The 132742-nt window shown below is 40.4% G+C and overlaps 4 protein-coding genes across 16 annotated transcripts; 3 read left to right on the top strand and 1 right to left on the bottom strand.

Moving 5' to 3' along the window:
- The first annotated feature begins 3594 nt into the window (after nucleotides 1-3594).
- cbr4 (carbonyl reductase 4) lies at nucleotides 3595-9440 on the top strand. The gene is made up of 6 exons (XM_074636183.1): nucleotides 3595-3760; nucleotides 5610-5771; nucleotides 6331-6451; nucleotides 7468-7604; nucleotides 8556-8690; nucleotides 8783-9440. The coding sequence occupies exons 2-6, from the start codon at nucleotides 5627-5629 to the stop codon at nucleotides 8959-8961; spliced, it is 717 nt and encodes a 238-aa protein (XP_074492284.1). The 5' UTR covers nucleotides 3595-3760; nucleotides 5610-5626; the 3' UTR covers nucleotides 8962-9440.
- A 2008-nt stretch (nucleotides 9441-11448) lies between these two features.
- On the bottom strand, nucleotides 11449-83821 carry palld (palladin, cytoskeletal associated protein). Of its 8 annotated transcripts, XM_074636174.1 has the most exons (22): nucleotides 83682-83821; nucleotides 80150-81157; nucleotides 53032-53207; nucleotides 52685-52751; nucleotides 51580-51697; nucleotides 51123-51185; nucleotides 48968-49109; nucleotides 48819-48842; nucleotides 47495-47614; nucleotides 46084-46543; nucleotides 26204-26878; nucleotides 24365-24509; nucleotides 23252-23353; nucleotides 21343-21381; nucleotides 20222-20443; nucleotides 19433-19582; nucleotides 18570-18658; nucleotides 16936-17068; nucleotides 14736-14943; nucleotides 14485-14650; nucleotides 13467-13600; nucleotides 11449-13379 (listed from the first exon to the last, which is right to left on the bottom strand). In XM_074636174.1, the coding sequence occupies exons 2-22, from the start codon at nucleotides 81154-81156 to the stop codon at nucleotides 13219-13221; spliced, it is 4401 nt and encodes a 1466-aa protein (XP_074492275.1). In that variant the 5' UTR covers nucleotide 81157; nucleotides 83682-83821; the 3' UTR covers nucleotides 11449-13218. The 8 variants fall into 8 exon arrangements, with proteins under 8 accessions (XP_074492275.1, XP_074492276.1, XP_074492282.1 ...); XM_074636175.1 differs by lacking the exon at nucleotides 48819-48842; XM_074636181.1 differs by lacking the exon at nucleotides 21343-21381 and having other exon boundaries at nucleotides 83682-83820.
- A 3668-nt stretch (nucleotides 83822-87489) lies between these two features.
- Nucleotides 87490-100625, top strand: anapc4 (anaphase promoting complex subunit 4). Its single transcript, XM_074636173.1, has 28 exons — nucleotides 87490-87642; nucleotides 89385-89500; nucleotides 89584-89689; nucleotides 89792-89924; nucleotides 90019-90093; nucleotides 90188-90214; nucleotides 90308-90352; nucleotides 90458-90542; nucleotides 91536-91643; nucleotides 91748-91918; nucleotides 92046-92110; nucleotides 92268-92310; nucleotides 92426-92502; nucleotides 92582-92682; nucleotides 93445-93496; nucleotides 93631-93686; nucleotides 93829-93875; nucleotides 93964-94020; nucleotides 94114-94170; nucleotides 94262-94355; nucleotides 94613-94710; nucleotides 96349-96410; nucleotides 96500-96538; nucleotides 96631-96732; nucleotides 96829-96909; nucleotides 97026-97193; nucleotides 98761-98884; nucleotides 100259-100625. Exons 2-28 carry the CDS (start codon nucleotides 89393-89395, stop codon nucleotides 100502-100504), a joined length of 2427 nt encoding a protein of 808 aa, XP_074492274.1. The 5' UTR covers nucleotides 87490-87642; nucleotides 89385-89392; the 3' UTR covers nucleotides 100505-100625.
- Nucleotides 100626-102585: 1960 nt separating this feature from the next.
- slain2 (SLAIN motif family, member 2) lies at nucleotides 102586-130703 on the top strand. 6 transcript variants are annotated; one of them, XM_074636158.1, is made up of 10 exons: nucleotides 102587-103366; nucleotides 109175-109317; nucleotides 120843-121010; nucleotides 121791-121964; nucleotides 122055-122408; nucleotides 122488-122637; nucleotides 124328-124411; nucleotides 126041-126079; nucleotides 126463-126706; nucleotides 127795-130703. In XM_074636158.1, exons 1-10 carry the CDS (start codon nucleotides 102873-102875, stop codon nucleotides 127850-127852), a joined length of 1908 nt encoding a protein of 635 aa, XP_074492259.1. In that variant the 5' UTR covers nucleotides 102587-102872; the 3' UTR covers nucleotides 127853-130703. The 6 variants fall into 6 exon arrangements, with proteins under 6 accessions (XP_074492261.1, XP_074492260.1, XP_074492259.1 ...); XM_074636157.1 differs by having other exon boundaries at nucleotides 124325-124411; XM_074636160.1 differs by lacking the exon at nucleotides 126041-126079 and having other exon boundaries at nucleotides 102586-103366.
- The last annotated feature ends 2039 nt before the right edge of the window (nucleotides 130704-132742 follow it).

The raw sequence follows: 132742 nt of genomic DNA, 5'->3' as shown, positions 1-132742 counted from the left end.
TCAGAATCTACTGAAGTGGGTTAATAGTGTGTGTCTGAGTGCGTACAGTACGTGCATGTGTAGGGTTACAGAGACATATCTTGTGTGTGTGTGTGTGTGTGTGCACATACGTGTGCGTGTACTCATGAGAGAGAGCAGAAAACGCTCCTGTTGGCGAGTATAATTAGATCAGTAAGGTGTGAAAGAGGGAATAATGTGTCGGTGTTCAGGGAGCTGAACTGAATACAAATCAAGCTCCATTTCTCCTCTCTGACACTCAGACACAGTTTATTAATGAACATGGGGCTGAAGAGTAATAACGTTTTAAACTAATTATACTGTTAGATGTGGTTGTATTTCTGTGCTGCAGCACGATTCATACTGCGAGGCTCAGTGTCACATCAGGTTCAACCCCGGCTCAGGTTGTGAATGTGATTTAACCTCAGCAAATCAATCCTGCACGACGTCTTCCTGGTCTGATGGACCGTCCAGGTGCCGGGCCGCCGAGGCCACCCACTCTCAACATCACTCACCTTTTTTTATTTTATATTTTACATCAGTGACAGTTTTGCTGTCCTGGTGAAGTATATTTCCACGGGGAACAATGATACATGAAGCAAAAAATGAGAATGAATGACTGCAATTAACAGTCAAAGAGCTATTTCAGTGTGTTGAGTGTAGGGGACCATATATCAGTAGAATCTTCTACTTAACTCAGAGTTAACTCAGAGAGAAGAACTGTAATTATTCCTGTGATATAAGAGCATATTACAGTAAATGTTAGACTCTACAGTAGAGCTGCTTCGTCATCAATTAGTCGAATAATCGGTCGTTTTGGTCTTAGTCCACTAAGATTTCTTAAAAAAAAATTGCAAATAAATATAGATATTTTGGTGACATTTAATTAATGAATAGTTTGCAATAAGTATTTAAAAATAAATAAATAAATAATAATAATAATTATAATAATAAAAACAAAGCAGCAGAAACACAACAACGAATAACAGAAGCAAATTGTGCAGGTGAGATTAAAAAAGTCTCACAATCTCGCCTCATTAAGCATTATAAGCAAATACAAAGGTCATATAATCAGTTTTTTAGGCTTTTTTCATGCTGAATGACTCATTTCCAAGAAACTTGTGAGCACATCTCTAAATCAACTAATCGATTAGGTGACAAAATCGTATGAGTTTTATTTGACTTTTAATTTATTTGGTCGAGGACAGCCCTAAATAAATGTATTATTATTATTATTAGGCCGTCCAAGCTTTGTGTTAGGGACAAAGAGGCAAGGCGAGGACATGAGTACTCAGTTCTGTCCCCACAACCCTGTCTCCTCAAAACACAGGACTTTCACCCAGAAGACCGCTGTTCAGGGGTCATGTGAAACCAAAAATCAACGTTTACTTATTTTAATTTACGTCTGTAGCTTAACAACATAACAAACTTAGTCATTTTAAGCCAAATGTTTTTCGCTAAAACTAAAAGTAGTATTGTGGTGTTTTTTGTTTTTTGTTTTTCAATTTACAACGTTAAAGGGACTGTTTGTAACTTTTTAAGCGTATAAATGTACCGGGTCGGGACACATGCGCACTCCTATGCGCGCTCGCGTGTGGCTGGAGCCTCTCCTTCTCTGCCTGCTTGCCTTCACTCAGACAGCGCGTGCATTCTCGCTGTCTCGCTCCACCTCTCACGTGCATGCGCGCTCACTACACACTGCAGAAGAGTTAGTTTAGCTCTGAGAATATCTAGTGAATGTACAGTGGACGTTTGTGCAGAAATAACTGCTGCAGCTCCTCCAGACCAACAGAGGTTTCCCGTGTCTTATGAAGTGACGGGGCTCTGCAGAGAGAAACGTTATCGTCTGCGACCGGGTGCCGGTGCCTTCCCTGTTTCCTGCGGGCGCAGTCAGGAGACGATAACGTTTCTCGCTGCGGAGCCCCGCTGCCTTAGCCGGGGCTGAAGCGGCGGGGCTAAGGCAGGAAAAGCCAACACTAGGATCAGCAGTGATTCATGGAGAGACCTTGGTCTGATCAGCTAACATTACTGCCAAGCAGGTGAAATATAGAGTGAAATTGTGCTTTTAGCTGACGTGTGTCGCCTCACTGTGTTGAGCGATGCTCGTTCATGTCTATGTAGAGCGAGCAAGCGCGAGCCCGATGCTGACTTTCGTTGACTTAACGGCCACAGGTGTCCCTGTTAACAAGCATTTCTGAAAGTTACAAATAGTCCCTTTAAACACGTGTTTAAAACTGCGACCGTAATCCGGAAGAATATATTTCCCTCAAAACGTAATTGAGAATACAGTTCAGTTGTATGGGAACGTAATTCTGTAGCAGACAAGGTGGGTCGAAAGCGGTCTGAGTCTTTGATAATACTCCTGCCCTGGCTGCCAACATAACACAAGGAAAACACAACATTACACAGTTTTACAGATCTGACGATCAAAACAACTAATCAACCAATCGATTAGTCATCAAGATGGTATGAGTGTTAGATGATTAACATGTCGTAGTGTCCTTGAGAGACAGACTGAGGATGGCTAAATGCAGAGGTCAAATATCATGTATGTACTTGTATGTATGTGATTATTGTAATAAAGTCTAAGTGTTTGTTTTTAGTTGAAGGGTTGAGCACTGTTGCTTTTACAAAATATTTACACAATGAGTATTTTTTATAAATAATCTTCAGTAATGTGGATATAATTACTTTGTGGGTAATAATAGAAAAGTTAGAACAGTTCAGAAAATAACAACACTTAACTGTAATGCTATCTTTAAAACCAGGAACACGTATGCCACATTATGATATGCAAAATCTAATACCAAGTCTCATGTCATGATATTGATGTAATATCGATATATTGTCCAGCCCTAATACTAATAAAGTAAAACAAGGTCAAGTTAGTTAAAAAACACACATTTTTAGTCCCCAAGTTTCCAGTTTTCAGTCCTGTTCACCTGAGACACACACAAATTCACATATTTTCTGTATTTTTGTATCATATAGTATGACTGAGAATGTCAATATCAACTTCCTGTTACCAAGTTTTTTCTTTATTATGTTTTATAAAGATAAAGATAAAAATAAAATAATAAATAATAATAAAATAAATAAAATAAATAAAATAAATAAAATAAATAAAATAAATAATAAATAATAAATATAACAATAAATAAATAAAACAAATAATAATAAATGATAAATAATAATAAAATGAATAAAACAAAATAATTATAATAAATAAATAAATAAAATAAAAATAATAAATAACATGGCCCGAAATTGATCATTTTAACAGTTAATGGTGTGTTATTGGATACAGTGCTGAGAGAAAAAAAAAGAAAAATTAAGTTTTATTTTGAAAAGTTATTAAATGAAAATGTTCCTGATTCAGTGGAATGGACCGGAAATGTAAAAAATAAAATACATCAAATTATTCCAAGTTAAATGATGGAGTCCCTCTTATAATAGAGGCTTTTAAAAGACACAAACTTTGACTAAAATAGATGAGAACCAGTCTCAGTCTCAGTCTCAATCTCAATCTCAGTCTCAGTCTCAATCTCAGTCCAGTCTAATGTGTGATCACTGCGCCCTCTACCGACTGATGACGAGCAGCGCGTCATCACTGACAACAAAGATGGCGGCATGGAGTCCAGACTGTAAAGTTATTCACTGAAGAAGAAGAAGAAGAAGAAGAAGAAGCTTCATCAGACTGAGGACATCAGACTGAGGACATCTGACTGAGGACACCAGACTGAGGACATCAGACTGAAACAAGGTGAGTTACAACTCACGTTATAAACTTTATCATACAGTCACTGTCAGCCAGCTGAGAAACTGATAACGTTAACTACCAGACAGATAGAGGACATTAAACTACAGACAGACAGCTGTCCTCACTGAGACACTACTGTCCTCACTGAGACACTACTGTCCTCACTGAGACACTACTGTCCTCACTAACCTGTAATGTGTGTGAGGTCCTTTCTGTTCTCAGTAGGTCTTAAATATGCATATCTACTTTGACTTTATGCATTATAGTATTTGTGTGTTACATGCATGTTTCCTCACTTTACTGAGTCTACTGTGGGTTAGTATTGATTGTAAAATCTGCACCTGTCCTGTGATTAATGTTCATTTCATAATGATCCTTTAACTCCCTGAAGTCAAGCTGCAGAAGTTAAGAGACAACGTGCAACTATTATACATATAATAGTGCAACTATTGCAAATATTGCTGGCCCATTTTTGGGTGAAAGTTACATGCAATAGCAGTCTTACATGCCACTATTTATAACACAACGAGTTTATCTTTTGTTATAATAAAAAAGGGGCATAAATTAAGAGTATAACCTTCTTCTCTTGCATGCAGTTTTTGCATGTATGTATGTGTGTGAGTGTTGATGTGTGAAAAAAAAAATGCTAATATATATATATACATATAGACATTTTGGGGATGTATAATTCATGAGTAGTTTGCAATAAAAGTATTTAAAAAAAATAATATTAATAAATAAAACAAAGCAGCAGAAACACAACAACGAATAAACACTACTATACTGTGTGTGAGTTCATTTCTGTTCTCAATAGGTCTCAAGTATGCTTATCTACTTTTACTTCATGGCGTTTTCTTTATGCCTTATAGTATTTGTGTGGTTCATGCATGTTTCCTCATTTTACCTGGACTACTGTGGGTTAATATTGATTGTAAAATCTGCACCTGTTCTGTGATTAATGTTCATTTCATAATAATTCTTACTCCCTATATTCAAGCTGCAGAAGTTAAGAGACAATGTGCAAATATTGCAAATACTGCTGGCCCATTTTAGTGAACAAAACACAGGGAGTTTATCCTTAGCTAAATTAAATCTGGGAATAAATTAAGAGTACCACTGACTAGATCTGTTACAGGTATGTATTTGTATGTATGTGTGTTAGTGTTGATGTGTGAGAAAAAAAAATTGCAAATAAATATAAATATTTTGGTGACATTTAATTATTGAATAGTTTGCAATAAGTATTTAAAAATAAATAAATAAATAATAATTATAATAATAAAAACAAAGCAACAGAAACACAACAACAAATAACAGAAGCAAGTTGCGTAGGTGAGATTAAAAAAGTCTCACAATCTCACCTCAATAAGCCGGTTTATAAGCAAATACAAAAGTCACATAATCAACAATAGTAAACAAACAAGCAAACATAAAATCAACATAAATATCCTCAGGGAACATGAAACTGCTTTTACTGTTGTTTATTGCACATTACATTTATTTACACTAACTGTAGCCTATTTATATTTATACTACCTGTATTTATATTGTTCTATTATTGCACTAAATGTTTGTATCTTGTCTTGTATCTTGTTGTTTGCACCTTATGTTCATTCATTCATTCTTTTGTTTTGCACCAATAGGAAAACACTATTCCTCTATGTACTGCATTGTATATAGATTGATGACATAATAAGATTATTATCTTATCTCTTATACATTTAGGCCTGAGTTAGCTGCATGTATTGCTTGTCTACATGCTAGTTTCGTCACAGTTTTTGTTAATATACGTACATTATACATAGAGTTGTAAATGCTGTGGTGATGTGCAGAGCTGCTGTCTCTCCTGCAGCGTGGTGTCGGTGCGTGATGTCCCGGCTGGCGGTGGTGTGCGGGGGCTCCAGAGGCATTGGCAGGGCCGTGTCTCGCCTGCTGGCAGAGAGAGACTGCAGGGTGGCCGTGGTCTCCAGGAACCAAGACGCTGCCCAGGCCGCTGTGGCATCTCTACATGGAGGTATGGAGCTGTGCACAGATGCACAAAAAAAACATGCATGGTTCAGCAGGCAACCTTTGTAAATATAGTGGAAAATGTTGAACAGTATCGGGTGCACAGTGGAGGCAAGGACAGAAGAAACAAAGCACCGGTATTCACTGATAAAAGGTCTTTCTTTCTTTATTGTGGGCAAAAAACAAACAGCTAAAAGCCATCATCAGCGTAATCACTCGAGCAATAATGGTAATTTTATCCACACAGGTGAGGCGCAAACATCAATCAGGAAATAGAATACATAATATAGGATATTAGGATAATAGGATTCATCTGTGAATGCACCTCCAGGGGTGAATTGCTCTCACTACAAACGATTTTCTCTCAGAAGCCAGAGGAAATTAAATAAATGGTAAATATTTGACTGCATTTCCTCTCAGTCTCACACACAAACCCGCAGTATCTGATCTGCTGCTTTTGTGCTATATAAAATAGAAGAAATGTAGACCTACAAATACCTGCAGCTGTTTATGATCAGACTGTAGGAACCATTATACTCACAGACCGTCTGTATCTGCTCTCGCAGCCGACCACGTGGCGTTCAGCTGCGACGTCTCCAAAGAACAGGAGGTGCAGAAAAGCTTTGAGACGATCCAGAGGACCTGCGGAAACATCTCTTATCTCGTGAATGCAGCCGGCATCAACAGGTGAGCAAGTATGTAATGGGCATAATAAATAGATATATTAATGTGACAGAAGAACACTGAACTTTATGGCTCATCCACTCCAGATCGGACTCAAGACACTTTTTGAAGGTCTCTATTTTCACTAAATAAACCCGTGTATTGTCTGATTTATTTGTTAAAGGTCCCATATCATGCTCATTTTCAGGTTCATACTATTTTGTGTGTCTACTAGAAACATGTTTACATGCTGTAATGTTCAAAAAAAACTTTATTTTTATTTTCCTCATACTGTCTGCCTGAATATACCTGTATTCACCCTCTGTCTGAAACGCTCCGTTTTAGTGCATTTCAACGGAATTGCATTGCTAGGCAACAGCTTGGGTCCATGTGTACTTCCTGTCAGCTGATGTTATTTACATACACTGCAACAGGAAATAAACTGGGACACATTTAGAATGTTTATGTTTAAAACTGTGAAATGGTCTAAATATTGTATATTTGTGACATCACAAATGGACAGAAATCCAAACGGCTTGTTTGAAACGCACAATTTCTGTGTGTTTCTCCGTATATTGAGCGTTTTGATACTTTAACAGTATTTATATAGCACTTAAACCTGCTTTATAATATAAAAGACATGAAAATCACACTTTTTACAATATGGGACCTTTAACATCATTACTGTGATTGCTCTTAGAAAACAAAGGAAGATTCCCACCTCTGTAATGCCTTTTGATTATTTTATCAAGACATTTCTCACGGTACACACACAAACATAGTATACAATTAAAGAGGTGAAATAAAGAGGAATCTTTATTTGTTTTCTGTGGCTGTTTTTATGGGATTGTGGAGGATTGCCTCAGTGGTTTGCATGTCCCACATTTTATTGTGTGTCATGAAGTGTGAGACTCGCACCGGGTCTTGATTATGACTTGGTCTCAACCCCTCAAATTCTCGGTCTTGTCTCGGTCTTTACTACTTTACTACTACACTGCGCTGACCTATGTTACTACTATACTCTATGTGTGTTTGTTCAGAGATGCTCTGTTACTGCGGACCAAGCCGGAGGACATGGTGGCTGTGCTTCACACCAACCTGCTGGGCCCCATGCTGACCTGCAGGGCGGCGCTACGCAGCATGCTGCGCACCCAGGGAGCTGCTATTGTTAATATAGGTACTGATGGCTCCTCTGAGTCCAGGGGGCCTCCATGATCAGTGTTATGGTTTCAGTTTGGTCACTAGGTGGCAGCGTACATCATTGCTACTTTCTTTAGATTCACTTAAGGTTTGAATTAAAGGCCTAAACTGGTACATTTTACTTTTACATACATTTTTGCATGTTTTACTACATTGTTTTTATTATAGTAGTATAGTAGTAGTAGTTTATAGTATACTGAGATAACTTAAACTTGGAACATAGGAAAACTACATTCATCAGTATGTAAACCTGTAGTTTACTTTCAATCCATTTGTACCCACAACTGAAATTTATAATTTCCAAAATTGGTCAAACCATTTAGGCTGAAAAGTGGGTTTTTCTTATCATACTATATCTAGTATTTGGGCATGTTAGACTCCATTATATTTTAGGAACAAACAGTAGTACTAGGTGCTCAAATACTAGATATAGGATGATAAGAAAATGTCTGTATCTCAGAAACTACAAGGAGCACAATCAAATATTTGGTATCTATGAACTCATAACAAGTTGAATATCAAAGATATGCACGCGTATGCAGTGTAAAAAAAATATTTCATATGGAAAACATTCAATGAACGCAATGTTAGCGCTATTCCTTATTTTTCAAAAAGCCTGACTATTAATAAAAGTGTGATTTTTTTTTTTTTATTTGATCTAGACATTTTAAAGTTGTACTGTTAGATATTTGTCCAAAGTATGTCCGTACCAAATTTTAAGACTTGATCAGTCAGAACAAACTTTGTGGCATTTTTCCTTATCATACTAAATATAGTCTTTGAGGCACAAATGGGTTAATTGAGGCTAATGTAAATATCTTTGAGAATAATGGCGTCAAATACTGACGTAGCTTCCTACCAGTGTTTTATTTTGAAACGTGTCTGTGTTACTAGGTAGTTTTAATGGATGTGTGTCTGTTGTTTGCAGGCTCTGTTGTGGGTCTGAAAGGGAACACTGGTCAGTGTGTCTACAGCGCCAGTAAAGCAGGTCTAGAGGGCTTCACGCGCTCTTTGGCTAAAGAAGTCGCTTCACGTAATGTCAGAGTTAACCTGCTGGCTCCAGGTAAAACTCCATCTTTCTTCTTACTTCACCTTTCATCTTATTTGTCTTTTTTATATAGTCTTTCTCATGTCCCCGCCCTCTCTTGCTTCCAGGTTTCATCCGCACCGACATGACCGCGGGGCTGAAGGAGGAGGACGGCGTGCGCTCCATCCCTCTGGGGAGATTTGGCGAGCCGGAGGAGGTAGCCCAGGCTGTCCTCTTCCTGTTGGAGTCTCCGTACATTACAGGACAGGTGCTGGTGGTGGATGGAGGACTGCAGCTGGCCATGTAGAGGACGGAGCCCTCCTCTGGAGTCGAGTCATCTCACCACTAAAGACAATGGCAGAGAGGCAGGTGAAAGCCTCTCATATGCTTTCTTTTCCGTTTTTTTTCAAATGGAAACGTCCACTCAGCCGTTAGCAAAAAGCAATGACGTAGGTTACCACAGTAAGCTAATCAATAAGGTTATGAACAATGTGAACGCTAGCACTAGCTGAGTCAACGTGAGCTGTGCTAAGTTTGGAAATAACTGAAAGGGATTTTTCAGATTGTTTGAAGTGGGGTTGTATGTATACTCCTGTCTGTGAGGTAAAATTACTGATTTTGTGAATGGAGTCTGGTGGCTTTGAAGAGAGCGATATAACGGCTTAAGTTCCCCGTCAGAAAGGGCCGTCTGACAGCGAGATAAAGAGGCTTTTTGACGGACGGGAGCAGCAGAAAGACGTATTATGAGTATTTTCACCCGCTTTACCTCGCCGTCAGACAGCCCTTTCTGACGGGGAGCTGAAGCCGTCGGAAAGGCTGTCTTCAAAGCCACCAGACTCCATTCACAAAAACAGTACGTTTTTAGAAGGGCTTGAAGGGAAAATAGCATTTTGATGCTAAAACATACGAATTTAAACAAAATTTGAATGTTTGGATTTGAATACATAAAAAACACCACCGAGAAGCTACAGAATATGAAAACCTCAAATAAACAAAAACAAATGGACGCTCTTAAAGGCATAGAAGATGGGGTCTGTAGAGGAAATGGTTCAAGAATAAGATGAGGGGACAGTGGACTCTGTTACTCATGACTGAAGAGCATCTGACTGATAAAAAGTGGACATTTACTCTATCGATAACCGATAAATACCTGCTCCTCATGGCCAGTACCGATAAGATAACCGATAATTCCACTTTTTGTATTTTAAAAAGAAGTTTATACCCTGCAGTTTATGTACACCTGAGGGTAAGAAATGCTGAGAGGTAGTGAGCAAAGATGGATGATTTGAGCTCTGACCTGACCAAACGTAACTGACATCCCTATTGTTAATTCAACAAAAACAAAGAACAGGTCTGACTCTTCAATGTTCATTTATTTTTTCTAGTAAAGTACATCGAAAAACTGTGTTGCCTTTCTCTGAAACTGAAAATCCACACCGGCGAGGACATGTTTGGCTCTCTAGTCAGCTTCTTCTTCTCCTCAACCAACTTTAAAGGTTCATATCTCCACCTACTGTATCGATGTGTAGATACTGTACTAGAGACGATAATTTATCGGCTATAATCTGATTATGGGAGTATTATCGGGCCTAATATATACAGTATGGTGCATCCCTCCCCATCTCTTGCTGCAAAACACAAAGAGTAAACTGAAGCTACGTTCCAAATCTCACACTTTCTTTTTACTTTTAGCACATACTGCAGCCGCCTTTACAAAGTCCGTACTGTTGCATGCGGTATGCACACATTTGGGATTTTGTCATAACATTGCGCCTTGACCTTTGACCTTCTTGGTCTTGTGCTTTCTCTGCGGCTCTCAGTCGATGTGACGTATCTTCCGCTGTGCAGAGGATTGTGGGTCAGAATAGCCAGAACAGCATGCTGGGGCTACAACCAGGTGCAGAAGGACATCCTGGTATTTTCGGCACACTGCGTTTAACATACTAATTATTTTTCTGGCACACTAAATAGTACAGTAGTACGGGTACTGGAACACAACGTAAATCTTTGCACAGGTTGTAAAAAGGCAGTTAGTTGTTGTTGATATTAGAGACACAAAACCACGTCTCTCAGAGGTCTCTCTGTCTTTCTGCTGAGTCACTCTGTCCAGCCGCAGTGGGCGTGGCCTGATGTTGTGTGTGTGACAGTCGGTCATGATGACTAACGCCGCTGACTCCAGAGTGTCTGGCCCAGTCCAGACCTCCGTGCCCTGAGGTCCTAAATTTGATCAGCAGGGATTGAACGCTGTTGGTCTTTTTTCCATGACTGTAAAGCACTCGCCACTGATCGTAGCGCTCGTGTTTTGTTTCCCCGCCGCCCCCCCTGGGAGACCCCCTCACAGCCAGCATATGTCCCCCCTCCTCCTCTCCCCACCACCACTAGCGGCCCCCTGAGCCCACCTCTGGAGGGGCCTGTCGAGGGGCCAGGCATGTCGGGCTGCAGCTGGAGGAAATTAGAGGTGGTGGGGGGGGGGGGTATTTTTAGCTCTGGGAATGTTTTGCGTGTCTGGTTGCAGCTCTGGAGATGTTGTGTGGATGGACGAGGTTGGAGGTGACTGTCGTGCTCAGTGATGAGATGTGAAATGCTGCGTTGGTTGTTTACCATCCATAAGCGTCATAACTTGGACTGCACTCAAACGTCCTAAACGTCGTTATTTCCTATTAAAGAGTTGGATTACACTCTGATTAGTATTCTTAGCGAGCGTGGTATTTCCACTGTGACTGATAATGTGTTTTTTGGCGTTCTCGTATTGTTTTAGGAAGAGCCTGCCAGTCTATAAAAACATCTCACGCTGTCTCTGAAGAGTTTGATTTTTATTAACTTTCATAACCTAAAATAATATCAGGAGAACAATCCATATACAGGCATTGATTGGCATAGAAATGTGCAAACACAGTCAGCTGATGCAAGCTCCGAACAGACAGAAAAAGATGTCCACTTTGTATAGTGTTACAGAGGTGATATAAATATACCTTGCTTTGCACTTTTTACCAGCCGAATACTGGAAAAAAAGTGTTTTTATACATCCTGGAACTTGGCACTGTACAAGTGTCCAAAAATAACATGCAAAGAAATTGTGTTTGCATTAAGCCTAAAAGTGATTTAAGGCAGTAAATACATTTATAAAACTTAATGATACAGAAAGGATTGTTTTTTTTGTTTTTTATCAGTGAACAAAAAGGTTGCTGATATAATTTATGTCAAGATTGTTGGAAGCTTCTTTTTTTTCATACAAAAATAAAATGGACAATCTGTGATGTGTGTGACGAATACACTGAAACCTTTCACAGCACCGATTTCAATTCACCCTTTTTCAAATAAACCATCAAAGAAAAAAGAAAAAAATCACAAAGAAATGACCCATAAACACCAAAAGTTTTCTGTATCTTCCATTTTTCAATATCACCACAGTCACTCGCATCCCCCTAACAATGGAGGACTAAAGATGCCATTATAATAAATAAATTACTTAATAAAAAAAAAGAAGAAAGAAAGAAATGTAGAAATATAAGCCTCAATTATCAAACAAATGTGCAGGTTAATATGGAAATAAATAAATATGTACAGAAATAGATTTTTTTTTTTTTGAGAATATTTATTTTCAAATTAATCTGCACATTTATCTGATAATTGAGGCTTTTATTTATAATTTTTTCTTTATTATTTTATTCATTGAGTCATTTATTTAATTATGAATTTATTTATTATGATGGAAACTTTAGTCCTCCATATATATCAAGTGTTAACTTACCATATTAAAGTTGCTGTCCATCACAAAAACTTTCTTTTTTACCTTCGCTGTCTCTTCCTGTGTCTGTTAGATCGAACCTTCCTTAAGCTCTGCTGCACCCACAAACAAACATCCACGTGTGAGCGTTCTTTTTTCCCAAAACTCATCTCTTCTGCTAAATAAAAAAACATACTGTTTGTAAGGCCCGGCCTTTTCCGATATCTGTAAACTAATCTATGAGACTAACATTGAGGATGTATGATACTGCAGCTACACTCAGATACTGTAGATATCAGCACTGTGGTACACAAGCACACATAATAAGTGATCTCCTTCCTCACAGCTACGATGCTTTGTCTCCTTTTAAGTCTCCCGCTTGTTTAATCATAGCTGGTGGAGTGCTACGTATAGATATTAATCTGTGTGTATATCAAATGGCATCACTTGAACATGCATAGTAATTCTATGTTTTATCTTTACAGTCATGAGAGGCACTTAAAACAGAGTCAACCGTACAGTCGAGAGAGCGTATTTATGAGCAGTCTTTCCTCGTGATCAAACACTTTTCCAGGTCCAGTTGATAAAATGAAGCATGGGGGGAAACAACTCGATGCATTCTGTAATATAATGGGTTGTGTCATACTATAAAAACATGAAAACCACCAGCTCACGCTGCCCACCGACCCTTCAGTTCAACGATAGATTGAGTCCCTCAGGTGGTTATATTCTCCCCCTTGTCGCCGTCGTAACGTATTTGTCTGAGGAGGAGTGCTGGGAACGAGGGCAGCTCTCAGGGTTATTTAAAGGGGGGTGGGTGACCTCCCTGTGGTCTCTCTACAGGTCGTCACTTTCCACTAGGCCGCCGGGCTGCAGCGGGCTGGAGTCGGGGAAGAAGGCCGCCTTCACGTCCAGCCCTCTCTCTGTCAGTGCGGCGTAGCGGCTGGTGGAGGGACGCACCTTCTTGGGCTTGGGGAGGTTGGGCTGCTGCCACTGAGCTGAGGACGGAGCAGAGAGGGTTTAATTATTAATAATGTAGAGAGGAAACAGAAACGCTTGATTCAACGAGTGTGTTGTAGACTTACCGTGGACGTCGAGGCGTGCAGTGCAGGATACGACGCCGGCCTCATTCTTGGCTGACACGGTGTACCAGCCGGCGTCTTCTTTCATGGCTGGCTGGATGATCATACACAGGTAGCCACAGTTGTCCTGGTGCATGCTGGGAAAGAAAATTGACACAAATTATTATTTGTTTCTTACAGGCGTTGTCCAGCAACACTTGACGCACGTGTCACTTTCCGCTCGTAACATGCATACAATCTTTTCAAAATAAACCTACGTGCTCACAGGAAACAACTTGGTTAGGTTTAGCCAACAAAACTACTTAGTTAGGTTTAGGAAAAGGTCGCAGTTTGTGTTAAAATAACTGGCATAACTTAAAGGTCCAGTGTGTAGGATCTGGTGGTATCTAGCGGTGAGGTGAGGAGATTACAACCAACTGAAATCTCTCTCCTGTGCCGGGCGTGTTGGAGAGCTACGATGGCCAACGCGAATGGCGCTCTCTAGAGCCATCTGAAGCAGAGCCAGAGGTGGTGAGGAAATTTTCCCACCGGTTAATACCGATTGTTGTGTTACCGATTACACCGGACATTTTACAAGAAAAGACAGCGCTCAATATGTAGAGCGCTTACTTTGACCTTTACTGTCGGATGACGGTGTGTCTGGCCTCTCCGGTCCAGCTTTCGCTGTGGGGCTGCAGGTTTCCACCTGCTGCTTAGAGCTGAGACTCCGTATGGAGCCGACACTTTCACTTTCAGTTTGTAGTGTCCGTCGTCCGACTATCTATTGATAACACAGCGCTGATACGCCAAAATGAACTAAATGGGTTTTATTTCTGTAAAACAAAAAGCAAAACGACGGTGGGGGCGGTGGGCACGGAATGTTAGACCACCGTCTAACACCGGTAACACCAACTACCAGGGAAAGCCTAGTGGGAAGTGAGTGGTAAAGCAAGAGAGAGAGAGAGCGGCGGCGATGGGAGCGAGTAACGTTATCAACTCCGGCCCATTACTTTTCAAACTTCACAAACTGGACTTTAATTACCTGATTCTGTCGGTGTTGTGAGTGAACGACTCGTTCTCCCTTTTCCAGAAGATTTGTGGGGAGGGAACTCCTATGACGCGACACTCCAGTCGCACAGGATGACCCTCGGCCACGCTCGTGTTCTGCAGCTTCTCGACGAATGATGGCACCTTGTGCATCTCTTTGGCTGCGGAGAGAGAGTGCGTTAGTGAGATGGTTTCTTGGTCCAAATCGTGCCAACATGGCTACTGCTATTGTATGTTCCTGTTTACCTGCAACGATGAGCTCCAGGTTGAAGGAGTTCTGCCCGGCTCGGTTGCTGGCGATGCAGGTGTAGATGCCCGCGTCGCGGCTGGTCACTGGCTCGATGACCAATGAGTGCACACCATTTTCCCTCACCAGCATCTTGTGGGCGGAGTCGGGGCGGATGGTCTGTCCATTGAGCTGCCAGATGAGGTCCGGAGTGGGCAGGCCGCTCACCTGCAGGTGGCAAAAAGAAACAACAACTGTGAATGCTCGTTCGTCGAGAAGTCTGTGCTTGTTTTTGTTGGAGTATATTAGCTGCATGTGTTCTGCAGGGCGGTGTGTGTGTGAGTATGAAAACAGCAGTGTTTGGTTAATCTGTCTGCGTTGTGTTTGTCTGGAGGAGCCCGGCACGCTTTTGTCGTGGGAATAAACTGCACCGAGAAAAGAGCTGCAGAGAAACCCAACACCTTCTGGAAAATGTGCCACCGTGGACGTGCATATGTTTGGTATTACAATGTGGAATTCACAGATATCACAAAGGAGAGCAGACAGTATTTCTTGGAAGCGTCCCAATACACTTTTAGAAGTTGGGACATTTTTTAAGCATGGAAAGTTTGGATAGCCACGGATGATCTGGAAATAAATATTTGCTATAAATATCCTTGACATTCGTAGGAATGGAGAGTTTATTTCTGACAACAAGCATAAAAAAAGGGCAGTCTTTTTATAGCCAGTTAATTGTGGGTCTGTTTCTTATTTTATTATACATGAAGCAACTCTCAAAGAAGTGCTGCAGGCTGGAGGTGATGACGAAGAAGATAAAGAGAGAGAAAATGAGCACCAGTGGTGTGAGAGAGGAAATAATTGCAGAAAACCTGATCCCACTTAATCCCTGAAAAACGACACCGCTGGATTCTCCCTGTCTGCTTTGAGCCGTTTGAGGAAGTGATGAAACATCTCGTCTCCGCTGTTTTTTTTTTTTTTTTTTATTCCCTAAAGAAACTGGAATGCACGGAAAAGGAAATGTTTCTTTGGCAGCGCAGACGTGGAGCCTCCCTGAAAGCAACGCTGAATTAAAGGGCAGATCTGAAAATGGCTTTCTCTATTACTATGATTAACATATTCTCTTTGGTGCTGGCATTTTTCTTCCTTTCCAGTCATGTCTCGGTTATTTTAAAAACCATCTTTCTGTCGTTCTTTTATCAAAGAATAGCAGCACGGACACTTGTGTTCACCTACAGGTTAGAAGCACATACGGGAGGTTAAAGTTGGCTATTTTAGACTGTGATCCCATTAGATTAATCTTTCTGTGAGTAAACAGGCAGAAGGGTTAAAGTAAAAAAAATGGCAGATTTTGACATAACGTGTCCACAAGAAAGGCCTTGAAACTGCGGTCACGTATAAAAAAGGTCTTCTTCCCATTAAAGCTCATAGCTTGACATGCCATCCCAGACCAAAAAAAACATAGTGTATAATTTCTTTTCTCCTTTTAAGTTTTAGAAATGTCCGTCAGGAAGTAGCGCTGTCTCAAAGCGCTGACCAAACGCACTCCAACGACTCTTAAGCGCTGAAAACCGTTTCAGAAGTCTCTTCCTAATCAATAAATAACTGTTTTATATGGAACGTGTTCAGATGCAGCCACTGCAGGGCAACACGTTAACCTTGTTTCCCTATTTAAAGAGTTGTTCCAAATGGAAACATCAACTCAGCTGTTAGCAAAAAGCAGTGACGTTAGGTTACCAAAGTAATAAGGTTATGAATAATGGGGGTCAACGTTAGCTGTGCTAAGTTTGGAAATAACTGAAAGGGTTAGTTCGGATTTTCTCAAGTGGGGTTGAATGTAGTACATTGCTTAGCTTCCTGTCTGCTTCTCCAAATTGGCAGCACGCCGACCGCCATCTAAGATACTATATGTGACGTAAATACACTGACTATAAGATGTATATGTACTGTATATGTAGCAGCGTCATCATGCAGAAACCTACGTCAGGTCACGTGGGAAAAAGTTTTTAGAAGGGCTTGAAGGGAAAATAGCATTTTGACGCTAAAACATACTTTGACCAAAATGTGAATGTTGGGATTTGAATACATCAGGAACACCACTGGGAAGATACAGAATGATATAAAAACCTAAAAAAAAATAATAATAATGGAGCCGCCTTTTAATCCCATATTACAGCGTGTTGGCCACGGTTGCACTCTGAGGAATGAGGGGAGTGTATTTACCTTGCAATCCATCCGGCACAGTCGGCCCTCCTGAACGATGAGGTCACCGGGCGCCTGCAGGAAGTGGGGACGGAAGTGACGCTCTTGGATGTTATCGTTCTCATCGCCGCTGTCTCTAGACCTGGACCTGGGTCTGATAGAGGGAGGGAAAACGTACAGGGTTTGAGATTAAAAATCAACTTCTAGATTATTTTTTTTTTGCAATTTAAAATTAATTTCTATTTTTAAAAAAAAAAGTGAAATTTTAACAGAAACGTGTCAAAAAAGACACATTTTCTTTGAGAATATCAACAAATTTCAGGTTTTAGAAGTATTTCATTTGCACAGGGCCTTATCTTAGCTTGTTTTTGTTCGGAAGATTGTGTAGTTGGCATTTGGCTTATAGATTTTAATGTCATATACCTACCTGTTTGTAAATTGAACATCGGCCTCTAACATATTTCGAACTGCTGACAGGTGTTCACTAATGCCAAAACACATCAGAGACTGTAATGGGTGGCAAACTGTCAAGGTCCTTCTAATATCTTAAACTAACTTTAATTTGTAATATATGGCCCCTTTGCCTCTTTCAGCTTCTCTTTATATGGGCATTTGTCTTTCACGCACACTACTACCGTAGCTCCGTACGCTACCCTCCAAAAATGGCAGCGTGCCCCAGAATGCTCTGCAATTCCCATTCCCTATTCAGACCGACAGTATGAGAAAAATAATGTTTTTGTTTTTTTATATTAAAGCATGTAAACATGTTCTATGAACTTGGAAATGAGCATGATTAATCCCTTTTAAGGCATTTTTTGCAACTTTGAATTCATTTATATTTAAAAAAAAAGTGGAATAAAACAGAAACATATAAAAAAAAAGACATGTTTGGTTTGAGAATATCAACAAATTCCTGCTTTTAGAAGTACTTTATTTGCGCAGAGCCTTTCGGTTTTTCAGTTGTTGAATGTAAAACTCCCTCTGGAGCACGGATCTCAATGCTTTTTAGAGAAGCTTGTTTGGATTTAGAGTGCAATACTCTTTCCACATTCATGCTAACTTCCCCCTTTCAAAGACATAAGATGAACTTTTGGGGCCTTTTTGTGCTCTTATTTCCTGCTCTGGCATCCTTCCACTTGCTCATTCGTGATCTGGGAGAGTCTCCTTCACCCCCTGTACAGCAGGTCAGCACCCAAAGGTGTTCCTAACAATGACATCACCTCTCTGCCTGCACGTCAACCAGCGAGGGCGGGAGACACTGATTGTTATCTCACTGAAAACATCTCTGAGCTCAGGGGAGTGTTCATCTAGATAACAGATTACAGGTGGAGGGTTTTTATGTGCGTCTGTGATCTTCTAAAGATCTGGACTCGGATGAATGCGCACTGTATATATATATAAGGTCATCGGAGCAGAACAAACAGGTGTTCCCTCTCATTAACACCGAGCTTCTCCGTCAGATCAACAAAGGAAAAACTGTGATTCAGCTCCCAGCAAACATTTGTGTAAATAGCAGCTTCTTGGATCACGCTTTAAATCTGCGTGAGTGAGCACAGAAGTCGTGCAGATGGTGAACAGCCTGCAGCACATGTGCCAGCCAGCAGCTCTCTCTGAATTAAAACTGTTTAGTCTTTACTCGTCTGCTGAAGCCTCACCTGCGCATGTGTCCGGGCGTAGAGCGCTGGCTTCGGCCTCGCTGGTTCACGGCCTGGACCATCATCCTGCCGGTGCAGCTCACCCGGCCCTGTGAGAGAGGAAGAGAGGGAGCTGATGAGGTGTTGACACTCCAGACAGGGAACAGGAAATAAAACGTGAGTGTCGGAGCTGTTAGAAAAGCCTGTTGGAGCTCATGGACTTTTGACCCTGTAGTGGTTTCCCGTCTCAATCAACGCCCTCTTCCTCTTCAGGCTGCAGACTATTATCTTGATACTCATTATTCTCTCTCTAATAATGGGCGTTGACAAACAGCAGCCAAACAGACATGTGTGCAGTTTTTACACAGATTTTCTATAATATGTTATGTTGTTCAAGGATTAGACCATTTCTTTCTCTCAAAAATATGGAAACGGTTACCCACGCCTTCATAACTGACCTTAAACTGACACAAATTATACCTCATCTGATAGGATTTTTGCTTTCTGTTTTATTACAGAAAGTGTGTGAAGCTCATGAACAAAATAGTCATATATTCTCTCTAGGACGGTCAGTCGATTAAGATATTTAATGACGATTAAGCGCCCATTTTTTTATCTGTTCAAAATGTACCTTAAAGGGAGAATTGTCAAGTATTTAATACTCTTATCAACATGGGAGTGGACAAATATGCTGCTTTATGCAAATGTATGTATATATTTATTATTGGAAATCAATTAACAACACAAAACAATGACAAATATTGTCCAGAAACCCTCACAGGGGTTACTATTGTGTTTTGAAAGGTGCTATATAAATAAAGTTTATTATTTTTATCATTATTGTGGGGGTTTTTTCACCATGAGCTCTGCCCCCGTCTGCTCACCTTAGGGTTGCCCGCCATGATGGTGTAGTTGCCATCGTCATCCAGTGAGGCTGCGGCGGTGTGCAGAGAGCAGGTTCCATCGGGGTCACGGCTGATCCTGTAGTGCTCGCTCCTCTTGGAGATCTGCTTCCCATCTTTAAACCAGTAGACCTGAGACACGAGAGACGAAAACAAGTTAACTGACTGACCTTGACATTAAAATCATTGGTTTTTATTTTTGAACATTTTGTTAAAGGGACTGTATGTACGTTTTTAAACGTTTTTTCAATTGTTTTTATTGCTAGTGTGTGAACAGGTTGTAATCTAACCTAAAAAATATTATTTATTTTTATTATTAATTATTATTAAATTTATTATTTTGTTATTGAAACTGTTATTGAAACTCTAATTTTGGTTTGGACTACCTCCCTATTTTTGAGGTCTCAAGTTGTCAAGTATGCTGTTAACAAGCAGTTTCTGATTCTTCCATCTAGCCCCTTTAAATAGCTTTAATGCCGTTCTCTATCCCTCTTTCACCTCTTATCTCTCTGCTTTTCTTTGATTTCACCAGTTCATTCTGACGCCTGTCATCACCGCGCCATTAATGTGGGCAGAGGCAGGCCGGGCCTCCGCTTATCACAACACGGAGCATGTGTACAATATCTACACCCTCCATCATCAACATCACACATCAGCAACTCCCACAGCGAGGGAGCCTCAACATGACCAAAATATTCATCTAATATTAATAATCATCATCACCAACGATGTTTAATCAGTCAGGGTGATGACAGTAAGAACCTCTCCCACCTTTGGTTTGGGGTCTCCGTGGACCTTGCAGGAGAAGGTGACGGGCATGCCCTCAAAGACTTTGTAGTGTTTGAGTTTCTGGTCGTAGGACGGCGGTACGCCCTGGCCGGCGGAGTCCTCGTCGTGCTGCACGTCGTCGTCTGACTCCTCCACCGGGGAACGCTCCAGACGGAACTCAATCTCACTGATCAGACGCTGCTCGAAGCTGGACACCTTGTATTCCTACAAGAGAAGGAAAGAGATTTAGAGACCGAAACACTAGAGTTTGTGTGATCACGTGGCAAAAGCAAGCACATTTCGTGCAGATCTGTTTGACCTATTCCACATTTCACACACCAATTAACCTGTCTTCATTGTCACCCAAACTACCAACTTTCTCCCAATTTCCTAATTCTCCCTGCCCAGATGAGCCACTCCTCCTTCCACCCACCACCTCCATCAATCTGTCATCGCATGCAGCTCTCCGCTGAGGCCGATGGGAACATCTGCAGAGGAGCAGCGTGGTCCGATGACACATCCCCACAGATAATGACAGGCCTCTTGAACAGCTGCACAACCAGCATTTATCCTCAATCTGCCGCTCATAACGACAGCAATCACAGAAGCGGCCCATCCCGACCCACTGAGGTATTATCCTGTAATAGCACCAGCTGCTGTGGCATGTTTCCTTTCTACAGAATCTAACAATGTAATATTCAATTATCCTCCCTTTTCTAAAGATTTCACTTAATTGCTGCTTAATTCTCAAATGCAGATTAACATTACAGCATGCATTGCGTGATGGAAGCAATCTGTGTGAAAGCAAACGTGCTGACAGATAGTTGCGCTGCGATCAAGCTCGAACATGCTTCAGCATCTGAATCAATTCAAACTATGACAACAACAGCCAACTGAAGTTTTGCACTCAATCAGCTCCATTCTGTCGTGTTTACAGACACACCTGCCTGTGAATAGACGACACAGTCAACACGGAACCATTTGTTCCCTTATCAGCTGATTCCCAGGCCTATAGGTGAACACATCTTAGCAGCTTTTAGCGTGACTCTGTGTGCAACATTTACACTCAGTGAATGAAGAACCGGAGTGTGACAGAGAGAAACAATACAGAGGTTTCAAAACACCTTTTGAGGGAAAGATTCTCTATCAGATGACTTGTCTTCCTGTTGAGAGAAAAAAAGGTGATTTTTGTCTGAGTCGTTGTTGTTGTTGTTGTTGTTGTTGTTATTGTACTGTCACTGTGCACAACTTATATCCTCAGACAACAAGTCGTATAATTTCTTATGAAAAGTTATTCCTAATTTTTCGTCCTAATGTCCAGCAACACGTGTCAATTTATGCTTGTTGCATGCATACAGTATTTTCAAAATAAACTTCCGTCTTCACAGGAAACAACTTGGTTAGGTTTAGGCAACAAAACTACTTATGGGTCGTGTCTAGAAGGGAGCCCGCAAACTGCGAAATCTGATCTGAGATCTGCAAAAACTTGTGGAGGGCTTACGCTGACTACCTTACATAGTGTGATAGGGAGCATGTTCAATCTTACCTGTTCTCAAAACAGAATAATTCAGATTTGCAAGCTTTACTATCAAAATGTGATGTCTCATGATGCATTCAGGCTTTGTGCTCATGCGCTGTAGGGCCACAACCATTCAGATCGCTCCTCATGCCAACAGGTTTCATCACACTGAGTTGTGACTTCATTTAACTTATTAGTGTGATACAGTTTCTTGTGTCTACTGTCGTTCTTCGGTGCAGGCAGTTATGTGGCCCAATTTTAAATGACAAAGAATTTTAATCAAAATACGTCATCAAATAGTTTCTTGCAGAGTTGGAAATGAGCCCTGATGGGTGATCAAGGATTAAAGGGAGACACTACAGGTGAATAGGGTAAACATGTTTAACTAATAGGTATCACCATGAAACTTCCCCCGTTGATTACTGACATTAAGACAATTATTTTTTGCATTGCAAGTAGGGCTCTCAAAGTTAACGCGATAATAGCACATTAACGCAAATCTGTTTTAACGGCACTCTTGTCATGCAACTTGTGATTTTTAGCTTGTAGCTCAAATTTGAAAGCTAGAGTGAAGATACTGGTATCATATGAAACTAGAAAACCTAATGAACCAACCATGTCACACCAGCTTGTCATGAAGGAGGTTAAAGTTTGGGGCAAGTCATAGTCAAGTCAGCACACTGACACACTGACAGCTGTTGTTGCCTGTTGGGCTGCAGTTTGCCATGTTATGATTTGAGCCTATTTTTTATGCTAAATGCAGTACCTGTGAGGGTTTCTGGACAACATCTGTCATTGTTTTGTGTTGTTAATGGATTTCCAATAAAAATATATACATACATTTGCATAAAGCAGCATATTTGTCCACTCCCATGTTGATAAGAGTATTAAATACAAATAGATATACAAAGTAGTAAAATAAACACCTAAATATGTTTTTGAATGTTTTCTTTCAACCAGTCTGAAAGACGACATGTTATGGAAGCGAAACAGCCCAAAATTGACCAGTGTATTAAAACTAATGTTTTTGCCTGTAGTGTCTCGCCTTAATATAAACGACCAGTTTGTCCGTGAATGAACAATCAACTCTGTGTGGAGGTGCGACACGTTTTGGTGGCTTTACAGTCAGACAACAGGAGCCTTCAAACGGTGTTTCTCTCCAGCATGTTTGCAGCAACACTGGTCTCTCCCAGTTTGCATAAACAGAGCTTTTTATGGAGGGCTCTGGAGGACTTTACAGTGTTTATACGCTGCTTTCATAACTCGCTCTTCAACGGTGTTTACAGGGACGGGGGGTGGAGATGGGGGTTGCTCTCTAATAACAGTATATAAAGGAAAACCAGTAGTCATAAGACAGGAATGACACCAGCGAAGCATCGGTGGACAAAACAGAAAGGTGTTTGTGTCGTGTACATGCAACATTTGTGTTTCCATGCCTGTATGATTTTAGTGAGTGTGAGTGTGTGATTTTCCCCCTCGAGGTGTGTGTGCATCCTGATGATGAGCCAGCGTACCTGTGTGACCGGCTCCTCCTCTGTCTCCTGTGTGTTTAAGACTGTGGCGGCGTTGTCGGCACCCAGCAGTCTGCGAGCCATCTTCTCCTCATAGGTTAACTTCTGGAAGCAGGGATTAATGGGGTCAGCAGGGGGGGGGTTAGTGGTGAGTTGCACAACACACACTTTTATACACACCATCAGCTATAGCCACAGTATGTTGTGTTAATGTAATTATGTATGGAGACAACAATTTATCTGAGGGTGCATAGCACAAAAAGCTTAAATGATGGGTAGTTTTTAGGGCTGTCAAAGTTAACGTTATAATAACGCGTTAACGCAATCGATCTCCCAGAGGTTGTAGCGGGCTCAGTTTTAAAGCTAGAGTGAAGATACTGGTATCATATGAAACTAGAAAACCTAAAGAATCATTTGGTACCAATCATGTAGGCTAAATAATACTGCAAACTTACGCTAAATTTCGGCTTAAAATGATTGTTTGTTAACGCAACTTGCGATTTTTAAGGTGTTGCAGGCTCATTTTTAAAGCTAAAGTGAAGATACTGGCATCATATTGAACTATAAAACCTGATAATTCCATTGGTACCAACCATGTTATGTTAGCTTGTCGGGAAGAATGCTAAATAACGCTCCAAACTTGCACTAAATTTTGCCGAGGAAAAACTGTCATGGTCATTTTCAAAGGTGTCCCTTGACCTCTGACCTGTTGGGCTGCAGTTTGCCATGTTGTGATATGAGCATGTTATGCTAAATGCAGTACCTGTGAGGGTTTCTGGACAATATCTGTCATTGTTTTGTGTTGTTAATTGATTTCCGGAAATAAATATATACATACGTTTGCATAAAGCAGCATATTTGCCCACTCCCATGTTGATAAGAGTATTAAATACTTGACAAATCTCCCTTTATGGTACATTTTGAACAGATAAAAAATGTGCGATTAATTTGCGATTAATTAACTATTTGAATCGATTGACAGCCCTAATGGTTTTCCTTCATGAATTGCTGTATGACTTGTTAATGTGTGTTAATGACGTGTTATTAACACGCTCATTCTTCTTACTGCCTGCAAACACACAGTTGTTTCAGTAGCGGACTAAACACTACACACACCTGTTGACCATTGCTTATGCGCTCCTCTTTAAAGCGCAGTTTTCTCTCCAGGTCCTGGATGACGGCGTCCTTGGTCCCCTGGATGTCAGAGTCGGAGGACATGCGTGGCGTCCTGGTGACCGAGGACTTCCTGGGGAACGCTTTGCTGAAAGAAGGAAGAAGGGACAAAACAGAAACATTTGTCAACATTAACGTCGTGGTCTCTGTGACGCAGGCACGTTATCTCAACACTCCTCTTTCCTCTCCTCTCCTCTCGCTCCCTCATATCCAACCCTTATCTGGACATGAGTCCAGCTATGGACATTCCTCAGTGTGTTCTTATCTCTCACAATTGCAGCAGGAATGCCAGGGAGGGTGAGAGGAGGGAGTGCAGGAGTTAGTGAGGGGTTGATGAAAAATGACTGGCAGAGAGTTTAAGGTGGAATGTCCTTGGTGAAGGTGGAAAAAAATTAAAATTTCTCCCTCCAGGACGGCCATCAGAAGAGGATTATTATATTATATTATTATATTATTAAGAGATTTCTGTTAATAGAGTGCTGCAGGACTGAGTCCTAAAACCTGTAAATGAGTTTGCATTTTAGCACTTCCGGTTCCCTCGTCTGGAAGTCAACAGGTTTTTAGTTAGATGCCTAAAATATGGTCTGTGGTTAACACAAGCTGAAGAGATTTTAATGTTTTCATTCCTTTACGTGTCTTTAAAAAGGAGGTTGCTAACAAGTGGCTAAATGAGACTACTGAACGTCATCACGCCAACTCGTCCACCGTTAGATAAATAGATGGATGTACTTTATTGATCCCAAATTGGGAAATTATTGTGTTACAGCAGCAGGTTATCCAGGCAATGCACAAGAACAGTACATAAAATGTACACGTCAACACTAGAGAAATATATCCATATAAAGAATATTGGAATACACTATTAATATACCCTACCCCACTACAACTAGCATAAAAAAATCTTAATTATTAACATAGAATAACCCACTATATATATTACCAAGTGTGCAATAACATGGCTGTGTTGAATACTCGATTCTGATTGGTTAATCACGGTGTTCTGCATTCTGTAATTTCTTTATTACAGGCCGTTGCTGGGGGGCGCAGTTCAGATGTCGGACTCTGGAGGACCGTTTTTGTGTCAAAGTATTGATTTCTTCAGTAAGTAGCCGTGTAATAAGCGGGATAATGTACAGCTAGCGGGTCATTGTTGTGAAATAATCCCCGGCGCTAACTGTACATTATCCCTTACATATACATTAGCAAAGTGTGCAAGTTACAATGTTTTGTTCTTTAATACAAAATAATTGAGGTTACAGCCTCGTTGTGTATACTCGCGCTCATGTGACCGTGGTGTAGTTTGTTTAAAGCCTAACGTTAGCTTTTTACTTCTGCTGATTGCATTCAACCAGGACGATGCTAACTTCCTGGTTGTCCCTACAAAAATACGCCATCCCTGCAGCACTCTATACGCAGAGCTCAAAGTCAAAATGCATCTTGACAGCTTGCAACTTGGTGGACCGTACATGCAAACTATGATACCGAAATGTGAGTGTTTATTTGATTTTGACACACCTTTCACTCTGAGGTCCTTGAGTATATTTTCTTGCCGTCGGGGTGCTGAAGCTGTTGCATCTTTTGTGTCTACGTGTGTGTGTTTAAAAGCACTCTTTAGTTGGCGTTTTCCTGTAAACATGCTGTATAAAAATGTAAACATGTCATCTTCCATCTAGCAGACATCCTGCCTCCAGTTGCCAGCAGGTTTATCTGACTCGCCTGAGACACACGGTGTGTCAAGAACTTGACAGACTTGTACCGAAGGTGCATGTGAGGGGTACTTACACAGTCCCGTTGCCTTTAGGGAGGCCCAGGGCGTTGACGATAGGACTGCCGGGTGAAGAAGGCGTGGAGGGCAACACTGAGGACAGGAAGCTGGAGGCTGGAGATGGAGGGACGGAGGAGAACGGCGAGGACATATCTGAGAAGGCTGGAGACATGGGCATGGGTGGAGGCGGAGGAGGCGGAGGAGGAGGGAAGTCTTGGGCGGGGCCTGATGGAGAGGACAGGTTACTGGAGCTGAAGAAGGGCGGAGGTGGAGGCGGGAAGGAAGGGGAGCTCGGAGACTCCACGCTGCCCGCCTTGGTGAAGGGGGGCAAGGTGACCCTGGTGAAGGGCTTGTGTGAGGCGGGAGGGGACATAGGGGAGGACATGTTGGACCCCGAGGAGCCGGAGGACTGGGTGGTGTAGCCCGCCCTGCTGGGGCTCTGGGCAGCGATGAACTGCTTGGGCCGGGCGTAGTTGAAGGTGCTGGCCATGGTTGCGCTGCTCTCCAGCTCCTGGAAGGAGGGAGGAGGTGGGAGAGGTGGAGACGGTGGAGCAGGCGGAGGCGGGACTTCCTGAAGTGGTTGCTGAGGCGGAGGCGGGACTTCCTGGCTCTGCTGTTCCTGCTGCCAGTTGGCTGCTTCCTGTTGCTCCAGAAGAATCTGATCCTGCAGCAGCTTCAGCTGGGACGCGTTCCTGTGAAGAAGAAGCATCATCAGTGCCAGAAATCAGAAACTAAAGTCATCTTGTGTTTTCTTAAAGAGATAGTTAAGGTGTTTCTCAGTGTGGTTGTATGAGGTACTTCTTCATAGTCAGTGTATTACCTACAGAAGATGGAGTTAGTAGAAACAGACACTACTTACTTTCTACATACATTACTACTATAGGTAACACACTGACTATGGATAAGTACCTCATACAACCTCACTTCAGAACACCTGAACTGTCCCTTTAAAGGATTTATGGGGGAGGGGCGTCTCTGTACCAAAGTAACAGACTTGTAAAAAATGTTACAGAATCATGCAGCTGTTGTCAGTTTATGCGTGACACCATCGCCTGGTCTCCATCCAGCTGTAGTCAGAACACAAACTCCAGATGTGAGCATTAATCGATGCAGAGTTAGAACACCGATCAAAAGGGTCGGGACGGCCGAGTGAGACACAGATTGGGAACAATTATTAAAGACGTTTTGAGGATGACATCAGCACGTCGCCGCAAGTCTGATGGCTTTCAACGGGACTGTTTTTTTCCTCTGGTCTGAAGGTGACAGCGTGTCAGGCTTTAGGCAAAGCAGTGTTATGTGGACAAAGTGTGTGTGTGTTCTGGGAAGGAAACCGCTGCACCAGCAGCACCAACTGATAGGTTATCAGCCTCGAGCCTTTTCACAAAGACTTGTTAAAAACAGCAAGCCTGTTGACAATACATCAGGAGATAAGTGAAAAACAGAGCAGCAGTTTAACAGTAATGGACTGTAAACTGGTTGATCGGTTGAGGTGTGTCTCCTGGTGTCATCACAGTGGCATTGTGATGAAGGAAACGGTGTCATTTAGCCCCTCCCCCCACAAGCTCGGTTGATACACCGTGTTGTCACATCATTGTGGGAGAAGAGGGAGTTTTTATTTTCTCGTATAGCATTGCTGACACAAGCTCTATGTGCAGGACTAACTTTGAAAGTGAACTCTTTGGAGTATCAGGAGAAGTTCTAAACCTTCAGAGTATACAGTTATGTGTACTGATGAGTTCTTCAGCCTGTTCAGGATATACTGAGCATCCCCAGCGGTGCATGTTGTCAGGAGTCCACCAGGACCAAGTTCACGTGCCCAAATCTGTTCCAGATGTCGAATAATCAGTGGAGTCTTTTCGACTATTTTTCATCTGCGAGAATGCAGAGAAGACCCCCTCCCCTCCCTCCCTCCCTCCCTCCCTCCCTCCCTTTAGCCTCCCTCTCCCTCGTATACATTCACAAACAACACCGGTGAGTATTTCACAAAGCTGACAGTTGTAGCCGAGTGTAACGGATCCGCCACACAATCCAACAGCAACATGACTGATTAGTCCGTCCAAAGCCAGTTATTTTTGGTCTCCCCCCTCCAGAGGAGACTTCACATGCCCAAATAAATAACCTGGTGGTCTCCTCGCTGACCACACAATCGATTCAACGTGCCCCCATCCCCCTTTCTGTATACATTTTTCTTTACATTCTCCGAAGCTCTCCTGTCCAGGCCTCCTCCACCAAAAGAGTGCTTTTACAGGAATAGTTTGGCAGCTGGCGGAGCTCTCGCAGAGCTCTGCAGCGGTTTGATTCCTTTTTTGGCTGTGTTCTCGGAGCGTCGGGCGTAAAAGCACCCTGCCCGTCTGCTCCAGCAGAGAGAGGAAACACACTTCATTTCCTCACACAGCCTCATCCCTCTCGACCCGACACACCGCTTTACTGCCTCAGCAAATGAGACCTCAAAGACCTTCACAGCTTTTCTACCTGTGTTTTTAAACGTGATGTAAAAGTTTGAGCAGGAGGCAGAGTTAAGATGTTATCCAGCTTTAACTGACATCATCCCTTTACCTTAAAAGGTGCTCTTTTACTTTATATATAAAGACACAAGCTTGTACATTTATCACGATGCCAAACTGCATCATACTCAGTCTCTTACTTTGGTCAAGAAATCCCTGATTCAGGAATCAAGTCACCCATCTGCATTAAAATTACATTCGACTTGCATCTAAATACGCTTTATTAAGTGTTAGTTAATAGGTAATAAGTCCTTATAAGATGCTTATTAACATTATTATGTGTTAATAAGACTATATAACTGTTAATGGCATCGTAAACACATTTATTGTTAGATTATAAGACATTTCTAAGCACTTATAAGAAACTTAACAGTTAACAGACTACTTAAGAAGTTAATAAATGCTTTTTAAGTTTCTTATAATTGTTTATAATGGCATTACAAACTCATTTATTGAGTTTAAGTAACTTAGCCTAACTATTATGTCAGTGTTAAACCTTTACTAAGTTTTTTTGTTGCTCTATTAAGATTAATAAATCCTTTATTATGCACTTATTAACAGTTAACTTCTATGCTTTTTGCAGCTACAGGATCTAAAGCCTTGTTAGGGTTAATTAATCATTTATTATGCACTTATTAACAGTTAGATATGCATTTATTAACAGTTAACTATGTACTTATTAACAGTTAAATATGCACTTATTAACAGTTAAATAGGCAATTATTAGCAGTTAACTTATATGCTTTTTGCAGCTACCAGATCTAAAGCGAGAAAAATGCATTATTAAGGTTAATAAATCCTTTATTATGCACTTATTAACAGTTAACTACGTGCTTATTAACAGTTAACTTATATGATTTTTGCAGCTACCGTATCTAAAGCGAGAACAATACCTTGTTAGGGTTAATTAATCCTTTATTATGCACTTAATTTATACGCTTTTTGTAGCTACCAGATCTAGATTAGATTTGCATCTTGTTTCAACACGTTCTCATCCCAACTCGTCACACACTGACGCTTTGTCTGACACCTTGGTGTCACTTTACGGTCGCAGTAAACACGAGATTAACATTGTGAATTAAACAAAAACACTTATGCTTAAGTTTAGGCATCAAAACCACTTAGTCAGGTTTAGGAAAAACCGTGGTTTGGCTTAAAATTACAAAATGTTTATAGTGAAAATGAAACTTAAAAAAGCGGTTTCCTGGATTAAGAGCCCTGTGTTTGTTGGACCCATCTCCTGCCCTCCTGCCCGCACTATGTGTGTTTTTCCGCTCTTAAACTACGTCACTCCCGGAGCACTTTATCTGAGCGTTCAATATCGACACGGATGGGTTTACATTGTACAGTTACTTGAAAGCGTGGTGCATCTCATACAGATGCTAAAGGCCGCCCTGTGCATTGGTATCAGACGCCGTGGGGCTTGACAAGGTCGGTATTTGATGCCCTGTGAATAAGAACGTGCTGCTTGTTAAGACACTTGACATGCTTCATATCTGACTGTGCATGAAAAGGTCAGCTTGTATAATTTGCAGATGCATGAATAGTTTTATGGCCTACTTGCATCAAGCGAAGGTCATCTGGACTCTGTGACCCTGCAGCTCCAGACCGCTCTGACCACACAACCCAAGACCAGGCCGCTGTACGAGTAGGCACACTACGTCCCTGCCTTCCCTTGTGTAAAACGATTATAAGCTGCAGACCTCCTTCCCATCACTCCCTCTTATTCTTCGTCTCCGTGGCGGAGAATTAGAAGGGAAGTTTTCCTCTGTCGCCATGCCAACGGCGCTGTGTTTTGCTGCTCTGGTCCGAGCCAACTGGCCCGCAGAGCGCCTTGCTTTGCCGAGAGAAAATGCTCCAGCTCCTCTGTCTGTCATTCTGTAACACAGCATTACTCTTATGTCTCTCTCTCCCTCATTGCCTCGCTTTTTTTTTTTACTTTCGGTGGTTAAAAATAGGCAGTTCTGTCTTCCCCCCCTTTTTCATCCTGAAAAATACTTTCCTTGGGCTGGATCCTGTCTGTAAACTCTTTAATGGAGGAAGAGCGGAATCTGGTCGGAGTAACTTTTGTCTCTTTCTAACATGGAAAAGCTCAATAAACAGATCCAGGAACAGCTTAACAGTAACTTAATTGAAAGAGTGTTTTACAGCCCAGTGATGCACCAGTCAGACGTGCCAGACACAGCGGGTCTTTACCAGCACCATCTTGTTTCAATAAATGAAGACCTCAACGTCTTAAATAGGCCATGTTTACTCTGTGCTGCTTGTTTGTGCTTCCTGAACAATAACGACCCGGGGTGCGTGAGAAGCTCATCCACCCTTCCACCGCCTATCCGAGCACGCCGCGAGCCATCCGCAAGGTTTATCTGCCCGCCCGATCTCGTTAGTTTAGCTCCGCAGCTGGCTGAAAAAGACGGAGCCGCTTTATGAGCCAGCTGATGACAGGAAGCAGGCAAAGAGGGGGGAAGAACAGGAAGTAGTTGAGAGTGTACATAGCCAGTAATGAGGGGTTTCCTTCTGTAAACAACAACAACATGAGAGGAACTGAGGACGTGCCTGTTCTCTTTAAAACTCTCTTAGGTGCTTATAAACAGGAAAAAAGTGAGAAGACAAGGCGTCTTGGCTGTGCCGCAAGTGGAACGAGGAAAAGCTCTTTAGTGGGTGTTTGTGGCTGCTTTCAAGGCCACAGGCCCGTTGTGTGTTTGCATTACACCTCTCTGTGTATTTGTTTCTGCAAACATCCCGTGGCTTAGCAACAGCATGACCTTGACGTTTGTCAATGATTTATATCCAAATAGTCAAATTGAGCTCTGGTATCACACCTACAACACAAACAACAGCCTGAGATCATCGCACTTGACCCAAACCGTGACTCGGATCAGAGGTTCATGACTGTAGAAAAGCATCAAAAGCTGTGACACTTTACACACCTTTAGTCACGTAAAAACAAGGTGTATCTTGTTGTTTTTTTTACTGCGCCTACACACACCTGGTTCACGGCTTCCTCAACTGTATTCGCCGCCGAGCGTTGCATCATCACTACACTGTGTCAATACAAACTCGTCTGAAGCCCTCGAGCATCAATGTGACATTGTGATTGAGCTGATGTCTGCATGACTTTCACACTGACAAGACTTGTGAGTAAGATTCTCTTAAAACAGCTGGACAAGTTGCTTCTGGCTTCGCCTGATGGGCCTGATGGGCCTGATGGGTTTTTGTGTCACCTCTGACTGGAAATGTGTCATGTTGGGGTAATTTCTTCACTTTTACTGAGAAACTGAGAGACTTTGATTGCGTCATGTTTGAACTAGAAAAGATGTGCAAAATCATTCAAATGTACAATTCTCATGCACTCTGGCTCATCTGTTTCTCCCCTCCGTGTCCCTCTTCTCTCAAAGCTGACAAGCAAAGGAGCCACTCCAAGTTTCCGAGGAACATTTCAGTTTAATCTCACAGGGTGTCTGACCCCAAAAACCAGGCCGCTAATATTCAATCTCACATATGAAGAAGCATTTTATTCTCACTTCTGCATCCTCCTTTTTGTCAGCTGACCTGCTCCCTCTCAGTCTTTGTTCTCCTGGTGTCCTCAACTTCTTTTCAACCCCTCTCCTCCCCGGGTACCCCAGCCTCCCCCCTCTTCTCCTCTGGCTCTCTAATTGCACACACACCACATAAAACAGAACCAGACTGTTTTCCTTCCACCCCCCCTCCTTCTCCTCTCTCTCTCTCTCTCTCTCTCTCTCTCTTTCTCTCTCTCTCGCTCTCTCTGTCTCTCTCTCTCTCTTTAGCACAGAGCGTTTTTCTTATTCCAGCCACACCAACAGCTCACGGCTGCTCCGCTCACCCACTTTCTCCTGCCCTACTTTCTTTCTTTCTTCTATAATTCCCCCCCTTTGCTCTCTGTCTGGGCTCGTATTTCATATCCAAGTGGAGGTGAAGAGGGCTCGCTGCTTTACCTCCATCCATCCCTCCCTCTTCTCCTCCACCTTTCGCTCTTTCTGTCCAAGTGATACGTGTGTTTTTTTCTTTCTCTATAGCAAGAATGCTGAAGACATTCTTCCCTGGATTGGAGTGGGAAAGACATTGCCATCAAATGGGATTAGCAGCAGGAGAGGAGGAAGAGGAGGAGGAAGAGGAGGAGGAGGAAGAGGGAGGGGGAAGGAACCCTTACAAAAAAGAAGTATACTTCAAGTTTATTTTACAAAGTAAACCAAAGTAAGTATATTCCCAAGTATGTAATAAGTATACTAATATCAATGAAGAAGAAGAAGACATACTTTATTGATCCCTGTTGTTAGTTTACACATTACACACAGGCCCGAAATACACAGTTGGGGGTTCTGTGCCTAGTCACTATAGTCACCTAGTAGTACACTTGTTACTGTACTACTTCAGTACTTCTTGGGACTAAATTGGCCAAGTACGCTTAGACTTTTCTGTATACTTTTCAGTATAAGCCAAGTATACTTGGACTTTTCTGTATACTTGCCAAGTACACTCAGACTTTTCTGTATACTTGTTGGTATAAGCTAAGGATACTTTCATAAACTAAAAAGTGGGCTACAAGTATATAATTAGTAAACTAACAGTATACCTATAAGTTCACTTTTAGTATAGTTCAAGTATATTCCCAAGCATGTAATACTAGTAGTATACTTGTAAGTGTACTACTTCAATACTTCTTAGGACCAAATCTGCCCACTTTTTAATTTATAAAAGTATACTTTAAATATAAGTGTTGTAAACTTTGAGTACACAACTAGCTTACATCCAAATTGTATTTTGTACTGCAACTATACTATGAACTATACTACAAGTGAACTTATAGGTATACTGTTACTTGTATACTTGTAGCCCACTACACTTTAAAGTATACTCTCAGTAAATGATTAGTTTTAAGTGAACTTATAGTACAAGTCAAGTATACTTAGCCTTTTCTGTATACTTGTCGGTATAAGCTAAAGCTACTTAAGTATCATTTTATTAAGTATATCTCTGATAAGTACATAAAACTGAAAGTATACTCTAATTTTAAGTTTAAAAGAAGTACACTAATAGCACACTTGAATCAACTTGTTTTTTTGTAAGGGAAGAGAGGCAGAAAGTAAAGAGAAGAAGTCAGTTAGATGAGAAGAAGAAACAAGCTTCCACAGACTCTTATTGTGTTAACTAATCCATCTGACTCCACTGAGTCGCTCTGCAAACAAACATAAACACAGTCGCTCTGTGTTAAAGAAAACTACCGACTTATCTTTGTTAAAGTTAAACTCTTCTTCTCTCTCTTTAACAGCCTGAACTCACTACCTCTTCTGAGCCTCCAGTAAATGAATGGGTATCACACTCAGCCTCTCTGTGCTCCCAGAAAGAAAAAAACCCACACAGCCATTCTGAAAACATATGATTTAAACATTAACATGCCGAGCTGGTAAACCAGGAAACCTAGAAGTAAATACTCCTTATTCTACCTCAATCATTTGTCTTCTCCTTCTTCTTCTACTCCCCTAATTCACATTTAATGACAAAGTGTTTGGCTCAAGTGATTTTACAATTAAATAAATAAATAAATAAAAAGGTTTCCTCCCTGAGAGCTCAAAGTTTAAAAGTTAAAGATTAACCCATCCCCTTCATCGTTCTACCAGTCCCAATGAAGTTTGCTTCATTCAAATGAGTTGTCAGTGAACACAAAAGAAAAGTTTTACCTTCAGTGTTGTGGTGTCGGTGTAGGAGCAGCAGAAGCTCTGATATTTCCCTGCAGGAGAGTAAACTAGGTCTCAGTGCTGCCCTGCCAGGTATGAGCAGCATATATAGAGGCTGAGCAGCCAGACAGTGACAGACGCAGTCGCTCTCTCTCTCTCTTTCTGCATGAGTCAGTCTGTCTGTGAGCTCCTCCTCTACACAATAAAAGCTCCCAGCCTGCGTGAAACCAACTCCTTTCAGAATAAAAGCTCTGCCATAAACTATACTGACCGAGGAACTTCCCTTCCAAAAATAACAACAGCTTTCAGAGTCGCAGATAAAGAAAGTGTCCGTAAGAAAAGCAGAATGAGAGAAACACAGTATATCTTTTACTCCTCCTTTTGTGCCCACATTTATATCACTAGACAGGATGATTGAGGAGAGAGAATAGAAGACAGATTGAGGAAATTAATCATCTCAGTTTCAGGTGACACAAATGAAATGTGTCCATTGTAAGGTAACATTTAAAACAACGCCCTTTCTGGAAATAAAATCCATATTCTGTGTTCTCTCTACGGCTACTCAGAAACACTATATCTACCCTTCACAGCGACTATTATCTCCACGCCGAGCATATGCAACACTATAGTTTTATATAAGGACCTTTAGAACAATGTGAGTAATGGAGACTGTGTGCAAACCACACAGATCTGGTTTCATTCACTGAAATATGTGCACAAATATTTGTGTTTCTCAATAAAAGACATTTTTGTGGGATGAAACAAAACCTTTTTGGGAATTTGTCCTTTCTATTTTTGTGTGTAATGCCTCTATTTTTAGAGTCGCTCTTGTGTTTTCCAGACTGCTGATGAGTCACGGTGTGTTGATGGGAGGTGGGAGGCCAGCGGGGATCTGGTCCAGTGTGTAAGTGTGCATGTAATTATTGGGGAAAGGGTCGGCGAGCCATTAGGAGGAGGGTCCTCCTCCTCCTTGCTCTGTAGAGGTGCGAGTCATTCCCCGTGTGTTGACTCATTGACACTCGGAGGCGAGTCGCTTCTTGGTGACAGCGCTGTCATGAGATTAGTGTATACGTTGTTACGCCCTCTAATTAACATCCACAAGTGAAAGTGGTCTGACTCGGAGTGTGTCTAAAGGCAGATCAAGTCTATACCACACAAACACACACACACACACCGCTCGCACCACCAACAGCCACCGGGGTCAGGATTTAATCAGAGGTTGATCGACCTCATCCGGAAACAATGTGATCCTCTGAGCGTGCGTGTGTGTATTTATCTGTGTGTTTCTCAGTGTTTAACATACCAGGGTGTTCTTTCCTGGGAAACACAGTCTGCTTTCTATGAGCGGATCACTGAGGCCTGTTAGTTTCCATGCTGTCAACTCCCCAAGCATATATACACCCTGGTCCCTCGCTCCCCTCAACGTCTTGTTATTATGAGCATAGAACACGTGAGGACTGGGACGCACAGTATAATCAATAATAATCAAACATTGAAAAAATAAGTAAATGAAAAGAGAGGCACAGGTACAGCTCAAAATAAACATAAAAGAATTAAGGCACAAAAAAAAAGGAGTCTTGATGGTTATAACTATCCCATTTTTCCAGTATTTATCCCCCTTCCTTTGTTGGTAAGAAGGGCAATGGAGGGAGGTGAGCCAGCATTTTGTAATAGTTTTCTTACTAGCAGCCATAATAATCTTCAAAAGGTATGTGTCGCTTTTACTGAGACCTTTAGGAACATTTCCCAGATACAAAAAGGTAAAAGATAGTTCAGAAATTCTGAGACTAAAAAGGCTAAACATATAGACAAACCCAAAAAACTATGTGCATGGTTTGCTGAAACCGATCCACACTCTACATTTGGATTTCTGGTTGGGGGTCAAAAAAGAAATGGGCCAAATTTTTCCAGCAGAAATTTCTCCAAAACAAGGAGTTAGTGGAAGTAGTCTCCCATAACAACGGCAATATTAACGTTACTGGCTGCGTCTAGAAGCCACAGAGGCTAACAATTTAGCAAGCTAGAAAGTGGGTAACATAATGCAGGAAATGCAAAGGCATAATAACAGAGAAAAAAGCTGTTGGAAATATCAACATTTTCCTTAGATGTATTATAAAATTACCAAGAAAAACAACATACGACTAAAATTACAATATATTAACTTATTATGCACTGACAAATGAACTTCGATGACCTCCGCCGTTTCTGACGTCAACAAACACGTCACAACTCGTGAACTCTGAGCTTTCAGAAACGTTCCACTTACGGGGCCGTGAATACGACATGAGGGGAGCGTTCATATAAGCCCAACTCATAAACACGGTAAACACGATCTGATTTGAAGGCATCATAACTTCTTGAACGCCAAGCACATCATGTACATGACTTCCCACGTTGTAAACATGAGCTCACGAGTTTCAGAAGGCATCATACTATGTTGGTTTCCTAGTTGGTTGACTTGTTATTCATTGAGGTGAAACCCTGGTATAGTTTACGTATGATGCCTGTAGTGTTTTTGAATCATAAGCTTCAGTAAATATCTGAGTTATTCTTGAGGGTTCAGCCAAATCCTTATTTCCTTCCCTCAACGCTCCCTTTCCCCTCTTTCTCTCCTCCAGCCTCCTCTCTGTGTGATGAAGGTCAGCTCCGACAACTCTCTTCCTTATTTGGAAAGTTTCTCCATTCCATGCAGGTCATTCTAGCCCAACGGACCAATCCAGTGGTTAGCTGGTCTGGCGTCTCAGCCAATCCTGTGACTCCCATGTCCTTTTAAGGACTGCCCATCTCTCACTCTGGAGGTTGATGTGAAATGATCTGCTTTTCCTGCTCCCTTGTGTCTCTCCGCTGACTTCATTTTGCTTTTTTATTCTGTTGCCACAATCTCACTTCCTCCCTGATGACAACTAACTTTCTGTTTTTTTTTCCATTCTCTGGTAATCAAAAAAAAAAAAGGTATCCACTAGGGAACTGATCCACACTTACATTTTTAATTAGATGTTTGATGATGATGAACCCATGAGTTCTCAGTGTGTATCCAGCACCATATGTGGTTCTTTAACATGCATGTTTCCCCGCTTTCCATAAAACCACAAGCAACACCTCGACAAGAAAGTGATTGTTAATACTTCATTAGAGAGTTCATGACTTGCACCTCGTAAACACAAACACACCGCTGAGAGGAAGCTCTGAGTCACAGCGCAGATATGCGACCGATCCTGGCAGCCAGAGCTCCTCGCTCGGCTACGCAACACTGAAAGAATATAGATCCTGCTTTACATTCAATACAAAAAGCCTGAAAAATCCTACGAACATCCTTATGTTAAAGAAATACAGAGGGACAGACAGCATTAACCAGTCGCCTGCTGCGTCTTCACACTGTAAAAACTAGCTGAAGTTGTGTGAGTGAGTGTGACAGTGGGAGACTGATGAGGGCTGCTGGCAGAGAGCTGTTTGTTGCCTTCAGTTTGTATGCTGTTGCCTTGACAACAGCCTCACTGGGGTTAAAGAGGTTTGGAGCTACTGCAGAAATCATTTAATCTCAGCGGTATGGCAATTATGTCAGCGGACAGGGATTGAAAGGTATAAGGTCAAGCTGCATGCAATACAGGCCACATTAAAGGGGATTATTAGACCATTCCTCATCTTTATCACTGCAGCGTGTCAGTATGCAGAGCATGGAAACATTAAAGCGACACACATGGCGTCACTTATACGCGGTTGTTCTAAGCTCCTGTGTGTTTGGGGACTATGCGTGTTTGTGTGAGTTACGGCAGGGCAACCGGGGCACAATTTTTTTGTCCAAATTAATCATTCAAAACAATCGTACTTAAAACACGATCTTCATCTGACAACGCATAACAATGGAACACAGTTAATTTGATTATTTTATGTTATATATATATATATCAGAAAAGTATTCATAATAATGATTACAGCAATAACTCCCAGCCCTTGTGTACGTGTCTAATAGGTCATGCTAAAAATGACAGTAACCTCTGATCTGGGCAGGCTTAAAGCATAGTCCATATAGACGGTCGCCTAGGACGGCACTTTCTGGGGGGCGCTCGTCGCCCTCTAAAAATAAAATAAAAAAATAACAATAATAATATATATTTTTTAAAATGTTTAAAATTCCTAATTTTCTGCAGTGAGGTAACAAATGAACAAATAAAGAAATAAAGAAATACACTTTTCACCTCTGTAACTCATTCTCTCACTTTTTCATCTGCACTTATTTGTTAGTAAAAGTGTAAATACCGACTGTCCAACTCACGCGATTAAAGCGAGCCGAAAATTCGCTCAGCTCTTGGTCTGAACACAGTATAATATAGTGAGTGTTGGGGATGTTGGAAATTACAACACACCGTTACACAAACAATTTATGTCTCTCTTTTTTCACATCTGGCTTTATGCTACTGACCTACTTAGATTACCCACTTAATCAGTAAGTAATCATTACAGCATCTCTTTTACAATTCAACGGCAAAAACTTGAACCTGAATCATTCTAGACCCTCAGCAGTGTAGTGAGAAAAGGCTAAATTGACGTCCTGTTGAGTGCTGATGTGTGCCTGTTTTTCATCATCTGTAATCTCACAATACTAAGTAAAAATGAACATACTGTACAGCTGCGTAGTAAAAAGAAAAATCCACTGACACTTTGCTAGTGAGAGTTCACATAAAAAGCACTTTGTGGAATGAAATCCGTGCTAGAGAACAATTTCAACTGTCAAAGTTGATTCCTGGTCTTATGAAAGAGAGATTAAGTTGTGGAGCGGTTCCAGGATAATTGTTGCCTCTGCTACGTGTGCTTGGTGTGTTTGACGCCCACCCAGACATTATCCCCCCCTGTAATATAATGCTTTGCCCCTATTATCACGGTCAATATCATTGTGGTCACACCTTCGCTGCGTTGACACGTATGACTGTCTCTTCCTTTGTCTTGTCTTGTTTTTCAGTCTCAGTGACGTGGTTTCTTGAAATGATTGCTCAATATCGTGCCTTAATGTTTCACTGCCTCATGTAGACTTTTCCTTCAACCTGGAGGTATATCAGTAGCTTAGCAACACGAGGAAAGCATTATCTCATCAGCAAAGCTACCATACAAAAATGTAGATATAAACACACAACCACATGCACCTCTTGTACTAGCAAGGATATGTCATTACACCAAAATGAATGTAAGAGACGCAAAACATCCTTGTGAAATGTCACACTAGGCAAACATGTACCTTTATCAATATAGGAGAGCTGACACTGGACACCAGCAGCACTGACACATCATCCATTAACACACACACCGACACCGATTTACAAGCTCCAGGTGGTATCAGTCTATCATGATGTGGTTTTACAGATGGTCACGTGTCTACAGTCGAACTCTGGAGTGCCCTGAACAGAGGGGGAGTTGTGTTGTTGAATCAGGAGAGACCATAACTCTGTCCAATATAGCAATGACCTTACGTTAAGATGCAAAGTCTCATCCAGCTGAAATATAGCTTGTCTCATAATATTAGGGCTGCCGTGATTAGCCGGCGTAATTGATGATGTCGACGCTGAAGATGAGTTGACATCAATATTTTAATCTTTTGTCCATGTACCTGCTAAATACATGCATTAAAGCTATAAAGTCAACTGCCTGCTATCTTAGAAATTACATTAAATGAGAGTTTGAAGTGAAACTTCCTGCCGATTTTCAACCGACTCTGCGCCACTGCAGAGTGGGCAGTTCATGAATATGAACGCCACCCTGTCTCCCGTCATGCCGCAACACAGCGGCAAACCTCCTCCCGCTCACCCGACTAGAACACACCAGCAAAGTCTGCAGACTTTTGCCGGCGGTCACCCGGTCCAAGCTTAAATTGAGGAGTCGGTGTACTGTAAGAATATGGGGAGCATATTTTGATACTCTTATTATAATTTCTTTATTTAAGATATCTGGGGTATTTTTTGAATGTGCAGAACCAAGTAAGTAAGTAACACATCCCAATGGCACATATCAACCTATAGTTTTTCACTGTAACCCTTTAAAAACTGACCCCAGAAGATCATTGTTTGCCTGATCCTGTTTAAATTGATCTAAAATAAAAACCATAATACTGTAGCTAGAGCATTTATTCTTTTTCCAGCGGAAAGCTTCTGTCTTTCGCGTCATCACGTTGTACGCTCGTGAAGACGTCTTTACGTTATGTTACGTGCCGTACAAAACATGGTGGCAACATGCGTAGGCTCCGGAATTTTTCCTGTAATGGCCACTGTTCATGTTTCTACATTTAGAAATCCTTTTTGATGTTTCGTGTGTTTATTTAGTAACATTTTATGAAAATATCTGTCCGATGTTTATGACCCAGTTTCAATACTTTTGGCAGTTATTATGGTTTATTGGCTTACATAACCTTTTAGCTTAGGTTGTACAGATTTTATGGATTTGAAGCATTTGAAGATACTCCGAAAAATAACATCACAATAAGCAAAAATACCAATGCAGGGACTGACCGTCCATTTCTATTGCAGCGTTCAAAGGGTTAATATGTAAACCTTTGTTTACATTTTGTATTGTGCTGCATTATACAATGACATAACGTTTGTCATAATAAAATTAACTTAAATGAAATGGTCAATTAGATTTATTGGAGGAAAATGTATCGTTTTGAGTAATCGATTAATCTGTAAAATAGTTGATAGATTAATCGATAGAAAATGACAAATTCTTAAATCCTGTCTGTCTTTATTCAGAGCGTTCTGCAGGAAGCCAAGTTTATCTCCAATCTCACACAACCATATACTGTAGGCCTCAATCCCAAGATAACGTTTAGTTGCCATACATAACACATCTGAGGTAACTTTAGCACAATATGTTTGCTTTACACTTAATCCTCAGAGTAGTTTATGAGAGGGTAATAAAAACACTGGCTGTACATGGTGTCACTTGTTAATTTTATCCTGCTTACAGTAGACTAAAAATAACACATCAATGCCAACTATAGCAAGTAACTAAATATTATTTGTTTCTATGTGTAGAATTACGTAACAAAATGCTGTGAAAAAAAGCTGCATTCCAGAAGAACATAAAATGAGACGCTGCTGCCAATTTACAATCTATCGGTTCTCTACCATGTGGTAAAACTCTGCTTTCTCTCCAAACCTGTGGGTTGGTTCAGATCCAACTGGCCAATCTGAGCCTCTCCCCTGAGAATTTCCTTTGATTCTTATCCTGACGTCTGACATCAACGCCGGGCATCAAACCCAAATACCTACCAACCCCGCACGCTCTACCTTCAGAGCAGAAAAACAGCAGGTCTGTTTTCACAGCTCAGGCCTCCTGCAGACCCTCCTGTCTGCCAAGTCACACAACGACTTCCTCCATCTCATCAGCTCAGTGTTATTGAAGCAAAAATCATCCCGTACACAGGCTTCCAGGCTGTTATTCCTCTGATTTAGAGTGATTTATTCTAGATTTGAGAACATGAACACGTCTCTCCAATAGCTATAAACACCGGTGTTAAGATTGTGATGTTATATAATGCAGCTTGTCCCTTTATAAATAATGACGGGTGCTGAGAAAACACGGTATCATTTTTGGGGATATCTGCATATGAGTAACATTTCCTTGGGAGTAAAAGCTTATATGTACAGAAATTAACGCAACTTGCGAATTTTAGGTTGTGGCGGGCTCAACCTGGCATCGTATGAAACTACAAAACCTAAAGAATCCATCGGTACCAATCATGTCATTCTAGCTTGTCGCAAAGGAGGCTCAATAACGCTCCAAACTTACGCTAAATTTTAGAGAGGAAAAACCGTCATGGCCCTTTTCAAAGGGGTCCCTTATCCTCTGACCTCCAGATATGTGAATGTAAATGGGTTCTATGGGTCACACGAGTCTCCCCTTTACAGTCTCCCCTTTACAGACATGCCTTTACATGATGCCTTCAAATGAAACTTGTGAGCTCATGTTTACAACGTGGGAAGTCATGTACATGATGTGCTTGGCGTTCAAGAAGTTATGATGCCTTCAAATCAGGTCGTGTTTACCGTGTTTGGAAAATGTTGATATTTCCAACAGCTTTTTCCTCTGTTATTATGCCTTTGCATTTCCTGCATGGCAAGTCATAGTCAAGTCAGCACACTGACACACTGACAGCTGTTGTTGCCTGTTGGGCTGCAGTTTGCCATGTTATGATTTGAGCATATTGTTTTATGCTAAATGCAGTACCTGTGAGGGTTTCTGGACAATATCTGTCATTGTTTTGTGTTCTTAATTGATTTCCAATAATAAATATATAGATACTTTTGCATAAAGCAGCATAATTGCCCACTCCCATGTTGATAAGAGTATTAAATACTTGACAAATCTCCCTTTAAGGTACATTTTGAGCAGATAAAAATGTGCAATTAATTTGAAATTCGATTAAATATTTTAACCGGTTGACAGCACTACTTTAGAAATAATTCTCAATAATTATTAAAGTCTAGACACTCGTACCTTAAGATGAACCGCTCACTCAGATAATAAAATCCCATCCATACTGATCCCCACTGCCTTTGTGTAAATTCAGTAAAACAAGTAGTCTATTCACAATATTGCCTTATTCTAAAAATACACGACACAAGGGTCATAGTTTCCACTCTGTCTATTGAATTTATAGCATTTCAACAAAGTGGTTTCTTAGAAAGTGCTTATTAAAAAGAACTGTAAAAAAACAAACAATTAAAGTAACAAACTAGGAGCATTTTCAAAGGCTGTTAATGTTTCATAGCAGCGTGTGGCTCATGGAGAAGAAACAGTATATATATCAGTCTGTACGGGATGAGCCACACGACAAACAGGATATGATGAACTCAATGATAAGCTGCTCGGGGGTTTTAGGTTGTGAGTGGTCATTGTCTGTTCCTACATGATACCGGAGGAAACAAAGTGCAGTCTGGCAGAAACGCGACCTTTGGTTAATGGCACGGCTGCTGTTTTTACTGTGTAATTACTGAATTTAAAGGGGAGAGGGATGGCGTATGCTTTCTAATTGCTTCACAGTTAGGAGCTGATTTGTAGCAGTGTATTCATGTTGTTATTGTGGATAAACTGAGAGAAGCAGCTTTTTACTGCCTCAGTAATTGAAGTCTGATCTAGAGATAAAAGTCAGTTTATTTTCCATCTTTTTGTCGCATCCCTAAGATCATTCTCAGTAGCTGTGTTTTTGCACACACCCAAAAGATATATCAACATGTTTCTGTTAGTAGTATTTACTTAAAATTGATTTTCTAAATGTTCCTTCGTCGCCCCCATGTTTAAAGTTATTTGTGCACCGCTGCTGTTATGGTAACATAACGTTACGCCATGCTTCATCTAATGTTGTTATTCGGACGTTTTATATTTTCTTTTTACTTTAATGGCCATGTATGAGTGAGAAAATGGCTTAACGTCACAGTCTGTAAATCATTTCAGTTATTTCCCTTGCCCCACACTGATGCAAAACTAATTGGAACAATAATCGTTAAGTGCAGCCCTAATCAGCTGATTCCCCTCAGTCCTTGTCCAACCGCTGCCTCTGATTTATCATCCCGCAGTGTAATAATGTAAACTAATTTACACTAAATGAATCAGAAACCTCAACATAATTCCTACTGTTGTGTCTGTGTTTGCTTCTGTGATCGTTTGATTAATGAGGCTACATGTGGCGCCACTCAAATCATATCCAGAGCATCACCCTCACAGACAAATATTTACCTGTAATTTTCTGTCTCCTCCTCTATACTCTCAGCTCTGGAAGCACAGAATTAAAAAGTCACAACATTTACGTCAACAGATAAGCAATACTGTAGCATCCATCAGCCGTACATGCAGTGGAAATAGCCTGCGCAATGCAAGAACCAAGCTTTACTGCACTGTAACCAAACTCTAATCTAAATGCAGCCGGTCGTAACGCGCACAGCAACACTGTTATCCATCTGCTTTTGATGGGATGTACTAGTGCTCGCATTGTTCAATACTGTGAAAGTAATATTAAAAACATCTACAAAAACCTCCCCATCTCAGTAAATGTTGCCAGTGAAAAATAAAAAAGAGCAAAGCGTCTACAACCACACTAGCCTCTGTGAGGCTGTACACTGACACACTGACAGCTGTTGTTGCCTGTTGGGCTGCAGTTTGCCATGTTATGATTTGAGCATATTGTTTTATGCTAAATGCAGTACCTGTGAGGGTTTCTGGACAATATCTGTCATTGTTTTGTGTTGTTAATTGATTTCCAATAATAAATATATACATACATTTGCATAAAGCAGCGTATTTGTCCACTCCATGTTGATAAGAGTATTAAATACTTGACAAATCTCCCTTTAAGGTACATTGTGAACAGATAAAAAGTTAATCATGTTTAACTATGGACAATCATGTGATTAATCACGATTAAATATTTGAATCGATTGACAGCCCTAATTTGAATACATCATGATAACGTTATAATTTACCTACGCCCAGTACTCATTTTTATTGAGTAAAGCTTGAACGCATCATAACGTAAATCCTTGGAACCTCCGTCAGCGTTAGCTCCGCCAAGCAGGACTGTGCTGCCCGCTGGCTGCTAACAGCTAACGTTAACTAGCTCTCCTCCTGCCGACTATCCGTCTCAAGTTCCACACCACCGACGTGTTTTGTTTTAGTAGCATGTTGCGCGCCTGAGCAACCACATGTGCAGCTCCTGGCTAGTGAACGAAATGGGAGGCGGGGGACTACACTACACACACGGTGGTTGTTGCTCTTAGCCGCATGGACGAGTGTTTTAACCCACAGACTGTATATGGTTTAACCACAGGTGTGTAGTAATTTACTGTAGAATTCAGGTGACGTAGAGCGAGTAAAGAGCGAGGAATCCCATGTAGGGTGGATGGGGGATGAAACCAAAAGTCAGCAGTTGACTTATTTACGTTGACGACTTAACTTACGTACGTAACAAACAATTACCTCCGTCAAGGAGTTTGCGTATGGTCTGGTGTCATTTATCATCAGAAATGCATCAGCGAGGCACTCTCGTAGCCAAGAGGATAAAGATGCTAGCCATGTAATCACAACCTCCCTGGTTCAATCTGGATGTGGACCTTGAATCCCTTCTCTCTCTCTCTCTCTCTCTAATTATTTCTTGTCTACGGTATTCTTTTTTTTAATGAAAAAGAAATGCATCAGCAAGTGAGATAAAAAACCCATGCACACAAGAGGCTTGTCCACGGCAGACATCTCAAACCACAGGACCATTGAAAACAAAGCCATTCAATTCTCTCTCTAATAACAGTGACATCCTACCTGATCCCTATAGAGCCCACAGAAAGGTGCTCGGAATACAAAAACACAATGGCTCTGTCCTGGGCTGGGCATGCCGTCCGAGGTCAGACAGAAACAATAGGAGCCATCCAGCAAAAGCCACACAGATCTGTTTACAGCCACAGACAGAAAGCAGCGAGCGGACTCGCCCTGGCTAACACGATGCCACATTGACACCAACATAAAGGCAGGGGAATGCTTTTGTTCTAAAAAAAAAAAAAAAAAAAAAAGGGCTCGGGATTCCCCCCGTTAACCCTTTCACAAAGCTGAGACACTATCATTTCCAGCAGACCTCAGACAGGCCTGTCGCCCTCCCCGCCAGCCCTCCCTGGTGACTGGCCTGCCCTCTGGGCACAGACACAAGGGGATGCGACGGGTACTCACAGCTTCGGCTTAGGTTTGGTCGGCAGCGGTGGGCCGTCCTTCCCTGGGGATGGAGACAGCTTGCCTGGCGATGGAGGGGAGTCTGGTGCCACCTGGGCTGGACTTTGGGCTGTGACATCTGTCGTAGGGTCAGACTGTGGCGGAGGTGGAGGAGGAGGTGGGGGTGGTGGTGTGGTTGCTTTAGGCAAGCTTGGTGGTGATGGTGGATTTGGGGGTCGGCCATTCTGTATAGACCCTTTCCCCTTATCCTCCACCTCTGAGCCCATCTGTACTGGAGGCAGGGACGACACACCGGGCCAGATCTCGAGCTCCTTGATCAGGAAAGCGCCGGGTTGAGGCGGCATCTTGGGTGGCAGCTCCAGGAGGCTGATTTCTGTGGGTGGGGGAGGAGGGGGGAAGGCCGCCACATCTTCAAACCCTGAGCTATCACCAGACACGCCGTTACTGGATGAGTCCTCAGCTGCCGAAGGAAACAAACAAAAGAAATGTTGGACTTTAATGTTTAGTTTGTCTTCTGGCCACCGCATAACTCAGTAGATTAGAAACACACGACTGTATCACAGCTGATCTAAAGTAGCAGCTGGGTCCAGTCAGGCTGATGCAATTCCTGTTTATTCAGCCTTTCCTTTAATTGTGCGGTGAGTCCTGTACAGTACAAACACAGTTCTGTCTGTGAGCATACACACAGAAATATTTGTGGCCTGCTGTCCTCACAAAGTGCTGCTCATCATCTCACACCTCTCACCCCTCTCACATGCAGATCACATGGTCATCTGGTTGAGACACTCAATATAAATTTAATAACTGACTTCAAACAGCACGACCTCCAGGGAATTACTAGAGTATCAGAGGTTAGTGTAACCAAGCCCTGATTTGCCGGTTATATTCGAAAGTTTGCATTTCATTTTTGTTTCATCTTACAATCTGCCTTTTTAAAAGGAGATCTGTTCTTACATTGGAAGCATTTTGGACAATATACTGGTGATCAGTTTTGCTTAAAAAATGGTAGGGATTAATGAGATGAAAATGATGCCATAATTCGAAATTGAAAAAAAAAAATCTTTGAAAGAAACTCAGGGTTTGAAAGATTGAAATCAAATAAAAATGGTTTTATAAGATTGAAACTAAGTTTTGAAGACTTGCATAATGTTTTGATAGGCTGAAAAAAGTTATTATTTTGTATTTGAGTTGAAACCTTGTAAATGGTGATCTGGAAACTGGTGCGCATATGGCATCGAAATCCGGTAGATATTGGTGGTATAGGAACCATATTGGCAACAGGCTTTGGTACCCAACCCTAATCTTAAGGCACTCACATTGGCTTCAACATTCAGCTGTAATTCTTGTTGATGCCCAGATGCTGTCTGGTCACAACAAGCTAAGCATCTCTTTCTGCTTGTGTTGCACGCACCTGCAGTGACGGTGAGTTGGGCTGAGCTGTTAACGGAGCCATACGGGTTGGACACCGTGCAGCAGAACAGACCTCCGTCCTCTGGAAAGGCCTCGGCTATCACCAGGGTGCAGATCTCCTCTAAAAAAAGACAACCACCGTCAGTACACCTTCAATGACCAAACCCTTTATCATCCTAAAAGTTAGATTCATATGGGTTGAAAGACCTGACATTGACGATGTTTACATGTACAAAATATTCAGCTTTTTGCCCTTATTCCAAAAAAGACAGTATTCCTACTAAGCTTTTTAGCTCCTTCAACCACCTTCTTGAAAAGGTCGGCGTTGCGATATTTGCTCATATCCAAAAACCTGTTGATATCCAAGTCTTTCGGCTTGGGCATGCATCTCTGTAAACTGTCGGCTAGTTGGTTTGTGTTCAACGCACAGAGCTGGCCGTAAACAGGCAAGAGGCTGTGTGTCACAAACTGCCGTAAAAACCTCTATTGAGGCGTATATTCTGAATGTGCTGTATACATGTGCAAAGAATGCTCCTAAAACCTGAATAATATCATCATATCCCACATATCTTAATCTGAAAATGCTCCATTCAGAATAAGGTCTAACTCTGTTGTTTACATGACCCGTATCAGATTCACAATGTTGTCATATTCGGATTAATAGTGGAATATTAGTGTGCATGTAAACGTAGTCATTGGACAGTGATCTGCACAGGTGTGGAGTGAAGTGACATGTTGACACTTGATTTGTTTGTAATGAGATATAATAGTGAAAGACAAGTTATGTGCAGGGTAGACTGATGACGGACATGTCATCTAGACTGGTGAGTCACTATTTATAGTCAGACACACGGAGAGCAGAGAGTAAAGACGAACAAGCGTGGATGTAACTACTCATGAAGAACAGACAGAAACACTAAAGCACAGATGTTCAGGGACGTCTGAGTGACTCACAGTCTGAAAGTAACACCTGAAGTGACCCCCTGAGTCACACAGGTGTGAAATGTCTGACATAAACTAGCGCGTGTGTCACTGTTTATCTGTGATTTTGTGTTTATGTGTCGGCGGTGGGGTTTCTCAGACTTTCCCAGGGACTCCCTCTGACTGTAGTGTAGATGTGATATGAGTATCCCGTGAGACGCAGACTTATTAAGTTGGGATTTGCTGTAGTCATAACCAAGTGAAAGGCTGCAGCTGATAATGAAACCATCAATCTCAATTTGAGTCTTCAGACACATCTAATAATCCATTACTAAGTTTAACCACAGACTGCGGTTGGGAACATAAAAGCAGACTAATTTCGATAGACCCGGGAGATGGCATACCTGGCTCAGCTGCAGATCGAGGCTCTGAATCACAGGAAATTATAGGCAGGAAGGAAGAGAAGATAAGGAGATCATTTTGGTTATCAGCATATATTGAGCTGCTGCACAAAGGGCTTCATGACCGAAGACGATGAAGAAGAATGTCTCACTTTTCTGGAGAATACGAAAATCGGGGGAGTCCAGGATCTCCTCTCCATGGCGGTACCATCTGACCTGCGGAGGAGGGCTTCCACGGACCCTGCACTCCAAAACCACCACCTGGCCCTCGGACGCCTGGGCGTCCTGCAGCAGCTGCACAGAGGAGGGATAAAGTAAGAGAGAGAGATAATGAGAAAAAGGAGCGAGTGAGTGAAGAATGGTGAGGAAATGAGAAGAGACTGAATCCGGTAATGAAAAGGATAAATCTGCCTCAGAATGACAGCATGGGACAGATGGAGACAGAGATTGTTGAAGATGACGCACTGTCAAAAAACACCATTTGAGGAAGAGAGAGGCCAGTGGACACTAAGGCCTATAAACAGTCACTCTGTTTCACTACAGCAGGGGTTCTCAAACTTTTTTGGGGCCGGGGACCCCTTAAAGAGGAGAACATTGTCCAAGTACCCCTCATAATCGTAACACCAATGAAGCATAATGATTCCTACCATTTTTACTCTTGGATATCATTGGAACTATTTGTATTCAATTTGTGTTAAAACCACTTTGTTTTGCCCTGATATTCCGGGTGCTTTGTAATCAGATGTCGCTTTAGCTTGGCCGGCTTCATGGCTTCATTCGCCGGCACCTTTAGACACATGTGGACACGTGAGGACCATCATCGTGGGCAACCAATATCGCGTTGAACGATAATCCCCGTCATATCGCCCAAGCCTAGGCCAGAGTGACGTAAGCCGTGTTTCCATTCATATATTTTTATTCACTTTTTGAAGTATCACATTAGAAAAGCTGTATGGAAACAGCCTAATTTGATAAAACTTTTTTTACGCTCGCTTGAGGTGATTTTTGCCTTTATCAAAAATGTATGCACTAAATCGGATATGGAAACGCCTGGAATCTGATCTGAGATCTGCAAAAACTTGCAATAACTCTCTTGTGACTCGTTGCCCAACAACCTATCCTGACCTTAACCATTCGAGGTCAATGCCCAACCTTTACAATCTCGTGAGAGTTTCCCCAGTTTCCCCAGTTTGTGGGCGCAGCTGTGTTTATTTGTTCCAAACCAGTTGATGGAAACTTTGCTTAAAATTCGCTTGACCGGTATATCCATCGACAAGAGGCACTCAGTGTCGGTGTAAATAAATGTTCCCGTGAGCCCGATCCTCTTTCTCTTTGTGACTGTGTGTCTTTGGCATGGGTATATTTTGGGAAAACCATGGGAGGAATGTACATCATGGATCTGACAGTGTATGTGTGTGGGTGTGTTGTTGGGGTGACATCACAGCGCTGACTTCACTAGAGGCGAACATCCTCTCACTGAGATGATTACAGTTTTTAACAGAGGTGGGGGGTGGAGGTGAAGAAAAACGAATGTCTTTTTGTAATGAAGTGGAAAATGATTTAGGGCCTGACTGGCTGAGCGAGAGTGAAAGAGACCTGACCCATGTGGGTTTGGCAGGGCCGTTAGAAGCTCTGCCTCAGCCTGTCTCCGTCCCGCCATGACAACACCCACAGCCTGAGGCAGAGGGGAGCTGGGAGAGTGTTGAAGAGTCTGAGCTGGAAATGGGTTGTTCTGGAGCTCGTGTTTTATCTGACCCCCACTGCTGAAAGCCACAGCGCTGCATACTGTTATTATGGGAAGGCAAGAAGACCGAGTACATGTGTATCAGGTTATGTATGTACTGTATGCGTGCATGTATTGCATGCATGATGTACTGTATATAAGTATGTATGTATCTGTGGCCGTTTTTCATAGTTTGGGTTAGGTCCCTTCGTTCCAATTAAGGGAAATCTTGATGCCACAGCATACAACATATTTTAGAAGATGGTATGCTACAAACTTTGTGGCAACACTTTAGGAGGATCCCTTCTGTTTCATGTCTCTGTGCACAAAAATAAATCCATGATGAAATGGGTTCCCCAAAGGATTTAACTGGCCTGCACAGAGCCCTGACCTCAACTAGTGCTGGGCGGTATGACCAGTATCACGGTAATTTTTCAGGAGAGGCGGTCATATTCTAGGGGGAAACACTGGGTTGAATAATTTCAAAAGATATTGACTCACAAACCTGACGAATTATTGTTAGGCGCTGACCTAACTGGCAACCCAAGCAACATATGTGTAGTATATTGTGAATGCAGACTTACCTTGGTGAATATAGGAGGACTCGACACCTCGCCAACATACAGTGACGACACTGGGCTCTGCATCTAGAAGATGATAAAAACGTACTTTCAGTGGTTTCAAGTAGAGTCCGTTCAGAAAGGCTGCTGCTAATGTCATTGAAGAGCATTTTTATGCCTCCACCCGGTGACAACTGTGGCCGGAGGCATTATGTTTTTGGGTTGTACGGATGTACCATTCGACACTTGAACACAAATTTGGCACAAACGTTTTTGGCCATAACTCAAGGATTCCTATGCAAATTATGACAATTTCACACAAATGCCTAACAGGATAAAATGATGAAGTGATGACGTTTTGGACAGATATGGATGTAAACTGCAGTTTGACTGGTTTGCGTAGGCAAATAACCGTGAGGCGGTAATTCAATGACATGTTGAGTTGAGTGGATCTACTGTCCTGTGTGCTGTAGCTGCTTACCCGCTGTGGGGGCTGAGACAGGGACTGGACCAGGGTGGAGCAACGAGGAAGGACGTCGGAGGTTTTGGGTGACGATGAGCGTATCGTCAGGGACATTGAAGTAGTCTTCTTCTGAATTCTAAAAATGAACAAAGCATAAATCAGCACCCACATACGCACAAGAAATCTTTCCCAGAAGAAAGGAGGCATTTCTCAACTGGATATGCTTTTAGTTAAAATATGAAACTTGAATCAAAGAAAATTGTCTCCCCAGCAATTAAGATGATATCAGTGATCTTGGCTTCAGTGTGTAAACAGAAAGGGAATCAGGAAGTCGTCCAGATGGAGGCAGATTTATACAACAGATAATAATCAAAAACATTTAGAGAAGTAGAAAGCACTCAGAGCGAGTGCTGTTAGCGTGCACAATCCTCCAAATGAAAAAGTTACGAAATTTTGAACATGCTTCTTGATCCGAATCAACATGAAAATAAATATATACGTGGGCCAGATTTTTGCCAGTCAATCAATTTTTCTGTATTGAAAAAATAGCAACAAAAAAAATCTTATTTAAACTTTATTTTGTAATGTTAAAGATGCTCAATACGGAATTCATTCGATTTTCTAGTTTCATACGATACCAGTATCTCAAGCTTTAAAACTGAGCACACTACAACCTAAAAATCGCAATTAGTGGCTTTAAAGCTTTTTAAAAGTAAAAGTTCCTGCATCCACATCTGGATCTGCAAAAAAAATGATGTGCATTTTGGTCTGTGGCCCAACAGGATAACATTATCTTTTCATGTGAGAAGAAAATGTTTCAAGAATAAAGGATGAAAAGAAAAAGAAGAGAGTGAAAGCAGGAAAAGGGTCAAATGTTTAACAACTGACAATAAGTACAGGGGACAATCCTGACAGGGTGATTTTTTACCATATTAACCCTCTTTATCTCATTATTTAGGCCGCGTACTGGGTCAGGGCTACGGCTCTTTAAGGGGCCTTTTTATGGGCCCAGTTAAAGGCAGCAGACCTGATTAGCTGCTGCAGGGCTCAGTTAACCTGCTCAGGGGTTCAAGGTTCATTGGGTCGCTGGGTCACAAGGGGGTCATGCTGAAAACACACGTACTGAGGCATGGTTCCTGATCTGGACTTTGACACAGCTCCTTCTCCTTCTGAGTCTGATGACGAAGCTCCTGCAGTGGGACAAAAACAAAAGCAGGGATTCCCTTGTGATGCAGGCCATCCTCCTCAACAGTTAAAATGATAATAATAAAGAGTTCAACAACAGGTTCCTAGGGAAATTGTTCTGCTAAATGTATGCAAAACATATGACTATATTTCTCATAAATCCTGTATAAAAGGATATTGCTTCTTCATCAGCAAAGACTTCCAGTCCTCTCATAGGTACAGTATAAATATACAAATGCCTTAAAAATAAAAATATCATAATTTCCTGATATGAAAACATCTGACCTTCGATGTAAACCTCAGCAGAGGTATTGTCCGCTCCGATACTGTTGGAAGCTACACAGGTGTAACGTCCCGTGTCGTCCTCAAAGGCTTCAGCGATCACCAGTGTGTGCAGGTCAACATCCCTCCAGATCTGTATGTCAGGAGAGTTGTGCAGCTCGCGTCCTTCACAGAACCACCTGGTGGAGGAGGTGAATCACAACTTTACTTTAACCAATCAGAGCACCTGGAAAGTCCAACAGCTGGATGTTTCAAGAAGAGTGACACACCAAAATCATCCCTTTGTAGTCTGTACTGGAGCTCCACTATCATGATTTAATAAATACGGCATAACTAGCGTTATCCAGACTAAAAAAACTGACATTTAAATGCGTAAAAACAATTTAAAACTTATTTTTTACCCTCATACATTCAATTCATTGTGACATTTAGCACTGTACTCTCTATTAGGGCTTGGACGATACACATTTCTCCCGATTCAATACTATCACGATACTTGGGTGCCGATTTGATATGTATTGGGATTTTTAAGTATTGGGATTCTACAAGTATTGCGATTCTATATTACGATTTATTGCGATTTTTATTAACTTTTTTAACACTAGACCATAGGAAAAAGTTGAATCATACACTTCTAATGACTTTTAGTTTGGAAAATATCTAAATTAATAAATTAAAATGTTTGATTTTCAGCGTGTATGTAGTCAGAGATGTCCTGAAGCCAAACATATCGGTCATTGTCAGGAATTATTTATTAAATTTTTTCCAGCAACCCAAAAATCAAAGAATAAAGACATTTCCTTCACAAATTAGTGGTATTTTCTTTTTAATTTATAAGGGACATGTAATGTTTTATACTTCTGGTGAATATAATCCCATCAATCTTATTTCTATAGATGTATTTTGTATATACAGTTCTCTTTAACACCTTATTTTGAAAACCGGACGTAGTCCCACGTGTAACCTACTAGCATTGTCCAGAGTAGAAAAACAAACTTTTGGACTCATAAAAAACATTTTAAACTCATTTTTTTACGCTCACAGTGTACTACTGTGACATCGATTCATTATGACTTTTAGCATTACACTGTCTAGACAGTGCTTCAAAGAAAATGATGACTTAAGTTATTTCCAATCTGGGTAGTTTTGGCCACCATTACCAGATATAACAATAAGTCTTTTAACAGAATATAGAATTTATGGTTAACTTGTGGACCAAGAGTTTTACAAAGAAAGGTTTCTTAAAAATGAGTCATAATATTTCACCATTGCCTTGTGGCTGAAAAAACATATTACACTTCTTGCCAAAAGAAATGAATATTTCAACAAAGGTAAAAACGTGCATTACGTGCCAGGAGGTAATAGGAATCATTATTGTCTCCTTTCAATAAAATCCTATAAGACAAGCCCAGGCCGTAACTCTTCTTGACAAATACTTTAACTTAAATACACCTTAGGCCTGCCAATCTAAATAACATCAATAACTAGTCATTCACACACTCACACACACCCTCTGGGCTTGTCTGAGATTACATATCTGCTAAACGTCAGCCACCCTGAGGCAGCGGCGAGACGGCGCGTTACGGGAAGCAGATACACCCTTTCCATCCTTCCAATCAGAGGCCTGTGTGTCTGGGCAGGCGCCTGGGCCTCGTACCACCTCCCTGGGGTCTGCAAGCACCGGCTTTGTTCCCCCGGTCTGGGACCCAGGAGGGATGAGAGAGTCTGGCTTCATCTGTCTCATCTCTCTTAACAGGGTTATGATTAAAGCAGACCCCTCAGCACCATGTTACCACATCAAGTGCAGGATCAGACAACGGGGGGTCACACCACACGGTGCTGGCCTCAAATGTCATGATTTGTTGCTTTCATCAGTGCTAATGTCCTATCTTCTTTTTTAAAGTGCATTATGACACATCAAATCAAGATACCCACACTCCACGGACACACTCAGCCTGGTCTGACATTTACATTCCCATACAACGAAACTGTCAATTACGAGTCAAACACGAGACCTTCACCCAGGAGGCCGCTGTTTGTGTCCCATGTGAAACCAGAAGTAACATACTTATTTTAACCCAAAACATGATCTTTTACCAAGGTAAGGCAAGGCGTTTAGCATGCAATAAGTACGCCTTTCTTGATAATCGCGTGTCATTTGTACGCCATGTATCCTGTACTGACTACAATGTAAACGCATCTGCGTATAAATGATACGGGAAGAATTAGTGACGTAGTATAAAAAGCGAGAAAGACCACTTATGGTGGGCGGGGAGGTGGATGGGCCCAACAAACACCAGACTTTTAACCAGGTGATCGTTGTTCAAGACCGTTGTTAACCGGTATTTTGTTTTGTAAGTTACTTTAGTGACGTTTGTCAAATGATGATTGTCATTGTGTTTTTTATTGACGTTTGTGACGTGACTTCTGTAGTTGTGTTACGATGTTTCCGTACGTATTTTACTTACGTTTACGTACTTATTTTAAGCCCAACGATGACGTTTTCCCTAACCCTAAGTGTTTTTCTTGCCTAAGCCTAACTGCGGTTGTTTGCGTGGCGTAGAAATGACGCGCGAAAAGGCTAAAATGTGGACTCATGACACGCAGATTGTCAGTGTGATGTTGTGGTATTTATATGCCTTCCCGTGAGACCGAGTTGTGTGAACAGTTATGCAGTGAAAATGTCTAGGGCTTTTATTGTGAAATGTAAGAACGGGAGGGGTGGATCTAGTCTGTTCTGCCTTTTTCAAGGTTGAAAGGAGCAGTAAAGTTTGCCATCTTGGTTCAGACTATGGAGCCTCCGTGTTGTTATACATTATAGTGTACGTATTGAATATGTTCGTTCAGCACAACGTGGTTAGTTGATACCTTGAATCGCTGTGCGAAAACCTCAGAAAATCATCCTTGCTCTGAAAAAAATGTACATAATGTTCACGTTCTGTGTGAAAGTACTCATACAAAAACAACAGTTCGAAAAAATATATTGACGTGCAAATTAATTGCACGAAAAATACGCCCCAGTGTGTAAAATCCTTTAGAAAGAAAATCAGAATCAGCAGGTCAGACTTTTAGAAAATGAAATGAGAATCGGCCGAGAAAATTGCAATCGGTGCATCTGTAGGTTGACACAATACACGCTGTACAGCCTATCAGCACCCTATTAAAAGAGCTGGCATGTGTACGTCTTGTTCACCTACCGACCTCTGCATTGACAGGGGGAGGGGCAGGAATTCCCTAAATGCCGGAAGAACAGCTGCTCTGTCTGTCTAGGAGCCCGACCTGAGGACATTCCGGCTATCTTGGAGGGCTGTATAAAAAATTCCCAACATCCTGCTGCATAGCCGTTACTTGATTTTATACACTCAAACAGCAGGCTAACTCTTGTTCCAGAAAGCAATCCATCACCCAGAAATATTCAGACAACACTTCATACCGGAGGATTCACACCTGACAGAGTGGGTGTGGGAGACTGAGACGGGGAAAGTGAATGTGTGAATGGCAAGTACGGGAACAGGAGGTGAATGAGCATGAGTCAACCCGGGTCAAACAGGAAATATGATCCACTCTGTCATTGTTGAGACAGATCACACTGAGCAATTCATCAGCAGCAGTGACAGGTGGAGCAGCGCCGAGCCTTGTCACTCAGTTTCTCTGTTTTAACACCAAACAAGTACAATAGACTAGTAGTTCCTAGGTCTTATCGCTCGATGAAGTGAAACAACGGAAACTTGTCTGGCGCTATCGTGCAGCCAGATGCCGGTGTGTTAAATGATAGGAAACGGATCATGACATGAGCCTAATGAAGAGTTGTTCATGGCACGAGTAGGGAGACCTTATCCGCTGGTGTGTCGGCCCTTGAGGCAACGGAGGCCAAGAGTCATCTGCCACACTTCAAACCCCCCCGCCCCCCAGGCAGCTATCAAACACATAGTCCAGACGCAGAGAGGCTGGCTGCTTCTTGTGGGACGTGACTTTGTTTTATGACACCAGCCAAATTCTTTGGTACAAAACTGAGAGCAGCTGGCAATTGAGAGTAAAAAAAAAAATTCTGATTGTTTGAGCAAACCAATATGTCAGTGCGGTTTTGAAATCCATTTTTCCAGATTATAGTCAGGCTGAGAAAAGGGGAAACAACTCGTTTGGGCGGCTGCCATGTCTGCTGGTGATTTACTTGGGAAAGTCAGGTTTCTTTTGTTGGTCAAACCTCACTTATTTCTTTTTAACTCAGTCATTGTATTAATCAAAATGGTCCACTGGGGACTTTGCAGCCATATGCTCTGTGTTTGATGTGGACAGCACAATACAAATCTTCTTTAATGTAGGAAAATCATTTGGACACCATAAAATCAAACACATACAGAAAAGGGCTTATTGTGACATGACATCATTGAACAAATGACTATTGTTTTTGTGATCGGGGATGTTACAGCTGTTGGAGGGACTGTAAGTGTGTGTTTTAAGTGTATGTAACTATAGTGAAGGGGATATGTTTTCCACCAATACATTCTCACTTCCAACTCAAACTCAAATACTGACATTTGGTCAGTGCCCCTACGCTTCAAACTATGAAGCTCTAGGTAAACTGTAGCATCAGTTTTGGACGTGTCAGGGACGGCGGGTCAGTTTCCGCTCGTTACATGCATAGCGTTTTAAAAATTAACTTCTGTGGTCACAGGAAATGTACAGTATCGATTTTGCATGTTACTATGGCGTTAACTTTGACAGCCCTACTTATTACATTTAATCACTTTTCTAACAAATATTTTAAACAATAAAGATAGATGTTTCCTCCGGTTTGACATCGAGCATTTCGATGTTGACAGCTTTTTCAACAGTCACAACAGAATAAGCTTTTTACCGAAAATAACATATTCTTATGTAACCCCTTTGTATTCACCAATATTTTGATTAGTAACTGTAATTTAATTAAATATTTTACAATTACATTTATTTAGGGTGGCCTGAATCTGCCCAGATCCCAGGAAATACAAATATGTCATTTCCATGCGGCAACATATGTGAACAAAAATGCAGAAATAGAGTTGTAATCCAGGCATTCATCAGAAGTCTTATGAGTTGTGTCTTAATTAAATGTCTTGAGTAGTTTTCCATGCTGGTTATAGGACAAACCAGGCTCTCCTTGCAGGATTTAAAACCCAGGCCATCTGCTCAGGAGGAGTAAAGGAATGGAAATTGTACATTTGTTTGGGCACAACTTGATGAAACACAGGACTCATCAGCTTGTGCTCCTCTCGAGGGTTGACTGAGCATACACTAAGAAGCTCAAACCATTCCCAACAAGCACAACAATAAACCCCCTTATTAATCAACCTTAATGTTCCTCCATTATGTATAATTACTGAGTAAACTCATTTAGAGACAGACGGTAATGTTTATTCAATCCCCTCTCTATTTCTGTGGAATGTGCTGAACATGGTTTGAGATCTAAACAGCGTACAGTGTTGTCTCCAGTGAGGGTGGGGGAATTTGTTGAGTCACATAAAGTCCAGCCGGCGTAGAAGGAACTCGACCATCAATAGTTTCACTTGGACGGGAAGCAGGGTGTGTTAGAATAGCAGGCAGTCCGTGCTCTGAGAAAACTGAGCAAAGGTACAAATTTCTTGGCAGAAAGTAGCTTTACCACCCATTTCCTCTTAACACAATACCATTATGAAACACAGCTATTCAGAATATGCATGCCAAAAAGTCTTCAGACTGAGTAACACCTCACCTCTTCTGCCAACATGGTGACTAAACAAACCACCATTACAATCAACCAGCCTGTCACCACCTCTCTGAATACAGATAGCATGTGAGAAAGCAATTGCACACATCTCGGTTACGATAACCGATGCCAGATGATGCCTCGGATAATAACGGAAGGATGATCTCGGTTTCATGGTGCTCCCGTCATTAACCTACTCACATACAGAAGAAGAAGAAGAGCATACCACGGGCCAGGCCAAACCAGAGCCCGTTGCCCCGGCCTCCATAGTGTGCGTGCTGAGAGGGCCACGCTCTCCTCATCTGACCCTGTTGTTATTTGCTGCTGTTGATGGAAAATTTTATGAAGCCAGGCTCAGTTTCACCACAAACCCAAACGAGCAGAGGCCAGAGCGCAGAGAAAATGAAACGAGGACACAAAAACGACCTTGACAGGATGTAGGAGCTTGTAAAAAACACACCCACGAGCCAATCAACAATCAATATGGGATGTAAAGGAATGACTAGATGTATACTTCCTGAGACGTGTTTGTCTTTAGTTTTGCTCAGTGGTCAGTTTCTAGGTTATGGACCACAGATGTCAACCCAAGTGCAACTGGACAAAAAGAGCGGCATCAAGGCTGTCTTTATCCCTAATTACAAACTACAATAGAGGTCAGCTGAAACTATCCAAACTCTATAGCAAGCGATGTTGGTTTTATTATCCTAATTCATGCAAACACTAAGATGGAAAGCATATTGTGTTACCTCTTTCCCACGCACGCTGACTCTAACAATGAATGCAACGCTGCAAGGCTCAGTGAAAGGTCTAAAAGCAACAACCTCACTAAAGCTGCAAAATATTTATTCCCACCACAGCCCTTAACTTATTACTGTAATTTTCCATTTTACCACATACTGCGTCATTTACCTGCCCTCCAGGTATGCAATTGTACCAATATTGGTACCACTGAATGCGTCATGTTCCTACCCAACAAAATATTCCCATCATTAAACCGGGAACAATTTAACACAAAAATGTACGTGACTCCACTCGATTATCTACCGTTTAAGCACTCAAACACATTAGCTCTCTTTTAAAGGTGCATTGTGTGAGATGTGGCCAGAATTGTAGTTTGAAACATTAAAAAAATCTAACATTATCAACAGGATGTGAAGAAGTTAAAGTGTTGACGTTATGTCAAAGACGTCTACGTATCGTGTTGCAGATATTTCTACTGAAATGAGCGTGCTAACTTAACCTGACCCAACACCTGGTTTGTTACAGAGAACCATCTGAGAAGCTGTCATTGGGAAATGTTAAGAAAATAGCAGGTACTTTCAAAAAATACTTGGCAGGTGACTGGCAAGAGTTTGATTGACAACTGGTTCATCCAAAGCCATTCGGAAAGCAAAAACATCGTCTCCAGAAATACTCTCCAGTAACTGATGCTATTGCAGCATCTACGCTAACCTCTTCAGGAGCCGCCATTGTCGTTTAAAACGAACAGTCGCCTCTCCGTGTCGTCTCACACACCTAAGCCACGCCCCTAGCTGCCAGTAGCTCCTCACAGGACGCTGATTGGTCCGGGATCTGGCTTGCCCGGACACAAACGCATTACTTGAAGCCTGACGAGATGGATTTTAATGGGATATGTCATCCTGTGATTCTTGCGTGATCTACTGACATCGCGAGAATCCGTCCGCCGTGCAAGGTAAATGCTATTCAGCTCCCAGCGAAGTAGTCTCATGGTGGCAGAGCGGGCGAAACGAAAATATCTAGTCGCTTTTCTCGTTTCTGCCTCTTGGAATTGGATTTGGATTTAATCCAATAAACAAACTATGAAAGCGTACACGGACCAGACACAGATTGCTAACGTAAACCATATGCGCGACGCCACATGTGAAGATTATAAGATAGCGGTGTTATTTTGACCGTCTGTCTGAGTTTTAGCTGTTTGGTCCAATTTTGCGTATTCTTGCCTTGCTGTTAGTTAATAGTTTGCTTTTTGTCTTTTATTATATAAATGACTGTAAATTTAGGTTGTATGGATCCAGTATAGATGTGAAATGCCACCCACTATTTCTTTGAAACATGTGGCCATATCTTACACATTGCACCTTTTAACAGAGAAACTAATATTTTATCTGATAGCAGTAAGCTGCACTTGAATATGTATTTGATCAATATTTTTAGCCATGCTAGCAGCATGGGCTGTATGGATGGCAATGTTGGTTTAACGGTCTGTTTGTCTGTTTTGTCGGTCGCCCCAGACAGAAATATCCCAACAACTATGGGATGGGTTGATTTAACATTTTGTGCTGATATTTATGGTCCCAAGAGGATGAATCCTACTGACTTTAGTGATCCTCTGACTTTATCGTCTCTAGTTATCTCTCCATCTCTCTATGAGTTTAGTCTATTAACAACGTTTTCTCTCCATCTCTTTAATAGTTTATTGTTCTGTATGAACAGTGAGCTCACCGCTGTGGTGCAGCAGCCGCGAAGGCTAATTACAGTTAGCAGAAGGCTAAGCTAAGGTAGTAGCAACATTTTCTCTCCATCAACTTCATGATATTAAATGACAATGACACTTAATTGTTGTTCAGAATGACTTCATATCTGTATGTTTATGATCTAGAAAAAGCTACACTAGATGTAAAAATTCTACTAAATTGCATGTATTTGTTTGAGTGTTTCCATCTGGGGAAAAAAAGGAAATATTAGCATCCCACATTTGACATGGGGCTTAGTTTAAATGTTCTGCTACATGGTCATAAATCCATTCAGCCACAAATGTCTTGACTGAGTTGACTCAAGTTGATACATGCAGGAATCCTGCTCAATAAAGCTGATGACGGAGCTCTGTTAATCGTGGAACAGGATCAGAGGTCAGAGGTCACTGGAATATTCCGGACAGCAGACAGCTGCAGATGACAGTCGCAGCTCTGACCGGAAGCAATGAAGAATACTTTCCTTACTGAGGAATTTTAACCAAGGGGGAGGGTAGGCAGACATTGGCAAATGTCCATCATGTTGTCCACCAACAGACATTGTCCAGTGATGCATTACAGGAGAGCAGACCTCAGTGTTAGTGTGCCAAGCAAACGTTTCAGACTGAATCATCACAGGTATTAATATAAAATGTGAAATTCATACTGTGGTTGGTAGGAAATCATTATTAACTCTACTCATGCGTTAGGAGTGGGGGAAAAAAAATTATTTTACGATTTTTAAATCAATTTTTTAATGCCAGAATCGATATATTTGCTTCATTTGAGTCTATGCAGAGGTAGAAGGAATATACCGCTTTTATTGTTGTAGTCTGAGTAATGTGATGTCATATCCGCTCCATATCCATCAACCAAAACAAAGAAAGTAGTAGTAGAAAGAAAGTAGAAAACGTTGGAGGGTCTGCATGGATACGACCTGCACCCTCACATGTTAAATCCAGCGTGGTAAACACTACACATCCAGTAAAGGATGGAAACACTTTGGGTTTCACAGATTGACAGGGAAAGTAGAGCTAGACATCACGGCTAAAGCTGCATGCTAACTCTGTCACTGACAGGAAACGTCATCGTATCGCAGTAACGTGGCGTTCGAGCCGGCTGTTGCTCTCGTCTCCGTGGTCAAACCGGCCGACGCTACGACTGTAGAGCACCCATATACTGACATTTATGTTAAATGCATTGAAACAGCCCGATGGAGCTGACCATGGATGTATAAAGAGAACGGAGCTGACGGGAGAGCTAGAGACCACCTTGGAGAAGTTAGAGGAAGTAGACACGTGTGACCACGTCCGATTTTCAAAATAAGGGGATAACAAATGCAACTGTATATACAAAATACATCTATGGAAATAAGATTGATTGGATTATATTCACCAGAAGTATAAAACATTACATGTCCCTTATAAATCAAAAATAAAATACCACTAATGTGTGAGGGATATGTCTTTATTTTTTGATTTTTGGGTTGCTGGAAACAATTTAAGAATTCCTGACAATGACTGATATCTTTGACTTCAGGACATCTCTGACTACATACATGCTGTAAATCAAACATTTTTACTATATTAATTTAGATATTTTCTAAAGTAAAAGTCCTTAGAATCCTTATGTCCTTATGATTCAACTTTTTCCCATGGTCTAGTGTTAAAAAAGTTAACAAAAATAGCAATGAATCGCAATATCGAATCGCAATACATATCGAATCGGCACCCAAGTATCGTGATAGTATCGAATCTGGAGATAGGTGAATTATCCCAGACCTAGTAAATATACTAATAGTGTATGCACAGTTCTTGCAGTTTGAATTAACAAACTTAACTTTGTCAGTGTTGTATGTGTGTGTGCGTGTCAGAGGGAGAGACTCAACTGAAATAGTGACAGACATATGCAGCAGCTGAGCTACAAATGTACACACCTCGCCACTCATGGGGATGCCCCGACATGCTCGGACACACAAGCACACATATCCAATTTAATTTAAGTCTGTTTTGTCAGAGGGCTGAAAGGAATCAGTAGAAAAGAGGCAACACAAAGAGTGTTTTCTTTTTGTTCACAAAGAACAATATTACCTCATTCATTCAGCTGTTGTTTCAGAGAGCAACATCCTATTTTTCCAAAGTAAAAGGTTAGCAATGTTCTCCTAAAAGACCTTAAATCCTCAGCCATGAAACTACATGACTGTGCTCTCATTCAGCATGAGTGTGCCCTTAGTGTGCTAATCTCTGTTATAAAAATCAATGTATAGCTATAGTAAACAAAATTGACCATATAAACTTGACTTTCCCCTGAGTATACCAGCAGATAACATCACCAAGATGGTTCAAACTGTTACCTGAGCTGTCGTGCTGCTCCCAGTTAGTTAAACCAAAGTCACTGATAATTTCCTCGATCTTAAGGTTGGACACGGAGCTTCTCGTCCTGACAGCGTGACACACTCTGAGCCTCTGACACTCTCACACCGGGACTGCCACTGTGAGTCACACAGTCAGACTTAACACACAATGCTCGGACTGAGCAGACGGTAGAGAGAGAGGGAGGGAGCAGCCTCGAACTGCCAAATTCCACACAAGACAGAACGGCAGAAAAAATACATTTAAGACTCAATTAAAAGACAAAAACTGGTTCATTGCTGCCCACACTGAATTCATTCATATAATTCCAGCGGTTGGTCAAACTGTCTCTATGGTTTTCTCTTCCTCACAACAAGGATAAATCCTACCCACGCTAGTCAAACTCAGTACGACTCTAAACCACTCATAGGACACAGGTAAACATCCTCTAATGTGATACATGTTGTGGGCTACAAACATTTTTAACAAACAGATTCAAGGTTTTTCTAGCTGTTTCTTTGTTTAATCTGTCTCCAAAACAAAAACTTGTTTGTTCTGCTCCTATACAAGTCCAGGCCACAGTCTGCTGACCATCAAAAGCACTGCAGCAAACATTGGGCTCCAGCCAAACAACCCCGTCACCATGGAGACCTCTGATCTGTGGCTGCAGGAAGTAGGAAAATAAAAGATGACAGTGCTACAGTAGAGAGGGCACCAGATATACTGGCCCTCACTTAATAAATCCCACATGCCAGGACTAAGGAGGCCACTTAAAAAAAGCCTAGTTAGGCCTGAACAAAAATAGCTTGGGTAAGTCAGGATCTAAATAGACCACTTTGAGTTGGTAGCACCTGGCAAGCACAAGACAAATGGTCGTGGCTGCTGTGGCTGGGCATGCTTTGTATACACACACATGGACACATATTTAGACCATGTAATAATCCCAAACACTCCAAAGGCAGAACTCTATGGAGACCTAAAGCTGCCATTATAATAAATAAATGCCTCAATAAATAAATCAATTAAATAATAAAGAAAGAAATGTAGAAATCAAAGTCACAATTATCAAATAAATGTGCAGGTTAATTTGAAAATAAATACAGAAATAGAAAAATAATAAATAAATAAAATATATTTATTTATTTAAATTACGAATAGAAACAGAAATAAATTTAAACAGAAAATAATAAATTGGGAAAATATTAAATATGAATATAAATACATTTTATTTATTTATTTTTCTATTTCTGTATTTATTTTCAAATTACTGCACATTTATTGAATAATTGCATCTTTTATTTCTACAGGTCTTTCTTTATTATTTTATTTATTTATTCTTTCATTTATTATAATGACAGCATTATGCTGCGTTCACACTAAACGCAAAGAGAATTTTTGCCCGGCGTTACTTGCGTGAGTTTGACTGCCGGGATCATTTGTGTTCATTCATATCACTCTCGCTAGACCGCCGGAGAGGAGGAGGGGCTTACCTCCATGTAGATACCAACAACATTTCATCAACCATGACTGAAATAAACACTATGGCTGCTTTATACATGTTGTGAAAGTCCCAAATACGTCAGAAAACCAAACACTATTGTGTCTTGCGGCGCAATAAACAGATCAAAATGATGCCGAAACAACTACATAATGATGCACATTTGTAAAAAGTATGAATTCATGCTTTGTCAGGTCTGTCTGCAAGACGACAAGCAAACAACTTTTAAAATGCTTGTTTTCTGAATGGAGTTCGGATCGATCAGTGCGGGCTATGCAGCTGCTCCATCAACGCTCAACATAACGTCATCTAAGTATAAATACGGCAGCGACATTGTTGTTTCTACCATAGACAGTCTGCGGTTTGTACACATACATTTATAAACGCTGAGTTTCGTCCCGGGTGCAATATTTTATTCCTCCATTTGTGAAATGTCAGTGAAGACAGGAGGAGAATCTCAACGCTGACAGGCTTTTGTGACGCAGTGTCACATGAATTTCTCGCTCGAGTTGAAATCTTTTAACTTGCGCGATTCGTCTATGAGTTATTCATCGTGTGAATGCCCCATTAGTCCTCCATAGTATTCCTCTAGGTCATCAAATATAAATCTGGTATTTGAGGTTTTGTTTTAGAGCCAGAGGGTTGTCTGATGCACAGTCCACAGCAGAATGAAAGGGTGTGGTGTGTTTCACTCTCTGCAGGGGCTCCATTCAGGCTTTAGTGATATTTTGGTCGCTGTCCATGAAGAAGGCTGACAGCCGACCACTGGGACACAGCAGATGGGATTATTTGTGGTGCTTGTTACTAGGTCCGCTCTTCTGTACAACATGAAAACCTATGATGAGAAGAACACACACCTAACGACGTCCTGTTCCAGTGGCACACACACACACACTGTAATCATGCGGTTCTTTTATTCAAACCCTCCTGGTTTGTGAAAAAAAAGCTCCCTCCCATTTGTAGCGATAACAACATGAAACACACCATACTTCCCCCTAAGTGACTATAAAACATAGGTTAATAAGAGGAAGGGCTTTACGGTCTCTGGATGTTCCCATTAATTACTGAAAGACTGATAGCGGCCTTCTCAGACCCACTGCTTTGTCTGACTGGTCTCTTCCTGGAGACCGAAGAGAGAGTAAATAAATTAAAACAATTAGTGATGTGCAGATGGAAGCAGCTTTCTAAATGATTACTTAACGAGAATAAAGAGATTCCTCCCTCCAAGCAACATCCTGGGATTATTAAACAACAAACACAGGTGCACGTGGATTCACACACACGCATAAAAAATGCTAAATATTTTCTCTGACGCAACACAAACAACCAAACATTCATGCGTATTCAATGAGACACCCACTTCCACATAATATCTCGTTGTTCCAAAAAAGGTCTTTCAAGGGTCAGTTGACATCACGAAAAAATGGGGACATGTAGTCATGACAACGTCTGTTTTTGCTCCAAGGAGACCAAATGACGCTAACAAAAACAGAGACTACGGTCCTCTCATGATGTCATACTGTGATCACAATATGTCCTCCCAACTGTCAAATAAATCCAGCATGAGAACCAACAAAAGCAACATCCAGAAGAGCTCAGCATTAAACACATAAATACCGCATAAAATAAATGAGCCCACATATTTAAACAGCAACGTGAAGCCTCTACTAAAAGGATTCTCTATTGTTGAGACCAACAATGAGATTCCGTATGTTTTTTTGGCTATAACTATTTCAAAAACTAGCTGTGGGTATGAATGGTGAGGGATATTTTTTTGTTTTTATGGAGCCCAATTAAACCAAAATCTTTCCTCAAACATCCACGCTGCAGTAGGTTTCTACATATGTACTCACATATACCTAACGAGGATGTTTACATCAGATCGTGTGCTTCAAATCTCATTAATTTACAAATTTCTAGCTAAATCCACAACCACATAGATCGATCTTCCTGCCACTGAGTAATTACAGCTGGAGACAAACCACATAACAGCCTGCGTCAGCACTAATTGAAGGTATGTCATAACTTTCTGGGAACAACAATTAGATCAAATTAATGCAATAGCTGAACCACACGGAGCAGATCTGTGGGCACATGTATGGTTACGCTCTGAGTCACCTACTGTACAGCTTTATCTTTCAAAAAGTAACTATCGTTATAATGATATTTCCTCTTTTTGATAGTTACTCTCTACTGTCGCAGTTGACATCCTGTTATTTGCACAAGCCAGGTGCAACTTTTTATACAGAGGAAGCAGCATACGTCTGGCCACCTGTAGGCCAAGACAAGTAAATACCAAAAAAAAAAACAATAACAAATGTGCCTGATCCACCAGCCACCCACGACCTAGTTGCCACAAACATGCAAACACACAAGCATACAAAAATGTTTGCTTCCATGACAGCAAGACCACCCCTCCTGGTGTGCGGGTGAATAGTGCACCTCAACGTCCTTGAATATGTTCAGTTCTAAAGCCAAATCTTAGCTAGACTGATAGTCTTTAAGGGTCAAGCAACACACTGATAAGATACTTCACAAACTGGATGCACATTAGTTAAGACCAGTGGGCTACCTCCAGGTCTGAAAAGTGAAGTCAATGCTGAAGTGTCTTAAACTTGCATTCTTTCTAACAGCCAGCAGGGGGCGACTCCTCTGGTTGCAAATAGAAGTCTGATTGTATAGAAGTCTATGAGAAAATGATCCTACTTCTCACTTGATTTATTACCTCAGTAAACATTGTAAACATGAGTTTATGGTCTCAATCGCTAGTTTCAAGTCTTCTTCAATACAGCATGATGTACATTTAGTAAATTATGGTCCGTGGCGTTGTCCGTGTTTTCGTCCTACAACTTTAACCCTTTCACAGTGTGTTTTCAGTTCATCAAAGTTTATTATTTTTTGGTCGCCTAAAATGTCTTATTCAGCATTCAGTTGTACCTAGCTCCACCCTCTCGTGTCAATTCTGGTTGCCAAAAACCAAGATGGCGACAGCCGAAATGACGAACTCGAGGCTTCAACACCGTAGTCCACAAACCAATGGGTGATGTCACGGTGACTACGTCCATTTCTTGTGTACAGTCTATGGCAGTGTTGTAGTCAAGACCACCTAAACCGAGACCGAGTCATGACCCAGACCAGATTGTATCGAGACCGAGACAAGACCAAAACTTTGAGGGGTTGAGACCAAGTCGAGACCAAGACCAGACCAGTGCGAGTACTGCTGTGTGTTATTTAGGTAGCCAAATTGTATTACAGAAGATTCAGCTGCCATCTCCTCCCAGATATCCACAGCTTGCACTGGCAATTTAGTGATATATCCCCACAGTTGTGGTCTTGAAATAAAACCCAAAGTCCTCTTTGTCTGAGCCCAAGACAAGGCCGAATAAAAATGTGGTCAGTTCCGAGACGAGGCCGAGACCTTCAAAAAGTGGTCTCGAGACTGGTCTCGAGACCAAGAACGGTCTCAAGTACCACTACAACACTGGTCTATGGTTAGCACTGAACTCAGTAACACCCTGTAATTCTGCTGTGTTTAAGACTGAAAAAGAAAAGAAATTACTGTGAAACTACCGCCAACAAAATACTACTGGAGCAGATAAATGGCAGTGGAGGCAACAGGCTGAAGTTGCTGTAGTCAGGGATTGAACTCTGCGACCTCTCCTCCACACTGAATTTACAGACATAGATCTGAGCTCTGATCCGACACACATGAGCCAGGCATGGAGCATCTTCCTCTTTTCCTCCTCCCCTTTCCCCCCCTGTATGAAACTCAATCCTGCAGACCCCCCACTCCACCGGTCTCTCCCCGTGATATCAGGAGCCTCAGCACTGAACCCGAAGAGGGGGGGAAAGGCAGAGGTATTTTATTAAAGTGATCTGCAAAAGACAAACATTGAGGAACAAAGATGCATATCTTGAGTTTCTATGTAAGACAGTTTAACATTCACACAGCTGTTATCCTGTCACATGTACATGGGAAGGAAGACTTGAGCTTGTTTTTATGAGTCCCATTTGACCTCGTGCCTGCTCGTAAAACAAGCATCCCTGCACAGACTCTGATTTTCGCACAGCACACAGCCAACACATGTACACGCATTTTAAGCGCCAAGAGAGTCTGCCGCTATTTCTATGCAGACTCAAGAAAACACGTATAACAGCACGCACTAAATTCCACCACTTCAATATCGTCGAAGATATGTAATTGAATCGGGCTCGACATCAAACGCAGCTCTTTGGCAGCCACGCAGGAATCCAAACATCCAGGAAAAATAACAGCCCGAAATATCTCATCAAAAGGCAGATTACTGTAAGCTGAATCTAATGGCCATGCCTTATCAAGCATGATGAATAGCAGAGAGTCATTTAACAGGTGAACAGAGGAATGTAACCCGGTGCTTACTGTTCACAGCCCAGCTGTGGAGCAGACCCCGAGGCCCGGATGACTAAAAACTACAAACCTTAACTGAGAACAGAGACGGACAGGACTCAGGCAGATCTATGGCCACGTTCAGACGGCAGGCAAATCCGATTTGTTTCTCAAATCAGATTAAGACAGACTGTCCGCACTGTTATTTGCAAGTGATCAGATCGGATTTGTGTGTCCAGATTATAGACCCTATATAAAGATGGATGTCGCGTCTCCACTTCCTCCCACTGTACAAAAGTGAAGCCAAAATATCCCAGATACGGGAGCTGCCAATTTAAGATTTTGACTTCATTTGGAGTGCGCAGTAGTAATCGGTGAGTGGAGCTGCGGTATCAAGGTCCCGCCCACACACCCGCCCGAGCTAATCACAACCCAAGCACGGCCGCAGCTTGTTAGTGTGAGCCACCTAGCTGCTACGTTAGCACCACGGTAGCGGTTTGGCTTATTTGACGTGTACTTTGACTTTTTAGTTTGGCCCATGTCCTATCTGCTAACATGGAGGAGGCAGGATTTATGACCTATGCTGCAGCCAGCCACCAGGGGGCGATCAAGATGTTGGGGCTTCACTTTTAGGGAGCTGTCATGTCGTCCATCTTTATATACAGGCTATGGTCCAGTCATCAACAACCTATCTGCATGGGTTGCTGTGGTAACGACGTAGGCGTCGGTGACGACATAGTCGTCAGTAACTATGTTGCTTTCCAACGCGGAAGCATTCGCCCTCGTCCTCCACGTTGTTCTCCATAGCGCTCTGCTAGTAGCAGCATACATTCTAGGGACGTCATGATACCAGAGATTTAGAAGTCGATACCAATACCAGTGAAATTCCACGATTCTCAGTACCCAATATTGATATACAACGGTACCGATACCACGGTAAAATACAAAACCGTAAAACCATGTACTTCATGCATGCTGTTTTTTGATAATTTATTATTAATCCCTGATGATCCACCCCAAGTTTCTCACCAAAAACTAAATTTTACAAGATTACATTTGAACACATCATGATAACATTATAATTTACCTTCGCCCAATAATCATTTTTATTGAATAGAGCTTGAACGCATCATCATAATGTAACTACTAATAATGTAACTCAATGCAACCTCTGTACGTTAGCTGTTAGCTCCGTTATTTAGCTAAGCAGGACTGTTATGCCTACTGGCTGCTAACAGCTAATGTTACTAGCTCACATGCTGTTTTTTTTGCTGTCCAGACTTTCTAGTATCAATCTGGATATGCCAAAAAACAGATTTGTGCTGGCCTATGATGTTTTGTTGTTAACTAATGCGTACCTGGCCAATGTTTTCAGTGCTCTGTACTTGAAATAGTGAAGCTTTTGGTCTCATATTTGTTGTGAGGCCCAGGTAAGTTGAGCTGTTGTGATCTGACTGAAAGTGGCCCGAGCGTTCATGTGTCACTGACCATGCAAGGCTCGCTGGAGTTGGTTAATGGTGACCGACTCCAGCAACAGCGTGTGCATGTTTGCCGATGAGGTCAAACAGGCCTGCTGACACTCGGTGCGGAGGAGAGGCTTTAGTACAGAGCAGAGATTTATGGAGTGTCCTCTGCCCATCCTCCTGTTGAACTTGTCTTAGATTACCATCCTCTTGCCCTGCATGACTGCTGCCTTTGTCCGCTACAGACATGCTTCATATTAAATCTGGTATTCCACTTCTTCAACTGTCACTGATCCACTTATATAACTCTCTACAAATCTCATTTCCCTCTACTCTTTCACTTCTTGTTTAACTCTTTCTCGCCTGATTGTTTAGTTTAGTAGTAACCTATTGACCATATCTAGGTTGAATATATACTACAGGCAGAATGAAAACATTCCTTCTTTTATTGTGTCAACCATATATATATATATATATATATATATATATATATGTAGAGTCAGTCCAAATAACATTGTTCTAAATGTTTTAGGACATAAAAAAAGAAACGGTGGCAAATCCTTTTTCATGGTCTACAAGACCCACTAAGCACTAAATGGGATTTCAACATGGTGCTGTCAATGAGCCCAGAATCTTTTTGGCTGTGTGTATGGTCCATGCACAAAGCTAACATTATTAGAGGTTTATTCTCTTGACTAACAGCTGTAGATATAATACATTTATACTAAAGTCGATAACAGTATGTACTAGGGCTGATTCTTAGTCGAATAGCACTCATATGATTTTGTCGACTAATCGATTAGTTGATTTAATCAACGGATCTGTGAAACTGAGTTTCTCCACAAAAAATCACACAAAAACACCACTTTAAATCTGATGTTTACCAGAGATGTGCTCAGAAGTTTCTTGGAAATAAGTCATTCAGCATTGAAAAAAATTAAAAATGATTCATCCTCTAAAGTCGACTAAGACCAAAACAACCGACTAAGTCGACTAATCGACTAAGATGGGTGGCCCTAATATGTACAAGGTAGGGATATCACAAAACCAATACTTTGGTACCAAGTTGATGCCCACTTCTGAAAACGTGATGGTATTTCTACAGTAGGTACTGGGGATCAAGACTTGAGACTAAAGACGTCCCGTCGTCCCGGAGACGATAGAAAATTTCCCTGATAATGTTGCATTGTTGACAACAAATCCATGTTGAAATCGGCAGGAGGTGATCTAGTTAATGGTAGCTGATAGCAGCCGGTAGGCAGCATAGTCCTGCTTGGCAGCAGCAGAGCTAACAGCTAACGTACAGAGGTTACATTGAGTTACATTATGATGCGTTCAAGCTCTACTTCATAACGTTATCATGATGTGTTCAAATGTTATCTTGTAAAATTACGTTTTTTGGCGAGAAACTTGAGGCGGATCATCAGGGATTAATAATAAATTCTCAAAAAACAGTTTTCAAACGGTAATAAGAGTGTATCTTGAAGTACTTGGGATTTATTGTTTTAATTTTGTTTTTAGTATCGAATTGGTATCGAGAATTGTGGAATTTCACTGGTACTGGTATTGACTTAATTCCTGTCCTTATCCTTGAAAATGAAGACACGTAATGAACTTTTAATTTGAACTCTGTATAGCTTTGTTTTACCCTACATGTCTACTATGTCTTTAACTGACTACTCAAGGTTAATAATTTAGGATAGGTGACCAGAACTGTCTTGTTTATAATATATGTCCATGGTGGAAGCAAGCATGTGTAAAATAGTTTTACAAACGAGATAAGTGGATTATTGTGAATGTTGTTACTGTATGTGATGAGGGGGGTCAAGGTCAGGAGCCTTATAGACTGTGAGGCTCGAAGAAAAGCAGGAAAAGTCTCACCTCCTTGGGTGAAACTTCACACTCTGTCTCCAGGCCGGCGGAGGGCCAGCGGAAGGGCCAGGGGCCACCACCGAGGCTTAGACAGGACAGCTCCTTTCGTCACAACGGCCATTAACGTACCCCTGAGGAATAGCACTGACGTGTGTCCATCTCAGTGTTTTACTGCTGACGTCTTGTTGCTTTAATGTGTATAAGTGTACTAGATTTGGCTGGGGTGGTTGTGCAAAGGTGTATCGTCTGTTCAGTGGTGATATAGATTACATGAAAGTTGATTTGTCTATGGCTAAAGTAATAATTTGGCTGCCGGCTGTGAACAAAGCTCAAATGTACTCACGCTTTGAACACATCTTTATACACGTATAACACACATAGTCCGTGAACACAGTTCAGTTCTCAGCATGGTGAGAACTAAGTAATACGTCAAACTGACTACCTCACAGCAACATGCAAAATCTCCATACAGTATCTGCAGTTAAAGTTGGTGTGAATGTTTTCATGTTTCGGGAATGTGAAGTTTCTGTCAAATAGTCCCCATATAGTATTAATTTGAAGTACGAGTGCAACCCCACAGTCATTCCAGGCTCCCTCATTATTTGGAGCTTGAATATGAAATGACATCATGCTTGCAAAATTTCTAAAAAAGCAGGTATAAACATACCAGTGCTCCCCCACCCCCCCTTCCCCTCCTCCTGCAGAGATCAAATGAGCCCATGAGGGAGAATTTAAAATTATGGCCTTCCTGAAACAGGCCAAACAGTCAGCATTACAGCCAGGCTGCGTCATGAGTCAGCAGCGGGTCACCTGCTATGACCTCATACTAAGTCTGTTTCACACAATGTAGAAAGGAAGGGCTACTGTAACTGTTAGCTGGTGTTGTAGAGTAACTTCTTCTGACACAACAGACTGGCAAACACGCATCTTTCCCTTATTTGTGTGCAAAAGTGTAGGAGGTCAATGTCGGTCCGAAAAGTCTGCAAGAACGAAAGAAAAAACAAAACCAAAAGTAAGAAATAATCATTTTTACTCTCACTATTGCGTGTTTTTAATCGGGCTGTCAAAGTTAACTCGATAATTATGCGTTAAAGCAAATTTGGTTTAATGCCACTAATTCCTTTAACGACTTGCGATTTTTTGTAGGCATGTCAAAAGTCATTAAATATGTGTTTTGTGAAATTACACATTTATGTCTATTTTTAAGCCTCTGGTACAATAGTTTAACATTTCCCATTTGGAAACGCTGGCTACCGTCTATCTGATCCTGTTCGTCAATATTAGCTCAAACGGGGTGCCATGTTTGAATTTAAACAAGGATAATCATTTTGTATATTTGACAACAAATTCCATTATCAACCTTTACATCAGACCAGCAATGCATCTCCCTTTTTGGGGAAAACAATCCTGTTTCCCTCGTAGACGGAAACAGCGTAAAGGGAAGAAGTTGAAACATGTTTTCAAACTTTAAACAAACCGGTAATAGTAATAACGCTATGCTGAAGAGTTGCTGTGTAGTTGGTTGCACCAACAATAAATCCAAAAACGCTGATCTCTGATTTGTTTTCCTGTCGTGTGAATATTAACTGTCAACAGATATGTAGAGATGTCTGGATAAGCGGCAATATCCGCCCTCTGTGTTGGACGGGGGTAGACTGAAGGGACATGGCGGCGATCAACCTTCATTTATTAAGGTGTCGCCAACGCTCAGGTTAGGCAAGATCACAAAATAAACGCAATAACAAAAAAAGACAAACGTTTGTATAACAAGAGATGAATGCATACGATCCAAACATACATCAGATTGCATTGAAGTCTATGGGACTTCTATCCCCTAAAAGGGGGCGCGGCCTTGACTTTTTGTACCCGTATGTGCAGGTCTGATGTAAGGAACGTCGTCTCCTCCTGATGGAGACACCACCTTGTGTAGATTTCATGGCAAAGTTTATCAGCACCCTCTCATCTTCCAAACGTCTCTCCTGTGGTTTTGTGTATTCGGTTGAAACCAAGAAGCCCGAGGCTGCTCTCCACCGTAACTGCCCGTCTCTCTTCATTCATCTCCGAGTCGAGTCTTGAAGTGCCTTGTTTGCACAGCAGGCAGTTGGGGTAATGACATGGAAGAGCATCAGACAAAATGCCTAAAATAGCATGCTGAGCATGCCACAATTGGAGATGGATTTTCTCTGTCTGCTTTGCTATGCATTGCAATAGTCATCAGCCACCCGCAGCGTGTTTGGTGTTCTGCACAACCAGACCTCACACCACCAATTTTGTTTAGAAATGCTCTCTTTGACTACACAAACACATACACACAAGGGCCTTACACTGACTGCACACATTCCCCTATTCTCTCATGCCAACAGCTAATCTTAACCCAAAACTAGCCCCTTGAAGTTGTAAAAAAACGGCCAAAATGACTTCAGAGTGAAAAAATGCACAAAGTGGTTCCCACAAGGATAAAACACACACGCATCCCAATACCAGAGATGCATCATTATAAACAGAGCATTGCATAAAACAGTGTGCGTGAGGAGGATTAGGACATGCTGAAGAATACCAGGCGCTCAGCACCGTTCAGACTCTCTCCGGCCGAGACAAATTGTGGTTGACCACGGAAGACCGCGCCCAGCGCCCAACCACCAGGAATGTGTCTTTCACTGGCCGTGCAAAACGCTGGCATCGGCTCGGCACCAACTCATTAGCCCGAGTGAACGAGATGGTGAGAAGGTGTGTCAGTGACTGGCAACGGCATCAGAGGTGCTGCCCGTTGGAAATGAAATAAAGCATTTTAAAAAGGAAAACACGTACAGACATCTGCATGCCTGAAATAAGTGCAAACTTTCAAGGATAGGTTGTTAGAAATGAGAAAAAAAGGTGAACAGGAGCCATTAACCTTCCAGTGGAACATATAAAACGCATTAACGCAATCGATATTTCGGAGGTTTTAGCGGGCTAAGCTAGAGTGAATATACTGGTATCATATGAAACTAGAAAACCTAATGAATCTATCGGTACCAACCATGTCATACTAACTTGTCATGAAGGAGGTTAAATAACGCTCCAAACTTACACTACATTTTGGCGAGGAAAAACTGGCATTGCCATTTTCAAAGGGGTCCCTTGACCTCTGACCTCAAGATATATGAATGTAAATGGGTTCTATGGGTACCCACGAGTCTCCCCTTTACAGACATACCCACTTTATGATAATCACATGCAGTTTGGGGACAAGTCATAGTCAAGTCAGCACACTGACAACTGTTGTTGCCTGTTGGGCTGCAGTTTGCCATGTTATGATTTGAGCATATATTTTTATGCTAATTGCAGTACCTGTGAGGGTTTCTGGGCAATATCTGTCATTGTTTTGTGTTGTTAATTGTTTCCAATAATAAATATATACATACATTTGCATAAAACAGCATATTTGCCCACTCCCATGTTGATAAGAGTATTAAATACTTGACAAACTTTGAACATATAAAAATTGTGCGATTAAATGTGATTTGTTATGGAGTTGTGGACAAAACAAGACATTTGAAGACGTCATCTTGGGCTTTGGGAAACACTAATCGAACAGATTAATCAAGAAAATAATCAACAAATTAATCGACAATGAAAATAATCATTAGTTGCAGCCCTAATTTCAGCAAGACGTTGGGCAGGTAAGAAGTTTTGATTGTTTGCACCATATGCAGATATGGAACTTTAATTGTAGGTGAAAGGTCTTGTAATTCATCAAGATATTTGGTATAGTGTTCTTTTTACTTTAATTATTTAGCTGAGTTGTTGGACATGGTCCTCAGAACATATACAACTATTGTTGCAGCTGAGAAAGCACTGGCTCTAGTTTTCTCCTTCAGCTAATATGAGATCTCAGTACAGATGCAGATGATATACCATTTTTGCATCTTTTACACTTCTAGAACTCAGTTTTGCTTTGTATAATTTGCTGCCATCTAGTGTCCACAACCAACAGCCGACACAAAGTGACAGCACTTTTTTAATAGTGCACAGACAATACTGATTATCACTGAGAGAGCTCGCACTGCAGCATCAAACAACAAAAAACTGCATCTGCATTCAGTTAAAAAAACAATCCTTCCATCTCATTCTGCAACAGCTGAATTCCCTTCAGCATAAAGATCATAATCTTGGCATCCTTTTTGGGAACATTTGTAAAGTATACATGAATTATGAAATCATAGGGGGAAACAGACGTTCTTACTTTTCCACTTTGCTTTCCATTCATTTTTTTCTATTATATAACGTCAATGTGGCCACAGTGTCTGGGCTCTCCTGTTTCCCTGTGGTTCAACATGCTACATACTACCTTCATATCCCCCAAGAAGGTGTGGGGAGATATGGGGAGCCTGGTGACTGAAAACGCCTTGTCATTGCATTGCCTGCATTCCTGTGCCTGGCTCCTGTTGGCCTAAGGACTATTTATACAGGAGGCCCCCTCGTAGCCTACTGGGGAGATGCATGTCCTGGGCCACCGACTTTATGTCTTCTGATTACACAAACACCTAAAAACACAACGCCTGTTCAAAAGAGAAGTTTCAGTTGGTTGCTAGATGCCGCCAAATCCTACACACTACACCTTTAACTCCATCGGACCCTTTGGAGGGTCCAGTATTATAACCTCAGACAAGATGTGAACTGGTTAAACCATCTAACTAAAATGAGAAAGCTGCATTACCGGAGGCCAAGAAATCGGCCCATTCCGAACAGGCACATTATTGACGGGCACTGCACTAGTTCTATTAAATTCTAGGAAAGGTCGCAAGTTCTCTAAAGACACCAAACATGTGACACAAGACTGAAGTGTATTGAAATGCGTATAAATTGATGCACAAGACGTCCAAACTTTAGTGGCATATTGATTTCTAATAATTCAATGAAGTCCTGCAATGAAAGAATGAGCAATTCTGAATATTAGGGTTTAATAGTTTAAAAGTGGTCGATATGTATGATACAGGGGTTACGATTCAATTTATTGTGATATATTGCGATTCTGTAAACAAGGCCATGTATTGTGATTTTTAAAATCTAATTTTAGAAAAACTGTCATAGTATAAAGAACACATCACCATAAGCATAAAATCAGAGTAAAACAAGTTTACTTTTTTATGCAATCAGAACAGTGGGATCTGCATTTATCACTCTCCCTGTAACATCCAACATCATAGCACTACTTTGAGATGGCACATCTCTTTGCAAATTAAATAAAGTATTGACTGAGTTAATCTTTGCATGTAAACTATTAAATAAAAATAAAAACAGTGTTTTTGAGAATCGATAAAGTATCACAAAACACAATATCATGATACTTAATATTTTCGAGATTTTCTTACACTCCTAATGGACAATATGATCGAGGGTCACTGAAACTATCGAGAGGATCAGACGCACTGCAGAAAGACCAGAAATAATCCCATTTAAATAGACGGCAACTTTAATTAGTACAGGTATGTCTCTGTAGTAAACAGCTAGCGTGTTGACTGAGCTGAGATTGACATGTAGAAACAAGAGAGGAGTGTATTTTTAGTTTACTGATGAACTGGTGCAAATAACCAGGGGCAGGGGGTTGCTGTCCTCTCAAATGGAGTAACAGTTCATCCAGGCGTAAATTAGACCGTGTCCCTCCTTAAACTGGCACAGGTCAGGTACCAGTGGACACAGAGTGGAAGTCCCCGCAAACCTGAAACCAGGTGTCCTGCTTGTCAACACATGGTAACTGTCACCTCCTGGCCGCCTCCCATCTCACTCACCTTATCTCTAAGGGCCCGGTCAACCAGGCTGAATCCTGACGCCTGGTCTGCTCCACATCACTGACACTGTGATATAAAGGTCTGTGCATGTACTGTATAGGTCAGTGTATTCCTGGATAATGTTCATCCAACATCTTGAAACTCTGAATGTTAGCACAGAAGTTTCCACTAATGTTACCTGACCTGTGCATTTAGCTTTACTGGAGCAGGTACAACCTAACTTCTCCCTAGAAAACAATGTTTCTTAAAGGTGCTAAATTAGAAATCTCAAAGCAGTAATTTAGCAGCAAACAACTATTTGCTATATAAAGATATAGAGGAGTAATGGCGTCCTGAGGAGAAAATTAAGTCTCTTTCCCTCTGTGTGTGTTGTACTCTGAGCTTCTCTGTACTTTGTTTACGTAGACGGGCCGGTCCAAGCCCCCAGGAAGAGTGCTGGGCTTTGAAGACAATTTTTGTAGTCGCCAAACGGTGGTACTACAACTTCCGTGTCCGTCACATGATGCCATTGGGCCCAAAAAGACAAGATTTTTATCTGTTCAAAATGTACCTTAAAGGGAGATTAGTCAAGTATGTGGACAAATATGCTGCTTTATGCAAATGTATCTATATATTTATTATTGGAAATCAATTAACAACACAAAACAATGACAAATATTGTCCAGAAACCCTCAAAGGTCGCTATAATTTAGCGCAAGTTTGGAGCGTTATTTAACCTCCTTTGTGACAAGCTAGTATGACATGGTTGGTACCAATGGATTCTTTAGGTTTTTCTAGTTTCACTCTAGCTTTAAAACTGAGCCCACTATAACCTCCTGAAGATTGATTGATTAAAAAAATTAGTGGTGTTAAAACAAATTTGCGTTAATTCGTTATTTTCGTGTTAACTTTGACAGCCCTATATAATATCAAAACAGAGGTTATCTGTCAAATCCAACCCCCACAATAAAGCCATGTGTTTCAGCCAACGTATCCTCATACAACGGTACGTATATCTTAAGAAAAGTTATTCCTTGTTTTTTGTGTTTTCTCCTACGAATGTTGAGCAACACGTGTCAATTGGCGCACATTACATGCATACAGTGTTTCAAAATAAACTTTCTTCTTCTACAACTTGGTTAGGTTTAGGAAAAGATTGTGGTTTGGGTTAAAATAACTACGGAAGTGTTGAACTTACGTGACAAATGGATAAACATTGCCTTATGGTTTCACACGGGACACCGTGAAAGTCTGGTATTTTTTTCACCCTCGCATCCATCTCGACCTCCTTCCTATGCAGCATTTGTCACTCTTTATACTTCTTAGTTCGATTCAATTGATTTCGTGGGATGTTGAAATTACAATGCATTACTTTTTGTAGGTATAGCTACAAACTGTGTATGAGAACTGTCTGGTTTTATGTCAAACCTTAAACCTTTTAAGCCAACATTGACAAGAAGTCCTTAAAGTGCTCAGGAAAATGGAGATTTCACATCTTCAGTTCCATGACAACCGGACAAACACCGTCTGCTGAGGAAGAGCGTGCGATACCACTGAAAGCTCCAGAACAGCTACTTAATGGACGTTGTGGTGAGATTGTTTTGTCAACCAAGATCGAACCTTACCTGACGAGCGGCAGGGGGTTTCCTATGACTCTGCACTCCAGACGAATGGGGCTTCCTTCTGCCACCTCCTGACTCTTCAGCTTCTGGAGGAAGCAGGGAGGCGACAGCGGTCCATGTGTGGTTGGAGCTCCAGAGTGATGGGGCCTCGCTGAAGCTGCCACTCCCACTCCCATCAAGCCTCCAGGCTGAGGATCCAGGCTCACGGCTGACTGGCTGTACTGGGTCTCCTCTTGATGGCAGGGAGGCAGAGAGGGAGCAGAGACTGAGCCCTGAGGGACCGGTCGCTGACTCCTCGGAGTCAGATAGCCACTATCAGGAGAGGAGGAGTCCTCCTCCACCTGCTGCTCCAGATGAGCAGAACCTTTGAAGATGGACGACAGCTCCTCGATGAACGTGGCGGCTCGGCTACAGAACTCTGTGGCAGAAGCTGCCCGATCATTCAGCTCCAGGCCCTCATGAAGCAGCCTGGGTTTATCCTGCTTATAAACTGGCAGGATGGGTTTGTGTCGGACCACCTTCTGAGCAGAGACCGGAGCCTCACTGGACACCTGTACGGGTTTGCTGAGGGGGGCGTTCTGGCTGGAAGAGACCTCAACTGCTGCACTGTCATCTGGGCAGGGGGCTTTGGTCTGGTGCTGCAGGTTTGGGCTTGTGTTGAGGTTTTCAGTAGTCTGGGGGGGCACAGGAAGGGAGTGGACGGGTTGGAGAGCCTGCTCCTGGGATGTAGGATTAGAGAGGGGGCCTGGATCCCCAGATTCAAATGTGTCACCAAAGGCCTCCAGGGCCAGGTCCAGGCTACGATGGATCTCTTCTGCACTCAAGAAGGCAGTAAGATCTGCAAAGTCCCCATCTCCAGAATCCAGGTCTGGCACTGAGTCCAGGTAGAGCTCCCCATCAGAGGACGCCTCCGAAAACACCCCCCCATCGCCCTCCAAAGTCCCGCTTCCTGCAGGGTCCTTTAGCAGCAGAGAGATGGGGAGTGGCTGATTCCAACTCCCGTCCTGCATCCTGAAATACACATCGACTGTCATTAACCAGCAAATTACACACAGTTACACCGTAGAGAGTACAGTTCATACTGTACATGAGGTAATTATCAGTAGAAAGGGAAATGACAAGAGGAGTCAAGCTTAAAATATAGACTCCCCAGTAGTGGTCTCAATGCTCCTGCAGCCATAGCTGGCAGGATGACTCATTGTTGTCTGGACACAGTTGGTGGGTATTAGCAAAGGCCTTTACTGAGGTCACAGTGAACATGACCGGCATTTCTTCCTCACTCTGTTTCTGTCAGGACATTTGACCTCATCACTCTGTCCTCTGTTGTACTTACTTGACTTGTGTTTTACTCCACAATAACGGTGATTAAGGTTGTATTATATGGAAGACTAAACAGAAATGTCCCAAAGGACAATAAATAAATTAAAACACTTCCAAAAACACTACTCACAAAAAACACATTAGCCATTATTAGGCAGCTAACTAAATTAATAAAGCTAGTCGTAGACTTAATAGAATACTTAGCTTGACAAAATCCCTATTTGTACTTTAACACAAAATATGTTTACCTATTTACTCAGTACTTATTTTACTTTATTATTTGACGCTGGAAACAGACTACATAGATATTTCAAAGCACTAAAGTTGCCATTATAATAAATAAATGAAAAAATATATATATGACTCAATAAATAAATAAAGTAATAAAGAAAGAAATGTAGAAATGAAATCCTCAATTATCAAATATATGTACAGGTTAATTTGAAAATGAAAACTAAGCACATAAATAGAAAAACAAAAAAAGAAAATTATTTATTTGACAAATTACTTATTTTGTACTTATTTTCATATTTAATTATTTCCCAGTTTATTGTTTTCGTTCACATTTATTTAAGTTTTTATTTATTTGCTTATTTATTCATTTTCTTATTTATTCAGATAAATAAATACATGTTTTGTATTTATTCATTTTGTCCGACCAACAGTAAAAATATCTAAAGGTTATTTCATAGAATGACACGAAGTAAAGGAAAGCTGAAACCTGCAGGTGTTTGATATTTTTTCGTGATAAGATTAATCAAAACCTAACCGAAATCAAAATAGTCACTGATTAATTTTCTGTCAATCGACTAATTAATTAATCGACTGATCCTTTCAATCATAGATTAGGGTTGTCACGATATACCGGTATTGACGATAACCGTGATATATTAAACTGAAATATTGATATCATGTTAATAATACACATATGATAATATTGTGTACTGCAAATAATACAGTGCCTCTTAAATCGTTTTATATTTACAGTTATAGACTCCCTCCCCACCTTCCTACACTCGTATTTTTAGTGTAATTAATTTGCCAAAAAAAGAGACAAAATGCACAACAAACAAAGTTAAAGATGAATTTGACTGATATTGTTTTTTTTCATATTTTCTATAGATATTACTATAGTAATAATATAACAACTAATATCATTATTGTGAATTATTTTGGCCATGATAATTGTGTAGTGAAAATCTAATATCCTGACAGCCATACCTAACAATATACAGAATATTCTGTATTGTATATATGTATGTTTTCTGTTCATTCTTTAAACGTATAAAATCACCTGAATGCCCATATTTTCATAACATAAATCTATAATATTTTCTCAACTAGCAAACCATTTTGTAAACAAGTGATGGAGAGTCTTGCAACAGAGGCTAAGAGCATCTTCAACCAAAATAAATGTGGACAAGACGACACACACACCGTTATGTCTCCTGATGCATCCTCATGTATTAGTTCACACGTAATCTACTGCTCTCACTTTTTGACTCAGATGTAAATTAAGACACATGCAGTTTAAAATGTTCAGCTCTCATCTCTCGAGACGTTGACTCTAGACGTGTAGTATGTTGTGAAGCTGTTGGTGAAGACACATGTGTGACGCAGAGTGACACTCGGAGCCTCATGGCGTCCTGAAGACCAGCTGTTGTTATTTTTAATCCCCTGGGCTATGTTTCAGAGCAGCAGTGCAACCTCACCCACCCTGAGTTTATAGAAAGAGAGAGGTCCTTCAAACACACACAGGTACAACAGGACTCACACAGGCAGTCAGTGGGTAAAAGCATTAAACAGACAAGCCACGACTCTCTCAAATGTTCTGTCGTCTGAAGAGAACAATAACAACAGCTCAGTGATTATTAAATATGAATGTGGAAAGTTTTAAACATTGAGACTGATTGACGGGATGTTAACAAGTGTCGGTGCTGTCAAAGTTTCCTTTTACTCCTATTCTCTAAGATTTCACAAGCCTTATTAAGTTTACTTCAATATTTATTGTATCTTCTATATGCGTCTTCACAATATTTGTCATATTTAATACAATTAAATTGTTTAAAATGAGAAGGAACATGATAGAAGACACTGTTTTAATTTGACTGATACTGTATGTAAAGACTACATTTAAATCAGCTGTACTGTTACATTAAATGATTTAAATCATACTCTTCATAGACAATTAAGAACCAAACCAACAAAAACGTACCTTAAAGCGGGCTGTATGTCCAAACACTTCCTCCTGGTTTTGTGGTTCCAGGTTTGTCTTGTTTATTAAGTTAGAATGAGACAAAAGGAAGCGTCTCTTTCCAGAAGAGCAGCCTTATTGGTCAGACAGTCAACAGGATCTCTCAGGTTCAGGGTCCAATTGCGTACTGCCTCTTCAGTGGCCTGCTGTCCCATCTGTCCCGGTCTCTAACTGCTCACTGTGTGGGGCTAAATTTGGCCCGTGGCTCAGGTTTCACAGCCAGAATATTGGCAAGAAGAGAGAGTGTGTTAACGTAGTCCGGGGGAACAGAAGGTAGTGGTGGTGACATTTGTACAGAACGAGTCTTCATTAATCGAACACAATAAACACAGAAAAACGATTTAGTCTGTTGTAATATTTGACACCCAGAAAATGCACTTATCAGCCAGCACAACTGGGGTTTATACAACATTCAGAAGCTCTCAGTGGTCATTGATGCCTGTTAAAACCAAGAGTTTAGACAATAACGAGATATCAAACATCCAGCTGATCAGTTACTGGATGTGTTATGGTTTGTCTTGTTAAGACGTCTAATGTGACACAGTGAAGCGACAGCAGCTTGTCAGTGTGTCCAGCTGAGTGGACGCGATGACCCCAGACCACCCACTGATCTGTCTCACCTATGGGTAATTCATCTTTAGGAGGACCTGTTATGCTCATTTTCAGGTGCATACTTGTGTTTTGGGTTTCGACTGGAGCATGTTTGCATGCTTTAGTGTTCAAAAAAGTGCTTTACTTTTCTCATACCTGCACCTCCTTTTTTTTTTAAAACTTGTATCTATGAAAAGCTGAGCCTCCCCACCACCACCACCCATATTTTCTGACATTATCGCACTAAAAAAAATTACAAATCCTCAAACAAAATCCTCAATTTGAATAAAGTAATTCAGTGTATTAAATGAGTTAGTCTTTTTTATTAAATCAATTTTCTTTAATGAATATAACTCGTCAGTTTTGTCAACAGAAATAAAGTGAAGACGTCTCGATGGATTCCTTGATGGATCTACATTCGCTTTGCGGTAACAACTTAATTAATTTACTATAATAGCGTTAGAGCCAAAATAGCCTTTTGGTTATTGTGGTTAAATAAATGTAATTTATGGTGTTGTTAGATTGCTGCTAGACTAGCCTCCCTTTGTGTGCATCAAGCGGGAGAGCAAATAGTTTTTTGACCGCAGTGAAAATGTTGTTTTTGAAAGGCTAAACGCCAACAAATATGGAATGAATATTACGTTAGATTTTGCTACTAAGTATCAAAAATAAATATATACTTTTTAAATAGTTTTAAATACAGAATTTTGTATAAATTATCCATTTAAGCTGCAGTTGGTAGAATTGGAGCAAATATGATTAAAAAAAAGTTATTTATACAACCCAATGATGCCAAAAATATTCTGCCTACTGCACGTTTAAGTGTGTTATTATGATTTTAGTTATACATGAGAAAATCTAACTTTGACAACCTAAGAGCCGACAAATTCTGGTGCACCCCCTGTGATCTTTGGCTCGGACCCCAGGTTGGGAACCACTGGACTAGACTAAAGACTGAAACAGCGGGGTTGTGCAATAATCTGGCAAAACTGTTATCTGGCAAAACTGTTATCTCATCAATATATATATTGTATTTTTATATTTTATATTGTATTATCTTTTATATTTGTTTTATATTTATATTGCACTATCTCTTTTTTATTGTATTATCTTTTTTAGCACCTATGGGATTGTCACAATCTAATTTCGTTGTACTACACAATGACAATGAAGGGCTTGAATCTTGAATCTAGAAGGGTAAAGACAGTGCAGGACCACGCAGCCTCACTTGGTCTATTTCTAGGCCACTATCACATTTTGTGCTCTCAGAGCTATTCTGGTTCTTCATCAATCTACTGATTACAGTTAAGGGCCAGTGATAAGTTCGGAAGGAATTTCCACTGTAATAACTATCTACACCACACACACACACACACACACACACGCACACACACACACACACACACACACACACACCAGCTAATCACTTGCTCATCACCATACCCTGATTATTAATAACGGATACTAAAGTATCACTTAAAAATAACTGCATTATTTAGTGGTGACTTCTATAACATAAAGACTTGTATCTGTGCTGTGATCTATGTAAGAATAGTACTGGAACATTCCCAGCACTCCTTTACACTGTACTTTCCCACCATTATTCCTTTCATCACAGATTATGTTGACATGTGGCCTACATGCAGTATTTATCTATAGCGTTTAAGAATATTACTAAATGCCCCAGAGACCTTCTTCTCATATTAGGACTGTATTGCTAGTACGGTCAGACATAGGCATCATCTTGACACACTAGTGGTGGATTACACAGAATATATCTGATAGTCTTTATTATTTCAGCAGTGAAGATAACATAGGCTGTGCAGATCAGGCTTCTGGTTTAGCAAACAAATCTTCCCTTCACTTTGTATTGGAGATTTAATAGTTTAGAATCCTTTGCTTGACAGATGTGGCATCACAAACTGATATTTTACCCAATGTCACGCTGGAAACAGATGACATATCAAAGCACTAAAGTTGCCATTCTAATAAATAAATGAATGAATAATTAAATAAATGACTCACTAAATAAATTAAATAATAAATAAAGAAATGTTCAAATAAAAGCCTCAATTATCAGATACATGTGTAATAAATAAATATGCACAGAAATAGAAAAATAAATGAAAATAATTATTTCTTTAATAAATAGGGAAATAAATACAGACAGAAATAAATGTTAACAGAAAAGAATAAATTGGGAAGTAATTAAATATGAAAATAATTTAATACAAAAATAAGTAATTTGTTGAATAAATCATTCTATTCTATTAGAAATTATTATATTAGAAATGATCTTGGATTGAAAGAACAAAAACAGAAATGTCACAAAGGACAAATAAATAAATAAAAACACCAACTCTAAAAGTACCAAAAACTAGATGTGGCACCACAAACTGATATTTTACCCCAAGTTACGTTGGAAACAGACGACATATCTATGCACTGAAGTTGCCGTTATAATAAATAAATAAATGACTCAATAAATTAATTAAATAATAAAGAAAGAAATGTAGAAATAAAATCTGCATTATTAAATACATGTGTAATAAATAAATATGCACAGAAATAGAAAAATAAATAAATAAAATTTATTTAATTATTTGAATAAATAGGGAAGTAAATACAAACAGAAATAAATGTAAACAGAAAATAATAAATTGGGAAAAAATAAAAAAAATATGAAAATAAATTAATACAAAAATAAGTAATCTGTTAAATAAGTAAATGCATTTTATATATTTTTATATTACTAATTCTATTATTCTATTGCATTCTGTACAAACGCAATACCACCGTTTGACCAGCAGAGTTCTTTCAATCCAAGATCATTTCTAATATAATAATTTCTAAAAGAATAAAATAGAATAGAATTATTTATTCAACAAATTACTTATTTTTGTATTAAATTATTTTCATATTTAATTATTTCACAATTTATTCTTTTCTGTTAACATTAATTTCTGACCGTATTTGCCAAACGCTTCCAAACGATAAACAACAATAAACTATGATGACAACAATCGCTTCATTGTGGGTTTAAGACAGAGCTGCCCATCAATAATTCACTCATCTACTGGCTGTTTACAGTCTACTAATATATCCAGTACAAGTGTGCAAGGCTATTTACGAATTGCGGTTTTCCCTCTGAGGAAGTTTGTCCTCTCCCGCTTCCCGTTGCTCTTCAGTGATTGGTCAGAGAGGGAGAATGTCGCTGTCCGCCAAACATGTGAACACATGATGAGCAAAACGTAAACAGAGTGTTTCTGAGTGTTTCTGAGTGTTTCTCAGGGCGGAGCTGAGCGTGTTTAAAGGTTTATACATCACAACGGTATGTTACAGTTATTATATCACTGACTGTCACGTTAAACACGGGGAAGTTAGACACGGAGGGTTTCTGACAGACCTGCTAGCATCACAGCTAACACTGGAACAGAGGTCCTGATCTCTTAACGTTAGTCTCAGTGCTGGTTAGTTAACGTTAGATTAAGAAAGAGTTTCTATGTTTCTTAGCTCAATATCTTCTTAATATGACACTATTTTAATAGTCCTGTATCACAGCTGTTACCCTGCACTATATTCACTTTTAACAGTTTTCTTCATCTCCTTGTATTTTTATATCTGGTATATTTCTTTGTACTTTGCACTACTAACTTTTTTACTGCCTTTTTACCAATATGTTTTACACTATGGAACTGTGATACTGGAAACTTGAATTTCCCTCAGGATCAATAAAGTTACTATCTATCTATCTATCTATCTTCTGTATCTACTGTATCTATCTATATATCTGTCTATCTATCTATCGATTGTATCTATCTATCTATCTATCTATCTATCTATCAATGAGACATGTCAAAGAGTTTAATGTTCTCAGCAATGCATTTCCCTGTTCAGTGTATGTTTCTCTGGTTTAATATGTTGAAATCACCTTCAGCTTACAGCCTGCTGATGTTATACTCATTGAAACCTACACCTACAGTTCTCTTGACTTTAGACATTACTAATGTTGTTTTTGAAAGGCTAAACACCAACAAATTGAATTTATTTGATTGAATATTACGTTAGATTTGGCTACTAAGTATCAAAAAATATATATACTTTTTAAATAGTTTTAAATACAGACTTTTGTATAAATTATCCATTAAAGCTGCAGTGGGTAGAATTTGAGCAAATATGATTAAAAAAAAGTTATTTATATAACCCAATGATGCCAAAAGTATTCTGCCTACTGCACGTTTAAGTGTGTTATTATGATTTTAGTTATACATGAGCAAATCTAATTTTGACAACCTCAGAGCAGACAAATTCTGGTGCACCCCCTGTGATCTTTGGCTCGGACCCCAGGTTGGGAACCACCGGACTAGACTAAAGACTGAAACATTGGGTTAGAAGGGTAAAGACAGTGCAGGACCACGCAGCCTCACTTGGTCTATTTCTAGGCCACTATCACATTTTGTGCTCTCAGAGCTATTCTGGTTCTTCATCAATCTACCGATTACAGTTAAGGGCCGGTGATAAGTTAGACATTAGACATTTATATCTCCACAGTGACTGAACGGATTATTACCTATATTATATTTGGGCCTGCAAATAACGAATATTTTTATATTGATTAATCAGCCGATTATTTTCTAAATGTATTAGTTAATCGTTTGATCTATAAAATGTCAGTGAAAGGTGAAAAATGTCCATCCAGGTTTCTTTCGAAGTCCAAGGTGATGTTTTGTTTTTGTCAGATATTCAGTTTAATATGATATAAAACAGAGAAAGGGGGGAAATCTCCATAGTTAAGATGCTGAAAACAGAATTTTCTGATAAATTACTTGTGATTCTAATACTGTTTTAAGCACACATGTCACTCACTAAATAGGATGGAGAAGTGTATTGTAGGAATTGTCTTACTCATTTGAGGAACACTTTTATTAATCCACTTGATTACCAAGATAGATAATTGCATTTTGAAGGGTCATTCAAATATATACACCTTTACAAAATTATATTTTTTTTAGTTTAGCTGTCCAAATTAATGTCTGTTATTTATGTTGTATTAAAACTTTTCACATTTCCCAGCCAACAGCATGCCTGCCTTCCGGCAAGTGGGAGAGAAGCAGCTTCCCAACCCTGTGCTGTGTATGGCATGGTCTCCCAAAAGGGATCTTATTGCTCTGGCCAACACAACTGGAGAGGTAGGCTTAAAAGAAACAAACTGAAACATGTCTTGTTATCATCTTTTATGGTTTTGTAATTGTATGGATCATGTTTGTCGTAGTTGCTGCTACATCGCTTAGCTAGTTTCCAGCGTGTTTGGAGCTTACCACCCAGTGAGTATACTGGGAAGGAGATCACTGCACTTGCCTGGCGACCGGATGGCAAAAGTAAGGAATGATTTTGTACATCTACTGTATGTGTTTTATAGTCGACTGCTTGTTGATGGGAACATGAAGATATTAAACTTTAATTCTCCCTTTAATCTCCAGTTTTGGCCTTCAGCCTCGGAGACACTAAGCAGGTGGTCCTGTGTGGTGTTGAGAAAGCAGAGATCCTCCACGTGTTTCCAATGCAAAACTCTGTGACCTGCATGCACTGGATGGAGGTGACAGAGGAGAGCAGGTATGCGCGAGGCTCAGGGATCAATCCAGTTGCACAAAGGACAGCTGATTTTTGTAGAATAATGTGAATAATTGGTCTTTTTGGTGTGTTTCAGTGCCCTCAGCTCCTTCTACAACTCAGAGGATGAATCCAAACTTTTTCTTCCCAAATTACCAACACTCCCCAAGAGGTAACACCGGCATTAACTGCACATCAGATTATAAGAAAGAAAGTTATCCTGAGTTGATTGAATAACATTTGTCCAAACTTTTGTTTTTCCCCAGCTATAGCACAACTTCAAAGATCTTCAGGTGGGGCAGTATTTTAATGCATAACTCATCAGCTGTCTACTGTATGTTTTGCTTGTGATAGCAGCCATATGTTTTTATCTACCTGTGTTACAGTGAGGAAAAATCTGACGAGATATTGAACCTCATGGGAGAAGTCAGGTAAATTAAGCCTCATGTTGAAGGAACACACATTTTTAATGCAGCATTATTTTTTAATTGAACTGGAAAATAATTTCATCAACTCCCCATTTCGTTTCGATGCAGACTGAACGTACTTGTTCTTGGAGGAGACTCCGGCTTTGTGGAGCTTTATGCCTACGGGATGTACAAGATTGCCACTCTTACAGGGGTAAGGCTCTTCCAATCATTCCTAAGAGTTGTCTGTTCTTCCAAAAGATTTAATTTCTGAAGTTTACACTGATAAAATATTTTAATTTGATCTGAAGTGCAGAATTGTGTCATTAAACGGCAAAAAACAAAAGTCTAACTTAAATTGGATCGCACTGTAGAAACATCTTAGAATAAAATGCTCTTCTCCGTGGAAAACGTTGGCCTCAACATTTACTGTAGAGTTGAATCATTACTTCTCTGACACAGTCTCAACAAAATGTAAACATTGCAAGCTTCACAACAAGTACATTAATCACAAAGCAATGTGTATTTGTATTGTGGGGTGAATTTATGGAATGGTTTAGATCAGTCCTTCCCAAAGTCTGGGTCGGGACCCACAGATGGGTCGCAGGAGATTTTATTAGGGTCGCCAAATAAATTTGCAGAATTTCTTCCATAGTCTTTAACTTAAGATTTATATCTGCAGTTCACCTTTGAGCCACAATAGGGAAATATTCGTATTGTTCTGATAATTGTAGTCTGCTTATAAAACTGAATCTAATATGAAAAGCTGATGTTTGTTTTACCGATGAGAGGACACCAGAGCCTGTTAACTCCACCTAAATGTATTTATTTGGTCTCATTTCTAAAGTATTTAACATATGTATATGCTTTCAATAACACATGCATAGAACGAAGTGGTGATTTATCAAATGTATATCTCTTCGACATGGGTGGTTTACCTATTCCAGATGATATAAGGTGATGCGGAAATGGCAGTAAAAGTAGTCTGGAACGTTCATTTACGCATAAATTCACACTTCTCACGTTTTATAGATAAGGCCTATTGTGAATTGGGTCGCGATGGTTTTTCACTTTTAAAAAGTGGGTCCCCAGAAAAAAAAGTTTTAGAAACACTGGTTTAGATGTACAAAGTATAAATATAAAAAAATAAAGAAAATGTATTAAAAAAATAATTTTTGATAATTTTTGTAATATTGACCCTTCACAGGTGTCAGGAACCTGTCGTAGCCTGTGTCTGTCCAGTGATCTCAAGTCTTTGTCCGTCATCACAGAAGTCAGGTCTGCTGACGACAACCCAGAGATCTGCTACGTTCAGGTGAGGCGGATGATTCAGCGTTCTCCATTTCCTGTTTCGTTTGTGTCCTCATCCCTTCTCTGACTTGCATTTTTACTTTTTTTATTATATTTTCCGTCTTCCAGCTGGACACAGGGTTGTTGTCAGACTGTCTGCCTGAGGTGACCAGGATGGCACGCAAGTTCACCCACATCTCTACGCTGCTGCAGTACCTGCACCTCTCGCTCACGTGCATGTGTGAAGCCTGGGAGGACATCCTCATGCAGATGGATCTGCGACTCACTAAGTTTGTTCAGGTCAGTTCAGGATGGGTACCACTACATCCCCCATCATTACCGTCAACACTGGAGCTCCCCAGTCTAGATTGTAGTCTTAATCGGCTAAAATAAGAGAGTACAAATGTCTTATTTCCCCTGTTTGTAGGAAAAGAACACAAGCACTCAAGTTCAGGATGAGTTTCTGGAGCTTTTGCTGTGGGGTCAATCAAGGTGAGAAAAGAGACTATTTCTATTGTTAGTGTTTGCTCTTTGTCATGTTGTAATGTTTGGAGTGTCCTGCAGATGGTGGCAGAGTATGTTGGGCTAGTTAATCTGCTTTTTTTTATTGTAGGGATGATTCTAATGTTTCCTCTCTGCTTTCATATAGCCCTGAACTACAGGCTCTTCTCATGAACCAGCTGACCGTTAAGGTGAGAGTAAGAGGTGTAAATGCTCCTCTTAGTGTTCAAACTTGAATCTACATGCAGTCTAGATACGATTTCTTACAGAAAAAACATATATGGTTTGTTTATTTGTTCATCATAGGGCCTGAAGAAGCTTGGCCAGTCCATTGAGTCATCTTACTCCAGCATCCAGAAGCTGGTGATCAGCCACCTGCAGAGGTATTTTCAGCCTCTAACTTCCTCTTAATGCTGCCCGTTACCTGAGACTTCTCTGTTGAAATGTTTCGCTCTTTTTCAGTGGCTCTGAGGCTCTGTTGTATCACCTGAGCGAGGTGAAAGGCATGTCCCTGTGGAAGCAGAAGTTCGAACCCCTCGGTCTGGATTCAGCAGCTATAGAAGGTACCGTGTCCCCAACAACCTACATGATTAGTAAAAATTCAGCTTTATAATCATCAACAACTTCTTCGTTGTCGTCTGCAGTTAATACAAAATGCAGCTGCTCGTCTTCTCACTGGAAAAAGAAAACGGGATCACATATCGCTCCACTGACTTCCTGTCCGTTTCAGTTGATTAACATTGGCAACATTAGCCAGCTAAAACCACAATATCTCTATATATTTCACATGCTTGGCAGTAATTTTAGCTGACCAAACAAAGGTCCCTCCATTGATGTTGATCCTGGTGCTAACTTTTCCTGCTTCAGCCTCCAGACTGTGGTCAGAAGGCTCAGGGGAGACGCTGTAGTTTAGGTCTCCTGGGCCGGAGTCGATAACGTTACTCTCTCCGGAGTTAACCCCCGTCACTCCACTCGACAGCAGGGAAACAAGACATGGGAAACCTCTGTTGGTCTGGAGGAGCTGCAGCATTTATTTCTGCACAAACTGCAGCTTCTACTGAAAATTCACTGATATTCTCAAAGCTAAACTACTTTCCATTTCGTCACTTCCCACGTGCACACACACTCCCACAACACTTTCCTCCAAAAACAGGCCTGCACTCTTCACATTAAAAGCAGTCTACAGGCTGATAGAGGAAACCCAGGAAGTCGTGGAAGGTCTCATTTTTGGCAATAAAAAACAATTAAAACACGTTAATATTTGTAAAAATGTACGTCCAGTCCCTCTAACTTGACTTGACATAATGTGTGTTTTATGTTCTCAGGTGCTATCACAGCTGTGGGCTCATTTTCTCTGAAAGCCAACGAGCTTCTGCAGTGAGTTCACTGATTTCTTTTTAATTAACTGGCTTCTTGCACCATTAGCATAGCATAATATTTTGTGTAAATTGCGTATGTTTTCCACATGTCACTGCTCTGCAGACAATCACTGCTTTTATTTTGTCATTCAGGGTGATCGACAAGAGCATGAAGAACTTTAAAGCCTTTTTTCGGTGGTTGTATGTAGGTAAGAATAAACATTACTTTGTCAAATACAATACATGTGCAGGAGTTTGACTTGTTGATCCTGATATAGAGACATTTAATATTGTGTACATTCATGGCGTTGTTTTCATGCTCTCTATAACTCTGTTTTTGTTTCCCCACAGCGATGCTAAGAATGTGTGAGGAGCATGTACCACCTGAACTCAACAAGGTGAGTTATCAAAGGCACAGAGACAGAGAGGTTATTAAAGTGTTCCTGACATAATTTAATCATTTTAACATGTTGGTTGATCCTTTAGATGACTCAGAAGGACATTGCCTTTGTTGCTGACTTCCTGTCTGAGCATTTCAGTGAGGTGAGATCAGCGTAATGACACTGTTATGATAATTAAATACAACATATTTATAGCGTTTTACAAACTGTGTTTCATTGCTCTCTGGTTTAACAGAATGAAGAACTCTTTGATCGTAAAGGGAAGTACTTCAACGTAGAACGAGTCGGTCAGGTAAGAGGGTTTTTTTGTTGCATAACTTCAAGTGTTTTTTTGGAATGGAGCCACTGTTTTACAACCCCTCTGGTTTCTCTTTCATCTGCAGTACCTGAAGGACGAGGACGAGGACCTCGTGTCTCCACCCAACACAAAGGGAAACCAGTGGCTCAAGTTTTTACAAGAGAGCACGCACCTGAAGGGTGAACTATGATGTTGGCTTTTTTTATTAACAATTAGTAGTTTTATAACTAATTTATGTGTGTGTGTGTGTGTGTGTGTGTGTGTGTGTGTGTGTGTGTGTGTGTGTGTGTGTGTGTGTGTGTGTGTGTGTGAATGAGGTTAAATGGTTTGTTTGGCTATAAACTCAAACTAACTGGGTCTCAATTAGTTTGAGTGGTGGTTTTACTTAAGGCACCGCCGCCATAACTAACAGAAAATGTTTGACTGGTTTATCTAGAGAGCCCTCTGCTGTTCCCTTCATTTCCCCAAAAGTCGTTGCACTTCGTCAAGAGGATGATGGAGAACGTGATCGAGCAGTGTCTACAGAAACCTGCAGTGAGTTTTGTGTGCTGTCCATCTTCTTCTTTTGCACCAGTACAATTGAGCTTTTAACTATAAATGTGACCTAGGACGGCATATTAGGGCCATTGTAGGTAAATAAATTACGGAGCCGGGTGAGGGGGGTAATATTCGGAGAAAAATTAAAGTCATAAATTTATGAGAAAAAAACTTGAATATTCTCTGAGATTTTAAAGTAGCAAATTAACGAGAAAAAGCTCACAAATTTGCGAGATTCTAAAATCATAAATTTACAAGAAAAATAAACTCGGAAAATTAGTGCAGTGCAAAACCGTGGTACTGAAAAATAGGTAGAAAGAAAATAATTACTACATGAAATTTGTGAGTCTTTTCCCGTAAATTTTGCACTTGAATCCCAGAGAATATCTTTTTTTTTTTATTGTAAATTTACGACTTTAATCTTGGAAATTCAGATTTTTTTCTCAGAATATTACCCCTTCTCCCGGGGTCTGTAATTTAAAAAAAATTTTTACCTAATTTCTGAGATTAAAGTTGTAAATTTAGGAGAAATACCCTCGGATATTCTCTGAGATTATAAAGTCATACGTTTTCGAGAAAAAAAACCTCAAATTCTCTGAGATTAAAGTACAACAATTAGTAAACAAATACTCTGGATTTTAGCCCAGAATCACCAGATTATCATCAGCATCCGGACTTTGAAGAGACATTGCTGTGAATTGGTTCCTATTCAGAAGAAAACGACAAACTGATTAGGATGAGGTGACGGCTTTAGTGCATCAGATGCAAAGATATCGCCTCACTAACATGTGCGTGTGGCATTCCCTGTAGCATCTGTTGGCGAATCAGTGGCGTGAACTGGAAAACATGAACAACATCAGTTTGTAGCTGTCAGTGGTCTGTGTGGTAAGTTAAATTATATATGTAGGACGGACCATTATATTTATACCATAGACAGAGTTTCTGCGCATCCTTAAAAAGTAAAAATTTGTCTGAAATATGATTTTATAGGTCTTAATGCTCTACTGTAATCAATGGGGTCGTCTGTGGTGTGATGAGGTTGATCCAACCTTGCACATTGAAGCAATGTGGTCCATTGACACAAAAAAATGCTCCGTATTTGTTTATTTTTTTATCTACAGTGGCCTTAATACGCTGTCATAGGGACCCTCACACCTCTTCCTAACTGGACATGATGCCAACATCCAAACCTGCTCCGTGTGTCAGCGAACAGGCAAAGCGACGTGTCGCTTGTTTGAAAAAACACTCGCCCTGGCTCTATTTATGCAAAGTTGCGTGCTCCTCCAACCTATTTTCACTGGTCAAAGTCGACGCAACAGTTAATCAATATCACTCTCTTTATGTAATAGAAAGTGACATCGCTCGGAGTATATCTGGACAATTTTTCACACTCCATTCGCTTGTTTGTTGTATGTTAGGAAGAGGTGTCATACACAAAGTCTGGATTCAAACACTTTATACATATTGTAGCCACAATACAAAGTAATACAAGGCAACGTGTTTGCAACACTCCTTTCTTTAATGAAAGATAACTGAACATGCTTTTTAAAACAAACTTCAGATGTGTTTGATATTCATTTGACTTATTCTTTCTTTTTACATGTTGCTTATTTATTGTTTGTAATTTGTATGCAGGAAGTAATTGGGAAGTCTGTAAAACAGGCCGTCTTTTTGCCCCTCTACACCGTGCCAGAGAGGTAGGATCATGTGTCTCTGTTATTAATCTGTATTATTTGAAATGTGACTAAATTAATGTGATTAAATTATTTGTTTGTTGTCTTTCCAGCTCTGAAAACACTCCACGACTTTTTGAACTCCCATCTTTGTACGTAAAACACAAACATCCCGGAGTTTAATGGTCTTGTGCAGTAAGATAGAGGTTTGTTTTAATGATATTTCCTGGTTGGACTTCTACAGGTGGAACGACAAGAAAGCCAAAATGCATCATGTTGTGTTCAGCATGCCGGAGATTTCACCCAGTAAGCTCTACCTGTTACGGAAAGGAACCGACCCAAACAGGTACAGCTGTGTGATTGTGGGTGTTTGTGTGTTTGTGTATGTTTCTTTGTGTATTTAATCTGTGTTTTTTTAACCATGTTTGTTTTGCTCTCACAGACACATCCCCAACAGCGTCATGTCCGTTGACCTCAGCCACCATCTTGACAACGCAGATGATGATGATGCTGCAGCAGCCAAGTTAGTGCCGCTCATCCTCTGTCATTCCTACCAGTTAATTAAGACGTAAATGCAAACCTCAGCTGGTGAAGGCGTTGCTACCATTACTAATTTACGATGATTTTAATCTTTTTCAGGCCTAATTGTGTCTACAGCTGCCTGGATGCTCGTTTCTATGACGATGAAATGTTAACTGTGGTCTTGCAAGAATCAGAAGAGGAAAACAAACGGCGTGTCCTCGCTCAGCTTCCTCTGGCTTCAGCCCTGAGCTGTGAGACTGAATTCAAATGGGAGCCTAATCTGAGGTGAGTTAGGATTAGGAGTGAGTGGGTTAAAGGTATTTTTAACCCTCTGAGACCCACTACAGACCAGTTTTTGTCTTTTTTAGGGGGGGTACAGGGGGTCTTCAGGGGGAGATAGCAGGTCAACAGTGGATGTCACATAGAAGTGGTGTGCATCATCTGAAAGCTGGGAACCTGAAGAATAATTTGAGATGCTGCTCAGCACTGTGTGTCAAGTTGTTGACAAGGGTTTAGAACAATATGATAGAAGTATATGATGGTCATCTCCATGCTCTATTATGTCTCATAAATTGTTGCAGCAATTTTAGGGTCGATACCATTTGTTACACAGATTTGGTGCTACATTTAACCATTTTTTACCACTCGAGAATTAATTAAAAACGATCAATAATCCCTCCAAAATACCACATTAAGACACCAAGACCATGAGGAAGACAATAGAAAAAGCCATGCTGTGAATTGGGATCAAAAACCTTTGACATTTTGGAGATTTCTGCAAGAATTGCATTTTTCTGCGATTAGATGGCGAGCACTTCTGTACTGGAAACTGCTCGAGACCCCCTTATTGTCAATATACTTAGTTATTTAACCTCCTTCTTGACAAGCTAGCATTACATGGTATATACCGATAGATTCTTTAAGTTTTTCTAGTTTAATATGATATATGTATGATATGATAGCTCTAAAACTGAACTTGTTACAGACTCTGAAACACAATAAAGTCGGTCGGGATCGCCTGCAATCCCACGAGTCTCAGAGGATTAAAATGTTTTACTATAATTTGGTTTAGGCCAGAGGTTTTCAAAGTGTGAGGCAGGCCTCCCCAGGGGGGGCTCCAAACAGTTTCAGGGGAGGCTCAGCGAATAGAAATGAAAAAATATTACATTAGTTATCAAAGGAAGATCACTTAGAATAGCCTGAATGTAGGGCTGTCCCGCTAAGAAATTCTTAGTCGACGAATACGACGAACATATGATTTTGTTGACTCATTGTTGATTTAATCGTCAGATCTGTAAAACTGAGTTTCTCCACAAAGAATCACACAAAATAACCACTTTAAATCTGGAGTTTACCAGAGATGTGCTCATAAGTTTCTTAGAAATAAGTCATTCAGCATGAAAAAAGCATAAAAAACGTCTAGTCAACTTAAGAAATCTTAGCCGACTAAGACCAAAACGACCGATTAGTCGACTGAACGACTAAGCGGGGGCAGCCCTTCCTAAATGTGTATGATTTAGTTAAAGAGATGGTTCAGAGATGCAGTAGTTTTGGGGAATTGTACTGTTTTTCCCAGAGTCAGAAACTAATAAATGCCTTAGGACAGACCCTTTTCATGTATTTGGTGTAGTCTGAAGTCAAACAGCAATGTTACAGGCTATCTCTGCTCAATTGTTGAGTGTCTATGGGAACAAATAACATAATCATGATTCCATAGGCGTCCGGTAATTGAGTGAAACTAAGTAAGTAAACCTAGAGGGGGGAGAGGGGATGCCTTTTTCCAAGCTTTGTCTTAGAGGAGACCCACAGTCTTTTAAAGACTTTTAAAACCTCTGGTTTCTCGTGTTGTCAGGTTGGACCAGCAGAGCCATGCCATCCCATGCCAGGCCCTGGTGTTGGGGAACCAGTGGCGTGAACTGGAAAACATGAAGGCGCAGTTTGTAGCTGTCAATGGAATCCGCAAAGTGGCCTGTGTGGTAAGTTAAATTATATATCTAGAACTTCCCAGACAAATGTTTCCACGGGTCCTTAAAAAGTCTTAAATTTAATTGTCTGAAATTTAGGCCTAAAAAGGTTCTTGTTTAAATGAAGGAATCAAAGCTTTAGAATCACACATGAAAACAACAAACATCAAGCTGCAATGAAAAGTCGCCAACAGACGCTGGTTCATAGGACTTATTTTCATTCATACTTCATTTGTCTTCCTACTTCTGCCGGTTTGAACGCAAAATAATAAAAATGGCATTTTATGTGGTCTTCAAAAGTCTTAACTTGTTGAAAGCTGCAGAAACCTTACATGGAGCACTGAGATTTATTACAAATCTCACAGCCTTTACTCACCATTGTTTGCTGTATGATCGGGTTGGATGGTTGGTTTCCTTGTCCACCTGTTGACTTGACCGCTGGCATATTCCTATTTATAAGGCTGCTCTTGGTTTGCTTACTTCTTATCTTCGGAAGGAAAAAAGTATGGGAAGTTATTGTATTTGTTCCCAGGACTTATTCCTTCTAATTGTCTCCAAAGTAAAGAATGCTTGCCTTTATACTTTGTACAGATGAGCTGTCACCGCTCAATCTGACAACCGTAACGTTAGAGCAAGGAGGAGGATGCATGACACAATCCGTCTAGCGTTAAATTAATGCTACGTTAACAGGTTTGGTTGCCTGAAAAGGAGCGACGTCACCAGCGAGATTTTCAACTAGAAGCGCTCAGAGCAGCCGTACAAACAAGGAGGAGCGCTCAGAAAAAAAGATGCTGGGTGCAGCACTTTTTCTCTAGGTGTCTGGATGCAGTCGCATACACTCTCTCCTCGTTGGGAACAACCGAAAAAAGATGCTGGTGCTCAGAAAAAATCGCTATATGGACACAGACCCTCAGTATGCTGCTCTCTCTGCTTGGAATCAGCTGCAAAATTACCTGAATCTTCAGGAGCTGGATGCATTTAAAGTGATTTTAAATTACTTGGAAGTCGGCACATGTCTGTAGATGTTTTGAATGTTGAGGAATGTCTTTGTATATCGTATAATTCTGTAATTTTCTTTGTTTTCATTTTAAATTGTTTGTTTTTATGTCTGCAACTATGTTATTTGTGCTGCTGGACACTCTTGAAAAAGAGATTTTTTTTATCTCAATGAGTCTTGGTTAAATAAATGTAGTGTGTGGGGATTTTAGTTTGGGATTTTATGTGTGATATGTGAATGAACTGTCCTGCAGTATTCCTATATTTGTTCCAGGGATCAATAAGGTCAGATGAGACATTTCTCTCCCAGCGGGGGGGGCATGTAATGATGCTGGTGAATGAACCTAGTGGACTCTTTTTCTCCTAACATTCACTTTTCTGTCCTGGCAGCTGAGTGCCAATCTCAGGCACATTCGTGTTTTTGAGATGGATGTAGAGGATGAAGATGACGAGGGAGCCGAGTCTCAGAACGCCAGCGCCGACCAGGACGGGCTGGACACGACTATGACCAGCGAGGGGCCGGGAGAGGAGAGCGGAGTGGAGGCTAAAGATGAAGCTGGAGAGCGAGGAGGAGGAGATGTGTTTAAAAAAACTGAGGAGCATCTGGAGTCGGAGGAAGCGCTGGAACTCTCTTAAGACTGACACACAGAAATATAAGACTTGGTTCCATCATTTGCTTGTTGCAAAGGATTTTTTTCCTACAACATCCTGAAATACGTGTAATGTTTGTATATGAAAATAAACATGTTTGTGTTCATATTTTTTTTAAATTGTTGATTTTTTTGCCGGCGACAGCCATCCGTACCTCTAAACGCGATATTTCAGGAACTCCTGAAGGGAATTTCTTCAAATTTGGCACAAACGTCCACGTGGACTCAAGGATGAACTGATTACAATTTGGTGGTCAAAGGTCACTGTGGTTTTTGGCCATAACTCAAGAATTCATAGCTAATTATGACAATTTTGCACAAATATCTAACAGGATAAAATTATGAAGTGATGACATTTTGGACAGACATGGATCTAAACTGCATCTTGATAATGTTTTGGGTTTTTTTCCATTTTTTTTTTATTTGATAGTACAGTACATTTTGAGTAATTGATCATTTTTGTCATCATGCCATTCACTTTATATTTTCCTGTAGGGAGGAATTGGTCCAGCACTGTATTCCTGTAGGTCAAAGTGATTCTCAATTTACAAATTTGGCCCTTAATATGGGGGCCTGGTGGCCTGCCAACCATTTTCTGATTCGCAGTGAAAATAAATTAATTCCCAATTTTTTCCCAAAATTTGTTTGAACTTTGAATGTAAATAAGGTGCCACAGAGCATACAAAAATCAAAATCGTCATCAAAATATACAAATACAGCTTGTTTATTTAAAAAAAAAAAAAAAGTGCCAGGGGAAGCCCCAAATGTCCTCAAATCCTGGAAAGAGATTTGTTATAGTTTTTTTTTTAAATGTTTATTCATTTTATCTGATAAATATTATTGTTTGTTTAATAACTGGCCCCTGGCCTCCTGTCATTTTTCAAAAGTGGCCCCCAGGGCAAAGCAAGTTGAGTATCTCTGCGGTAAGTTAATAGTACCCCCCTAATCAGTGCAAAACATTTTGGGTAAAGAAAAATAGATGACAGTTTATGGCAGTGAACAATTGCGTTGGAAATAGGAATATTTAACACAAAATGTGGTTTATTGAATTTCCATTTGCATTTTCATTGAACTTATTATAGTATAATTATTTATAGAATTTGTTTTAAACTAACAAATAAAAGAAATCTCACATACCCCTTGCAAAAGGCTGCTCTGCATTACCCCTAGGGGTACTAGTACCCCAATTTGAGAAACACTGGATTAATAAGTAAATTGATCATTGTAAAATAAATAGTCATCTAAATTATTAATTAATTATTTGGGTACCCACATATTTAGTTTATTAATCACATTCCACATTAATGCATGTGGCAATTGTTTTAATGCTTTCTTTATTGAAAGCATGCTCAATTATAGAGGTACAAACAAATACATAGTCAATTGAAATGGGGAAAAAAAATAGTAAATTAACTAACTAAGAAAAGTAAATTAGACTAATTAATTAAACTAGAAAATTAAAATTAAATAAGAGAGAAAAAGTATATGAAATCAGATACTAGACTTAGCAAGAAATATAAAATAAATAAATTAAAAATTAAATAAGTACAAAAAATAATTAATAAAAATAAAATGGTAAATAAATAAAAAACAATGGGGAAATAAAGAGGGTCGTAGGAAATGTGTAGTGAAGATCCCTCTCTACGATATTTCTGTGGCAAAATAATGACAAACGTGTTAAAGTCCGTGAACGAGCAAATAGGTGTTGGTTAAAAATAATGTACTGCCTTTATGGCAGTTAACAATTGCATTGAAAATAGAAATATTGGATATAAAATGTGGTTTATTGAATTTCCATTTGGATTTTTATTGAATGTATTATAGTATAATTATTTATAGAAATGGGAATTATGCACATACATTATGACAAACATTGGATTAATAAGTAAATTGATATTTGAAAAAGAAATAGACAAATGGTCATCTAAATTATTAATTAATTCTTAGGTTACCCACATGTTTAATACATGTAGTAAATACAACTTCTCTGTAGCAAAAATCATCACAAACGTGTTACGTTAACGTGAACGAGCAAATAGGTGTTGGTTACGTGCTCGCTCCCGACCCTGAACGCGGTGACGTAGTTAGCCGCCGCCTGTTGGTCTTTCACAGTTGGTGACGAGTGTTGTGAAAATGGCCTCGACGCTGCCCGTTACTGCGACTAACCGGACAAGATGACGGCTTTTAAGCGTTTTAAGTCGGTCGAACAACAAAGCGTCGTCTCTAAACACGTAGATAACAAAGTAGTGAACTAAAACAAACAGTTTGCGGGGCGTAAAAACGACCTGAAAACACCGCGGAGCAGCACATATTTCCGCGGAGCTCCTCCTCCGAGAAGCCGCCTCGGAGCCGCTATGGAGGACATCAACTCCAACATCAACGCGGACCTGGAGGTGCGGAAGCTGCAGGACTTGGTGAAGAAGCTGGAACAACAGAACGAGCAGCTCAGGAGTCGGTCCACGATGTTGTCCTCGTCTGGAGGGATGATGTCAGGCCACCACAGACCGCTCAGCGACGGATACGACCCGTCCTCGCTGCTGACAGCCGGCTTCGGCGGGGTGGGGTTCGGCGGGATGCTGGAGAACAGCCGCTGTCTGAGCTCCAGTCTGAGCCCCAGACTCTCCTACGACGGCATCAGCTTCAGGAGGGCGTACGAGTACGAGGGGGCTTCTTCATCACCATCGTCATCATCTGCTGCTGCTGCTGCTGCCAATGTGTCCGGCATGAACTCACTTTACTCAGACAGCATCGGGGCTTTCACAGACGAAGGAGAGACAAGCATCCTGGATGAGGTGGAGATCTTAGACCTGGAGGACATGGACTGTCTAAACGAGGACGAGGACAGCTGGTGAGTTGTCTTCTTTAGGAGGTGTCCTCAGTGTTTGGGGTGACAGCTTGCTCTATAAACATTATGGCATCCTCTTCATCATCTCACAGTATAGCCTGAAAGTCTCATTGTGGATCTCTGACTGAATATAAAAAATCTCACATGTGATGAGAAAAGAAGTGATATAGCACATATTGCAGATATGATGACAGTGTATGGCAGTTTGGCAAATAAATTAATTCCCAATGGGAAATTTGTTTGTACTTTGAATGTAAATAAAGTACCAGAGAGCATACAAAATCTAAATCAGCATCAAAATAGACAAATAGAGCTTGTTTATTTAAAAAAAAAAAAGTACCAGGGGAAGCCCCAAATGTCCTCAAATAAATAAGTAGATAAGATAAGTAAAATAAAAAAGGTAACGTAAGCTAAAAAATAGAAAAAGAAGTAACATGGCATGTGATGAGAAAAGAAGTAATATTGCACATATTGCATACAGTGGTTCTCAAACTTTTTTAATGATGAGATGAGATGAGACTGTCTCTGAAATATTTTTCAGCCAAACAAATCTCACATGTGATGAGAAAAGAAATAATATTGCTAAAAAATACAACAAAATTACAACAAGTTCAAGTATATAAAATAAAAAGTACTATTTCTAGCACCAGTGCCTAAAATAATAACAACTAAGTAAGATACATTTAGTAAAATGAGTAAATAAGATAAGATAAGTAAAATTTAAAAAAGGTAAAGTAATCTAAAAAATGAACATATAATATAGTGGTTCTCAAACCATCCTGGATGAAGTGGAAATCTTAGATCTGGAGGACATGGATTGGTTAAATGAGGACGAGGACAGCTGTTGAGTTGTCTGTCTTTAGGAGGTGACCTCAGTGTTGGGGTGACAGCTTGCTGTATAAACATTATGGCATCCTCTTCATCATCTCACAGAAATCTGAAAGTCTCATTGTGGATCTCTTGACTGAATATAAAAATCTCACATACCCCCTGCAAAAGGCTCCTCTGTAGTACCCCTAGAGCAAGGGGGCCCAAACTTTTCCCTTGGAGGGCCAAAACTGGAACTCAATGGAGGGCATGGGCCAAAATTAAACACCTATTGTATTGTATTGTATTGTATTGTATTGTATTGTATTGTTAAGATGCAAAATGGTGCTAGGATCCCAAGTTCCCTTAATTGAATATGTTTTACACAATTAGCCCCTTAAAACCCACCTGCTGAATACAATTGGGCTCATTTATGCATTTCCAAGACTGTTTAGAGACCCCCGTATGCATAAATATTAAAATACACCATTTTTAGAATAGGCAAAAATAACACATGTATACTGCATTCAAAAAACTGCATGTTTTCCCCAAAACTGTATAGGATTATTATAAAATGGGCATGTCTGTAAAGGGGAGACTCGTGGGTACCCATAAAACCCCTTTTTCAGCCACATATCTTGAGGTCAGAGGTCAATGGGACACCTTGACAAATGGCCATGACAGTTTTTCCTCGCCAAAATTTAACCCAACTTTAGAGTGTTAGCCTCCTTCCTGACAAGCTAGCATGACATGATTGGTACTAATATGATGCCACTATCTTCTAACATAAACCCGAGCCTGGTACGGCCTCCAAAAGACATTAAAGTCGGTTGGGTCTTTTAATAAAACAAAAAAAGAATTTGCAAACATCTTGCGGGCCAAATCAAACCTGATGGCGGGCCAACTTTGGCCCACGGGCCCCACTTTGGGCAGCCCTGCCCTAGGGCTACCCCCATTTGAGAAACACTGGATTAATAAGTAAATTGATAATTGAAAAATAAATAGATATATAATCATCTTAATTATTAATAATTAATTGTCTAAAGGAGGACGAGGACAGCTGGTGAGTTGTCTTTAGGAGGTGTCTGTGTCCTCAGTGTTTGGGGTGACAGCTTGCTCTATAAACATTATTGCATCCTCTTTATCATCTCACAGGGAAATCTGAAAGTCTCATTGTGGATCTTTATGACTTAAGGGTGTTGTTTGGGCAAATCACGTGTGTGTGATGCCAAGCCCATTCTCTGACTGTAATGATCATAATAGACATGCTTTGTCATACAAATCTTTTAACCATTACCTCATACCTTTGCTTCCAGGCCTCTGGGGCTCTCAGCTGATCATCTGTTGAACCGTTTTTGTTGTTGTGGATGTGGCAGCAGATTGGAGATCAGTGTCTGTGTGTGTGTGTGTGTGTGTGTGTGTGTGTGTGTGTGTGTACAGTTAGTGAAATGAAAGTTGTTTTGCTGCCCAGCAGCCATGTGGGAGAGAGGTAGTAGTCATGGTTATAATTCCTCCTCTCAATTCCCCTTCAGCACACCAGCTGGCACACAGCCACGAGAGCTCTGCAGCACCAAAGTAAGGATGTGAAATCATCTCATCATCGAGTAGGAATAGATGCTGTGTGTCGGTGTCAAAAAAAAGCTGATCATGAGCACAGTGGCTACTGATTCTTGTGGACATGTTCATACATACTCCTGCTCTTAATCCTCTCCCAACACATTGTGTTTTATTTCCTCCAGCGCTGAGCATTTATAATATTTGCATAGATGTACGTTAGAAGTGTAATCCTCTCATCCCAACTCTAGAAAATCCCCTGAAGAAGCAGAGTTACACATGTCTTGGCTGATGTCAGACATGTAGACTAGTGGGTAGATGGGTTTACAGAAGAGATAGAAATGGAGTAGTTGTTTATATACGACATCAGCTTACTGACTAGACATGAATATAATGATGGGCCGTCCTCAGAAGATTGTCCTAGTTGTCCATCTTGTTTGGAAGCGTTTGGCGTGTTCTATTGCTGTATAATGACACTATAATAATAAGCAACATTTGAGCTACGCCCTAGTAGCTCCTGATGCAACAATCAGGACAGTTACTAAAGCTACTACAAAGGTATATCATATTTGGTTGAAAGCCGGGTGACAGCAGTAAAAGAGGATCAGCAGTCAGAACCTAGCAATATATCATCTGTGTCTAATCAAGGACTAATCAAGGAAAATATCAGCAACTATTTTGTTAATCAATTAATCGTTGAAGTAGTTTATCATCCAAAAAATGCTGTTTTAAGTGTCTCAGATATGGAGATTTCGTCCGTTTCTGTTTTATATCATATTAAACTGAATATCTGACAAAACAAGACATTTAAAGTAGGGCTGTCAATCGATTAAAATATTTAATTGCACATTTTTTATCTGTTCAAAATGTACCTTAAAGGGATATTTGTCAAGTATCTAATACTCTTATCAACATGGGAGTGGACAAATATGCTGCTTTATGCAAATGTATATATATATTTATTATTGGAAATCAATTAACAACACAAAACAATGATATTGTCCAGAAACCCTCACAGGTACTGCATTTAGCATAAGAAATATGCTCAAATCATAACATGACAAACTGCAGCCCAACAGGTAACAACAGCTGTCAGCTGTCAGTGTGCTGACTTGACTATGACTTGCCCCAAAAGTGCATGTGATTATCAAAAAGTGGGCATGTCTGTAAAGGGGAGACTCGTGGGTACCCATAGAACCCATTTATATTCACATATCTGGAGGTCAAAGGTCAAGGGACCCCTTTGAATATGGCCATGACCATTTTTCCTCGGCAAAATTTAGCGTAAGTTTGGAGCGTTACTTAGCCTCCTTCACGACAAGCTAGTATGTATGTATCATCACTCTAGCTTTAAAACTGAGTCTGCCACAACCTCCGGAAGACCGATTGTGTTAATACGTTAAATAAATTAGTTAACGCGTTGTTATCGCGTTAATTTAGACAGCCCTAATTTAAAGACATCGCCTTAGACTTTGAGAAACTGGGACGGACATTTTTCACTATTTTCTGACATTTTATAGATCAAACGATGAATCAATTAATCTAGAAAATAATTGATAGGAAAATAATCGTTAGTTGCAGCCTTAATTGTATGTGTGTTGATAAGAAAAGGTTGCTAAAATACTGCGAACATATCCTTAACACAGGCAGATTGTATCGACAAAGAGAAACAGTGGTCTAACAAGAGGGTGGATATGGATGCTGCTAATCAGCGTGCATGTTTCCTTAAAGTGTTTACATGAGTTGTTCTCCCCATCGTCCTTATCTTCAGAGCCAACCGAGTCTTCCCTCCGTTACTTGCAGCAGTGTGCCTGTGCCAGCGACTGAGCCGACTACTTTCAGTCATTGCTCGCTCATGCCCAACAGCCAGTCTCATTATACCGTGGCTGTTTGTCTGCCCTTTGGATCAGATTGATATCTGGGATTACCCGGTAGTGCCCAGCTCTGGCCAGCTCCTGTCATAGACTCCTGTAATCCCTGAATTAGCATCTGACTGGATTTAAAATGCTTTCCTGCTCCTGCCGTGATCTGCTGCCTATCAATAGATGCTTGTCACACTTGCCGCTACTGCATGTGGACTTGACACATGTCGTTGTTTCAGAGCATGTATGAAGTGTTTGGATTGTGTTCGGTAGATGTGCTGCTGTGCCAAGTGTGAATGAAAGAAGGAGCAGACCCAGATATCAGGCTGGTATTTCTCTGCACTAGCTTCCCTCTCGCTTGTAATGTTTCTGCTTTCATCATGAAAGGCTGCAACAGAGCCGACAGCTGCTGACTCAGATTTCTCCTCTGAGTGGAAACTCTTCTCCTCTCAATGGTCGAGGATAAACACACATTTGTATTACTTGTATAACAATAGAAGTAGCGGCCAATCCTGTTAGGTTGCTGCCTTATTTTATACCTTTATGTGTTCCTATCAAAAGTCAAGAGGGGTTGACGGTTTCAATCAATGCAGCTGACTATGCACTGAACCCAGTGACTGTTCCCAATGATTTGGGCTGTTGGCGGTGGTTCATTCTTAAAGTTTGCTGCAGCAGAAGGAGCTGACGGTTGCATAGTCCTCTTTGCTTAAGGAGAACCCAGAGACAGAGACTACTGGTTTTTGCTGAATTAACGTATGCCAGAGATTCTCAATTATCAAATAAATATGCAGGTTAATTTGAAAATTAAAAAAATATTCACAGAAATAGAAAATTAAATAAAAATTATTTATTTAATAATAGAGAAATAAATAAAAAACATAAATAAATGTAAACAGAAAACAATAAATTGGGAAATAATTAAATATGAAAATAAATGACAAAATTTTTTTTCTATTCATGTGTATATTTATTCATTATATTTTATTGTTTGTATTTTAATGTATTAAACATATTTGTAGCTTATAAGAGTAATACATTTGTTAGATTAGAATGTAATTTATGAACTGTTATACGGTAGATTTAAAAATGCAAATATTATTTGTTGAACTTTTGTTTAAAAAAAATTATCATGATTTAATTGGCGTATGAAACATGTAGAACTGTAAGATTACATTGATTCTAAAAGATATCTGCAAGTCACCTCTATGTAAGTTTTCAACAGGTAGTAGTTTTAGCAGCATCTTAAATAATTAATAGACCCAAAGATTTCAAATATTTAACTATGAAATAGATCTGAATTAAAACGAATAGTAATTTTCAGTGTCAACAAGCACGGACACACAAATACCTTTCTGCCTATCCACCTTATCTATCATCGCCATAGCAGCCTTCTGTGATTTAACACTGTCCAAACACTTGTTATCCCCTCATTTCCTCCGAGAGCTGCTGGGTCACATCACATATGAGGCGAGATAGGTGTGAGCTGTTAAGATAGAGAGATGACGTTTTATGTTTGTGTAATGATGCTTGCTTGTATTGCCTTTATGAACAAGCAATATAACGTGTGTGCTGTTGATGTTTTTGCCAGGTTATATGAGGCGAAACTGGACAGTCCGCTGCAGAAAGCCTTGAGTCCTATTGTGTGGTGCCGCCAAGCTCTTGACAACCCCAGTCCTGAGATGGAGTCAGCCAAGCGCTCCCTCATCCACAGACTGGACCTCACCATGTCAGGTAAACAACACCAGTGAAACATGAAACATTTAGTCTCAACTCAGCAGTAGCAGTAGCAGTAGCAGTAGTAGTAGTAGTAGTAGTAGTAGTAGTAGTAGTAGTAGTAGTAGTAGCAGCAGCAGTAGCAGCAGCAGCAGTAGTAGTAGTAGTAGTAGTAGTAGTAGTAGTAGTAGCAGCAGCAGTAGCAGCAGCAGTAGTAGTAGTAGTAGTAGTAGTAGTAGTAGTAGTAGTAGCAGCAGCAGTAGCAGTAGCAGTAGCAGTAGTAGTAGTAGTAGTAGTAGTAGTAGTAGCAGCAGCAGTAGCAGCAGCAGTAGTAGTAGTAGTAGTAGTAGTAGAAGAAACAGTAACAACCAGATACACTTAATCAACCCCTCTTTTGAGACATGACACTTAAAGTCCCAGCAAAAAGGAAGTTAGAGCGTCTTTAGCTTCTGTATTCATCAGTGAAATGGAATATGTCAGCGGTGTAGTTACAAGAGGGATTTAAATCAAATCTTTCGCATTTGATTGGACTGTAAGCCTGTGTGGAGATCATGTGTTCGGTTGTGTGTGTGTGTGTGTGTGTGTGTGTATCTGTCTGTCTGTCCACGGCTTATCTCGCGCTCATTAATGACTATATGCTTAAGAACCTCTCATGGTTGCGGTGATTCACACTTTTTGAAAAACATATTTTATAGCCGGGATTGACAACTGAGTGAGATTCTCAGACTCTTCTTTTGTTTGGGAGGGGAGACGGAGACACACCTGGAGGAGATCTGCACTTATATAGTTTTGGTTGTTTTGTTGAAAGTCTCCCTGTGTCTGTCTGTCCGTCTCTGTGTTGTCGATCAGTCGGTCTTGTGTTGTTGTCTATCTATTTTTGTAATGCATAACATTAGAGCTCTTCATCTGTGTCACAAAAGCAATTTTACTTCACTTTTACTACAATTTAAAAATGTAGTTCCTTAATCGTGATTAGCACACAGTGTAGTGAAGTGAAGCACAGTTTACATGATGCACAGAAATATAAGGAAACCGCAGCTGTTTGTTAGTGAACGCTCTGTCAGAATTGTAACTCAGATGGTAGCATTAATGGCAGCGTTAATTGAAGGGACAACTGTAAATGATTGTTGCAAATGTAGAATTATTGATCCAATGAGGTAGAGCTTGTACATAATTGCAGAAATAGCCGTTTGCTTGCTAGCGAAGAGAGGTGCTGTACATGTTGTGGTGATTCTTCTTATTACTAAGAGCTTTGCTTTATGGGAGTGAGCCTCTGTAATGATCGTACTATTTCCTTTTATTGATTTTTGAAGCACAAGAAAACACAAAATAAATGACTGCATGTTGTACCCATTTATCTCCTCAACCACTACACACAATTACAAACAAAACACAGACGGATATCATTCATCATTCATGTTCCCTTCTGTAGATATAAGCTTCCCTTATTCTAAAGGGAAGATGGAACAACACACACGTACCTGTATGTTCAATCATTGAACAGTGGAGGCTTTTATGACCTAGCAGATGCAGATAAGGTGACGTCATTTGAGAATCGAATCAATGGCAATTTGACTTGGGGATTAAACGCCAGTTGAGGTTACCAGTTACTGAGAGCTTAGACGGTTTGTGAGAAAACGTGTGTGTTTTGGGAGTCTCTCAGTATACAGTGTGAACAATAATCAGGCTTTTGGAGTGCTGAAAGTGTAAAGGGAATTCAATTGAATCCTCTTTTGTTACTCCTTCACAACAATGCTTTTGAAAAATAATGTTTAATTTATACTTCACCATGGGTTATGCAAAATATTTATAATTTTTTTCCCATATGATCTCACCTAGGTGCTTAGGGCATGTACGGTAGTTATTTATTTATATTCACATCTGTCAAAATCTTTCCTCTTTTTAGTGCATCACTTTCTCCTCAAAAACCCAAATTACATAGAGAAATGGTGGTACCAGCAATATTACTATTCATCTACTGTAGGTAATACACTGACTATGGATAAGTACCTCATACAACCCCACTTCAAAATATCCAAACTGTCCCTTTTAAATTGGCCCACCTAGGATTATAAGTATATTTAAGCAATAGCTCACGATAGGCCTCGGTATGTTGTGATTATATCACAGCTGAGGGGCGTTGTTTGTCCCAACGCGAAACAGTGGTTGCTATGAAACGTACACTAGCAGCTAGCATATTTTTATTTCGTCACAGGCTAGCCTTATATTGATTTCATTATGTGGCTCTTTATTCACATTATTCTATGTTGCCATTTATTGTAGGGCTGCAACTAACGATTATTTTCATTGTTGATTAATCTGTTGATTATTTTCTCGATTAATCGATTAGTTGTTTGGTCTATAAAATGTTGAAAAATGTCGAGCAGTGTTTCTCAAAGCCCACGATGACGTCCTCAAATGTCTTGTTTTGTCAACTCAAAGATATTCGGTTTACTGTCATAGAGGAGGAAAGAAACCTACTCTAACTGATTAATCGATTATCAAAATAGTTGGCAATTAATTTAATAGGTGACAGTTAATTGATTAATCGTTGCAGCTCTAATTTATTGTGCAACCACTGAAAAACTGTCCAGCGTCAGTAGAATGTCAAGGCTTGTCCTTTTTTGTTAGGTGGAGGTGTATTGCTTTGCGTGGCAAGGCTGTTGCTCCATATTCTCCTGTCCCTGAGTTTTGGTTTCCAATCCACTTAAGACCATAATGTTATATTATAATATCTGGTGTCAAGGCCCTCCTCAGATAGTTTCTGAATCGTAGTGCTGCGGAGGCAGTGATTGGTGTATTTCTGCTGCATTCCTGCTTAAATGCATATTCTGGGCAACATTGTTGAACTTCTTCTTTACGTAACGCTGCATGTCGTTAGGAAGTTAGCATCACCCTGGTTCCCTCCACTAAGAGCCAATGGGATTGTTCCATTGGGTTTTGGATTATTGCAGAAAATAAGCTCTGTGGCAAACAAACGTTTATGATACTTATACGTTTTGTTAAGCAAGATAATCTCCACAAATGAACACCACTTTTATGATTTTTGAAATGCAATCACCAGAAGTAAAAAGCTAACTAAAGGCTAGGCTATAAACGAACTACACCACGGTCACATGAATGCGAGTATAAACATAACAAGGCTGTAAAGGAGGACGAGTCGGCGTGATGATGTTTAGTAGTCTCATTTATCCACTTGTTAAGATACATAAAAGCTTCAAAATTCAAGAGTGGGATATTTACTGATGTATTTTATATATATATTGTATAACAAAATGTTAAAATCTCTAAAAAAGGACCTTATTTCAACCATCTAATTAAAAACCCATTGACTTCCAGACGAGGGGACAGGAAGTGCTAAAATGCTAACTAATTTCCAGGTTTTAGGACTCATTCCTGCACCTCTCTATAGAAGTTAACCTTAAATGTGTTGTCTGTTCTGTGTTGGCGGAAGTGATCCCCCCGTGATCCGGTCGCTAAGCAACCATGACAACACATTAGTCACGTTGTTTTCTTAGAAGAGACAGAGTGAGGAATTAGACGTCATAGCAGTGGTATGTGGGTCTTATATCACGGCTATGAACCAGTCAGATTGCTTGATTTGAGCTACCCGTTTTAGAAAGCACCAGAATGGATGTAAACTAGCGATCTACTCGAAGTCCCATCAGTGTCTAAGTGGCATCTGGACCCGTCAGAGTGTAGTTGGAGCTGTGTAGTGCTGCTGTTCAAGTTTAAAATATAAGTGTTTCTGTTTTTTAAAATCATTTTCCTTAACGTTAATGCTCTACACTAAGAATTCAATTCGTATTTGTCTAAAATCACACACAAACTAAACATTATTATAGTGATTTCATCTACAGTATATCACCCAGCTCTACCTCATGTTTAGTGCTTTCTGCTTGGTCTGTGTGTGTGTGTTTTCTGAGCTTTTGACTGCCACTAATTATAGTTGGTCCCTCAGTGAGGAGGACAGGCCTCAAAGCCTCGCAGCTAAACTGAGCGGGGTCATTTCCATTTTGACAGTGGTATGCCCATGTGACCGTTGGATCATGTTGAGCAATAGGCCTCTGAAGGTTGTCCACACTGGGGGAGATGTGATCTTCTCAGCTCTGTTGTGCAAGAGTCTGATCAGCACCTGGACACACAGTCATCTCCTCTTACAAGCATACTGAGATTTGTTTATAGTGGCTATACGTTTCACAGATCAGATATGAACATGTAAACAGGAAAGGGGCACATGGGTTCTGGTATGAGAGCTGTTCCAGGCTCATAATTGATGAGAAATGTGAATTAAATCAGGAATCTGCAATGCGGCTTTCATCAAAACGCACACAAAATAATTTCTTTCTCTTTTCCTTTTACTATGACCACTATTGGAGGACTAAAGCTGCCAAGATAATAAATAAATAAATAAATTACTCAATGAATAAATATAATAATGAAAAAGAAATGTAGAAATAAAGGCCTCAATTATCAAATAATGTGCAGATTCATTTCAAAATAAATAAATAAATATGCACAGAAATAGAAAAATAAATAAATAAAATGTATTTATGTATTTGAATAAATAAGGGAATTAATAAATAGGGAAATAAATAAAAACTGAAATAAATGTAAACAGAAAAGAATTATTTTGGAAATAATTGAATATGAAAATAAATGAATACAAAAATAAGTAATTTTTCAAATACATAATTGTGTTTTATTCATTTATTTTTCTATTTGTGTGCATATTATTTATTTTAAAATTAACCTGCACATTTATTTGATAATTGAGACTTTTATTTCTACAATTCTTTCTTATTCTTATTTTAAAATGTATTTATTCATTAATTTATTCACTAAAGATACTTAGATACTTTATTAATCCCAGTTTTAGTCCTTCATACACTATGGTCTGTTTATGTGATTATAGATTAGGATTATTTCTGATGCAAAACATAATAATAAAAAGACTCAGTCAGGCAAAAACTCAAAATTAGGCTACAAAACCTGTGTTTAAATATAGCCTTAGTGAACAAAGCACACATCTGTCTGGCAGCTGACTAATACTACAGATAACCAGCCACTCAGGTTTAGGGAAGTGAGCTTTTTTTGTGGTGATCTCATCACTGTAGGTGTGGTAGGAGGATAACGTCATCAATAATCCATCATCCTCCTGGGTCCTGAAAATATCCCTCCTGTCACTGACACCAACCCACCACCCCTCTCCCTTCACTGATGGTGTCACCACTTCCTTAAAGGCTTGCACAAAGACTCAAACAACAAATATTTTCTGTGTCAAATGTGTTAAATCAAATCAAAAGGCCGTCACAAGGAAGTGGTGAAAATCAGAGCCACCCACCATCAACGAATGGATAGAAATAATATATGAAATATATGGCAAGGTTGTCTTAACCCCTCAAAGTCCAAAACTAAAAAATAATCCAGATTTGGACCAATTGGACTGAGTACATGATTAAACCTGTAAAGTCAGATTTTAGCTGAATTGATTTTGAATTAATGAGTGAGAATATAATGATGATTTATGTTATTTTATTGCATCTTCTTTTTATTTCTTTTTGTAATATATCTCAGGGGAAAGCTTCCCATGTTTAGTTGTAAATACTTAAAGCTAATGTTATAAAAGAAAACTAGGGATGCACTGATCCAAATTTTTCAATCCTGATACCAATAGCGATTTAATTAATAGTTAAGTAATAGTTTGCCATATGCCTCACTGTGTGGAAGTGACGGGGATCATTCTTTTATGTGTAAGGCAGCATCAGGCTTGACGTAAACATTGCTTTCTTAACTTTGCAAACAAAATGTAACAAATCAATACATAGATATACATTTAGTAAATTACTATTTATTATTAAAATAATAAATCATACACCAGCTACTTGCTAAAAAATCTTCAAAATGAACAGGAATTACAGTTCAAGTGTAAACCTTTTTAATGCAGCAACAAATTGGTCAAAACTTAAACAGGAATTCAAATTTCATTATATAATTTATGTAGTATATAAACATAGAACTGACTTTAATTGATCGGCCCCATTGTCACTAGTATCCGACCCAGCTATTTGAGTCAGTATCGGATCGATGTATCCCTGAAGAAAACCTCTGTAAGAGCCAGGCTGTAGAATAGTTATCAAACCAATTAAGTGTGCATCAATGTTATGTGAATCTACTTGCAGTAATCCTAATACTGTGTAAAATGATGAATGTTAAATGGATGCTTTTCCAATATAAAATACAAAAATATTTAAATCAAATAAATTAAACTTGAAGCTTCAGTATAGATTTGTCTAAAGATTGAGATCAAAAAGCAAATAAAGCAAATCTTAGCTGCTACATACTGAGTGTCTGTGAGTGTAAGAGAGACTCGCCAACCTCACGGCTCCCGGCTACTTTCCTTCACACCCGGTTCCTAACAGGAGCACGGAAACCCTGTTGCCATGGTGTCGGCTGAGTTTGTGTCAAACAAATTGCAAAGAAAAAAACTTCACTTGTGGCAGATTCGAGTCAAACTAACGACTTCTTTATATCATAAAACTACGGCTGTCTATCAATTAAAATTTTTTTTTTTTTATCTGTTCAAAATTTACCTTAAAAGGAGATTTGTTAAGTGTTTAATACTCTTATCAACATGGGAGTGGACAAATATGCTGCTTTATGCAAATGTATGTATATATTTATTATTGGAAATCAATTAACAACACAAAACAATGACAAATTTTGTCCAGAAACCCTCACAGGTACTGGATTTAGCATAAAACAATATGCTCAAATCATAACATGGCAAACTGCAGCCCAACAGGCAACAACAGCTGTCAGTGTGTCAGTGTGCTGACTTGACTATGACTTGCCCCAAACTGCATGTGATTATCATAAAGTGGGCTTGTCTGTAAAGGGGAGACTCGTGGGTACCCATAGAACCCATTTACATTCACACATCTGGAGGTCAGAGGTCAAGGGACCCCTTTGAAAATGTCCATGCCAGTTTTTCCTCGCCAAAATTTAGTGTAAGTTTGGAGCGTTATTTAACCTCCTCTGCGACAAGCTAGCATGACATGGTTGGTACCTATGGATTCCTTAGATTTTCTAGTTTCATAGTTTGATGCCAGTATCTTCACTTAGCTTCACTAGCTTTAAAACTGAGCCCGCTACAACCTAAAAGTTGCGTTAATGCGTTAAAGAAATTAGTTGCGTTAAAACAAATTTGCGTTAACGTGTGTCTCATTAACTTTGACAGCCCGACATAAAACGTTTGTATCTAACTCATCTTATGCAGCAAGTCCACACTCATACAAGGCGTTCACATATTTTAAACACATTTTACTGTCAGTGTGTCAATAGTGACCGAGCCTTTTGTGTGTGTGTGCACACCCTGTTTAAACCATAACCCCAGATGACGTGCCTCAGTTATATAACTAACAACAGGGAGGAGATGGCTGAGTTGACTCAGACGTGAAGCACTACTTTCTTCAAGTCAGACAATCCTGATAAGAAGTAAAAAAAACATGTGTTGTTGTCTAATCTGAACAATTAAACAGTTTTTTTCCCCATACTGCTGCTTTGACAGCTGTCCTGCACTGTTGATCCTGAGAGGTCCCAGCCACAGTCACATAGCTGACCTGTCTACTCCTGCTCATAAAAGCTTTGACTTTTCCTCAACCTCGTACAGTACAGCACAGTCCTTCTTGCATGCCTCTGCCAGTTTTATCCCTTTTGTGGTATTTATCTCTCTCATTTACAAACGCTTCTCTCTTTGCTCTTTTCTTGTGATATCCTTGAAGCTCTCTGCAGCTGTTTTAAATATAAAGTAAACCTCAATGCCAACTGTTGTCTTCCATTTCGTTCTCACCATTTAAGCCCTCCAGGCATTCATTTTATATCAGGCTGCTGTGTGCTGGCTGCCTTTAGGGTTTATATTTTTTATTTTTTTGGCCTGTCCTGAACTTTCCATAATTGAAAAGCCAAGACGGAAAATCCTCCAATATAATTTCATATCACAGTAAATCAAAACGGCATCAGTCACTGCGGGTAGAAACAGCAGTTCGTTCTCTCCTCTTCTGACTTCTTGTTTTAGGACATGAGGATTTGAGGACGCTCTATTTTGGTTGGTCCCTGTGCTGCAGATCCCTTGAGATTAGTCTGTGTCTCCTTCTAGTGACACCAACCATTGTTAAGAAGACATTTCTTCTTAAAACTCCATTATGCAGTTTTCTTATTTGGGATTTGTTCTTAGGTCAAGAGCACACTTGCGCACATTTGAGTGCTGACATGTTTGTGTAAAATAATTGCGGTTATTGCATTTCTTCAATTATACAAATGTAATGTTATAGGATTTAAATTACAATAATATTTTTAGAAGGGCTGCCCCCCTTAGTCGATTAGTCGACTAATCTGTCGCTTTGTTCTTAGTCCGCTAAGATTTCTTTAGTCGATTTGTCGTTCTTTATGCATTTTTCATGCTAAATGACATATTTCCAAGAAACTTCTGAGCACATCTCTGGTAAACACAACATTTAAAGTGGTGCTTTTGTGTGATTCTTTGTGGAGAAACTCTGTTTTACATCGATTAGTTGACAAAATCGTATGAGTGTTAAAGGTCCAGACACACCAAGCCAACATCAAAGAACTAGCGGCGGTATTTCTATTCACCGACGAGCTCCGCCGCCGATTCAACATGCTGCATCAGCCAAAAACACTCCAACATGGGCAGACTAGAACCAACATTGCGGGACACACCGCAAAAACTAGGCCGACAGACGATCAGCGACGGCCCCAAACTGACCGACAGCCGACTGCTGGCTTGGTGTGTCAGGACCATTAGTCAACTAAGAATTTCTTTGGTTGACTTAACTTCAGAAGATATTGGTGAATGAGGCCCATGTGCTGCTAGAGTTGCTGTGATAGGGCACGTTGTCATCCAATGACCTCCAATAGCTGGGCTCATATGGACTGTAGCCTCCCCTCATGACCCAGTCAGTATAGTCTGTGCTATGTCGAGGGGAATATTTTCCTAATCATAGAAAGTGTGACTCCTCTACGTCATAGTTCACAAACACAAGAGATGATTCATGTTTGTGAGCACTCACAGAAATGTCATTAAGTTTGTGGAGTGGAGATTGACGGACACATTTTGATCTTGACTCTTGATATCGGGGGTTTCTGCTGATTTGACTCTCCTTTAACGGAGAACAAAACATCCATTGTTATTAGAGTGCACAGCGTTACAGAGCTACATGTTGCCGTGTTGTTGACATTCCTCGGTAGCTGATCCGTGCGGATGGCGACCGAGTGGACTGGATGGTGTTTCCTAAATAATGCAGGAGGACAGAGTGCAGAGCACGAGGAGAGGGAGAGAAAGTGGAAAGAGGAGGTAGCTGATCTTTAAAAGGCCCACCACCCAGCTGTGTAAACACATCCAGTCAGAGAGAAAGAGAAACAGAGGGATGGCTAAACAAGTGGACTCAGAGACATTAACCATTCAAACCACTAGACTCTCCCAGTGACTGACCAGCAGCCGGTCCAGATCTCATGACTGAGACTCTGTAGACAAGAGCCTCTGACTGCTGCTTAGCTGGATGTCACAGAGAAATGCATTGTGCTGCTCTGTGTGCATCTATATTGAATGAACGTATTGTTAAGTGTCACCCGGATGATGATGTAGGAACTCTCTGTCAGGCCCACACTGAGCATACGCTTTAAGAGACTCCAACAGACTGGCAGCACACTGACGAGCTTTCATAAAGTCGCCGGCTATGAGCCGACACTGTTGCCGTTGTCGTCAAATGCTGGGATGGGCAGCAGGCTTTGTGAGGGTCTTTTATGGGTTAGTATGTTAACATGAATGAATGTTAAGTTTCAGTAGTTGGTTCCTCTCCATAAATGCAGCATCTTGACCTTTAGTAGTTTATTCCACGAATCACTCATTGCTGTTATTGTTCTTGGTTGAGTAAGGAATTTAAAAATGATTAGTTGTTGGGTTTTTTCAGGGCGTTTTTTTTTTTATCCTGTCACATTTTAATCACTGTGGCCTCGTTTTCCCCTGCAATATATACTCAAAAGTTATAAGGCCATAAATCATAAAAGGAAAAAATGCAAGTTGAATTTTCTTTGATAATTTATTTTTTTTAAATTGGAATAAAATGTAATCTATACAACATTTTTCCAAGTGCCCACAGTGTTTCCAATGTTGGAAAAAAATGCCTCTACATGTTATACATATTGAACTATTTACATTTTTACAACCTCTACTTAAAACCTGTCTTGTCCTCTCTGCTCTGTGTTTAACAGCCTGCAGTTCAGTTGAAGATTTTGTCACGTGACTGTTGGTCTCAGTCAAGTCAATCATTGCTTGTCAGTTGCACTGAGGAGTGCAGAATTTAATGTTTTTTGCAGGATCAGTTTCGTGCAAACAGTTTATTTTTGGCAAAATTTTAAATAAGACGTGGAATAAAGTGATTTTGATTTTCGTTTGTCACACATGATCCGTTCAAGGACCCTCTAAAAGTTGGAAATCTGACAATAATGTCTGTTTTTACAATTTCTAGCTAAGATGAATGATGTCATTTTGAAGATATAATTTTTTAAAGGAAACATGCTTTTCAAACCCGCTGGCCGGTTTCCTTCTACATGATCAAATCCATCTGTGGACAATAATACTGGAGAAATGTTTTGACAGATTTTTCAATAAATATCTGTTGGTCAAAGAATCCCTCTAAAGGAAGAATTTAGCTGCGGTTGAACCACTTTTCCTTGACCTCGATGTAAAACGTCATGAGGTCAAGGAAAGATGAGAAGGAGAATTCATAAGGACTTAGGAAAAGACAACCGCGGTGCTCAGTACTTATGCTACGTAATTATGTGACGGCCAATTTTATTGACGTGGTTCTGCCGTTGCTTTAAATGTTGCTGCCGCAAGGAATTGTAGGCCGTCATTATCTCCTTTCCTTTGTTAAAGGATGGTCCGGTGTATCCTATGCTAAAGGAGATAACATTTAGAGACTTCGACCAGCTCTTATCGTGGCTGCCACTTAAATACTTCCGGGTCATTTCACTCAGTTAGAAACCTTCCTAAGCTAAAAAGACTAGAGGAGAAGCAGCATAAATAAAGAACTGATGTGACATTTCAGACTAATATGCAATGACTCAGTAGTGGTGCAATAGAATAAACAGACAACCACTCATCATATTAAGAGTTTACAATGTAATGCTGACTTTTCACTGCTCACATTTCTTTGACACATTTTATGTTCAAAGCTAAAAAATGTCTGATCTTAGTCATCTTCTAACTCTCTGTGTACAAAGGTGTGGTTGTGGATCTTCAGACTAGATAACATTCTTCTGTCTGCTCTAATGCTGAGTAATGTCACAAGAGTGATATAGCATTTGCAGTGCAAGCTCTAAAACTGGCTGAAGACACGTGCGCAGCAAAAACATGACAAAACTTAATTTTATAACCAAACCTGTAATGCTTTGGATCTTAACTGAGTTTCTAATGTTTTGTGGACTGACTGATATTTAGTTTCTGTTCTGTGACTTTGCAGCCAACAAACGCCGGAGCCTGTATGGAAGCCCCTACAACCAGCAGAGTTATGGAAGCCCGTATAGCACAAACGCAGCCAACAGCCCGTACAGCAGCGGCTTCAACTCCCCCTCCTCCACCCCCAGCAAAGTGCCCATCGTCAGGCAGCAACTGATGCCCGGGAATGCAGGTATGGGTCTCTCTATAGCAGGGATGTCATGATACCAGAAATGTAGTTAAATTCCACAATTCTCAATACCAATTCGATACAACAGTAAAAAACAAAAGTTAAACAATAAATCCCATGTACTTCAACATCCAGTCCTGTATTACCGTTTGCGTACTGGTTTTTGTTAAGAAGTTAAACAGATGAAAATTAAGTTCCCTGTTCTGTCAGGTCATCGGTATCGGTACATCCCTATTTTATTTCAAGACCGATAAAGACCACAACTGTGGGAATATCACTAAATTGTTAGATATATATGGCAAAACAGGTGAATGAAGAGCGATCTTCATTTGTTTTCTGTTGGTGTTTTTATGGGAATGTGTATCTTTCAGATCAGTTTGAAGAGTGCCTCCGTGGTTTACATGTTCACTGGTCTGGTCTTAGTCTCAACCCCTCAAAGTCTTGGTCTTGTCTCTGCCTCAATAGACTGGTCTTGGTGATGACTTGGTCTCAGTTTAGGTGGTCTTGACTACATCACTGGCCGGTAGTGAGTTAAATGCGTCCCGAACACATTTTCTATCGTCCCTGGAACGATGGGACAACGTTATTCTTGAGCCCTGACGGTACCTACGATACTGTAGAAAAACAAGTACCATCACATTTTCTGAATTTTGGCATCGGCTTGGTTCTGAAGTATCGGTTCTCGTGACATCCCTACTTTACAGTTCACTAACAATCCCAGAACATCTGTCGTCGTTGTTGAATATGTGTCACTAAAGTTTTCACAAATGATTTCCTTGCCAGCACACCAACGAAATGCAGCAGCAGAGAGGAATCCTCCGGCGGTGAGCCCGCAGTCATCGGTGGACAGCGAGCTGAGCACCTCAGAAATGGACGAGGACTCGGTGGGCTCCTCAAACACCTATAAACTCAACGATGTCACTGACGTCCAGATACTGGCACGCATGCAGGAAGAGAGTATGTACCCGTACCAGTGTCAGTTTTCTCTGACCAAACAGCTTTTCTATTATAGTGTGTTGTAACTGTGAGTGTATTCGTGTTTGTCAGGTTTGAGACAAGATTACGCCGCGACAGCATCCAGACGGAGCTCAGGTTCGTCCTGCCACTCGCTGCGGCGCAGCACCTTCAGCGACCAGGAGCTGGATGCACACAGTCTGGAGGACGAAGAGGAGGCGGTGCACCCGGCCTTCCACCTGCCCTCCAGCCGCTTCAGCCCCTCCCCTCGTAACTCTCCCCGCGCCTCCCCCAGGAACTCGCCCCGCTCTCGCTCCCCTGCCCGCTCCATTGACTACAGCCACAGCCGCGGCTCGCCTCAGCCCATCATCAGCCGCCTGCAGCAGCCTCGCCACTCACTGCAGGGCCACGGGCACGACATGCAGACCAATGTGGTGAAGAACGAAGGTAAACAGGAGCTAGCAGAGATGGACCTGTTCATCGTGTGATTCGAGCTAACTCTCTACTCTCTTTGTTGCTGTTGCAGAAAAGCTGCGTCGTAGTCTTCCCAACCTCACGCGCTCCTCGGCGGCGACGGCCCAGGTTCCAGAGTCCGTAAAGAACAGCCGCAGCTGCGAGTCCAACCTGCAAGTGCCAAACGGAGGCTCTCCTCGACACCAGTCGAACCAGTCTGCTAGTGAGTACTCTGACAGAAAAATATCTACACAACATGTCATCCAAAGTTAAAAATGAATCTTTACATTACAGTAGCTACCAGACAATTGTTGATATCACTGTTGTCAGCTGACATTATATTAATATTTGTTTTGCTCTCCAAGTACACCGAACATTCAGTGTAATCTCTTGGTAGTCATCCTTCTGGCTGCACCTACAGTTCGGGGACTGTGCTGCTTTGTAGTCCCATGGCTTTGGCGTTTGGGAATCCTCTTTGTCTTTGATCATTTTCAGTTGTAATATCTTTTATTCACACGCATCCTTCCTCTTTGTCGCCTTGGCATAACTTTCACTTCAAAGAGACACACTTCATCCCGCAGAATTAGAGCATGGCGCCGCCAGCAGCACTGAGAATCCAGAGCGACTCCTCTCCTGGTACCAGTGACACTATAACATTGTTTTACATTTCCGAGGGTTTTATGTTCTTTGAGAGCTTAGAATCCCACCTCTGTGGATTAAGACTATCCATTTGATGTAATCCTGTAATGGGAGATAAAGATAATAGTGTTGTCCTTAATCCAGAAACCGTAATCCCTCTCTTTTACTAGAGAGAGAGAGAGGACAGGGGTCAAAGGGCAGGTTTCAGCTGGTTAAACCTGTAGTGACTGCCTTTATCCTGTCTTAACCAGCCCTCTGAGGGGCGAGGGGTTCATTTGGCTGGAGCCTTTGGACCTTTTAGACATTACAGCAGATATTAGACTTTTTTTCTGCTGAATCTGTATAGATTTTTTTATTTGTATACAGTGGAAACCGTCTGTCTGGGTCAAATTGATCACTATAAGCAGATGGTAATTACAACCAAATTGTTGTTGTTGTGCGTCATTTCTCATGCAGATTACCATCTAATTGACATTTGTATATTTATTACGTGAATACAAAGTAATGAAACGGACTGCTCGCTATTTATTCGGCTCTGCAGAGCAAGTGTGCATGCAGGACGGCGCCTCGTTCTCTCACCAGGTATCAGCATGGAGGGAGACCGGCGCCGGTCTGCATGAGCTGCCGGCACTGCGGTACCGAGGAGCCGTTCGACAGTTTCAATTTGGGGGCATTATTTTTTATCCAGAGAAAATGACGTTATGATATCAGTGTGCACGCAGCATTGGCCTCACGTATCCAGCCGGAAAGCAGACGGTCCATGAGGCAAAGTATCAAGAGAGTAAAGTAAAAAACAAAACAACATTAGTCTAACAGATTTAAAATCTTTTTCCAGATGTTTTCATATATGAAAAGATTTTGTCCCAAGCTTTTTGATCACTATAAGCGGTTTCCACTGTACTAGTTGAGAGGTTTTACTGTCCTGATGCGTTTTTCTATCCTGAGCTTTGGCTGTACTGGGCATGTGAGACACATACATTTCTACCTTTCTCACCGACTTCTCTTCACCGTAAAGCATGTGTAACCAAAACCAGCCTCCTTTCCTCTGTCCTGAGACTGGTTGGTGGATTGGCTGTTAAACCTGACTGTGGCACTTTGCTCTGACAGTCTTTCTGAAGCTGCCTGTGGATGTTTGGCTGCAGAGCCCCCTAGTGGCCTCAAACTGCACCTCACGGCTTCTGTGGCCTTAACAGCCCTTTTTTTTCTCCAATAAACGCTGTGAATCTCAGGCAGAATGAAGTCTGAAGTGCTGAAATGTCCCTGTTTTCCAGCAGAAGCTCAACTCCCGAGATACTCGACCCCTTCTCGCTCCTCCCCGAAACCCAAACAACACCTCCAGAGGCCAACTGCCCTGCGAGGTAACAGCCTGCTTCTAATCCAGCTGGAGGCTGTGAGATCTATCTCACACACAGTCATATGCACAACTTATTACATACTGAAGTCAGTTGCCTGGGTACTGTGAAGGTGCAGACTACTGATGTACATGGGGTGTAAGTGATGAAATGGCTTTATTGTACGGAGCTGAACTGGATTTTGAGGAAGGTGCATCGATGCACTAGTTGTCAGCTTGTCATTTCAAACTCTTGAGGCTGTGAGGTAACTCTGTGGGCAGGTGTAGCTTCGTTTTTTTGTTGCTTTCTTTGTGAGCAATAAGGACAGAAAGCGGTGGAGTAGGCTGGTTGTTGGGAGAGACGGATTTGAGTTTATAACTCCCACTGGTATTTCAATGGTCACAATTTAAAAGGAGAGCCGATTCACACCAAAACAATCTAGATTGATGAATAGCTCTACAGGTAAGAGGACAAATATGTAATTTAGATTTTGGGTTGAACTGTCTCTTTAAGTATAAATTCATCTCTATCGACCCCTTTGTCTTTGTATTTCTAATTTTTTTAAATAATTACTTACATTTTTATGGCATACTATAACATGTTATATAACATGCCATATCACGTTTATCACATGTTATATCACATATTAGTCACATGTTATATCACATTTATCACGTTATATCACCTATTAATCACATGTTATATCACATGTCATATCACGTTTGTTACATATTAGTCACATGTTACATCACGTTTATTACACGTTATATCACATATTAATCACAAGTTATATCACGTTTATTACATGTTCAACACACATTTATGATATGTTTATCACATGGTCATCAAATCTTATCACGTTCTATTACATGTTCTATCACATTTTATCATGTTATCACATGTTCATCACGTTATATTACATATGACATACTGTATTATTACAAACTATACTATGACAATTAATCAAATTTTTACGACATACCATAACATTTTTATCACATTTTATGACATATATCATAACTATATAACACACTATATAAAAATTTTAGGACATACTATACTATGAAATACTATAGTATGACTTGTTATGCCTCCGCGCCGGCAACAGCCGTGACTGGAATTTATTAAAATTTTGCACAAACGTCCACTTGGACTAGGATTAGATGTTGGTGGTCACAGCAGGTCACGGTCACTGTGACCTCACAAAACACGTTTTTGGCCATAAATCAAGAATTCATATGTTACTGCAATAATGACAATTTCAAACAAATGTGTAACAGGATAAAATGATATTTTGGACAGACAGATGTACAATGCACATTGACTGGTTGGCGGAGGCAGTAATTGTACTTATATATTTCTCTATTTATTAATTTCCTTATTTATCCCCAAAAAATAAATATTTTAATTTCTGTGCATATTTGTTTATTTTCAAATCAATCTGCACATTTATTTGATAATTGAGGCTTTTATTTCTACGTTTCTATCTGTATTATATTTTTTGAGTAATTTATTTTGTATAACGGCAGCTTTAATCACGAGTCATGTCTCGTCATAGTTTGTTAAGAAAACAAACGGGCAGTAAGAGACGCCACATTGAAGCCCATCCTCAGCTCTGACTTAAGGCCTGTCTCTGTTGTCTTCGTCTTTGTCTAGTCCCACTCTCCTGTTGCTTTGGAGAAGAAGGTGATTTCAGTGAGTATTCACTGAGGGTTTCCACCTTTTTTTAAATATTGTGATTGTGGTTCCACGCTGTGGTTGTATTGATGTCGTGCTATATTATGTGCTTCTGGTTTTCACTAGTTTATGCTGTATGTGTATGTGTCACCTCATTCTGTTAGCTTTTCTGTTTTTACTAAAGTTTATTTTGTAGTTTCTAAACTTGCATCGTAACAGGTTTGACTTCATTTGTGATGGATGTGGTTAAGAAAGACCTAAATATGTTTTTGTGATTATTACTTCATTGTTAAACTACTGAAACCTATGAAAGCATATTATCTATAAAGACCATCTAACATAACAGTAATAATATGAATAATAGTCATACCTGACTGTATTCCTGCTCTGCCTGTCTTCAGTCCCCTCTCCCAGTAAGCTGCGGACTCCAGTCACCCCGTCCCCGCTGGCCTTGAGGCAACCGGTAAAGGCCACATCCAACCCTGGTTCTGCCACCTCCACGCCAACCCGCTCCCTGGCTCCTCCTCGCAGCGGCCTGCCCCGTCCCAGTGCTGCTGCTGCAGGAGGAGGAGGAGGAGGAGGAGGAGGAGGAGGGGGAGGGGGGATCCCTCTGCCTCGCAGCAAACTGGCCCAACCTGTGCGCAGGTAAGTACACCACAGACAGACAATAGATAACTGGTACAGGGTTCGTACAAAGTCTTAAAAGTTTGGAAAAATCCTTGATTTTAACAGTCATGTTTTCAAGGTTAAGAATGTGCTTGAATTCAAATACTCATATTACTACATAATCACTCATGTAAACCAAAAATCTTTTAATTAGGGCTGTCAAAGTTAATGCGATAACGTGTTAACGCTAGGGATGTTAATAAATAACCGTTTAACCAACATTAAACATTTTAAGCGATTAATGTTTAGGCTTTTCCTGCCTCAGCCTCCCGACCGCGGCAGGAGGGAACAGGGGAGACACCGGAGTTTTGGTCGGAGACGATAACGTTTCTCTCTGCGGAGCCCCGTCACTTCACAAGATACGGGAAACCTCTGTTGGTCTGGAGAAGCTGCAGCAGTTATTTCTGCACAAACGTCCACTGTGCATTCACTAGATATTCTCAGAGCTACTAACTCTTCTGCAGTGTGTAGTGAGAGTGTAGCGAAAGAGCAAGTGAGAACGAGCGCGGTGTGTGAGTGAAGGCAGGCAGGCAGAGGAGCAGAGACTCCGGTCCTGGAGACCAAAGCTACGGTCTCCCCCGCGTCCTCCGACCGCGGCCAACACTGTTTTTGCAGGACGGGCTTCACTAGATACAACCAAGAGGTTTTGGTGCTTCCCTGTAGTTTGTGTTGGAATCTGAGTCTGAACAGCGTAGCCACACGCGAGAGCGCATGGGACACCGACCCGGATTGATTTATACCTGTAAGAAGTTACAAACAGTCCCTTTAAATAATCCTGATCAAAACATACAGTCTAAGTTAATATGACCAGCTGGTAAAATAAACAAAGTGATAATATACACTGATTACTGTGGGTATAAATTAATTCTGTAATCTTGTTTTTTTTCGCAATTGCATTTACAGTAACAATTTAGATGTGATGAAAAAGGCTTTGAGAGTCTGGACATTTTAAATACCTTGAAAGTGTTTTAATTTTACTCTTAAAAAGCTGTACACACCCTGCTCGTTAATATTACTATAGACCAACATTTCCTTCTGAACGTGTGTTTTCCTCACCTCCTCCTCAGATCTCTTCCTGCTCCTCGGACCTACGGCGGTGACAACTGGAGGGAAGGTTGTTACTGAGGCGGTCCAGTAGAGGGCTCTCCAGTCCAACTATCAACACAAGGAGGCAGACATTACAACATGGCACTTTATCTACCTAGATACCTTTTACAGTGAAGAGAGAGACTATGTCCCAAAAATATATACAAGTCAGAATTAAAAAAAAAAAAGGAGACAGTGTCCACATGGCCTCAGAGAGGACCTCCCATCGTGTTCCTCTGTGGGGTCTGGCTCTGGAGGGGTCAGGCATGTAGTGCAGACAGGCCCAGAAAATGCCAAAGAAACAGGCCCGACTCCAGCTCCGCCAGCAGAGGACACACATCACCTGCCTTGGTTTGACTGCAATCATCTGTCAGACTGTCCGTATCACTTCATTATACCCAGCTTTCGTCCCACTCCTCTCCTCTCCCCCGTTCTTCTTCTTCTTTCTCCTCCCTCAGGTTGAAATGTTTCCACGCATTTCTCTCTTTATGCTCTGTGTTTAACAGATGTCGGTGAGCGATCTCTATGATGATGCTGTGCAGGTGAAATGTCCCGTAATGTTAGAGAATTGTTGATTGTCTTGCAACAGTGAAAGCACCTCTGCGTGGGGTAGGACATTTAAAGATTTTTTTTTTTTTATCCTCTCGTCAAATCAGCCGGAATGTATGCACAAGTTTTGTTTTGGAAATTATTTATTCAAATTATTTAAGAAAGAAATGTATGTCCAAACTTCCATATCAGTATTTTGTTTTTAAGATTTCAATTGTTAAAAAAAAAAAACGTACGTTTTGAACCTCAACTGCAAGCTAACTCTCCAAAGCCTTTTTTTTGTTTTTAAAGTGTCAAATCAGAGGCCTGTACTAGGAAGCGAGTTCAACATACCCAGGGTATGTCCTCATTATCTGGTTTAATTAACCTTAACAACCACGATCATGCTAAGCGGTCCTACGACGGTGGTTATCAACTCGGTAAGTCAACCCAGAGTTTCTCAATCTGGCACATAAAAGGGGCGGTGTTTGCAGCATCTGACCAATCACAGACATGGACAAGTCTACTGTTTGTTTGTAATATTTTACAAACCAAGAGCGAACTATAATATTAGACAAATACGAAGAAGTTAAACACATAATCCAGACTAAAAGTAACACAGTTGAAGCTGCCCAATGCAGGAAGGACGGCTGGCAAAAGAATAAATTTATAAATTTAACGGAACATTGAAAAGTCAGATATATTTGTCTAGATGGGGCAGTGATATATAAATAGCTTTCAAAATAGAATAGTTGAATAAACTGCATGTATTACATTACGGCATTTAACACAGTTGAATGCCATAATGTTCAGCTGCGACTCAGGCGGTTTGAAACGGACTTGAGAGCAAGTAAAAGAATAAATACAAAAACATAATTCAAAGCGGTAAACACCCACAGCATAAATCCAGCTATCCTTTCTGCATTTGTCAGTTTAAACTGTGTTGTTTTTAGTCTGGATTATGGCCATAACTTCTTCGTATGTGTGTAATATTATCATAGGATCCGCGCACCGAGCTATGGCAGTGCTTTTATACAAGTTAATCTGTTATCTGGAGCATAACCTGCTCCGGAGCAGGACTGAAAACCCTGAAGGGTTAAACCTGAAGTTAAATCGCTAACACCTAAATCCTGCTTCGTAGTCCAGGCCTCTGGACTTGTGAGAAACCCGGGTGGTTAATTGACGCCTTGGCCCAAGCCTCAGCTGTGACTTGTACCGCAGTTTGCCAAGAATGAGCCTCATTCACCAACATCTTCCTAAGATTGTTCTTGAGAAAAGGTCCTAAGATTCATGACGCGTCCTTAAACCGCAGAATTATTCGTACCCGTGTTCTTAAAATGACCTCGGCCCCCATTAAGTAAACGCCCTGCCAATCATTTTAAAAGGACACAAGACTGCAGGGCCGTGTGCACACAGGGTTATACAAAAATAAGCAGTGAAAAATATGTTTACTACGTTCAAACTAAATACAAACTATCTTTTAAGAAAAACTAAAAACAATATTGTCTGGTTAAAAAGATAATAAAAATGATTGTAAATTAATTTCACTCTCGTGACGTTGAACCACAGAAACTGAACGGACTTGACCTTCCGGCAGATGGCGCTATGACGCAATTGTTTCACTAAAGTAGAATGAAAATTAAACAATAAACATTAATGTTCATTCCCACACAGTTCTCCAACCATGTAGTCTGTATGTATATGTAGCTACATACTTCTGAGACATTATAGCTGACCCGAACAAAAACAAACTAAATATATAAAAATTAGAGCTGTAATCGATCAAAGTAGTTAAATCACGAATAACCACAAATTAATTTAATATTAGAAATCAATTAATAACACGAAATAAAAGTAATGACAGATATTGTCCAGAAACCCTCACAGGTACTGCATTTACCATTAAAAATATGCTCAAATCATAACATGGCAAACTGCAACCCAACAGGCAACAACAGCTGTCAGTGTGATATTTATACTGCATTCAAAAAACTGCATGTGATTATCATAAAGTGGGCATGTCTGTAAAGAGGAGACATGTGGGTACCCATAGAACCCATTTACATTCACATATCTGGAGGTCAGAGGTCAAGGGACCCCTTTGAAAGCTAGTATGATATGGTTGGTACCGATGGATTCATCAGGTTTTCTGGTTTCATGTGATACATCTTCACTCTAGCTTTAAAACTGAGCTGCTACAAACTAAAAATCGCAAGTTGCAGTCAAAAATGAGTGGCGCTAAAGCGAAATTGCATTAATGCGTTCTCGTTAACTAACTACGCCTTTCTGAAAAACTGAAACTAAACTAAAACTTGCAAACGCACTCTGAAAACTAAACTAAAATGAAATCGAAAAATAAAAACTAATGAAAAAATCTTAACTGCTATAACCGTGGTGCACACGTAGAAATTAAAACGCCCAAAAGAAAGTCTAAAGAGGGCTTCAATATTTCTGAGGTGGAGGTACTTCTGCAGGAAGCGAACACCAAAACGAGCCGTCATATTTAATATGGATATAAAATAACAAGAAAAGATGCATGAGATGCTATTACTCGTTCAGTGTTGAAGTGTTAGTGTAATGTTTACTTATTACAAAGACTGTAATGCCTTGTAAAATGACAATAATTATTAAAAATGTTATAAATTATGAAAAAATTATATTATTGTAATTGCAATCCTATGTTGTACAACTGTTGAATTGACAAAAACGCAATTATTTTGATTCTGTTCTTATGAAAGAACAAATCCCAAATTAAAAAAAAGGCGTAAGTGGGTTTTACGAAGAAATATCTTCTTAAGACCGGTTGGTGAATGAGGCCCGTTATATATTATATTATACGTTTCTATTAAAGTGCTGAGATCGGTCAGTTTAATAACAGCTCGACAATTGGTCGGAGTTAAATCTGAATCAAAGAAACCGGAGCTCTACGACATATTTTATCCCCGTTCAGCTAATTAAACGAAACTAAACTTCGATGTGGTCCATTTAAATTCCCACAACAGATTTCTGTCGGTGTAAATCATTCACATCTTGAATAAGATAAGTTTAGCTGGCTTTTACCTCTTGTGCTCTGAAACCGAATGGAAAGGTGTGCCAGTGTTAGGGAAGCTGTTCTGTGGTGGCTGTTATGAAACTATAGTGCCTATAATTTAAGGTTTCACTTGAGTTTGTTTGTTTTATCATTTTGTGCCAATTTCTGGTTTTTGCCAATATCATTTGCATTTCTGCTTGATTGATTGATTTGTTTTAGTTTTTTGTAATTGAATCAAAACATTTATAATTGCTTTACAAAAAAAAGGAAATGTTTAAAATGCGCCTTCATATTTATAACTAATTACTCGTTCTGTAAATGAAACTATTTATTAAAAGAGGTGCCTCTGTCAAAGTTCAGATTTAGCGGGAAGCTCGAACGAATGTTGCAAAAATGACATACAGTACCACACCTTTTGTGTGAAAGTTTTTGTTATTGAACTTTTTTTTATATCCACAAACATGACATTCAGTTTCCCTGTGTAAAGTCACATTTCAAATAAAAGCTGAAAAAGTTATGCTCACTTTTTGTATATTTTTGGATCCTCTATTAGGATTTTAAATAACTTTTGGATTACTTTGAGACAACAGCCATCGGCACGTACTATGTGAGGGATAATGTACAGCTAGCGGGTCATTGTTGTGAAATAAACCCGGACAGGGCGATGCGGTTTGTGTCGGGGTGGACCCGTCCTGCATTGCCCTGAAGGGGTTTATTTCACAACAACGACCTGCTAGCTGCACATTTTCCCACTTTTTACACGGCTACTTACCGAAGAAATCAATAATTTGACACAAAAACGGTCCTCCAGGGTCCGACATCAGAGCTGTGCCCATAGCAACGGTCTGTTATACATAGCAACGGTCTGTTATACGTAGCAACAGTCTTATACGTAGCAACGGTCAGTTATACGTAGCAACGGTCTGCTATACGTAGCAACGGTCTGTTATACGTAGCAACGGTCTGCTATACGTAGCAACGGTCTGCTATACGTAGCAACGGTGTGTTATACGTAGCAACGGTGTGTTATACGTAGCAACGGTCTGCTATACATAGCAGCGGTCTGCTATACATAGCCGCAACAGTCAGTTATACATAGCAACGGTCTGCTATACGTAGCAACGGTCTGCTATACGTAGCAACGGTGTGTTATACGTAGCAACGGTGTGTTATACGTAGCAACGGTCTGCTATACATAGCAGCGGTCTGCTATACATAGCCGCAACAGTCAGTTATACATAGCAACGGTCTGCTATAAAGAAATAATAGACCGTAGAATGCCGTGCTTGACCAATCAGAATCGAGTATTCAACGAAGCTGTGTAACAAATATCGATAAAACAACGGAAAATTTATTTGAATGACTGCAAA

This window comes from Sebastes fasciatus, chromosome 5 (assembly GCF_043250625.1).
Source record: "Sebastes fasciatus isolate fSebFas1 chromosome 5, fSebFas1.pri, whole genome shotgun sequence".
Taxonomy (NCBI): Eukaryota; Metazoa; Chordata; class Actinopteri; order Perciformes; family Sebastidae; genus Sebastes; species Sebastes fasciatus.
Note: the sequence above shows the minus strand (reverse complement) of the source record. Positions and strands in the feature narration are given on the sequence as shown.

Excerpts from the sequence above, each read along its gene's own strand:
- cbr4 (XM_074636183.1), top strand. The coding sequence starts at position 5,627 with ATGTCCCGGCTGGCGGTGGTGTGCGGGGGCTCCAGAGGCATTGGCAGG. Across the intron at positions 5,772-6,330 it reads TGTGGCATCTCTACATGGAG|CCGACCACGTGGCGTTCAGC; the intron begins GTATGGAGCTGT and ends CTGCTCTCGCAG. Across the intron at positions 6,452-7,467 it reads AATGCAGCCGGCATCAACAG|AGATGCTCTGTTACTGCGGA; the intron begins GTGAGCAAGTAT and ends GTGTTTGTTCAG.
- palld (XM_074636174.1), bottom strand. The coding sequence starts at position 81,156 with ATGCAGGACGGGAGTTGGAATCAGCCACTCCCCATCTCTCTGCTGCTA. Across the intron at positions 53,208-80,149 it reads AACCCCCTGCCGCTCGTCAG|GTGGTTCTGTGAAGGACGCG; the intron begins GTAAGGTTCGAT and ends CTCCTCCACCAG. Across the intron at positions 51,186-51,579 it reads TGTCTCAGCCCCCACAGCGG|ATGCAGAGCCCAGTGTCGTC; the intron begins GTAAGCAGCTAC and ends ATCATCTTCTAG.
- anapc4 (XM_074636173.1), top strand. The coding sequence starts at position 89,393 with ATGCCTGCCTTCCGGCAAGTGGGAGAGAAGCAGCTTCCCAACCCTGTG. Across the intron at positions 92,311-92,425 it reads TGAACCAGCTGACCGTTAAG|GGCCTGAAGAAGCTTGGCCA; the intron begins GTGAGAGTAAGA and ends TGTTCATCATAG. Across the intron at positions 93,876-93,963 it reads TACCACCTGAACTCAACAAG|ATGACTCAGAAGGACATTGC; the intron begins GTGAGTTATCAA and ends TTGATCCTTTAG.
- slain2 (XM_074636157.1), top strand. The coding sequence starts at position 102,873 with ATGGAGGACATCAACTCCAACATCAACGCGGACCTGGAGGTGCGGAAG. Across the intron at positions 121,011-121,790 it reads ACTGATGCCCGGGAATGCAG|CACACCAACGAAATGCAGCA; the intron begins GTATGGGTCTCT and ends TTTCCTTGCCAG. Across the intron at positions 122,409-122,487 it reads CAATGTGGTGAAGAACGAAG|AAAAGCTGCGTCGTAGTCTT; the intron begins GTAAACAGGAGC and ends TTGCTGTTGCAG.